Source organism: Genypterus blacodes, unplaced genomic scaffold (genome assembly GCF_046128005.1).
Source record: "Genypterus blacodes isolate CSIRO-AG114 ecotype Tasmania unplaced genomic scaffold, CSIRO-AGI_Gbla_v1 ptg000111l_1, whole genome shotgun sequence".
NCBI classification, from domain to species: Eukaryota; Metazoa; Chordata; class Actinopteri; order Ophidiiformes; family Ophidiidae; genus Genypterus; species Genypterus blacodes.
In genome coordinates this window covers 1,693,206-1,815,101 of record NW_027466915.1, presented here as the reverse complement: position 1 = coordinate 1,815,101, position 121,896 = coordinate 1,693,206, and the positions used below count along the sequence as shown (strand labels likewise).

General features: G+C 41.2%; 5 protein-coding genes and 5 non-coding genes across 16 annotated transcripts; 6 read left to right on the top strand and 4 right to left on the bottom strand.

The window, feature by feature from the left end:
• Positions 1-692: 692 nt before the first annotated feature.
• Positions 693-23,408, top strand: vps37d (VPS37D subunit of ESCRT-I). The gene is made up of 4 exons (XM_076161177.1): positions 693-890; positions 6,966-7,137; positions 14,135-14,217; positions 19,846-23,408. The coding sequence occupies exons 1-4, from the start codon at positions 768-770 to the stop codon at positions 20,389-20,391; spliced, it is 924 nt and encodes a 307-aa protein (XP_076017292.1). The 5' UTR covers positions 693-767; the 3' UTR covers positions 20,392-23,408.
• Positions 23,409-30,707: 7,299 nt separating this feature from the next.
• kcnj1b (potassium inwardly rectifying channel subfamily J member 1b) lies at positions 30,708-32,996 on the bottom strand. The gene is made up of 2 exons (XM_076161383.1): positions 32,980-32,996; positions 30,708-32,029 (listed from the first exon to the last, which is right to left on the bottom strand). Exons 1-2 carry the CDS (start codon positions 32,994-32,996, stop codon positions 30,874-30,876), a joined length of 1,173 nt encoding a protein of 390 aa, XP_076017498.1. The 3' UTR covers positions 30,708-30,873.
• Positions 32,997-36,847: 3,851 nt separating this feature from the next.
• On the top strand, positions 36,848-36,919 carry trnad-guc (transfer RNA aspartic acid (anticodon GUC)). Its single transcript has one exon. It is a non-coding gene; the product is annotated as a tRNA-Asp (tRNA).
• A 517-nt stretch (positions 36,920-37,436) lies between these two features.
• trnad-guc (transfer RNA aspartic acid (anticodon GUC)) lies at positions 37,437-37,508 on the top strand. The gene has a single exon. It is a non-coding gene; the product is annotated as a tRNA-Asp (tRNA).
• Positions 37,509-38,170: 662 nt separating this feature from the next.
• Positions 38,171-38,242, top strand: trnad-guc (transfer RNA aspartic acid (anticodon GUC)). The gene has a single exon. It is a non-coding gene; the product is annotated as a tRNA-Asp (tRNA).
• A 439-nt stretch (positions 38,243-38,681) lies between these two features.
• Positions 38,682-38,753, top strand: trnad-guc (transfer RNA aspartic acid (anticodon GUC)). Its single transcript has one exon. It is a non-coding gene; the product is annotated as a tRNA-Asp (tRNA).
• A 1,574-nt stretch (positions 38,754-40,327) lies between these two features.
• On the bottom strand, positions 40,328-66,010 carry arhgef12b (Rho guanine nucleotide exchange factor (GEF) 12b). 3 transcript variants are annotated; one of them, XM_076161255.1, is made up of 37 exons: positions 65,377-66,010; positions 56,510-56,601; positions 55,374-55,472; positions 55,198-55,247; positions 54,772-54,829; positions 54,234-54,451; positions 53,419-53,496; positions 52,767-52,892; positions 51,882-51,995; positions 51,543-51,641; positions 51,141-51,251; positions 50,530-50,628; positions 50,282-50,324; positions 49,520-49,625; positions 49,243-49,380; positions 49,122-49,154; positions 48,901-49,015; positions 48,678-48,789; positions 48,282-48,512; positions 47,967-48,117; positions 47,399-47,568; positions 47,127-47,273; positions 46,817-46,902; positions 45,583-45,708; positions 45,353-45,467; positions 45,130-45,230; positions 44,437-44,514; positions 44,230-44,305; positions 43,824-43,991; positions 43,634-43,721; positions 43,474-43,554; positions 43,289-43,383; positions 42,344-42,634; positions 41,954-42,187; positions 41,638-41,831; positions 41,205-41,277; positions 40,328-41,114 (listed from the first exon to the last, which is right to left on the bottom strand). In XM_076161255.1, exons 1-37 carry the CDS (start codon positions 65,406-65,408, stop codon positions 41,101-41,103), a joined length of 4,242 nt encoding a protein of 1,413 aa, XP_076017370.1. In that variant the 5' UTR covers positions 65,409-66,010; the 3' UTR covers positions 40,328-41,100. The 3 variants fall into 3 exon arrangements, with proteins under 3 accessions (XP_076017370.1, XP_076017371.1, XP_076017372.1); XM_076161256.1 differs by having other exon boundaries at positions 47,399-47,565; XM_076161257.1 differs by having other exon boundaries at positions 48,282-48,509.
• Positions 61,231-61,304, bottom strand: trnat-cgu (transfer RNA threonine (anticodon CGU)). Its single transcript has one exon. It is a non-coding gene; the product is annotated as a tRNA-Thr (tRNA).
• A 3,858-nt stretch (positions 66,011-69,868) lies between the features above and the next one.
• picalma (phosphatidylinositol binding clathrin assembly protein a) lies at positions 69,869-102,132 on the bottom strand. Of its 4 annotated transcripts, none has more exons than XM_076161215.1 (21): positions 102,066-102,132; positions 101,653-101,895; positions 89,276-89,418; positions 89,069-89,144; positions 88,873-88,975; positions 88,625-88,718; positions 88,397-88,508; positions 88,040-88,150; positions 87,900-87,937; positions 86,608-86,693; positions 85,863-85,986; positions 85,099-85,232; positions 84,044-84,129; positions 79,909-80,019; positions 77,160-77,279; positions 76,906-76,936; positions 76,724-76,823; positions 76,510-76,533; positions 73,501-73,560; positions 72,029-72,130; positions 69,869-71,397 (listed from the first exon to the last, which is right to left on the bottom strand). In XM_076161215.1, exons 2-21 carry the CDS (start codon positions 101,783-101,785, stop codon positions 71,383-71,385), a joined length of 1,803 nt encoding a protein of 600 aa, XP_076017330.1. In that variant the 5' UTR covers positions 101,786-101,895; positions 102,066-102,132; the 3' UTR covers positions 69,869-71,382. The 4 variants fall into 4 exon arrangements, with proteins under 4 accessions (XP_076017330.1, XP_076017331.1, XP_076017332.1 ...); XM_076161216.1 differs by having other exon boundaries at positions 77,160-77,258; XM_076161217.1 differs by lacking the exon at positions 76,510-76,533.
• Positions 102,133-111,145: 9,013 nt separating this feature from the next.
• On the top strand, positions 111,146-118,370 carry zpld1a (zona pellucida-like domain containing 1a). Of its 2 annotated transcripts, XM_076161395.1 has the most exons (11): positions 111,146-111,294; positions 111,818-111,931; positions 112,307-112,527; positions 113,632-113,813; positions 114,796-114,868; positions 115,338-115,435; positions 116,067-116,147; positions 116,235-116,406; positions 116,523-116,625; positions 116,869-116,898; positions 118,195-118,370. In XM_076161395.1, the coding sequence occupies exons 2-11, from the start codon at positions 111,826-111,828 to the stop codon at positions 118,368-118,370; spliced, it is 1,242 nt and encodes a 413-aa protein (XP_076017510.1). In that variant the 5' UTR covers positions 111,146-111,294; positions 111,818-111,825. The 2 variants fall into 2 exon arrangements, with proteins under 2 accessions (XP_076017510.1, XP_076017511.1); XM_076161396.1 differs by lacking the exons at positions 111,146-111,294; positions 116,067-116,147 and having other exon boundaries at positions 111,826-111,931.
• The last annotated feature ends 3,526 nt before the right edge of the window (positions 118,371-121,896 follow it).

The following is a 121,896-nucleotide window of genomic DNA, read 5'->3' as shown; positions in this document are numbered from 1 at the left end:
GTGTCAAGAGGCATGTGAGCACAAGTACAAATTAGCTCTTGGGGTTTGCCGGCCATAAATTGTTCCATATAATACAACTCATCTTGACCATTATCCGTCTTTTGTTGTGGTTGAATGACCTCATTGATTGGGTGAGGCAGCGGGGCCCTGCATCCTTTGCTTCTCATGTCTAAACTTCATTGCCTTCTTTCTAGCGTGCTGATACTCCAACTATCTATCATTAGATAATTCTAAACAAAATGTATACTCTGCTGCTGACACAACCGAGTCAGACTCCAAAGCTGCACAAATAAACAACAGTGATGTCATCAATATAGCAAAATTACAACATTGATGTCATCTAAACAAAAGTTTCAACTGTGATGTCAATAACAGCAAAAGATACGCCTCCACATTACTAAATGTAGTTCATCTTAGGCCTTACATCGTTAAATTCATGAGAGGCACTGACATTCGAAACACCTAATAACTTGTTCAATGCACATTTCGATAAAATATAAGGAGAGCAAATTAGGGGATTCTCTTCACCGGCACCTGTGATTATATGCTGCAAGGAGGATATTATGTTTATTGCTTCACCGCCTTTTAAAATAGAGGTTTAAACATCTCTTATTTTGAAAGTGACTAGGAAATGACACCGTTTACTCGGTCTGTCTTGACGCTGCACGCTGACTGCTCGCATCGCATTCCAATGTGAGCGAGATGTGACCATCGTGCCGCCGCTTTATGTCTCCAAATCGTCTTGAGCTCTGCGTTACAGGAATACGATGTCCACCGCTAAGGAATCTGCCAGCTGCCCTGACGGCTACAGGGCTTTAAACACCAACGAGCTTCGGGAGCTTTTACAAAACGATGACAAAATGGACCAAATCATTCGACTAAATGAAAAGGTGGGTATTCGCTGTCCCCCCACAGAAGAACCAAACTATTTTAATTCTTTCTGTTCAAACAAGGTGTTTCCTCTTAATTTCTTCACCTCTGCTGTTTTCCAGTGCTTGGAATCAGCGCGTATTTGTCTTTGGCTGCTCCATATGATGTGTAGTGTGTGGAATGTAGCTAAATCCGCTTTACATGGCTCATCGATTGTCTGCGTGGCGAGTGGTCGGGTTTCCCAATTCGTTCGATCAAACCCAATCCTGTGATATTTGTCGGTAAAATATGAACTAACCCGTAGTTAAACGCACACCCGCCTCTTCTCTGCGTTCTTCTCACGTGTGGTGAATGTGTTGTTTTATTCCACAAACGTGCTGGGAGCATCTGTGTGTGTTTGTACTGTACCCCGATACGCGCCGTTATGTAGCAGAGTCGATGCCCCCCAAACCACCTACGAAAAGTGGGTACGTTTGTTTCTTAGCTTGTCTAAAACATTATATACATTTTTGGAAAACTTCACGATACATTTTCTAACTTTTAAAACGCGCTCTTTTAATCGGCTCTAACTTGATACGATTAAACAACAATCTATTGGCTGGAAATGCAACTTTAAAACAGGTACACTCGGTCGCCTTACATCCGGAACATGATCAGTTGCTTGTATAAAGTACGCTTTATGTTACCGGAAGTTGCTTCTTCGTGTAATACATGCATGCCGAATTGAAGAGGGGGTTTCGACCTTTTAGAAAAATGTTTTATTCGCAGTTTTACCGTCATGTATTTTTGCGTAGAAACAAACATAAATTAAATTGGCGCATTTTTAAAGGGACTTTGTGTGTATCTTCCTCGTCACTATAGAAGCAGGTTTCATGGCTACATTATGTTGTTCCTGTGCTCAGTCAGAACTAATAATTCCTTGGTTTTGCCCCCTTTAAACCCACAAACACAAGTTCTCCAGTCTGGGGGTCTTGGAGTTTTACTTTACCCTGATTTGATGAGTTTTTCTGGGATAACTCCACCTGTAAGTCTCCGGGTGGTGATTTAGAAGGCTATAGATTACAGGGCTGTCATATGGGTGGGGTGATAACAACAGTGTGTTCAGTGAAACATAGCCTAAGCAAGTATACTGTGTATGTTCTCATTGTGCTTGTGTCTCGGGAGTCAAACAGTTGTGAAATGGAATCGTATTGCCTGGGGTGGCTCACAAGAACACCGGACCTTTGCATTCCTCACTCCACCACACTTCTTTCCTGTTTTACTGAATGGTTAAAGATGAACATCAGCTGATTTTTGCATTGAAAGAAAAACAGGAACATGTTTGGACTGGATCATCCTCTGTGTGTGAAACCCGCTCAGCGTAGTGACATCTGTAAGCTGTGAACGAATTAGGAAAGATGGAGGTGAAGTGGGTGAATCTCTGGAAGAGGTCACCCTGTGTCTCCCCTGGGTGCTCAGTGGAGTGACTCAGAGCCTTGATCCACAGACCTCAGCGCCCATTATCTGTCATTAACTTGCAATCAATTCTTGTCTTTGAGGAGATGATACCCTGTGTTGTGATCAATTGAATCAATCGCAATCTTTCACAATCAGGAATGGCTTGATCGGGGTATTGTTCATTTATATTAACCATTTGAACCAACCAGCTTAGCTTCCATGATGTCATTAACCACCGTAGAGCTGAATACCATTATAGAGATAACATCAGGCTTTAGTGTTGCTTTCTCTGGATCAAAGAGCTTCAGGGGATCAAGTGGTGTTTTTAGATCTACAGTCATTTTGAACTGACCTTCAACTGTCATCCATGTTAAAATACTGCTGCAACATTTAGTTAGAACTTAAGTGTCTTCACCATTCTATTAGTCGGAGTTGTGAGAAGAGGTAATTACAGCTTCTCTACTGTGAGGATTAGTTGTTTTCTATTGTTTTAAATTGTATTGGTGTGTTTTTGGCATGTTGGCCAGTTAAGACAAGCAGCTGAGGTCTGAACCTCCATGAACGCTTAATGGGAACCTGCCTGTTTGTTTCTTTTTTCATTTTATGCATTGAATAATTAATCCAAACTGTAAATGACAGATTATCAGGGATGTACATGAGCTTTAGTTTCAGCGCTGTGCTGGATCTGGTGTCTTTGCTGAGGCATTTGCAGTTCTGGGAAATAAGGTGGAAAAGTTAATTAAACAGTTCATCACAAGGGCGACGAAAGACTAATTAGATGTGAGCTCCGTTTAAGACAGCCAGAATGCACGTTTAATCTGCTGAGCGCTTGCAGAGTGTGTGTGTGTGTGTGTGTGTGTGTGTGTGTGTGTGTGTGTGTGTGTGTGTGTGTGTGTGTGTGTGTGTGTGTGTGTGTGTGTGTGTGTGTGTGTGTGTGTGTGTGTGTGTGTGTGTGTGTGTGTGTGTGTGTGTGTGTGTGTGTGGCCTCAGCAGATGTTAATTGAAAAGTAAATTTAGTTGGAAGTAGGAAATGTATCCATTTACTATTCCTTGTGGCATTTTATTGTGGGCAGAGAACTTTTCTAAAATCACCAAGACCATTTACTGCATTTTATGTGTTTTATGTGAGCTCTCCCAAAGTTTGGACCCAACTCAAAGCAGACATGTTGAAAACTCGTTGAAAGTGTGGAGGTCATGAACAGTCGAGGACAGTTGGACCTTTTATAAACCTGAGGATAATTTTACCCAATCAGAATATAGAGAGAGCATGGAGACGAGCTGCTTTTCTTTCAACTTGTTCCTCACATTGGCATCTCAGCTCAATCTCTCTCTCTCTCTCTCTCTCTCTCCTCAAAGTGCAGATCTTCTCGTGCAGTGATTACGACACACACACACATAGTCAGATCTGATAGAGGAGCTTGCACGGGTCCACTCGGGTCTCTTTGACATAATGACATGCATAACAGAGGCAATAAAGGAACCTGAGCAGACCCATGAGGATCATTTATGCTCCGCGTGTCGGCAATAACAAGACATTGGCTAATGATGATGTGGCAGATCAAAAGATACGATGGCGCAACTGATCCGTATACAGTATGTGATTCTGTTGTCAGATGACTGTGCACGCAGGAAATACTGATTTAATAACCTGCAGCTGTGCAGAAATGAAGCTTCTTTAGTGTATGAGCTACAATCAAATCATGATATTATACCTGGGCAGTTATGTAACCACAAATAAGTGCCAAAGACAAATTTGTGTTTTGTGGAAGTGAATAAAAGGAATCGGTGGAAGCAAGAAGGGACTAAATGTAGTTAAACTTGCTGAGACTAAGCAGTGGTTCTCACTGTATGATGTTTATGCAGCATAATTTTCATATTTTCATATCAAACAATGGGGAAGAAGAAGGGACAAAGCTGTTTTTGGTGTTGCGGTGTTGACTGACTCTACCCAAGTGTAAACGTGGCCTTCAGTGCTTCATAAGGGTCACTAGTTTGTGATGGTAAACACTGTTGCTCTGTTGCTCCGTGCATCTAAATACAAATAGTCTCTCTCAAAGGACCGCAGGGTGTATTGTTTGATAAGCGGGATGGTCCAGCCAAAGCAGGAAATGGAACATCCACTTCAAATCCTGTTCAAGGGAAGCGTGGAACGGCTGATCGAGCCACAGGACTTGAAGTGAGCCGTGTTGTCTTGTATCGTCGCGGGACACTTTTGAAGAATGAAGCCTGTATCTGCATTATGTCTTACACGGAGCCAATTTCCAACAAGAGGAAAGCATTCTGCAAATTCCTCTGGACCTGTAGGGCCTGCAATCGCCCCACAAACATCCACTTTGATGACCCGTGAAATGTGACACAGATGCACAAAGTAACACTGGACTCCATGAAGTAGCCTGCAGGTTTGTAGAGGCAGACCGAGTAGATTGAGGAAGCATCTTGGCGAGAACGCCTATACTGAAGGGTAATTCGGAGACGTATCAGGTTTGTGCGAGAAGCTGCAGTGTGTTATTAGACGCACCAACGCTGACATTGTCTGGAACATACAGGGAGTGGCACTCAGTTTAATAATTTATAGCCTTTGTGTGGTCTACAGAAGTAATTCCAAACCCTTTCTAATGTTGATGTCCCCTCCCCCTACATGCGCATACACACGCCCTCCATTCATCAGTGCCCCCAACCCCACCCAGTGACAAACCGCCATGTTGTCGCTCTAAACATTCAGAATTCTGACCTTTTGAGTGATAAATGCTTTTTACTTTTCCAGGTTAAACTGGTTATAAAGCACAGCAATCAGCCTGGAGGTCTGATAAGTACAGAGTTCCACTAAGACGTTTCTGAGAATAAAAGCAGGGCAATACATTTAAATTATTTGACTGAAAATCACACAAATTAAATCAACAAAACCAAGAGCAAATTGGATTTGATTCCACCTGAAACACATCTACACGTGTCAAAGTCCTCCGAGTTGCCGTGTCCAATCAAATCCTCAAATAACATTTCATGGCTGTGAGCAGTGAGCAGTGTGTCCGATTAGAGCTGTTGAGTATGCAGTGGACGTGGTAATGTTCTCTTTGTGCATATTCACGTCGTCTGTCTGTTCCTATTTGCCTGAGGATTTTGGCGTAAATGGAAAACTGCATAATGGCATCAATTAGTCTAAGCAATGGCTCTTGAATGGGTGAGATAATGACTTGGACAGGTAATCTCCTTAATGAAGTACATTTGTCTAGTACCTGGGTCTTTACTGGCGATGCAAAGGTGCAGTTCTCCCCTTATGCAGCCACAGAATCCACATCATAGCAATGAAGCCGTGTTAAATGTATGTAATGTGGTGTGCGTATAAACAGTATGTATGTGTGTATATATATATATTGGGAAGGATCAGTTGTGTTAAGAGACATTGTTCATTTCATCATAATGTCAGAAGGTCCAGAGCAGCAGCAGCCATTCTAAGACAATCCACGACTGTTATTGGGCTTTTTTTGGTTTTGTCTTTTCTTTGTGTGTGTTTCTGGTTCATTAGGATGATACTATAATTTAAAAAGTTGGGACAGATTTGGTTTTGGCTGTGAGCGGAAACAAATGGTTAGTCATTGGTGTGTAGACTTTACAGGATGTCGGTATTGTTGGGGCCATTTTGGCCATTTTTGCTAATTTTGCACGCATCTGTGCCGTTCTTGTTGAGTGCTACTGCAATTTTTGATGTAACTTTAAAAACATTCTAGAGGAACAACAAACAGTGGAGCCTTGCCTGGATGTCTGGGTGCTTCCTATTTGAAAACCCTTTATACGTTTGCTGTATTTGTGTCTGAGCAGAAGTGACATGCAGCAGAATATATCGGGTTCATGTGCCCATAATGTTGAACTTGGCTGTGTTTGAAATCCCAGTTAGTCTGTGACTGTAAGAGCTGATGCAGCCTGGACATTTGAGAAGCAAGCGTGTGACTGCAAGCCACCAATGTGAATTCCAGGCCAGGCTTTGAGTGAATGTGACTGAGTAACCTTTTCCTCTCCGTCAACTGCTGCTGCCACTTTCCCTTATGTTTAAAGTGTAACGAAGTAAGGAGCACATTGAGCACATCTTGGAGCACACAGGTCTTTATTGGTCTTTCACCTTTTTATCATATTGCTGTAAAAGTGTAACATGAATTTATCCACTGGCACACCTGGTCAAGGCTATTGAGCAAGCAGCAATTACCCTCAAAATCTGAACATTTTGAATACTTTTCAAGTAACGGTCATGGTTTGGCACACGGGAAGGATTGGGTCGCCTCAACTTACACCTCTACACATCCTACAAAACCAGAATTATAGGTGTCTGTGATAGCGACTGACCCAATCAGCGAATTTAGAGTGAGAACAAGTAGTACCTAAAATGGTGGCGCTGCAGCAGGGTAGAAGTGTGAGTAGAACTGGAGTCTTTTTGTGCATTGCCAATGTTTCTAAGTGAACAAAGGAGACGGTCGCTGCAGCCTTCTGATGTACAGAGAATGTTCTGCAGCGTTTTTCGGGTTGTCATCAGTTGAAATCTGTGAAAATTCTCCATGCCGCCATTCAATTCATTAAGGATAATTGCTGCTTAAAATAATCCTTTAATCTTTGCTCTGTGCCTGAAGCTGTACATGCTTCAATTCCCTGACTGTTGTATCTGCATTCAGTTTCAGGAGCTGCAAGTGGACAGAGAGATACAGCTGACCTCCAATCGCAGCTTGGCGGAGGAGAGCCTCGCGCGGCGACCCCGGCTCAATAACGGCAAACTCCAACTGGCGGAGAAATACCAAGAATTGTCCAACCTGGCAACCGCATGTTGGGAAAAGCAGAGTCAGCTTGGTGAGTTTATCCGCACACAGACAAGACAAAGAAGGGGAAAACAGTTTCTAGTTCCATTTGGACAATCACTATCAAGACAGGTCAAGATTAGTGTGGTTGAGTTGACGAGGTCAATGGTTCACACTGTAGCACTGGATGGGTAAATATGGCTCTGCAACATGAATGTGCCACTCAAAATGCCAAGCTTCATAAGTTTTGATTCGTCTATTTTTACATGATCGGACTACAATCACCCGGACCTAAGCCACAGATCTGTCATAGGCTTTTATATGTAAAATGTTATTTGCAAACAAAACTAGATTTCCATGCATGTCTTTATGGAAACCTTACAATTTGCCATGTCGCCAGAGTTCAAGTGCAGAGTTCAATGAAGACAACCCCGAAGAAGAAATTGCAGAAAAACAAAGGAAAGGTTGCATCCATGCCACAAAGGTTAATGTGTCATTACACATGACACTCCACTCCACAGTGGTTCTCCATTGTCTTACCTTTGTAATTGCAGGAAGACAAAATCACGTTCTTTACACCTACAATCTATCACACTTGATTCAGAGCAGACTAGGACGAGGGGCAAGATTGGCCAGAATATGTGAGAACCAAACCTGTAGTCGCTGGGTGAAAGCCTCAGCATGACCGGAGTTTGGTCATGGGAACGAGATGAAGCATATCAAATGCCAGCGGGAAACTTGCAGCAGTTGTCAAGGAATTTGTGGGGGGGGGGGGGAAAGGGGCCTTGTCTTTGTTTAGGCAAATCGTGTTTCTGACAGGGCCGCACCAGAGGACGCCTCCAAACCTCGCTATTCAATTCTGAGGCTCACGGGACAAACGTCAGAATACCCAGATAAAAGCAGGTGATAAAACACACCCTACTGCTTTAATTTGGTGAGGTGATGTCAACCGCCGCTTATTTATGCCACCAAAACACAAGCTTTTATGGATCAGACGCAGCGTTTGCTTTTTCCCAAATAATAGACGTGGCCAAACTTTTCCTAAAGCCTCAGCTGCTGTACGGTGATGGCAGTTGGGTGGAATGTTAAACTTCCTGTCAATGCGCGCACACCACACAGATGCTGTCACACCTCCCCAGCAGAGCAGGATGGGCGGGGGTCCTTCCTTCCCCGCTACAACATCTGATTCTCATTTAGCGCAAGGAGGGAGGAAGACGGGATGCACGCGGAGGATTTCTCCAGGCGAGAAATCGCTGTAGAGACGAACTGCGCGTGCGGATCGGCGCCGACAGCTGTAGAGTTTAATGCATCCTGCTGTTGGCAGACTGGATCGGCGGTGAAATCTGGCCCAATGTGTTGTAGCTATGCTCCCAAGGTGGAACTGCAACTTTGACTGTCATTTTTGTTTGTTGGCATGCAGATTTTCTCTGGCCTCTAACTGCTTTTGCTAGTTATTGACCTTCACACACACACCATCACACATCTAGTTCAGATGACCCTATTTGCCATTCCCCTGTTCCGGTGGGGAGTTCCAGTACAGATATAGAGCTGTTTACCACAAATGAATCTAGAAATGATTGAGTCATAAGGGGAATTGCGTGGTCGAACAAGACAATGGTCTTATATTCATATTTTTTACTGACAGCAGCTTCAGCAGACCAAAATACAATGCAGATGCAGCTCATAGGGGTGATTAGAGGCACGTGCTAGTGTTCAAACCCTACATTTGGACATACACATGTGGACACTTTAAAACCCTCAGTGGTTGTGACAAAGCATTCTATGACAAAGACACCAGTGAGTGAAGTAGAACAGGCTGCTGACCGATTGGTGAGGTGAACTGTGTGACTGTGGCTGGCTTTTGTATCACACTTCTTTTCATTTCTTGTATTATTGTTTATCCGGGAGCATCTGCATGTGTTTGCCTTCTGGAAGAGACATTTGCACCAAAATGTAGCGTTGTTTCAGTGTTGAATTGCAGAAATGTCAGTTCTTCTGAAATAATACCTGCATTCCATCGTTTCTTTGCACAAACTGGCTCATAGAATAAACAAATTAAGTACTTAACAATGACGCGACATAACATTATGTCAGTAATGATGACAGGTACACCTTCAAACAACCATCGTCTCAAAAGTACCGGCCTCGAGCTCAGTGTGTCACACTATCATCTGCCATTGGAATGTGCTTCTGTGGTGTCTTCTTTCTGCTTTAATGTTGTAGACCTGAGGCCAAGTTGCATAATATTTGTTACTTTGAGATATTTAAGTCTTTGTTCACACTTTGAATGCCCTTTTATAGTAGTTTTGTTCATGAGTACCAACATACCGATCAAGTTGTTGAGTACTGCGTTCTGTGCAGCTTTACTAGTTGACCACACAGGGACAGGCTGTACAATGTCAACTGTACTTGATGTGTCTGTTTCTTCTCTTTATTTGTGAAGTTAGGTGTGGTTTTGAAAATGGGATTACTGGCTGTTGTGTTGCCTTCATAGGCGATCTAAGCAAATTAGAGCTTCAGACGTGACTTTTATGTTCACCCCTTCTGAGCTGACTGTCTGCATCCTTCACATGCGGGGCTGGAGGACAAACTGCACATGTATTGATCAGTAGCCAATCATTTTTGGGACTTTCAACAAGTCACTTTTGTGTGATTTGACAATGCAAAAGATGTGAATGTAAGCCATTGATTGATACCAGCATTGACTTGCAAATAAAAGCTTGTAGTTGTGCTTTAGTTCAGTCTTGAATACATATTTGAGCATAAAATTCCGAGTTGGGGTCCATGGAATGAACAACAGACTAAACACAGAGAAAATAAAAACGCTGACGATGTTTCTCACAGTATGCAACAGCCGATTGGCATCATATAAGCTGTCACAGAACGTCTTCTAGTTGTAGTTGTAGTTGTATATACAGCTTGATTTAATGCATTTAATTTGTTGAATGCAACATTAATCCTTTTCGGCACCAACCTACTGAAAGATTTGCATGTTTTGTGCATTTTGAGGCTATGCTGATGTGAAGCCGCATCACCTTTGACGGTTGTGGATGTTTTAAAAAGTCAAGCTGGAATGGATGTTGAGGCAGATGTGAATTGGGATTTCTTTTCCACTTTACAAGTTAGAGAATCTTTGTCGTTATCTCCAAAAACGCCAATCTTCAGGTATATCCTGTATATCCCATGATGGACAGCAAGATTGAGATATTGATCCAGATCTGGTGGATAAAATGCATGGAAAGGGGTCACATGTGTGGAGTTACTGTGCATGAAGAAATAGAAGGCAGTAGAGCAGAATTATAAAGTACAGGCTGCTGTATGTACTGTATATTCTAATGTATGTCAGTATTTTATGCATATAATGAAGAAAAATGACTTTGTGGATGTTGTTGATAGAAAAAGCTGGACTGGCTGTCAGAAACCGTCTCTGTTTACTTCTCAGTAGGTTCTGAGTGAACAGAGAAAAGACAAATTGCTCATAATTATGCAACATTCTGCCTGATATGCTACCATCGCTGATTTACATGCTTGTGGTAGAGTGTGTGTGTTGGACAGGTATGAAAGGCCCGTAGGTTGCCATGCTTTGAGTTTATGTGTGTGTGAGAGAACACAAACACAAAAGCGGGTGTGAGAGTTGAGGCGCTGGAATGCTGCAGGGAGAATTGACCGCTGACTTGTTGGCTAATTTCTGAGCCTCAGTTGCATCTACAGCCTGCGAGGACCCATCTGTGACGCCGTAACCTATTTGTGTATCATGAGCAGCGCGTCACTCGCCCAGCATGTTTGAGCTTTTCCTCACTTGATTTCTCTTCTCCATGCAGGCTTTGTGGCTTTTCAGGGGGAAAATTATATTTCTTATAGACCAATAGCTTCTTCATGTTTGTGTTTCTAGCTGACAGCATTATTATCCAGCAGCCGCCAACCAGAAATAATGACACTGGAATGTCGGCCATGAAATCTGCTTTGATTCCAAACAAGGGTCAATGTCATAAGATCTTTCTCAACACCTGATTTATCTCTATTGAATAGTTGCAACTATAATCAATGAGAAGTTGTCAAGATATTGAGGCAAATATGCATTTTCTCACATCACATGCATCACCAGCGACTCGACCACAGCAGACATACAGACCGTTATTTATGGAGTTGACAGTGTTTTGTTGGCACCATAGCTTTTACAGAGTACCTCTTCTGTATTCACTGCAGGTTTCTGGTCCTATTGACAGGTTTTTATCAGCGTGTTGATTGGCGGTTTGGCTGCTTAGAGCACGCCGTTCACTCAAGATACCCGTCACATCCATCAAGGCTTCGCCCAACACAACGCAATGTTTTCTTTACCGTCTGGAGGCCACATCTCCTCCCCTGCCCTCCAATGAATAAATGACTTAATTTTGGAGCTTAGCAAACGCCTTGATTATGTTTCATGGCTTAACTTTCATCCAGTGCTGCTTTTGCTGAATTCTCTCTTACAGTCCCTGTTCTCCGTTTTTAGCTTTTTGTGCTTGTTTCTTATTTGGTCCATTTCTTACAACACACCGGCTCTTTCTTGAATCCCCTCACTCTACCATATTGCCTCTTTGGACCATTATTGCTTTGCTTGAGTCTCCATACTCTTGCCATGCTGCTTCTCACCCCTGCTGGTTTCACAATAGCAGTCCATGTAAACAACTGGTATCTCCAGTCTCCTGCAGACTGTGTTTCTAGCCGAGCACCAGTGTTTTTGCAGTGGAAAAACACTCCCATACTGCCGCACCAGCCTCTGTGGAAAAGGTGTGAGGTTTGTGTGCTTGGGGAACATTGGGTAATGATGCTCTGTTATTTTGTATCTCTAGACTTTCAGTGACTTCCAATATCGTTCATGCCCAAGTGCTCACTAAGTGTTTAAGTGCTCCTTTTAACAAAGATTTTATTTGTCACAACACAAGGATTTCTGTCTATGACAAGAGCTGCATGAATGCTCCCCATATCTGCACCTAGACGACATGGTTGTGTCAAACCATGGCCAACACCATTCACGTGTTTGCGCAGCACTACACCGCAGTGACCTCCAGAGCCGCTGAAATACTCCACCCCACCCCCACCCTCACCCTCACCCCCACCCTGCCTCCTAAAATGTAGGTCACACGCAGCTGCTGTGGAAGTATTTGTTTGCCTGACTGTCACCTCCTATTACACCCACATCCCCAACATCTGCATAGTGGGGTCATGAACAAGGCCATCTCTCAATACACACTTTGTCAAGATTCCCTGAATGGTAGCCACGACAACAAGGCTGAACATGGAGCCGAAGTTTATTATTACATAAATGACAGCTTTGAAAATAGAACACACTGTGCAGCATTGATGTGGAGGCTTTTAAGTTTTTAGTTTAATATTGTTTCTTATAAAGTTTGTTTTTTTTGTGCCTTTGAAGCTCTGAATGAATGATTTGAATGCCAAACTGTATTCCCGTATTCCATCTTTTGAAGAGAAAATCTGTCCTGGAAAGGAAGCGCTAAGTACAGATTGTACGACATTGAGTCAATCTTCTCTCCATCTGCCCGTCTGTCTGTCTGTCTGTGTGCCAGGCTGTAGGCTTTCTCCCAGGGGAGCAGAGTTATTAGAGTCATCGCTGTGACCCTTGTTTGCCCCTCAGTCTTGAGTGAGCTCAGTCTGACTCGTGGGGGTAGTGTGGCTGTCACAGTTTCCCTTGAAGGGACAAGACGCGCTTTGAATTCATCAGGGTCAAGCATGTTCATAATGTTGGCTGCATGTGTTCCCCAGAAGGTGAAAACGTGCGGCGTCTGTATGCTTGCAATGTCCTTATACATATTTATCAATCAGGCTTATGCTCATGCTTGTTTCTCAATTGTTGTTGGTTGGCTTTTCCATATTTAGGCTCTGTTTACACTTTGCATTAATATGTGACCGTAGTCTCCACAAACTCTGTGTTATCTGGATAATATAATAAAAATAATAATTATCTGGACATTCGATGACATTGCATTAGCATGCGTTGCTAGAGATGCTGCCTTCATCGGCAGATATCAGGTGACCCTTCCTCTTTGCTCTATGGATGATCTCCATCCAACTAGCAAACATTTGTCTGAGCTCTCAGTAGTGGTGTTTTACGGCCGTACACACTGCGTTTACACCTGGGTAGAGATCTGAACACACTGTGAGCCAAACCACTCCCGTTTGCTGTCTGCTGTAATCAGATAGCGTTCCGATCAGTGTGTTCTGCAAGCATTTACCTTACCTTACATTTTTCATTAATTCTAGATGCAGATCACATGTTAACAGAGTCTAAACGTAGAATTGAGCAGAGTTACTTCGCGAAGGAACAGTGTGTGTTGAAGAAACTTCCCAGCCCCTCAACATTCACTCACTCAAACTTTTGCCGGACGAACTGTGAGAAAAGTTGTAATATCACAGAGACACCATATCTTGTCAGTCATCTTTCATTCCAAATTCCATTGGTTTCCAAATGTTTTGTGACGGATTAAATTCCATGCCGGGTCTTACCATATGGTTTTGTGGCTGGCGGTGCACGTCTTCATTGTTCATGCTGGCTGAATGTTTTATTTTGGACATGAATAATGCAGATATGTCTGCACACACATGCACATTGAGTGGCCTCACTCTCCTTCTCCTCTGTGAATTGTTGAGTAAATGTATGAATGTGTTTACATTATACTGGCTGTTGTATGTATGTGGAATGAAAACAAAATCACAGTGTGAGAAAGGAGCTAATGCAAGTAGACAGAGAAAGCGAATGACTGTGAAATGAGTTTCCATCAGTGCTGTGGTTAACCCGAACTTAGACAATCATCTGAAAATAGCTCTAAGTTTAATATTCCGAGCTTCCCTTTTCCTATTTTCAAGCCAGAAAACATCCACCTCATCACCACCATCCCCTCGTCAGCACATACCCGAAGGGTCTTTGGATTGATTTGGAAAATAATTTTCCCTGCTTTTCCCTGCTGTGGTTACTTGATTTCCCTTCGAACTGGAGTGAAGCTCATCTCTCTTGCTCCATATACATCAGTGATTTCTCTTTGTCGTTGCAGAGGCTCGTCTCCAGAAGCACAGCCTGCAGACGGTGCAGAACCTCCTACAAGAAGAGGTGGCACGTGCTGAGGAGCATTCGGAGGTAAAACCATCACTCTGTTGTGAGGCTTTTTGGTGTAAATCCAGCAGAATCTGTAGCCACCAGGGCCCACTCTCCTGTGCAATATGATCTCTAATGACATTCGGTCCAGTAATGTCTGTAACAGGCTGCATTTCACTTTGTTTCTCCCATAAACAGACAGTTGGGTTACATACTGTATATACACATACATGGCATGTACATATGTCATAATTTGGACCATGAATGGCAACTTAATCTGCTTCCACAATCCACAGCCACCACAAAACCCCTTAAAGTATCTGTTATGTCAGTCCTGCGTTCGTCTTTCAGTATTAAGTTGGAAGTAATGTCGGAACTCAAACCCCCAAGTGCATGTTTTATTTTTCTCTCCGAGATACCTGGCTGCTTTTCTTTTGCATATTTCAACTGCTTCAAAGAGAATGAGAGTTTCATTTCCAAGTGGCACAGTGGTTCAGCGCTGGCGGTGGCGGCTGCATCTGACAAAATTAGTCTCTTTCCACATTTGTCAGACGTGATTGGCTGGATGTGCTGAAGCGTGAAAGTTTGTAGGGTGTTAATTTATTTTCTCACGCTCTCATTTTTCTCTTCTATTCCGTGTGTGTGTCTAGTGAGGAGAAAGTCGGAGTGTGCAGTGATTTTCATTTTCCCCCAATTATTTCCATGTGGAGATTGTTAAAATGATTCTTGTTTACAACACCTCCCCTTTCTGTTTGAGAAACCCAGAAGACGGTGTGTAAGCCTTTCTGACATCTAAATACCCTACAGGCATTGACGATGACAGATGATAAGCACGCAATCGGTCATCAGCTTGTTTTTGATTTGTAGGTTGATCTTAAAAAGGGATTGTATGCACTATGTAGTACGTAAATGAAGGTTCATTGGATATCTATTATTGGTAATAGTTAAAGAGAACTGGACATAAGTTTTAAGTAAAGCTTATTTGTAGCCCTACTGGGCACCGGGCAGTGTCTGGTTAAATATAGCAACTATCTGAAAATGACTTTCTGACCACCAGGATCAGAGACAATGTATGTGAGCGAGTGGCAATGTGAGTTGAAGGCTGTCCGCACCATCCTTCGTCTCTGCTACCACCTAGTGGTAACCTAATGTTAACACAGACGAGCAGTCTGAATGGTTGGCTATGTTAAAATATATTACTTAGAATTTAAAAACTGATCCAGATCCACCTCACAATTCACCATAATGTTCCTCTGCCCATGACCCACCTCCCCACAAAATGGTTGATAAAAAAATAAAAATCTGTCTGTAATATTTTGGCTAACAAGACACAACCACACACACACACAAACCAAAGCAAAAACATAATGTCCTTTGCATGAAGGGATTACTGGCAGAAGGTCTGGATCAGGCCTCATACACTGCTCCTGGAATCATAGATGAATGTAATTTGACAAGCTCCTTTTCATTACAGTGTTTTTCATTAAAGAGCAGGTTTGAAAATACATGACTTCCGAGTTGCGAACCTGGAAAGAATCGTCGATTTCAACATGTCAGGAGTGCAGATCTATTAGTGAAAATAATTCACGCTTTGCTTGAGAAGTACCCAGGTTATTAGATGAGATCCACCATGAAGGCAGAATAATTGTTCAAGTTTGAAGGAGAAATAACATGAAATGAATCTTTGCTTCCAAGTCAAATAGGCAGAAACTGAGAGAAATGTTTTCATTATTGAGTACAAGAGTGAAATGCAAAATTGAAGTGACATTTACTTCTATAAATGTAATAGATATAGCTGATAGATGAGAAACACGAGTGATTCATTGCTGCCTCCACCAAGGTGTTTTTTTTAACCCACGTTTGTCTTCTGATTTTCTTCAACTCTTGTAAACACGTGGGATTCTGGTAAAGGAAGTGTTGCTTAGATTTTGAAGCAAATCAACAAATAACAAATAAAGCTTCAAATATGCATGTGTAACTAAAATGAGGCTCAATCAGCAGAATTGCACAGTTTGGACTTATTTCCAACATTATGGATCTCCCCCCACCCCCTAGAAGGAGATGATGTCAGCAATACCAGTGTGCTCAGAATTTGCACGCTAAATCTTTTTTTATATTTCTCATTTGAAGTTAGTGAGTAAAAGTCTGGATTTATAGTCAGAGAGCCATTGGGTCTATTTCTGGAGTATTTATATCAATGCAGAAGCTGTGTGTTCAGAGTCACACACATGCCTGGATGTTGACGTTAACAATTGCCTGCAGGCTGGTGTTGTCTGCTCCCATTACAAACCTACATAGAATTTCTGACATGCATGTACTGACATGACGAGTGTGTTCACACAACACACGGCACGCATCTATAGATGACTCACTTTTTTAGTTTTGCATTCATACAAATGACGGTGTTGTATTCTATATCCGAGCCATTTGTTTCTTGATCAATCCTTGGCCCACATTCTTTGTTTTGTTCTTATTATGCAAATAGGAACATGTAAATGTTCTTATTTAGACTTCTGGATATGGACTTATATGGACTAATATGGACTAATATGGACTAAAATGATATGGACTTCATTTTAGGACCGACTTCTGTTGGTCCTAAAATGAATCCATAGGTTGTAGGTACAAATTCAGTTTTCACAAGGACAGCCCAAAAAATAGAACATGTCTCGCCTGATTGGACGGGCAGGATGGAAGAAGGAGCGTAGGCAGCTAGCAGCTTCTCCTGGCTGCTCAGAGGTCATTGGCGGATTTGCGAGAGGTCCTAATCGGTTACATAACTGGTTGCATGTATGCGTCAGATGCCTTTTCTGACTGAATCATATTGGCACATATTGTATGTCTGCCTTGGATATTTGAAGAATGCAGCATCTGAACATAAAGTTGGGTGCTAGTGTTGGACATAATCCATACATATTCATAGTTATTATTGCACATTCTCATTTGATTGTACATCTTTTAACATATTTACACTATATTTGATATTGTCATTAATTGCTCGTGTTTTCTGTGCAATCGTGAAAAGTATCTCCTTTAAAAAAAATCCTTTGCTGCATGTTAATGTAATGCACGAGTGTTCCTGGTCCCTATCAAGAGAAATTGTGGAAAAAGCAGCTTACCCGCAGATGAAACCTCCTCTGCTGTTGGACTGATCCATGCTGTGCACTTCCCCCACCTGCTAGGGCCTTAATCAATGGCTCCATGACAGCCCCCATAACATAAGGAGGGTTTGTTACTTCCCCCCAAGGAGGCTTTCAGTCTTTTGGTTTTTGTCCATTAACCCTTTTGAGAATCACTGATTCATTGGAATTGATTAAAAATTCATGATGGATCTCCTCAAATTGTCAAACTAAATGCGACAACTCTCAGTCGGATGTTTTCACTGAGAATCTAGGCTCTTGTATTTTTCCTTGGCAGCTGTACTCCTGGTCGTGCGAGACTGTCGCTGCTTTTTCTGTCGCCTGCAGTCAAACAAGCGTTCTTATTCGGAAGATTCTTTGTCAGGTTCAAACGTGAAAAAACAGGTTTGATGTCTGACGAAGACTACGCACTCGTAACCTCAATAAAGTGAAAAAGGGTTAAAAACTACAGTTTGATATGATTGATGGAACCAGGCTATGACATCGGGCTCGGTCGGTTTTGGACATAATTGCTTAGGTAAACATTTTGCTTGGATCAGGTTCAGGAGGAGACGGAGGGAACAGCTGAACTCAGGATTAGAAGATTTTGAATGGCATATGGCGAATATTGGTTTTTAACTGATTGATTCTTAAATCGATTCAAAATTGATTTAAATGCAGATTTTAGATAAGAAAATGTTGTATTGCAGATCTAGAATTGATGTATTTTGAGCTCTGTTGACAAGAGGTTTCTTCAGTTAACATTTCTGAGATTCACATGTTTTTAGCTAAATGTCTTGTAACATCAAACTGCAATCCTGACACAATATACAGTACATTGAATCAACAAATAAATATTGTTATATCAAATCGGGAGGACTCTGGCAGTTCCTACACCTAAAACAGAAGCTGATGATGTAGTTTCCTCTGGTTGCCTGCTGGTTGGGTCAGGTTACAGTTATGTTAAATTCAAAACATTACAGTATGTGTCGGGTCCAGCCGGACTCGCAGGTTTGGGTCCAACATGTGAGGTAACTGTGGTGGATGAGATCATCATCTTTCCATTGAATCCTGCCTAGCCCCGCTTGTGCAGGTGTGTTCTGACCTGAGGGCAGACAGCGCGGGCTGCTTTGAGATTATTGTTCATAACCCCAGTCGACACCTGAATGTGCTCAGGGGGTCTGTATGTGTTCAAGCTGTTGGACTGGAGCCCATAGGGGTGTGGTGTTGACAGGAACAGGTTACTGGCTGAGAAATCAGGTTTATAGACAATTTAATGATGTGATTATGGCGAAGTCGCAGCTTGTGTGTGGCTTGTCGGTCAGGTTTACCAGTGTAGACTTGAGCTCAGGTTCATTTTGGATACAGGAGCTTCATTTTTATTTAACCTCATGTACTCATAAATAATTTGAGCCACATTGTATTGTGCCGTCCTGTAGTGCAGCATAGTGTGTGTGCTGCTGGATATTCCCAATGTATCAGACTAGTTATGCTTGCAGCAGCTGTCCTATCCGTGCAATATTCACTCCAGCTTGAGGTCTGTTCATTTAATGGCGTAGAGGCCAGATGGAGGAGCCTGCAAGTCACGGGGAAAGACGCAGTGGGAGGAGAAGTAATGAACCAGAAAACTCAACCAATCACTCAATATGGTTGACCAAGTGCAGGTGATGAAATGTGGGGGGTAGTGAATGAAACTGTGCAGCAAAATGATGCTCGAAAAAAAAAACAAAACAAGCCAACTGGTCTCAAAATTACTCTTCAGCAATTACTTTTACTAAATTGAGAAGATGTAATGGTGATGATGATAGTGAGATGATTAAATGCTGTGCAGTTTCCCATTTTCAGGCAGTGCTAGAAATGACTGATATTGAAACCAGGCTAGAGACTGAGTCAGAAAAATGCTATACTGGAATCAAATTAATCGATTGGATTACAAATCATTATTCCACTTGTCTATCCCAACCATGAGGGTGAGATGTAGGATAAACCCTGAGCAGATCAAAGGTCACAGGCCTGACTGGGAGACTCATAGAAACCTAAAATCACGTTCACCTGGAGTACATACACACTCCACTCAGAAAGCTGGATTCATAACCGTGAGCTCAACCATGAATGGTTTGATTAGGATGCATACCCTACGACCACAGTGTCACTGGTTGTGCTCATTGTTTGTCCTCTTCGTCTCTCCACACAAACTACCTTTAACAAACATCCAATAACCCGGAGGAGCTTTGCCGTCCTGCTGTCCCGCAAAGCTCAAAGCAGCTTCTCATATCCTGGGACCACATACAGAGACTGATCAGAGGCCTTTTCAAGCTTTGCCAAATGTAAATGTCGCCACACATGGATCGTTGTCAGCGGTGTGAGATGTAATTAAAGTGTACTGATACAGCTGATAAACTATAGCAAAGTTCATGGGTAAACATAGTCACAGTCTTTTTAGATCCCTTTTTATTCTTGGGAAGACTTTGTTTTGTCCCCAGGGGTTGGTTCTCCCCTTTATCTGTTGTCTTCTGCTGATGCCTGTTTATTTGTCCACTCTGGTTCACAGGAGTTGCTGGAGAAGTTCATGGAGGGCAACGTAAGCCTGGATGAGTTCTTGGACTCCTTCCAAAGCTCCAGGAAGGTGTACCATATCCGCCGGGCTCAAGTTGAGAAGACGCAAGAGATTTCCGAAAGCCGGCAGCAGCCAGGCAAAACAAAAAGAGCAGAGGAGCAGGAGAGCAAGGTCCAAGAGGTAAAAAGGGACTCTGAGCAGCACCCGGAGCCTCAGCGGCCCAATGGTTTTGTAGCCCAAGGACCTCTTCGAGTGTTCCAAGTACGCTACGGCCTCACGCCGGCCATCCTGCTGCCCCATTACCCCGTTTCTCCCCCCACCTCAGCCCTAGGCCATCAAGGGAGCGCACCGTCGTCTGAATCTCAGTTAGGACAGACCCATATCCTCAGCCCCAGCAACCAGCTCCCCGGACACGGTCAGCCGGTTGGCCTCAGGGTCATCGGACAGTTATCGGGCGGCTGGCCAGCCAACGGGCGGCCGGTGCGAGTCCAGCAGCTTTACAGGCCGAACTCCCAACAGCCCGAGCCGCCGTATCGATAACTTCCAAACACGTCACAAAGAAGCTTGCCCCGAGAGGTCTTCCGGGACACGGAATCAAACAGTCGCTGTCAGAATCATGTAAGCAAAGACAGATCCAGAGACGGACAGCGCTGCTAACATCCGACCCTGTTCTCCATCCAGGACATTTATGTAAACATAAGATAGTGAGCCAGCAACTCACAGAGACGTGGGGGGGGGGGGGGGGGGGAATCGGGAATGGAACTTTTATTCTTATTTTATTTCTAAAGTTTATGTTTCATGTTACACTGGGGGTGTGAAGCACAGGGTTGTGAAGCACACTGATGATGCAGAACAAAGGCTCTCATTGTCCATTCATACACCTTCAACATGAAAACAGCTTTGTGAAATGTCATCCACAAGAATGATGACATAAATAAAGTGGTGTTTAATGTAAACTGGCATTGTTTTTCTCATCCATGAAATAATCCACCCCTCGACATTCTTACTCTGACTGACTGTTGCCAAGGTGATCAATGCTGATGTTAGATCAGCAGATAATAAAGAAGGCAATTAATGTATTCATGATTTGATCTTCAGCTCTAACATGGCAGCGTAACTTGCAGTGTCATGCATGCACATCACAGATAAGCTCCCCCCCCCCCCCCCCCCCCCCCCCTTTGCATTTTCATGAACATTGTTGCAGCTGTGTTGAGGGAATGATTTATTTATTCATGTAAATCCTGTTTTCAGTGGCTGACTTCAAAGCTTCTTGTTTACCGTGATAAATGAAGAGCTGCTTCTCCATTTGAGGCGCCTCTGTTTGGATTTCTCCCCCAGACTGATCCGAGGGGAGTCTAATCTCTATGAGAATGCAGTATTCTGCAGCCCGCTGCCGTGATTTCATGTCAGGGGGCTTCCATCTCATCCCTCCCCCCTTTTTCATTATTCACCCATTTTAAAGAGAAATCCTTGGATTATATTTTTTAATATTTCTTCTTGGGGATTTGCTACTATGCCATGCAGCTTGCTCATAAATAACTACTATCAATTGCATGTTAACATGAAAATGCCTTTTGCAGACCAGTGCCCAGTTGTATGTTAAGGAGCTTGAGAAAATGTATGAGAAAGAATTTTTCATTATCCTCGCAAAGTTAAATGAGGCCAAATTTTTATCTCAACATTTTCAAATATGTGAGAGTTTATTCCCCTTTTAGGGGAAAAGACTGAAGTGAAATCTGAAGAGGAAGAACTTGAACTCGTTGAACGCACCAACGACCAGAAAAAAAATCCTTTTAAGTGTAAACTTGGCACTAAAGCTATGCTGATTGTGATTGGTGTCATCCAACTGGGCTCTGGCTTAAACCAAAACATGCCATTTTGTGTTCACTCAGGGTCAGAGGGGGAATAGGGGGATTGAGCCAGGAAATGTTAGTACTATAAACTACCAACAAAACATTCACAACGAAACACAGGAAATGTGTAACATCGCAATTAAAGTCAACATACATAAAGAAAATGTAGCCCGTCACACATCTCTGTGCTGTAATTGCTGTTTACATATCTGCCAATATAAATCTGATCAGCTTATGAAAGCTTTTGTGCCAAAAACATGGAACGGAATTGGGAACTACTTCACCCAAAACACTCCAGATTCAGACTGTAATCCGATTGAAATTGGCTTAATTAAAGTACAAACACCCCCCACATCCATTTCCTCGGCTGGTGTTCTCTCCTCGCACTCCAGTTTAGCAACATATCGTGCATATTCAGTAAACGGCTCAATCCTAGTATTCTGTTTACCTGATTTGTTGCCTTAATGTGAGTTTAGGCAAGAAATTGGAGTACATTGTGCCTGTAAATGTACTTTGACTGCAGTTTCTGTAATCATTGATGTGTTTTTTGCTTTTTTTGAAAGCTTTTGTTTGGCACTGCTTCACATTCTGGCCTCAGATACAGAGAGGGAGATCTTTTTGTTTTCCATGGAGCAGTTCCTTAACCATCGGGGTGCAAACTTCTGAGTGGGAGTTGCTCAAAATGGTTCAGGAACTAAAAGGATCCTGCAATCCTTAAACAAGTTCCTGGCGTGTGAAAGTCACTAACATTAGCCGATGATATCAGCCTGGCGTTAATCGATATCAGTATGGACTCAGAGGGTGAAAGTTCATTTATCGCCCCTGTTGTATGTGTGCCAGTCAGGGAGACTCAAACCATAACCATGGAAACACAAAACCATCTCCCCCCCCCTTCGCCTCTGATATTCCATGGTTGCAGTGAGATCTAACAGAATGGAGGTTGGAGTTGTGCCATTAGCTTGTGTCATGTCAGCGATGTGTACATAAGGTCTTAACATGATCCGACTGCTCTCTGCCATCAGCCTATATCAACTTCTGTGGGATGTGTTTTTTCTCACGCAAATAACTTCATACATGTAAGGCAGGCTGTTCATTCATTTGCATTTCTGTCAAGTGCTCGTTTGTGGACTGATCTGGGTTATATTGTGCGTCTTTCCTATCCAGGACTGATCCCAGCAGCCTCTTTGGGACAAACCGGACTAAGTTAATGTTGCTGTGTAATTTAAATACGGCGTGGCTACTTCAACATTTCAGATGATTCGCATCTCAATATCTCACATGATGGAGTCGTGGCCGCAGGCGTTCTTACAAGATGATTACGAGCCACGTCAAAGCCGATCAGTGCTGCACTGAATGAAGATGAACTAATAATATCCTCCTCATGACATTTCCCCCACTGCCGTATGTTTCAGCTCGTGCAGCTAAAGTACAGGACATATTAACTGGAATCTCGTGGCTGTCGGATCGCTTCAGAATTAAAACATGAAGTTAAAGAGGAAAAATGTCAAGTTGTTCCGAATTTCTGGAGGTTGACCTGTTTACATTGGGAGGGAAAATGACTGACCCAACCACAAAATAACAGCTTACTTAAACATGAAGAAATCATTATGTTTGGTTGCGAACGCTGTTGATTTGGTCAAGCGGGTGGTTTGCTTTCATTGCCGTAATGTAAGAAGTGGTTGGCATTTAAAGGTCTTTTCAAAATAAAATGATGGTTAACCAAACTGCACGGGCCTCATTGATGAACAGCTTATTGGTTTACTAAAAAAGAGAAGTTCTGGAAATGACAATGTGTATGTACACATCAAGTAATGCATCAGTCCACATGCCCTCATGATAAATGATTTGTGTGTCGCTCCCACAGCCAAAGTAACTAATTCATCTTATGCATCGATGCTTTGTGTTTGTTATTCATGTTAGTGAGGGAAATGGGGAAAAACAAATAATGGTGAAAAAGAGGAAGCTACAGAAATCAAACATTATTATTAAGATGTCTCACAATAGAAAATGTTAATGTGTGTTCCTTTATAGTGTGTATGCACTTCATCAAGCAGTAGAAAGAGCAAATTCTCTGCAATGCGATCTTGAATTAATGTCATCACTTGGGCCTGTTGCTCCCATAAAATCTCCACTGTGGCTTTGTGCTTTTTACACACGGCCAAAAGAAGCTGTGACACCATCATTTCAGCATTCCAGCTCCTTTCAAAGACTAAATAACGGTGCTAAAATAGCTAAAGATGTTTTTTATTTTCCACCCTGACTCAACCAAAGGGGAGAATGAAACCCAATTACAGCAAATGTAAGGTTTCATGCATGAAAGCACAACGCAAAAGGCTTTGCACCGTGTTTGTTTACAGAGAGTAAATCATCTTTTGTCTTCTCCACGACTTGAAAACACCAGAGCACCAGACTGTAAATTAAGGGTTATAAATACACAAAGCAAAACAATGGAACCGACAAAAACATAAACAAAGCTAGAGAGCATTGGTATTACATACCTCTGCCAAGGACAGAAATGCACCTGTTCATAGTCCATTGTAGGATACACATGCCTTTAACATCAAGATCAGTGTCTTTAATTTTTTAAGAAATATCCAGAAATGTCAACAAATGAGAATTACCCTGCAATGTTAGGCTAGGCTACATAGTTTTGACTTTTAATACTCATAGTGATCTGAGCATTAATGTTGATTACAAACACTGATTTTGCCTGGCTGGGTTGTTTGGGTTTGTACAACATATTGCTAACACAGGCCAGAATTTGCAGGTGGCCTTCAAGTTTGGCTGGAACTGCTCGTTGCATTCAGCTGGTATTGCTCTTATCGTCAAGTATTCATCTATCAACTTTATGAACCCGACTCAGTGCATCTGTTTAGGTGAACATGATCATACTGGGATCTGTGCCATGTACATCCAAGGACTCTTCATCATTCAGGACTTCTCAGAAAATGTGATTCGGCCACATGTTGGTTCTGTCATGTCAGGATCCACACTAAACAGAGTCATAAACAGGAAAACAGGACTGAAAACATCCCTTGAGCGTATGATAATGTTTACAGCAGAGTAAAGGGAAGAGGTCACACACATGTCTGATTCCTTTGATGTGAAGACAACTTGTGAAAGTAACACAAATTGACACTCACCATTAGAGTGTACGTTTTCTTCCCTTAATCACCGCAGACTCAACTGGTTTACAGCAGAAACTGGACAGATTGGGAGAGAAAGTCATAGCTCCCAAATGTAGCTGCTACTCATAATATTATAGAAAAGTAAGTAACTGATTTGCATCTTTGTGGTCTATCTAATTTTAAATCTATCTAAATGCATCTGATTTAAAGGCTGCTTTGCAATCATAAATCACATTTTGCACTAAGTGATATATGTAAAGTTATGCCATGCTCACTCAAGCTTCCCCTATGCTTTGGTTAAGAAGCTATGCGGTGGACTTTGTGTTAGACTGTAAATATAATTAACATTTTTCTTGCAGCTGACCAGCTGGTTTAGATACACACAGTGTCACCATCCTGATTTACAGATACAAGCATCCATGCATGTTGTGGGTGTGTGGTGTGTCTCTTGGTTTTGGCAGAACTGGATTTAAAAGATGTGTGCGGCTATGAGCGCTGTCACTGCCAGTCCAGAACCTCCCACGAAAGCCATTTCAAGAAGGGCTGTGCAGCAGTTTACACATAATGTTTTCACTTTGTCGAGGACGAAAGCTTTGTCCTTCACTCATAGTAACCCATGGCTGCTCAAAGCTCTTTTGGGGATAATTTGGTTACATTGAAAACAAGCAGCAGCCCAGCCCATGTAGACATTAAATATGATTTGTACACCAGTGCACATTGGCCACACACACACACACACACACACACACACACACACACACACACACACACACACACACACACACACATTGTAAGCAGATCTCTGTCACAACTCTAGAACGAAATGAAATGTTGGTGTTTGTGGAACCTTCGCCTCACCTCATCCCTCCCCTCACTAATAAATGCTTTTTAATGCAAGTCCCAAAATAAAAAATCACAATCCAGATAACATATCAATATTCTGAAATGATCAAATGTCAAGTTTGTGTTTAGTCATTCGCAACCAATAATCTCTGAGATGTAGAATTGGTATAACATAATACAGATTTGTACAAAGTTAACACAACTATAACAAAAACATCTCTTGTCGCACAATTCCGTGAAGTGTGATGGGAAATAGAGCAGGTCAAAATGTCTGCAGAGTGAATGAACATGTATCACCTGCCAGAGATACATTAGACCCTAAATGAATTAGACTATTTACTCTTTAAATGGTTCATCATTGGCTCAGCAGCACAGTTGCTTCACACAGAGACGTCCCCAGCTCAGATTTCAGCTATGGTTCCTTGTGTAGAGTGGGCATGTTGATCTCATGTGCACGTGGGCTTCCTGCCTTCACATTTCATAGACATGTGACTCAGGGGAGAAACTCTAAACTGCTCATGAATGTACTGGTTTGTGTGTTTTTCCCCCCATCTTGATTAATTAATATATGATCAAACCTGGCACACTTGCATCCACTTGCATCATTATCCACATGCTTAAACAGCAATATGAGCTTTGGGTGAAATATGTGTGATCATCAGAAAATCACAATATAGTAATGCAATTCAGCTTTTAAATGTGACTCTTGAAGCATTTAATCAGATCATGTTATGTAGAGATACATCCTCAAATACTGCTTTGTCTCTGAAATTGCAAATACAACTGTAAAAATAATCTAGTTGACTATGATTGAACATGTACGTATTGCATTTATGTACAGTAAAGACTTTCTGCTATGAATCATATCATAAACAATAAATAATAATGCAAACAGCTGCAAACATTTAGAAACGGGAGCTGCAGTGTGGCAAGATGCACATCTACTGTTTATTCATTCATTCTCCATAAGGCTGTGGGGGTTGCTGGTGCCTATCCCAGCGCTCATAGGGTGAGAGGCAGGATAGAGGTCGCCAGCCTATCACAGGGCAAACACATACAGACAAGACACCTCAGTCACACTCCCATTCACGCGTAAGGACAATATAGAGTTTCCAATTCACCTGCATGTGTTTGGAGGTGGTAGCACCCACGCAAACACAAGGAGAACATTTCTTGTTGCGTAATGTTTAGATGATACGAGGTGAGTGGAGTCCCGATGATGGCAATATGACGGGAAGGTTGAAACTGCGCTCCCGATATGGTGGACATTGTGTTTAGTAACCAGACCAGTAGCTGTGTAACCTGGGTGTTTGGGTTCAAACTATCACATTTGTCCTCTACCTCTGGGTAGATGTCAGACTCGATTTGGAGAAGTGGATGAGTGCGAGGCGAGTACAGGATGAAACAGTGTGTAGTTTGCACTAATCTCCCACCGCTCCATCTCGAGTTGGAGTCCAAGCTCAACCTCCCAAGTGGCCCTGATTTATGAGTTAGTTTGATCCCTTAGATCCAGGATGCAGTGATAAATCCCTCTTAGTGGTGTCGTGAACATATGCAGATCCCACATTAGTTGAGGGGAAGAGGAAGCAAAGTTTTGAAATTTGTGTTTGATTGAATTAATAATTGGTTTGCCGGAAATCCTACTTTGTGCTGACAGAATAGAAAAGCTGTTAAAACTACCATTCAAGTAGTTATCAGGGAAACATGGTACGCCCTACTAGAAGCCCCAACTGTAGCAGGGTGCGTTTACAAGGCCTGCAGCTCAGCTCAGATCAGGGGCCACAGCGTTGTCAGTGTCAGAGTTTGTTGTGAGCTTGAGTCAAAGCACTGCAGCTGAAAGCGATGACATTGGCAGGAGCACATACAGTATGTCAGACTTATGGCCTGTGTGTTAGATGCCGTCCACACATTATGAAAACTCACAGCAAGCAAAAGCAGCAGTGGAGCACTCCCAAAAAATATTTCATAAAAGACAAAAATTAAAAATGAGAAGAAAAAAATGAACTCAAAATAACACATTCCAAAAACTAACCTAAATAAATAAAATTGAAAATTTATTGAAATTTAAATCTGTTGGTTGGATTTTTGGAGTCAAAGTCATTTAAGGCTTTGCCATTATTCATAATCAGTCTTATGCTGCATTTTCTTCAAGTCTTTTAAATAGTTTAAGCTAAAACTAAATACATTCTAAAAGTCATAAAACTAAATTGAAAGATGAAATGAAATTTGAAAATAATGCAAACTAAAATGACATTGCTACAAATCCTCCTTATCCTTTAAGACAATAGATCGTTTTCACTCCACATGCTGAGCCTTCACGGTGCTGCTCCTGCTGTTCTGTATGAATATGGCTCCACTCCACTAATTAACTCTGTCACAATATACACACATATTACACACTTACACTTACAAACACTGACCTAACCAGCGTGACACTAGAACAAGTGAACAATGACCTTTGACCTCACATGAAAAGGGCCTTATAGACATATTTTGACCAAATTATGTTTTGTACCATGAAAATATCAGCTTCTGTTACACTTTAATGACCCACATCCGAGCTGGGACCCACCAAAGAAAACATGCCTGAGGTGAAATGACCTCATTTGAATATGGTATTAAATGAATGTATACATAAATAAAAGCATTACAGAATGTGCACATGCTCTATTGCACTATGACTCTGACAAAGCTCAGCTGTAAATGTAAGCATCTGTACGACTGCGGTTTGGGATTGGAAAAACGTATCTTTGTGTGTATGTGTGTGTGTGTGTGTATGCTTGTGTGTGTTTGTGTGCGTGTGTTGCAGCTTCCTATCTCCATCACACGCTGGATCAGGTTGGACTCCTTTCAGGGAGCTTTTTCTTGCCTCAATCAGATGAAGTTAAAGTGCTGCACCTTTGTCTCTGCGTGTCCTTGTTTCTCTATAGCCTGTCAGAAGGACTGTGTGCCATCCCTCTTTAACACTTTATTCATTGCTAGGCAGACAAAAAACCCAGGTACACTTGCTCGGTAAATCTAAATGAAATGAACCATCGGCCCTGCAGACAGAAACTTCACTCGTGTCGTCTGATGGATCAACATGAGGCACTTCTACAACAAGCAACCTTCAATCTATCGCTGTAAAAAAGAAGCAGTGTATGAGTGTGTGTGCGTGTGTGTGTGTGCTGGTACATTGATTGTGCTGTCAGCTGCTCTTTGTAGACTGAAGGCATCAGTGGAGACGATCACCAGTCTTTGAGTATTAGATGAAAGGAAGCTTGCTGGCAGAACTGGGGCAGTTAAAAACTATTTACGGCTGAATTAATTGTTTATACTCAATGCTGTCTGAAAATAAATCATAGCAGCACTCTGTTGCTCTCTAGTGGCCTGGTGTTACTGCATGTAATGCATTTATGTAGGAAATGCACACAGAATACGGCACTGCATCAGCAAGCTTTTAACAGCAAACTGAACTGGAATTTGAATTACTGCAAATAAGAACTATACAAAACACCAATACAATGATTTGGGCAAAAATTATGCACAGCTGCATTACAGCCTGGAGCTTCAATAGTGTCTCAACCTTTATTCTTGTTGCTACAATAATCAAACACAGAATTCCGCCAACCCACAGGCCACCCAGCTGTTTCTGATACTACACTATTCTGCTTCTGAACCTATGCAGGCACAGACTCAAGACATCTCCAAGCATTGAGATCCAGTAATGTCAGATTGATTCGTCCCTGTTTGGGCTTGCTAAGATAACTGGTGTGTTGTATAGTTTACCAGTTAGAATTACACAACAGCCATCGTGATCAGAAATTATACAAACTGAAAAGAACTGAACATTTTAGTATCACTAAGTCATTTAATGCCTAATTGGATATTAGTAGGGATATAGAGTCATGGAGGCTGTAGTTGTTATAGGTAAAGGAACAATCCTGGTGTGGTGGGGTGGTGTGTACGGTGCTCTGTACATTATGTGGCTCCATAAGCGTTTGTGTAACTGTGTCATTTAGTGTGAGTTTACTCCTTACTCAGTTTAAACCTTACGGGAAAATGCCACAGTACTTTATAATCTTATTTCATGTAATCCAAAACCTTAGTGCCTGGCAAACATGTTCACCTTTGTGAAGCTGAGGATGTTGTTCAAAGCTGATGTTGTTTGGTGTTTTAAATAGCGTGTTATTTTGAGTTTTACTATTTTTGTCACGACATCAACCTCAAATTTTATTCGTTTGTGGGCAAGAAGTGTAGAAAGGAGAAAATGTAAACACTCACTTATTTGAACATTTTGTAACCTATGTGGTTACTGCTCAATTCAATGATTCAGTGTCTCACATCAAATGCTAAACAATTATTTTCCAATTTACTTATTTGTTATGCTTCAGTGATTTGTGTATGAGAAGTCGTGAAGCGTTACATATCGCTGATTAATACCAAACAGGCAAATACAGGCCTCTTTCTTTTATAGGCCCTTTTTCAAAAATTAACCATAAACAGCAAAAACAGCAATAAAATTAGTTGTGGGCAATGGACGGTTGATGGTTAACGAATGAGTGCAATAAAGGATGCATACTAGTCACATATTGCATATTCAGTGTGGAGTAAAAAAGCTAAATATACCATAAAGAATGAACAATATTCCAGGGAATTGTGGAAGAAAGCCTTTATTCCAACTAAGGCCATTTTTCCCCCTGAGAACGAGTAACAATTCGATCTACCAAATGTAGTCTGAGTCACAGTTAAGGCAAATGGAGCGCAACTATATTAACAGTTCCTAATTATGGAGACATGAAGGATTTGTCAGCAAAAGACAACACATAATACAGTTAGTGTTACATTAATATGAGAAAATGAAAATGCTGTTATGCCCTTATAAGGCAAAAGGTTTCATTAGAACAGGCTCAGGCTCTAATCCTCTCAAGAGGTACCCACTGTGCCATCAAGTATTTACCCCTTTTCATTTTCTAACCGTCAAACCCTCAGTCCCTCTTCCTCCCTCCTCTTCCTCCCATTACCTCCACAATGTTACTATTAATAATGGTGCTTTTATTGTGACGACGTTAAAGAGCTCAACAGGCACTGGTATCTAAACATTGTCCTGTTTTTGAATGTTCCACTCGATAGGCCTTGTTGAATTTGCGCAAAAGGGGTGATTATAGTTCAAATAAAGAAAAAAGAACTTTCAGTCATCTAGACTTTCATCCAAACTCTCACATTTTTGTAATGTCCACCGAGTCGTGAATATCAATCACCTGGAACCCCGGGTTATCAATCCCCAGCTTCTCCTGCGTGTTGTGATTCTGCTCGTTGTGGCTGTTGTAGTTTCTGTGGTCGCCATCCATCTCGAAGCATTGGGCACAGTGAGGAGTGGTGACCTGGATGCTCTTGGAAAAGTTTGAGAAGTCCACTCTGTATTTCCCTGTCTTGGTGCGGGAGATGATGGGAAGGAAACTGTATCCCCATTGAATCTCCTGTGGGACATAGGAGGTTCGGACCTGGCAGGAGGAGCTGGTGGACTCGGCCGTCCCGTCCAAGAAGACCACCAACTCAAAGTCTTGCTGGGGAAGGGTGTCAATGGATAGCTCGTAGAACGGGCTTGATTTGTTGATCACATGGTAAAGGGTCAGAGGACAAACAAAAAACAAGTTATCCTTGCCAGTGTCAACCACAAATTCAATATCCACCTGATCCAGAATTATGGTTTCTCCATCTGGTGTGGTTGTGGTCCTAAGAAGCTTTCCATAGATCTGACTGCCAATCAATAAGGTCTTTCGAAGGTTGGCCACTCTGATCAAGAGACACAAGCTGCCTTTCTTCAAGCAGATGACGGCCGTGTCACTGAAGGTTACTGTCTTTGCCCTTTTCTTGGGTGATGAAATCTTGGCCAGAATGACCCCACACATGAAACAGTTGATGAAAACTCCAATGAGAGACTGGACAACGATAAGAGCCACCGTGCCGGCACAGTGTCCAGTCAGTGCTCGCCCACCATACCCAATGGTGGTCTGGGTCTCCAAGGAGTAGAGGAAAGCTGCTGTAAGGCCATTGACATTGTCTATACACTGGACGTGTCCATCTGTGTGGTTCTGTCCCGCCAGATCCCCGTTTGTTTTTGCAATCCAGTACCACAGCAGGCTGAATATGAACCAGCTCCCTGTGAAGGAGGCCACAAACAGGAGGAGGACAAAACGCCAGCGGATCTCTACAAAGGTGGTCCAGAAGTCGAGCAGGTAAGCAAAGTGATTGCCATACTCTATGTTGCCGAACTCGATGTTGCAGCGGCCGTCTTTGGTGACCAAGCGGCTTTTGTGTGTTCGGTGCCCAGCTGGCTGGATGTGACCCTGGAGCAGCTGGATCATCCTGGAGCTGGAGGAGTAGATCAGGTAGATCAATGTAAAGGTGAAGAGTGTAACTATGCTGAGAGGCTGCACAGACATCAGGCATGTGTGTATTATTTTCATATTGTATTTGGCCCACATCTATCGTCTACATCTATATTGCTGAGAAGTCCAATGGGGGCTTTGGCCTAGCAGTCCTCAGCGCAGCCTGACCCCTCATAGGACTGATCCATACAGACACACACAATCACAATCACACGCCTATTCACACCTACAAACAATTCACAATCTACATCTGACCTGCATGTGTATGGACATGGGAAAAACAAGAGCGGGTCAGTTATTATTTTACATACAATTATCCTGCATTTATTTATGTATGTTTATGTATGTATCATGTTTTGCTGTATTATTTCCTCTCTTATTTATTATTTCTTTTGTTCCTATTCCTATATATTGTGTGAGGAGACCAAATATCTCTTTTTGCCAAGGTTTCCTTTTTCCTTTTACATTCAGGCTTTCTGGGAGTTGTTGTTGTTGTTGTTGTTGTTGTTGTTGTTGTAGTAACTCCTGTTAATATTTAGTGAGCACAGAAATACAGTAACTTTAACTCATTCACCCTGATCGTAATAGATTTTGCTCATATGTAAATGTTTATTACTTCTCATGTTCTGCCTAATAAAGCTTTTGTCTCTGGGTTTTCTGTGTGTTATTCTGTTATACAATGACGCTGCTGAGGTATACAGAGGCAAAAAAAAGATGCCCATCAAGGTATTTAATAGTTTCAGAAAGATTAGTTTGTGTATCCTTGTGTGAAGATCCTCACATTTATATTTGTGCATCAGAATCAGCTGCATTCAGAAGTTAATAACACTGTGAAAACAGCTCAAAAGAAAAGGCTTCACATACCAAAGTACTTGATATAAAACCTTGGTTCTGTTAGTGAAGTATTAAATATGTACAGTAAATTCCACATACCTGCTAAGTGAGACCATGGGCCCAAAGTGGATCACTGGATCTCTGCTGGAACTTCAGGCTCCTTTCTTTTTGCTGGTGGCCATGGAGGCGTTGGAAAGATTTTAATCCACAGTGAAATTTCCTAATCCCAGCCACATGCCACCGTGTACACTGGCTTCATACAAACAGAAGAGCCAGCCAGAGATCTCCCATGGGCGTCAGTTCCTCAGCAGCACCTGACCAAAGCCCCCCAAAAAACTACCTAAAGTTCCACCAGCGCCGGACTCATGGTCGGCTGAGATTCTGGCCAGTATAAACCATGCAGCAGACTGTGAACAGTACAAGGAGGGGCCTCTAAGAGTTGAATATTCTGGAAGCACAGTTTAGGCAGCGAGCCTTTAGTGTTCTGGTGCAGCAGAAGGTAAAGTCTATTGAAGAGGCCAACACGGTCTGAGCAGCAACCATGCTGTTTTTGTTTTCACTCCTGAGAACATTTGGGATTTGTGTCAGGCCTCACAAAGAAATCCGTCCATTGCATTTCCCCGTGTCCCCCTCCCCCTTAAAACCTGCAAGGCTGCTTCAAAATTTGCATCAAAATAAAGAGCAGTGGGGACACAATGTCTCTGCCATATTTTGCCTGCAGCAACCAGTCGCAGAAAGACAGTTTTCAAAACCTGCATAGCATATTTTCATACCTGTTACATTAGTATGATGAAAGTCTTAAATCAAGCAGGGCCTGGCAACGTGATGAATGGTTGCAGCTGCTGTGAGTGCCATGTTAATGATGGGAACAGGGGGAGGGCTCAACATACAGACAGTTGTATTGATTTCCCTGCAGAGGCCCTAAAGGAATCTCATAGGCAACTATAGAACTGTAGAGCCGTAACGCTGTCCTCTAATTAGATGCAAAGGTACATCAGAAACCGCATATTAAAAATATCCACTTCTAGCTGTACATGTGTTGCATAACAAGGTAGAGTACAGAACTGCACACGGTGTAAAGTAGATTAATCTCTTAATCAATCATTGGGCTCTTGGCCAAATTGTAATGAGTCATCATTCTTCTTTTTTTTTAAAGGAATAAGCTTTTAGTCATTACTGTGAGATTATTCACACTTCTAGCATCAAACAATGATCACAAATATGCTTAGAATTTCTATCTATATGATTTCTCTATTAGATTGGTTGGGAAACAAATCCTGTGATTTGAATAGCGTGGCTTGATTCTTCTTGTGTCTTATATCTACATAACTGATTTGATATTGAAAGCTCCTTTGGGAAAAACTCAGTTACTTCCTTACTTGTGTTTAATATGAAACGGGTCAGTGTGGTTATTTGTTGTGGTATATTGTTAATCGTTGTACCTTTTTGAAGTACATGAATGGATTCGTGTATGTAATTTCCGCTTGGTATTTTTACTATAGGCTTTAATAGGTGGTTAAAGTTCTGAAAAGGTGAAATGTACCACTAAAGTTGAGTAATTTCAATTTATTTCAATTTATTTTCATGCATTCTATTTTAATGTACTATTCGTGTGGGGTCCTCAGTCATATTTTGAGCCAATAAACTATTGACAACACTCAAACACCACCTTTCAGTACAGTGCAGTTTCTTAATACGACAACCTACAGATATGGACCACAGACAGGCTGCTGGTGTTTAAATTAAATGAAAAAAAGACATTAACTCAGCCTCACTCATTGTCTGTGGAATTGTTTCACAATGTTTTACTTGGTGAATGCTGATATTACTGTTTGCCTCTGTAATTGAAACAAAGTGCAGTTTAATCACTGTAGTTTGATTATTGTGTCACCTCTGTGATGTAGCTGAAGCTCTTTGCTTGTCACTTTCCTCATTTACATTTTACATACATCTTTTTGTTGCAATTGTGCTTCAATAAGTGAACAACTACAGAATGTGGAATCCTGGGGTCTTCAGAAAACCTTATTTAATTGGAGAGGAAAACCCCACTGAGTGTTTTTACTTATATATTAGCATTCAGAATGGTTTTCAGCTGAACTTAATCCCAAACATGCATCATATAATTTGAATAAATCAGACCAAACGTTGCTCAGAGTGTATTGACAACACACAATATTTTATCAAGCTGTTTAATGCCCATTTACCAACCAGTAATCATCTTAGAGAAATCTGCTGCATTCAGGTCATCTAGTGGGGTTTTATAGAAGACATGACTGGAAATTATGGAGAAATGAGCTAAAATACAGAGTACAGTAAAAGCATTGTTATGGTGGCGTTGACAGAATTAAATGTGTTTAAGCTAAGCTGTATCAAAGCTAAACACATAACTGCCATCTAAATCATTTCACCACCACACACCTCATTAACCCAGCATAACAGGATCTGGCAGTAGTTTTAATTCTTTCTTTTTTTTTTTTTCAAGAAATTCTCCATTTTGCCAGGTCAGAAATGTCCTCACGGGCAGATATATGATATGTACTAAGTTATGTCTGGATGTGGTGCTGGGTCAGCAGCTTGGTGAGGGAATGAACCGTGGAAATCAGTTCAAAATCAGTTCAGTGATACTATTAAGTAAGTGAAATCTAAATGCTGAATGGATGAAAGGGATGAATGTAGTAAAAAAGATAAATACACTGTGATGGTTTCAACAATTGCTTGTCTAAACTCTCAGTGTCATATGATTGACTGTCCCAGATTCGTTTCTAATTGACTGTATTGTGCATGTATATAATGTGCATGGATGGATGGATGGATGGATGGATGTATCTATCTATCTATCTATCTATCTATCTATCTATCTATCTATCTATCTATCTATTTATCTATCTATCTATCTATCTATCTATCTATCTATCTATCTATCTATCTATCTATCTATCTATCTATCTATCTATCTATCTATCTATAACACAAATGCAGAACGCCCTGGATGAATACTTACAACAGTGTAATGGCAGCAGGACGTTGATGCAAAATTTAAATAAAAAACAGCAATATTTTCTCAAAGAACTCAGGAGAATGTGTGGTGACCACAATATATTCAGTGAACTGCAACAGATGGCCAGATACACACTTCACACAGTATAGTTGCACATTAGCACCATGATAATTATGAATATGAATATAATAACTCAAAACCTAAACTAATAAGTAACATGTTGTCTGAATACTAAATAATTAAGCACGACTGTCTACTCTGAGTACCATTGTGTTTGGGGCATTTCAAGCCTAATCAAAACGCCTAACTGCTGCAGGAACAGTTTCTCCCATTAGATGTCAATCCTGAGCTAGCAGCCTTTTTAAAATGTTTCCAGAAGTGTCAAAGTTGTGTACTTGTCATTGTTACATTCTTTCCTGGTTCATGGCCTCATCATAAAAAGTGATTCAGAGCTTTTTAAAATGACCCTGCTGAGAAAGAAAGAAAACCAACAAATCAGTGGATGCAGGTGAGAACATATAACAAGGTGAAAAGCAACCTTCAGGGCCCTCAAGGGAAAACAGCAGCCAGGCCATCACTGGAGCAGGCCGCCTCCTTAACACGAGCTGCAGAGCACAGCAATCTGTCCCTGATGGTGTCCGCATCGTGACAGGTCCATAATACTGAGCATGATACCTGCAGACCCGGAGAAGAGGTGGAAAATGAAAGGATTGAAGGACTCTGTTACACCTGGGAGCAATAAAAAATATACTAATATACCATACTTTTATTTTATTCAAAAGCCTCTTTCTTCTATCCCCTGTAATGTCAACACCCGTCAGAATGCCCCTACGTCATTGTGTCCTGAAGGCTCAGTTTGGTTTAAGTTGATCTTGGGATTTGATTGGCTCCCCGTGTCCTGTTTGCATCTTTTACCCATGTTTTTATGGCTATGCTCCGCGTGCTCTGGTTTGATGGTTACATCCGGCTTCCTTGTTAGTATAGTGGACAGTATCTCCGCCTGTCACGCGGAAGACCGGGGTTCGATTCCCCGACAGGGAGAGTTCTACTGTTATCCCGTCATTGGCTATCAGGATTGTCTCACAACCAGAATGGCCTGGTTTCAATTGGCTCCCTGTGTCCTGTCTGCATCTTTACCGAAGTTTGTATGGCTTTGCACCGCGCAATCTTGTTCTAGGGACACATCCTCCTTCCTCGTTAGTATAGTGGACAGTATCTCTGCCTGTCACACGGAAAACCAGGGTTCGATTCCTCGACGGGGAGGGTTCTACTATTATCCCGTCATTGGCTATCAGGATTGTCTCACAACCAGAATGGCCTAGTTTCAATTGGTTCCCTGTGTCCAGTTTGCATCTTTTACCCAAGTTTGTATGGCTTTGCACCGCGCAATCTTGTTCCAGGGACACATCATTCCTCCTCTTTGGTATAGTGGACAGTATCTCCGCATGTCACACGGAAGTGCCTGGATTCGATTGGCTCCCTGTGTCCTGTTTGCATCTTTTACCCATGTTTTTACGGCTATGCTCGGCGTGCTCTGGTTTCATGGGTGCCTTCGTCTTCCTCGTTAGTATAGTGGACAGTATCTCCGCTTGTCACGCGGAAGACCGGGGTTCGATTCCCCGACGGGGAGAGTTCTACTATTATCCTGTCATTGGCTATCAGGATTGTCTCACAACCAGAATGGCCTGGATTCGATTGGCTCCCTGTGTCCTGTTTGCATCTTTTACCGAAGTTTGTATGGCTTTGCACCGCGCAATCTTGTTCTAGGGACACATCATTCCTCCTCTTTGGTATAGTGGACAGTATCTCCGCCTGTCACAAGGAAGTGCCTGGATTCGATTGGCTCCCTGTGTCCTGTTTGCGTCTTTTACCCATGTTTTTATGGCTATGCTCCGCGTGCTCTGGTTTCGGGGTCACATCTGGCTTCCTCGTTAGTATAGCGGACAGCATCTCAGCCTGTCACGCAGAAGACCGGGGTTCGATTCCCCGACGGGGAGGGTTCTACTATTATCCCGTCATTGGCTATCAGGATTGTCTCAAAACCAGAATGGCCTGGTTTAAATTGGTTCCCTGTGTCCAGTTTGCATCTTTTACCGAAGTTTGTATGGCTTTGCACCGCGCAATCTTGTTCCAGGGACACATCATTCCTCCTCTTTGGTATAGTGGACAGTATCTCCACCTGTCACACGGAAGTGCCTGGATTCGATTGGCTCCCCGTGTCCTGTTTGCATCTTTTACCCATGTTTTTATGGCTATGCTATGGATGCTCTGGTTTCATAGGGGCATCCTCCTTCCTCGTTAGTATAGTGGACAGTATCTCCGCTTGTCACGCGGAAGACCGGGGTTCGATTCCCCGACGGGGAGGGTTCTACTATTATCTCGTCATTGGCTATCAGGATTGTCTCACAACCAGGATGGCCTGGTTTGTATTGGCTCCCTGTGTCCAGTCTGCATCTTTTACCGAAGTTTGTATGGCTTTGCACCGCGCAATCTTGTTCTAGGGACACATCATTCCTCCTCTTTGGTATAGTGGACAGTATCTCCGCCTGTCACACGGAAGTGCCTGGATTCGATTGGCTCCATGTGTCCTGTTTGCATCTTTTACCCATGTTTTTATGGCTATGCTCGGCGTGCTCTGGTTTCATGGATGCATCCGTCTTCCTCGTTAGTATAGTGGACAGTATCTCCGCCTGTCACACGGAAGTGCCTGGATTCGATTGGCTCCATGTGTCCTGTTTGCATCTTTTACCCATGTTTTTATGGCTATGCTCGGCGTGCTCTGGTTTCATGGATGCATCCGTCTTCCTCGTTAGTATAGTGGACAGTATCTCCGCTTGTCACGCGGAAGACCGGGGTTCGATTCCCCGACGGGGAGAGTTCTACTATTATCTCGTCATTGGCTATCAGGATTGTCTCACAACCAGAATGGCCTGGTTTGTATTGGCTCCCTGTGTCCAGTCTGCATCTTTTACCGGAGTTTGTATGGCTTTGCACCGCGCAATCTTGTTCTAGGGACACATCATTCCTCCTCTTTGGTATAGTGGACAGTATCTCTGCCTGTCACGCGGAAGACCGGGGTTCGATTCCCCGACGGGGAGAGTTCTACTATTATCCTGTCATTGGCTATCAGGATTGTCTCACAACTAGAATGGCCTGGATTCGATTGGCTCCCTGGGTCCTGTTTGCATCTTTTACCCATGTTTTTATGACTACCACTACTACACAAACAAATAAATAGAACCTAATCAAGGATGTGGTTTGCATGAACCTGTCTTCAAATACTTCTGTACTGTATTGCATATGATTTCCGTCGTATGCAATACATTGATCGGCCCTCGGTTTTTTCTTATTTTAAAATTCTCAAACATCTAAAACATCAAAAATCAAAACACAATATCTTCTCGAAGAACGCAGGAGAATGTGTGGTGACATATACAGTGAACTACAACAGATGGCCAGATACACACTTCACACTATATAATTGCATATTAGCACCATGATAATTATGAATATGAATTAAATAAATCAAAACCTAAACTAATAAGTAACATGTTGTCTGAATACTAAATAATTAAGCACAACTGTCATAACATTGTGTTTGGGGCGTAACAAGCCTAATAAATACGCTTCAGTGCCGCAGGAACAGTTTCTCCCACTAGATGTCAATCTTGAGCCAGCAGCCTTTTTAAAATGTTTCTGGACGTTTCAAAGTTTTGTACGTGTCATTGTTACATTCTTTCCTGGGTCATGGCCCAGGACATCAAGTTTCATAAAAAGTGATTCAGAGCTTCTTAAAAGGACCCTGCTGACAAAGAAAGAAAACCAACAAACCAGTGGATGCAGGTGTGAACATAACCAGGTGAAAAGCAACCTTCATGGCCTTCAAGGAAAAACAGCAGCCAGGCCGCCTCCTTAACACCAGCTGCAGAGCACAGCAACTCCTCCCTGATGGTGTCCGCATTGTGACAGGTCCTTAATACGGAGCATACCTCCAGAACCCGGAGAAGAGGTGGGAATTGAAGGGATGGATGGACTCTGTTACACATGGGAGCAATAATACAAAAACATACTTTCAGTTTCATCTCACTATTAATGAGCCTCTTTCTTCTATCCCCTATAATGTCAACACCCAGCAGAATGCCCCTACTTCATTGTGCCCTGAAGGCTCAGTTTGGTTTGAGTGCATCTTGGGTCAGCTGCCCCTGCAAATGAAAAGGAAGCAGGCTTGGGTCGGTTCAGTACCAAGGGCCATTAGATCATTTGGATGTTTCTGTCTGCTGCCACAATCAGTATAACTGTATGTGCTTCATTGTATTTGTATGTGATCTAATTTGCTTATCTTTAATGCATGATGTAAAACCTGAAATTGCAAAACTGAAAGAGCAAAAAAGAAGAGAATTAGTGCATGATTTTCTCAACAATCAATACAAAACCAAATGTGCAGCTATGCAAGTGGGAGAATTATTCAGCTTTAATTGAGGTTTGTTAATGTAGCATATATCATATAGTGAGAGTGAGAGGACAAGCCAAAAGAAAAGCAAGTTTTCTTTTTTTCCCCATGATTATATTGAAGCTGTATTTCAAAGTTTGTAGTAGATCTTACAGCCACTTTGCATATTTAATGGAGGTGTGAGTGGTTTTAATACCAAAAACATCATCTGGAGAGGACATTCTGGGAATAGTGGGTGTTTGTGGGCACAACAATAAAATCAGGGAGTGAATCTGTAAGCATGAGACCCGGTGATGTGTGGTGCTGGGCTGAATATACAAAGGTTATCACCTACATAGTTCACATTCCTGACTATCATATCAAGCTAATGTTACAACAATCCAACCAGTAAAATATGATGATTCTCACGGAATCATTCTGGACCCTGTCACAGATTTGATTCTCTATTGTCCGTCTGTGTGACTGCATACACTTGCACTTTTGTGTTTCATAAATCCAGTGTTTAAGATACAGTATGGTACATGGAGACTGAACCATTAGCGGGTACATCTGTGGCGATCTCTTCTTAGGAGCGCGGCTCCTGTTTATCCTCCTGTTTGTTGGCCGGAGGATTGAGCGTTTATAGTGGAATCATCCTCAGCTGATTGTCACACGTGCAGGACAATCGATGAGGCTCCGTTATTGGGTGACACCAAAGTGAGCAGGTGAGTGTTCATTCAGAGGGACGTCCGCGCTAAAGTTGATAAAAACCAAGCGAGCAAGGAGTGTGTCCTCACTGAAGCTGATCTGAGGAACGAGAGACATTCAGAGTTCATTTAAAAAAGACAAAATCCTCTTTTCAAACAAGCAGCTGAGGGATGTGAGGCGATAACGCACCATGGTTGTCGTCTGAGTCAGTAGCCGTGTCATTCAGTGTTTGTTGAAGCTGGTTATACTTCACCTCCACCTCCTGGAAGCACAGCATTACGGTAAAGCTCAACCAGACTATATAAATACATGTAAACTGACAAAATGAATTAGATTAAATGTCTGTGATTGATTTGTGTGTCATTCTGGAAAATAGCAAACTTGTTAATATCTTAACTGTAAGCACTGATGGCCTTTATCTTTTGTAGGCTTTTTTTAAATATTCATAATCTATGAGGCTGTCTGTCACAAGAGAGAACTCATTATCACTCATATTCACACCTTCTAACACACATTTAAATGAGTTTCTAATACCCCAACCTGCATGTCTGAATATGGATGGAAACTAGAGAAACACAGTTTAAACTGGTTGCACTGACTACGACAGGTTCATACTCAGTACCTTCAAATACTGCAGGTCGGCCTGCAGCAGGCGTAGGTGGGTCATAAGCTGCCGGCTGAGTTTGGGGCCGCCCCCCTCTGTCTGCGAGGAGGAGGACAGCAGTTTGGTCAGGTCTATTCCCGCATCACTCCCTGCTCCCCTGTCATCATCAGTGCTGCTCTCCTCAAAGCCACAATCCAAAACAACAAAACCACCTGGAGGGACAGACAGGACCAGACCGAGATAAAAAAACAAACACATGTAGACGGCAACACTGCTTGACTGCTGGTGCTGTTTTCTATTCAGTTTATCTATTCGGTTTCTTTGGTTGTCTCACCGTTGCGCTCGGTCGTCTCAAACAGTGCCGTTTCCTCTGAAGAGAGTGGCCTGTTGTCTTTCTGCAAATTCCCAGGCGCCTGGCTCTCATCACATATGGCAGAGGGCCCCTCAAGGCACCCAAGAACAGAGGCGTACACCGGACACCCGGGGGCCCCACTCTGCTCCCCCTCCTTTGTTTCCTCTGCATCTCTGCTGATCATGTGGTCGAGAAGGACCTGCTTCAGTATGGACACTAGGAAACAAACAAATTAGGAGTTTATTATTTCTCTGTCTCAATATCGGGACATCATAATCTTGTAGAATCTGCAGAGAAAAATCTGATGAATGTACATTTACTCTACTAAATTAGCCAACAAAGAGCTTCAGACAAACACAAAGGGTAACGCACGTGTTCTAAGTGCATCCTCAGCCTTGGAGGGGGGAATGCTAAAAGAGTTGTTCTCTTGGTTTTCAGCTGCAATGCCCTGGCACAACCCATCCTGCAGGAAGGGCAGTCTGTTCCCCAGCTCCCCATCCAGGAAGGCCTGCAGTTCCACTTCATCCACCTCCTCCTCTTCCTCTTCGTCCCTTCTGTCTGTCAGGGCCAAGTCCTCCTCCTCATCCTCTGATTTCATGCCCTCGAAAGGGTTCAAACTTGATGGCGCAGGTTGGAGTTCTGGAGAGAAGGTGGCGTCTTTATCTGGTGTACATGAAGAACAGCATTTAAAGGTAATTGTGTATCTTTTAAACATTAGTAAATGGATAGTTCATTTGTAGACAATGATTCTTTGAAGTGGAAACTTCACCTTAAAATGTTAATCAATACTGTAACAAATGTAGTCAAAGATGAACTTCCAATCAGAGTATCAAATGCCACTTACATCATCTTGCTACATTGTTGTGTGCTGTAATGGAGTTCTATAAACTTTAATCAATACTGTGATCGCAATGGAACATGTGGACAGTTAGAGGGCGCTGTTCTTCCAGGGAAGCGAAAATGACTTCCAACATACCTACAGTACGCTCCTCAGTAAAGCCAAATATGGCTGGGATAGGGAAGTGAGGCAGGAAGCAGAAGGATTTATGGGAGATCAGTCTAATAAGTGGAAAACAGCAGTAAAACCACACATCTGGCATGAGAAAGAAGCCAAAACATGTTTTTCTTCTTCATTCCTTCATTGTGTTGATAGAATTGACACCTTAACATGTTATGATAAGGGGGTTATGGTCCAGGTGATGTTTCTTTCTGTGGACGGATTGAGCATGATGGAGGTATGTGCTCGTCTTTGCTGTTATGTCTTTAACTTAATGTATAATACAACTACGACGGCATTGAATGTGTCACCAAAGTTACCTGAAGAAAGCATACTCTCAGCCGAAGTGCAGTTAGGATCTTTGCTTGGCTTGGGCATCCCATGGCTGATGATATCAATAGCATCCCTCTCAGCACTGACACACACAATCACACGTGTATAAATGTAATGTATATGAGACAAATTCACATCATATCAATTATATCAGAGACATCCGTGGACTCACTCAGTCTGAGCTTGTGATGCACCACTGTTGTGTAGTTTGGCCTTCATGGCATCGGCACACTGCGTGATCAGACACTGCCACCTGATGAATGAAGGTGGCACAGCAGGGTGAGTTAGAGGAAACTGAATGAAATGTAGTTTGCTTGTGCCGCAAGACTTACACTCTCTGATCTGACACCGTCTGAGCAGTCAGCTCACAGATTTGAGCCATGTTCTCTGACATGAACAGCATGAAGAAAGACTTGTTATCTAATCAGGACAGAGAGGCAAACAATGATTTTATTATACTATACTTATAGACTTGAACGATAAAACCAAGACGGGTTGATGAACGTATATTGAGCGTTTTACCTGTTGCCACTGGGCGAACCAGGACAGTGCTGAGTTTGATGATGGGGCTGAAGATATGTTTGGGATCAGTGGCCCCGGCCAAATTCTTCCCGTGGAATTTTAGGATCAGACGCTCGTCCTGTTTCTGCAGTAAAACCAGAATGTCCTCCAGGAGGATTGTGTACAGCTCTGAAAGAAAGATAATTTGTGATGCTTTGTGTGTGTATGTGGGTACTGGAGAGACAGGGCTTATAAATGTACAGGGTTTTATTGAGGTTCTGATTAAAATACGTCACATAAGTCACCTTATAAATATTTGGTACATCCTGTCCATTCTGATTTATTTCCGAAATTCTGGTGCGAAACACCTGGGTTCCAGAGAAATTACTTTTAAATTCCTTGTGTGTGTGTGTGTGTGTGTGTATACCAATTGTCTTCTCTTTATTGAGTTTCCACCAAAGAGGTCCCTCATGAATCATCTTCCTCTTGGTCAGATCCAGATTCTGAAAATGAGCACAACAAAATGAACAGAATTCACATAGTCTTAACTGATAACTTTCGCATCTTGCTATCTCTTATTAATAGAAATGTACCTGTATGAAAGGAGAAAAAACAACAGTATTTTCCCTTTTACCTTCAGTTCTTGTATCATGGGGTTTTCACTCTGTTTGAGCGAGGACACGTCTAACCTTCTTTGATACTCCACCAGCCTCTGTGGAGGAACACACACACCATCATCACAAACCATCCTCCATCATGTCAGTACTAAAGGATCATTGCAGAAAACACCAGTGAGGGTTTTTAAATATTTGAAAAACAATCATTCAGGAAGATATTCACTGTTTGCACTTTCATGACACATTCATGGAGCTATTCACATTTACTTTTGTGTCAGTTGGATATCATATTTTCCTATAGGTGACCAAACAAATGTTCACATATTCTACAGAAAGTACAAATTCAAACTAACTGGGTGTATTTTGAGGCTAATGGTTTCATCAAATACATTTTAAAATAGGGAAGGTTGGTGCCATAATGATCCAGCATCCTTCTCCTAGATGAGGCGATGTTGTAAACAGAATGTAAGGCCCTGAACAGTCAATGCTGCTGAGCCTTTTGGACTCATTGAGAAGTTGAACCTCTTGCTACTATTTCTAATTATATATTGTTATAGATATTCATCTGTATTTTGCAGAATTAATTCCTTCCCCCCATCGGTAGAAACTAGTTTACAACACTAAGACAGTATCTGACAGCCCCCCTGGTTCACACAGTGATGGCTGGGATGTACACACCCTGTGTTTTCCTAGGATGCTAGTGTGTGTACCTGTTTGTTCTCAGCTTCTTTGACAGCCTGGTTAACGTGGTTGAGGATCTTCTTGCAGCATTCTCCAGCCTTCTTCACCTTCTCCCTCTCCTCACTGTCATCTTTAGAAAGACAACAATTACACAGGTACAGTTCAAAAAACAAATATCAGTGAATCATTGCATCAACTGCATACCAAACACTATGAGAAAACAGGCACAGAGACATATTCCATACTTTATACCTGTGTACTTGGCAATATTCTCTAGCAGGAGAGGGTATTTGGTCAGTCTTTGCATTTCTACCGGAATAATGTCTTTGAGCTGGAGCCTGCGACACAGACGGTTGCTCTCAGCTTCCTGGAGGATGAAAACAATATAAAGGCTCATTAACATTTAATCGTTAACTAAAATATTAGTTCGATGGGTTAGAGATAAGATGTGTGTGTCTGTGTGTGTGTTATGTGTTGCTGACCTGCATGAATGAAGTGAACTTCTGGTCTTTCTTCTTCCTGGTCTTGATGAGCTCCAGTGCAGAGGGTTGGTTACTGCAGAAAGTTCCCACAGCCACCTTTATCTTCTCCTCTTCCTCCACACTGAACTGGAGCAAACACATGTTTTACTTTTATCTAACTAAGTCAACAGTTCCATGGTCACTTCCGAATGGATCTCCGCCTGTCACGCGGAGGACCAGGGATCGATTCCCTGACGGGGCGAGTTATACTATTATTCCGTCAGTGGCTATCATGATTGTCTCACAACCAGAACGGCCTGGGTTCCATTGCTTCCCTGTTGGCAAGTTACATCTTTTACCCGTGTTTTTATGGCTTTGCTCCGTGTGATCTGGTTTCATGGTCACATCGGACCTCCTCGTTAGTGAAGTGGAAAGTATCTCCGCCTGTCATGTGAAAGACCGGGGTTAGGTTCCCTGACGGGGAGAGTTTTACTATACTGCCATGAGTCACTATCACGATTGTCTCACAACCAGAAGGGCCTGGGATCTATTGGCTCCCCCTGTGCATTTTGCATCTTTTACCCAATGAATGTATGGCTTTGGTACGTTTGCTCTGGTTTCATGGTCAGTGGGTTTGATGGCAGGTCCTTTCTGACTTCATATTGCATCTTCAGACTTTTACACTCCATGGCACATCTAGCAATCCCAATATTCTATGATGCACAGTGGCTTCTGTTGTCATGAGGTCTTTCCTGAGCCCTCTTTGTCTATTGCATAACCTAACTTGAGTAAAGACGGTTAGAAACGTATTAATGACATTGCATGGCTCACAATTTATGACTTGAGGAACAGCCAACACAGATTTGTTGCTGAAATTAGTTTGTACCTATGAACCTTTTCCAGTACGAATACGTTTTTATGTATTATCTTTATTGTTATTATTTTTTATTAGTTGTTCTTATGCACATGGTAAGAACACATTTGTATGTACACACAGCTAAATGAGGCTTCTAAAGGTTCTAAAACACTGTTTCACATTCATGTAGACAGTATGCAGAAACCTACCTACCATGGCATTCATTCATTTATTCATTCATTCATTATCTATAGCTGCTTATCCTCTCAGTGTCGTGGCGGCGGAGAGAAGGTACAGAGTATCCCGCGGAAACCCAGGCAAACACAGGGAGATCATGCAAACTCTGCACAGAACGGACCGTAATATAGCAAAGCATTAAAATAGAAAAACTCTTCTCACCCATGCCAGGAGATCATCTCCGATCTGATTGATCACTGATGTCTCATTCCTCTTCCTGATCAACATCATTTGCTCTGTTATTGACACTGTGGGAAAATAAGTGATACGTGATATGCAAATGTTTAATAACTCTTTTTACTTCATTCACTTTTGTCATGTTCAAACATAATTCAGCTAAATTCAGTATTGAAATATTATGTCCTGATCTGATTCTTCGTAAAGAGCCTATATATTTTATATCTGTGAATCGTATAATTTATGATTTATCCATGTGTCATACAGGACTGTAAGCATGTGTGAATGGGATTACCGTGCAACTGAATGATTTCCTCCAGGTTGGTGAAGATGTTTCTGATGTCTTCTTGTGGGAGGATACCGTCTCTGTTCAGCCTCTGACAGAAAACACAATCCAACACCTTCAGCATCCGCAGGTGGGCACGCTCAGTGTAGAACAGCTCTGAAAGTGGACACAGAAATACAGAACATGGGATGGGCTATCATATCATATGTTCTTGATCATGGTTATGTGAAACAGTTCAAACTGTTGCACATCCTGCAAAGCTTAAGATGGTGGTAACTGACCGTTGATGACTTCCTGTCTCTTGATCTCCTGTGGAGTTAGGCTTGCAAGGACGCCTCTGCTGACCAGACTCTGCCAGTTCAAAGGGTCCTCTTGACCTTCCCCCTCAGTTCCCTGGTCGTCTTCACTCTGGATGTCAGCTGCACTCGCCACACAATGAGCTTCCATCCTACTTCCAGACAAAGAAACAGGGAGGGAGCCATTCAAAAAAACAAATGTGGTATAAGATGATACTCTTGTATTGTGTTGAAGACTTTTTACATATTCATCATTGTTGTGTATCCTCCTTTGAATACTCGCTCTCAACAGGTGTAGATACGACAATTGAATAGTTTTAAGTTGCAATAATAACACTCATCATCAATTTTGTTTAAATAAATATGTATATTTCTTTATAATGAATACCACATTCTTGCATTCTTTCGCTTGCTTTACTTTGTGACAAGCATTACGGCCAAGAAAGGTGACATATCTGCCAAAATGAATTGGAAAAGAAATGACCAGGAACATTGGCCAGTTGATTACAGCAGATGGTTGATTGCTAAGAAATTACAAAATATTCATAAATACCTGAAAGCCTCTTGAACTTCCTCCTGTAGCTGTTCCAGGTTGGAGGGGCTAAAGTCAAACTGTGAGCTGGTTGGGCTGGGGACAACGTCCTGGTGGTCACCAGACTGAGAACCATCACTCAGTCTGGCTTGGACAGAGAATGGAGAGACATCTGCAGAATAATGCATACAAATTACCATGAGAAAACAAAGAAACAAATAATAGTCTTATTGTTAGATGTTTTGCTCGTGTTTGTGCAGTATTCTAGTGTTGTGTTTTTCCTTATTGCTTAGTCATTCCTTTATGCCAAGCATAAGAGGATGGATTATAACTTACTGCAGTCAGAGTCTGGTCCACTGGCCTCTGAGGTCTGCCCTGTGGAGCCGCTGTGTGAGGGGGAGGAGGCAGAAGGTGACAGTTGGGTGCTGGCTTCTGATCCTTCGCTGCTCTGACCTCTAACGCGGGCAGCGTTAGAGGCAGGAGACTCTGGGTGCTCGGGGATACTGGAGGCCGGCTGAGGGAGCAGCTTGGGTGAGCGTTGTTTGTTCAGCTCCACGGCCTTGCCTACTGCAAGCAAAACCACGTGTACAAACGGAAACAAGTCCAGATGCATTGTTAACACGAAAAGAAGTAAACACAAAAAAACTACTCTTAGTGTAGCATTTTACACACTATTTGTAAAAACTGTCAGCAGTACTGTACTGCAGTATGATCATACTGCTGTCAACTCACCTGAAGTGGAATCTACTCTGCTTAGGCGCCGGGGCGGGACTAGGATGTTTGGAAAGCGTGGCTTTTTCACCCTTTCATCACCCTCTCTCTCAGGTCTGATGCTCTTCATGCTCTGCTCAATAAAATTACAAATATTTGGAAACCCACCCAATGCGTTACACTTGACTCAGCAAAGCTTCACAGAGACAAAACATTGTAACGTACATACAACAAGGGATCGCACCTTAATCTTGGGCAGGAAATTCATGCGTGTTCGTTTGTGTTCAAAGCCGCGAGGCTCCTTCACTTTCACCCCGAGATGTTTCATATAGGTGAGAATCACGTACTGCATTGTTGTACTGCAACAGAACATAATACAGTAGATTGTCGAAAAAAACTGTTTTTGTTATACTGTAGACAAAGCAGCAGACAAAAACTCAAAACTCTTTAAACTCCTCCTCTTACCACTTCTCCTCTTCTGTGGGCTGTGACATCAACCTGCAACAGACAACACACCAGGTGAGACACAGAAATACAGTAACACAATACAGGGATAGTATGTATGCATGTGTGTGTATCAACTCACAGTATATCCTCTATCTTGGAGATGATGTGTTCGGCACATGAATATTCCCTCTCCAGCACCACTTGGTCTTTTCCTCGTTCTGAGTCCAGCTTACAAAGCTCGTCCTCTGCCAAGGTCAGACCCATGCTACGCTTCTGTCTGCACAAGATAAACAAACAGACAATTACAACATTCATTCTCAATGCTATTACTTTAAGGGTACTATGCACTGATACTAAACCTAAAAGGAAATTAATCATTATTGTGTGAACGGTTGATACAGTTGTGAAAGGGTTACCTGAAGTCCTCTAGGTTTTTGTGTAGATCTGGTAGAAGTGAGTCCTGTAACGTCTGGGTATACTGCTTACAGAGCTCCTCTGGGATTAACTCCAGCCTCCTTCGCTCTACACACACACAGAGTCAATACATTGTATTTGTGATATTCATGGTCCAAAGAATATACATTTTAGCATACGTTTCGCATAGATACGAACAGATTCCCATTAAATTCACTGAGCACATTCATTCACTCAACAGGACTCCTTGACCTTTCCACTAGTACTGACCTAACACTAACTAACTAACTAACTAACCTTAACATTTCTGAAATCACCGTATGCTGCAAAATGTTCTATTTTACCATATACATTTTCAATTTCAGTGCATAACTGTCACAAAATATGCAAAGTTTACCAAAATCATGTGTGAGGAAATGAAGAACCTCATTCCTTACAGAGGCTACTGGTGCATTCGTGGCTGCTGCTAAAAAGCATTTAGCGATTTAAGTAATTCTTAAAAAAACAAACATAACTACCTGGCTTTAGGTAACTTGTTAAGTTTCATTTCACTTAATTTAAAAGTTGGCAACATACAGGAAGTATTTACAATGAATATGGAACATGTTAAAGGCAAATGAGTAGCGACCACTATGGGGTTTAACAATTTTTGATGTGGAGCATTCCTGATATAACCATTTTATATAACCATTTTATATATCATCAAAACATGTCAAATCATGTAGAAAATCTGAGATATACAGTACTGATCTGGTCTACCTTACCTAATTCACCAGCAATCGACTCTGGCACTGGTACTTTAAGGTTCTGAAAAAAAGTATTAGTATTAGTATTTCAAATTATAAAGTGATGTCTTCAAAAGGAAAAATTGTTACAAGCACCTAATGCCTTTTATCTAATTTAATTTAATAAACAATTGAGGAGAAATGCAACTGATCACTGCTACAGACAAATAAAAGGAAAAACTAAAAACAAGTGACTGAGAAAAAGAAAAATCTGGAGAATAACTTACCGCGGCTCGATCGACAAAAAACGAATGGAAGTCCATGAATATGCGTCTGCCTTCTTTCGAGTTGGTTTGCTTGTGCAAGTCAGCGTAGAGATAACACAGCTAACACAGGCAAAACAGAAATGACTTTACATTGTTTGATTGCATCATCTTGTAGTTGGGAGTTTACATTCATACGCTGATCTATTCAAATCATCAGACTTTTAAACTTTCGTTAGGGAGAGCCACAAAGGTCTGTCCATGCCCGACTGCCATTTACATCAAACAATGTTTTTCAGCATTGTATGCTGATGGTATAATGTCATATGTAATGAATGGGCTCATCTCTAATCCAAATCAGGTTCCACAGTTTCAAAGTCAAATGACAATATTTACAATGACCATTACCTTTGTTTGCGCAACTTACTATTCAGATACAATTTTAACAATCAGCAAAAAAAGCTGTAAAAATTAGTTTCATGTTATCGCATTTTATTACAGCATGTCCATTTTCCCACTTATCATGAAAATGTAGCAAAGCAGGCGTCGCCCTCAGCACTTGTACAGTATTGTTATTTGTATTAACAGTATTTTTTAATTGTGTCTAAATCTGTGTTGTGTGTTTGCATATGTACCAGAGGTGAGGGGTCAAACTGTGAGACAACATGATGCAGGAAGGCTGCAAGGTGAGCTGGCCGAGTCTTCAACAAATCAATACTCTGGAAACAGCTGCACTCTCCATTGATCTGGAAGGGGTGGGAGTGGGGGTAAGAGAGACAGACAGACAGACATACAGACAGATTAAACCTCCTATTTTGACAAAAAGTTCCCAGTACAGAGTGGAAAAGGTGCATCTTTCTATAGAATCTTGACCGAGTGGAAGCATGGCGGATTTATTACGATTCATTGTATAATTACAGATGTTAGAAAATGTATTAATGAAGATGAAAGTGTGGGAAGGGAATCTGTGTAAGCACAGTAAAGTATTATCAGCAAAAACTTGTTCAGTTGGTGTACTGGTGGTTTGGAGCCCATACCTGCTCTTGCTGAGTGTCAAAGTAGTCGTCTTCTGCTCCAATGATCTGAGGGTGGATGTGATATGGAGGGCTGCCCATGATGCACTGGGCATTAGAATCCTGAGTGACATATTCAGGTAATCATATAATTAACAATCTCAGACATTCAAAGACTGGGTCACTTCAGATAAGCTGTTCTTGCTCATTTATATTTTGTGACTCATAAGAAATTATTCCTACTACTACCACTATTTTGATTTAAAAAAAACCACACAATTACGTTGCAGTTATGAAATGCCAAAGCTATAAGTAAAGACAATGTGTGGGGTGTGTGTGTGTGTGTATTTGTGTGTGTCTAACAATGTCGCAGGCCTCCTCAGTGTCCGGCGATGGGCAGAAGGTGAGGCCATTTCCGGGGCTGGTGTTTGGGCTCTGGCTTTTGTTAGGGGACTCTGGGTGGGGGCTGCTGAGTATCTAACACACACATACACAGACACACAACACAAAACATACAGTAAGCCAAATTGATTGTTTAGTCTGGTGCCGAATACTGGGAAATCCCCAGGGAGAGGAAAACAGGACCATTAGAAGTTGTGATAAAATACCTTACAAAGGATTTGATGTAAGCTGTATTTTAGGAGAGGTTTCCTGTTGTATTTACCATTAAACTGTGGGTATTTCTGTAGTATATTATGACCAAGCGTGCTCTCCAACAGTGGGATCACTCTTAAAAAGTACTGTATTTAAGGGCTAAAGCAGCAAAATGACACCAAATCCCCACGGTTGTCTGAGTAAATCCCCAAGACAAAGTTTTTCTTTTTTATCTTTTTGGTCTTTTTTATCTTGTCTTCTCTTCTTCACTGTCAGATTTGTCAAAGTCTTTGCCTCGACATTGTACTGTAGAGTTTAAATTCAAGTTCCATCAAGGTTGTAAAGCAAAGGCCCAGACAGACAATACACGTTTAGAGAGACACAACAAGCCTAGTCTACAATACATCCTATGACAAATCCTAGCACATTGGGAATATTACACAAATATTCCTTTACACTGTATCAATAGTGCCCTCTTCAGAGTTCATAATAGTACATTACACACAGGTCAGATCACAGACACAGTTAAAGTAATCATGCTGTCATATATGTAATGCTTCTGTTGTTCTGTGGGCAGAGAACAACACTGCACACAGGCTGATTCACTGGCTCAACTTCACTACACTGACTGCTGCGATCTGTTTTTATACCCACAGAGTTGTTGTTAGTCCAGGTCCCATCGTCTCTGCCGTCAGAATGCAGGGACAAAGACTGTTCTCTTGGAGGAAGCTCACTGTCACCCTCCTCAGCCTCATTATGCCTACAACCTGTGGTTCCATCCTGAAACAAAAAAATTGCCACTTTCTTAATTTACAATTACCAAAGGAAGACCAAAACCACCCTGCAGAGAAAATATGCTATGCTGCTACTTTGCTGTCCTCAACTGTCTAAGCACATTCTTTCTATGCCAAGGTTAAAGGTCATACATATGTTTAATGTTATGTTTTATATTTTAAATTGCATTGTATCTCTTTGACTGTCATTTCTACTGTTTTTTTGTATCTTCTTTTCTTTTTTTAACTCAAATCTACTACTACAATCTTAACTTTTCTTTAATTAGTCTTGGTTTTGTTTTGGCCTTATTGGTTGGCCTTCAGTTGTATATTGCTTGAATTTCCTGTTTGGCTTTGTCTGTTAAAGCACTGTAAACTCTGTTTTTAAAGATGCTATACAAATAAAGTTACGATTGTACAAGGCCATAATAATAATGATGTTCTGGTGTTCATATACAGTATTCTGCATTATAGCTACATTAGATGAAATACAACATTGATTCAAATCTGTATCTGTATCATTGTATAAAGACCTGTGAGTCCTGTTGCTCCCTCACTAGCATCTTTTGCAGCATGTCAGCTTTCTGGTTGTGCATGGTTTGGTTCTCATCCTGTAAAAGCAGACACAGACAAAATGGTAAGGCAAATTATTTGGAGACACAGACAGAAAATTATATTTCTTTCACAAATTCTAATGTGGTGAAAAGTTGTCTTTATATATTTGAAGAAAACTGATTCCTGGTCAAATAAAAGTACTACAAACAATAGTTCAAATGCATGATAAACAATGATTCTATAATTTAGTTATTCAGGGTATCTACATGTCTTCTAGTTCACATGCAGAGGTTAATCCTACTAAACCTTTGCACTACATTACTGTATTACTTGTTTTGAAATATGCTCCTGGAATGAGTGAGGCTGTGGAATGATGGAATTTGAAAAGGTTTCTTCATTTAAAATTGGCTTCAATTTGTTTCAACAGCAGAAATCCTAGTCAAGTTAGTAATATATGTAATCTACTATATCCTACTAATGTTTACAATAATAAATCCTCTAACTACTAGCATGTTAGTGTTCTACGTACTATAGAGGGAAATAAACACTTCATAATTATTTATATATCTTTTATATTTCAGAGATATTTTCTCATGAACTGAAGTAGAACATTTGACCTGCTGGTGGCACTACAGGAAAACACTCAGTGATATATGGAAAAGTCTTCACATTCACAGCATTCCATTCAATGTTCCATATTTGACTGTGGGCCATAGTATTTACAGCTGGACAGGACAGGCTGACAGTGCCATAGACAGCCGTCTCTGTCTCCTCTGTCCATGCGGTCTCTTACCCCGTGAAGCACAGTGGAGGAGACGCGCTGTGGTGGGCTGCCGGAGGTGCTGGTCATGAGGGGGCTACAGTGCTCCCGACTGGGCAGAGTAGGCGATTGGGGTACAGAAGGGGGGGAGAGAGCGCTGATCCCTCCGCCCTCTCCCTCCGCCACCTCCAGCTGCATCTGAGGAAGCCCTGGTGGCCTCCCCAATACTGTCAGGGCTACATAAGACCCCGCTGCCAGAGGGAAAGATGGGGAGGGAAAGAGAGAGGTGAGGGATGAACAACAAAGACAACATAGCACAAATACAAATTTTCAATCAGGGTGGCAGTACGTCAATAATGCACATTAATATTTTACTTAATCACTTTGTTTTGGGGTTAATCCAGTTGAGCATATTTATCAAAAGCAGAGCTAAAGGAAATGGAATATGTGATCCCAGACTGACCACAGTACAACTTACTTCATCTTACATGTTTGGGTAAATTCACACTGCATGTTTGTTTCTATGCTGACGCACAGCTTTGACTGTTGACCATTTCACATGTGTACTCACATTTGATCAGCTTTACAACCTCCGTGTGGTTCGAATGAGTAACTAATGTCCCATTAACCTGGAAGAAAAGAAAGTATCAAGACGGAATTCAACTTTTTGCACAGTTAATTATTGTTTTTGTTATTCTTTGTAAAAAAAATAAGAAGAAGAAGATAATCATCTAGAGTTCTTCTTAAATATGGCGTTCCACAAGGTTCAGTCAGAGTTTCATCATTTTACAGGTGACTAGTAAGACAAAATACAGCCTCAGATGAATCTATACTGTGTAAGGCAAAGAGCCGATGGACAGGCTGAGGCCTTCTGGCAGAGCGGCACTGACATACAACTGGCAAAAGTAAACTAAGCCTAATCAGGCCATTTTTACCCTCAAACTCAGATCTAAAGATATTCAGCTGATCCTGAATACGTGAAAGGAAAGTAAATGACCTTAATGATCCTGTCTCCTGTTTGGACACCAGCTCGCATTGCAGCTCCATCTACAGTACAATGAAGGAGATACAGAAGAGAGTGAGAAATGCTGCCTTTATTTTAAGTTTAAGTGTGTGTGTGTGTGTGTGTGTGTGTGTGTGTGTGTGTGTGTGTGTGCGTGCTCACGGGCTTACCTTCTTTAACCAGCTGCACAAACACAGGGTTGTCTCCACTTACTGTCAGCCCAAAGCCATTTTCATCTCTCTGGATAATCACACAACGCTGGACAAGACCTGTAAAATGCACATATGAATGCATGCACACACACACACACGCACACACTCGTCACCCAAAATTGGTCGTACATGTGTAAGACCAGGTACACTTTCCATCTAGATCAGCTTTAGCCTGTTTCCTGTGTGACCTGGTCAGCAGTGGAAAACAGATGGAAGGGTGGATCAACTTGCTGTTCATCCAATTACTGTATATTGTTAAGTGATTTATGGTCAATGTGTTCGAATCTACGTTGAACAAAAACTGACGCAAAATTATAATGTATATGGCCCACATCCCATCATGGAATTATAGCATAGTCTCAGCAGAGTCTCATCCCCGTTAACTTAGGCACAGAGAAGCAGCCACCCTTTACCAGACAAAATTGGAAGGGGAAAGTTCCCCACAAAGGAAGTGACAAATCAAAGCCATAGACTGAAACTGAAATGGTTTCCTAAACAGCAGTGAGTCACTGCTCCATCCACAGAAAGTTGGACCGACCAATATTTGGCTTTACCTTTTAAGAGGAAAATACATCACAACATGTTGTGTGAAGGTCATTCAAATCCCATTATCATGTACCAGTAATAGAATTAAAGGTCTGAATCATTAATATTCTTATAATCAAACTTCACCAACATGCTGGAATTTGAAATCCATTACTGAAGGACATTCTTCCCATATCCACTGTAAAAGTCTCAAAGTCTGTGTCTGCTTTTCCTCTGCCTTCGCCCACTTCAAAGTGTTATCTGCAGAGTGGAGAGGATAACTGGAGGCCCTTTGGCCTCTTTGAAGAAGCCTCAAGACTCCAGAGGGAAGAAAACAGCAGGAGGGATAAATGTCAAACATCCAAACCCAGGCAACCACCGCAACAACTTAATCCTGCAGGCTGCAGCCAACAGGCCCAAAAGCCCAAAACTCCCGCAAAATGTCTGTCCACCCACCTAGCTCCTTCACAACACCATATTGGTCCACACTTCACTGTAGATTTTGAAAGTTTAAAAAATGTATTGAAGAATCTGGGACTACAAAGTGTGTGTGTGTGTGTGTGTCTTACCTGTAGGGTCAAATTCATGTTTGAGGGGGACAGGGGATTTGTCATTCTTAGTTTTCTTGTCTGTGGGGTCCTTATTGAGAATGCTTGGGGTCCTAGAAAGAGATGTAGCAAAACACAAACTCAATTAAGTATCAATTAATGCGTAAATAAAAAACATGAAATTACAACACATTAACATTACAGTGTATATCCTGGCTCCATTGGCTGATAATAATGATGACACTGAGAAGCATGTGCGAATGGTGAAGAAATTACAACAAAGCATTACACAAAAAAAGGCCAATAAATGTGTTTGACCCTGAGAGAAAAGAAGACGTTCTGAAAGCTCGTAGACGACTAACAACTATGCATGTCAGTCAGTAGAAGTAGGTAGAGAGGTTTTGATTAACATGATTGACAACTTATGGACTGTGGATGGAAACCCACACAACAAATAATATTTAAACCCAACAGCACATTAGTATGTGGGCCGTTAACACACAAATACACACGTGATTACAGAGGAAAGAAAAGAGAGATCCATAACAGACAGCAAATCAGCATCGGTATTTGTTACTCAACATGTGCTCAGTAACTCAATTTTAGTTACTTATTGTAGGGGACAACTATTTGAAAAGTCCACCGTCCTGTCATGGAGAGCTGATCCAGAGAGCCAACTTGTTGTGTTTGTGGTTTCAAACTATAATTTCTTCTCTGTTATGATCAAATCAGAGTGTGACAGTCTGACAGTGTAAACCCCTGATATCTGCGTTTACCCTTTTCAAGCTGCTCCTATACGTCACAACTTCTCAATACTAATCTGCTTTTTCACTGATGATGAGTCAAGAAAATAATAACTACATCATTATGATGACGGTGAAGATGAAGGTTCCCTAAAATAAAGGCACTAATCCATAGTGTCCACAGAGAGGCGCTTCAGTTCTGGGAAATTGGAAGGTAGATCATAGATGAGGGATAGTTATAATCCTTACCAAGAGGACGCCTCAATTTGGAATGAAATCAACTATGGAATAATGGAATAAAAAACCCTTAACAACCCCAATTTGCTGCCTCTGCTCTGGGAACTAGTTTCAGTGATTTAATAATCATGTCCCTAGTTTCGTTTAAGTGAGAAAGCTGACTAAACAAAAATAGAGTTCTTTAGTTATTAATAGCAGAGACTCCATCTTCGTCTCCAGTCCTCCCCTACACCTCTTCCTACTCCTCCGCGAGGGGGTTTTGTTTGTGCTGCTGTTCCTCCCTGGGACAATGGGGGCCCCGGGCTTTTAACAATGGCTCCCACGTCAGAGTCCACTTACTATACTGTGGCTTTGTGGGACAGATTCCCGGAAGCAGAGACATGGGTGTCTGGCTCACTTCCAATTTCCTGAATGTGGGAGAAGACTAAGAAAGAAATTGAAGCAGGGAAGGGGAAGAGAGGAGGCCCACAAGTGTCTTTCAGGGAACACAGAAGACAGAGGCAGTTTGGGAGACTTCCATTTTAGCTCCAATTCAAAGTGTCCCAGTGGATCTGAGACGAAAACAGAGTTAAATTCAGAGTCATGAGAAAAAATTAAGTTGTGTGTTGGTTTGTAGAATCAGAATGACTGAACCAGACCAAACATTTGAAACTGATTCGCTTATCTAGACACAACAACACACACACAATTACTGGCAAAACGATGAGGCTACTTTAAAACGGGCATATTATGGGCGCAGCCTTGTGTTATTGTCTCAAAGTGGAAGCTGTGTGCTTTGCTGTGGTTGGAGATTAGAGGTTGATAAGGCCTGGACAGACAAGAACAAACAGCGTGTCCCAGCCAGAGAGTGGCAGCTGAGTGGTTGGTCACGGATAAGAGGGAGAAATCTGGCTAATACTTCAGGTGTGTTGTTGGAGTGGTTTACTGACAGCATAAGAGTTCTGCCATTAGTGACTTCCTGTGAGCTCCTACTACAATTGTGATCTTGCTGCCAGACACAATTCACTTTAACCAATTAAACTTCTACCTTTTAAGCTCATCCACACTTTTCCACAGTTCCTGAAGACTCAATTATTGAAGCAGATTTAGTGCCGAACCAACAATTCAGACAATACTTTCCAGAGCTACATGTTAATGCAGCGTTTTGTTCAAACAATACATTTGTTTGATAGTACCGCTCTGGCTTATTAGCCACTAAGATAGCATGCCTAGACAGTATTAAGCATGTTGCGATATGTGATACACAGGAACATTTATAACTTTTCCCCTAGTAGGTTATTACTGTCTGCCTTATGAAGTGTTCCTCTGACTTTCAGTCTTTTGTTTCCTGCTGGTTGCACGGTTATCAGAGAGAAACCATGCAGCAATCCACTTATATCTCTAGATGCCAAAAATACCAGACAATTCCTCTGGGATGATAACAGCAAATGACTCAACTCCGATGAGAGTGAAGCCAAACGCTGCACAAAGTTTTGCATGGGATTATTACTGTGAATGATGCAGATTATACTGAAGTACAATGTGATTTATGTCCTAAATCGTTTGTTGATGACTGCTCAAGTACCGATCAGCTGTTTGATTTTGTCTTTGAAATTTCCGTGTTTTAAAGTTGTGTGTTGTATTTATTTTTAGGCAATAGAGAAACTACTCAGTCTGCTGCGGTGTACTTCAATGTGTTCAGTTGGGTTATCAGGTAAGATTATGCTTGAGAATGTGCTTTGTGTGTGTGTGTGTGTGTGTGCTTTTTGTGTGTGTGTGTGTGTGTGTGTGTGTGTGTGTGTGTGTGTCCATACAATGAGCACCATTCCTTTCATTGCCTCCAAACGTGTTTCATTTGCATTAACAAATTAGAGTAGCGGGAGCTAGGAGACATGAATGATGTCACAGTAGCTAATGACATCACACACAGCCATCACACACTACTTTGAGAATCATGAATAATGTCACAGTTAACACTAGGTCTAAGGTGGGTAGAAAAAGGAACGTTTTCATTGAAGATGAAGAGGGTTTGGGTAAAGCTCTTTGCTCTACTACACATATATATATGCTGGTTGGGTATTTAAGCATCAGCAAGCTTCTTAAGCTCACACTGTCATAACTCAACATCTGAACACTGTACAGGCTTTATGTGCTTTTTCATCTTGGACTTTCCTTACATGTACTTATCGTTGGCTGTGCATTTCTTACTTTAACCCAGCAAAACACTCTTCCCCCTTTTCTATGAGGGTGCATTTTGAATGGGCTCAATTTTGTTGGATTTAAAACTTCAACTCCTCCTGGAACGACACATCGCTATAGTGTACAAGAAAAAGATTGCATAGCAGTTTCTCAATTTGTACCATTCATGCATAAAATGAAAAAAAAAAAAAAAGCACATTATAAGTATCTCCTTTCATTCTGTGCAGTATGCAGTTGAATGTTAATGAGCTTGGTTTCAGACTGAGAGCTCATCCTGTTTGGATGTGCCACTGTCTGTGTGCGTCGGGAAAAGACGGCAGCCTGGTGGGCCTGACAGTCATCATTGTTTATCAGTGATGTCACCACTTCCCGTCAGGGGTGGGGGCCGATGTGAAGGATGGGGGCGGGAAAACACACAGATCAGCAATACTGTGTGACAAACAGCAGAGAGTGTGGCCCACAGCCTGCCTTCGTTCACATTTATCCCAGTAAGGTAGATGAGGAAACTCATCAAAGCAGCGGAAGGAAAACAGTTAAATCTAGATTTCCTGTTGGCTGGAACCTGCACAACTACATGCTTTGTATATGAATAGAAGTCCAGCTCTTTCTTGTGTCTGATTATTAAGCAGAATTTAAATAAGGTTTTGTAAATCCTGCCCTTGACTCTGACGCCTTGAGAAGAACTTATACGCTTGAATACTATTACACTTGCAAATACTATATATCATATATTATTAAAACTAGTTGTTCTTTGTATTGAACTATTCTGGTGCACACCAGTGTTGGAAGAAGTCCTCATTTACATGCACTCAATACTATTTGCGCTGATGCAATTTATCCATACACATGCATCCCCTCAATAGGAGTCCAGTGTTCACCTAGTATACATGACGTGTTGCGTAATCACAGTGTGAGCGAGTTCTCCCTCTGACTAAATGATATATGACTTTTGAACAAGCAATTAGTTGGAAATATCTCAGTGTAAGCAAAGCCAATTTTAGGTACAAGTCTCTGATCTGTGATTGTTACTTTTTATGACCGCTGCACAGTCAAAACTAATTATCCACAACTGTCCTTTATTACGCATGAAACATTTAACGTTGAAGCAATGCAACAGTGAATTATAAAGCATTTGTTTGCCAAGGTGGATCCAACCAAAACACCTCAAGAGAGGACCAGAGGTTCTGCCTTATCTGGTCCTCTAAGCCAGACAGATAGAACCAGTTCCAATGTTGTATAATATCAGAAATGTTTTGAGAAACCTTGCTGGCTACACAAGCAGAATTCTTTTCACTGAGATACCCTTGAACCATGTCCAAGAAGTGACCTAATCACTAATGAAGTTGGTGCAACTGTCGCCGGGCAACTGAACCCTTCCTGCACGATAGGTTTCAGTAATAACCTTCACCAACCAAACGTGTTGCTTGGATAGTGTGTGTGAAGGAGAGTGCAGGAAGTAACCACAGGCAAACAGCTAGTAGGGGAGACGATTAGATAAAATAAAATTAGGATAAACTTTATCTATCCGGACCGGAGGGAAATTGCTGGAAAAAGAGAAGACACACAGGGACCTTATGTCAGAGTAGGCACTGCTGGGATTTGAACCCAGGTTCTCCTGTTTACGAGACAGGCACTTTAACCAACTAAGCCACAGCGCCGTACACAAAGTGTTTCAAGTCCCGGTCTGGACTGGGACCTGTGTCTCCCACATTCTTGTTCAGTAACCTAACCCCTGGACTATGGGAAATTATGAAGTATGAAATATGAAACATGATGCCCCTCTGTAAAACTGACTGTAATGTCATAAACCCGAAATGTGGCTAGTTTGAAGTTACGACGTTGACGTCAGCTGGCTGTGCTTTTTGTGGCGCTGATCATGACTGTAAATTTGCAAATTGCTGTCCCTAACATGAAGCCATTGGACGGCGGTTATCACCCAACCATAGGTCAATAAAGGCACATGTGAGTTTACCTTCTTGAGCAATTCAGCATAGTGGCTCTGTTTGCTGATTGAGTAAAGCCTTGGTAGGAGTTTGTTCACCTTAAAAGGATTTATAAGCAAGGCAGCTTTATTTGTATAGAACATTTCGAAGACAAAGTGGTTTGTAGGATTTGATTTGTAGGAAAGTTTTAGAAATCTGATTTTTACACAGCCAATAATCACTGACTGTGCTGTTTTCACAGGTCTGGTAAAGCTTTGGCTGTTCTTGGCAGCACGGCCTGTGTGAGGGTCACCGCCCTCACACAGTGAGAACACACAGTGGAGGTGCACATTATTCCTGTTTTTAAGTCACCAGCTTAAACCTCTCACATGTGATCAAGGTGAGGAGGGCTACAGGCCGCTGTGTGAGTCATTGAACACACTGGTCGAAGGGACGGGAGGAGGTGGAAACCCCCCTTTTACACCGGCCAATTTGCCAGGGTCTGTGTCTGAAATACAACATGACTTTCCGTCTCCTCTCCTCTGCCAGACGCTTCCCGCAACAACTGGTCACGTGTGAACATTAGGTGGGTCTCTCTCGGGCACGCTGTTTTCTTTCCAACTCTCTATCTGCGCTCCACAGACAGACATGAACTGAAAGTGTGCACTCACTGTTAAGTGTGTGAAAATGTGCCCTGTTTTCCCATTTATGTGATTAACTGTGTTGAGATTTCACACACAGAAGCATCCACCCTGATGTGTGACTGTGAGATTTTTGCTCTACCTTCCTGTGTGGACATCCAGAGAAGGTATATACACATTTAGCTTCAGCTTTGAGTCAGACCAGCAGTGTCAAATGAAGTCATCTGCCAGCCAATCAGAAAAATTTCCATGGTTGGGCTAATACAATGATTGATCTGTTCATTTATTTATCTGTTTACCTGTAATTGTCATCATACCATGGGACTTAATGTATTGATCCTTGTAAAGGTTTGGTGGATATAACCAATTTTGTTGTCCAAGTCAAACACCCTCTGGATTAGGACTTCTGAATGTGCAAGATGTGTATCAACACAAGCACTTTAGCTCAGATCCAGATGTTGATCCAGCTCTGATAGATTTAAATAAACACTGAAACAGGGGTCATATTTATGGCATCGCCATATCTTAACAAATAAGTCCAGAAACATTATACTCAAACACAAATGTGTTGCTCACATGATCCTCATTCAGCAGGACAAACAGCTGTGATATATTTACAGTTAGAGAAGAAGAAGATGTTCACAATACAACTGTACAATGAATATGCATGATAGAAAAACTCTTTGATGTCTGGGTTTACACTGGCAAATATGAAATCAGAAGAATGTTGGACCTTGGCAGAGGTCTGAGTGAGCTCTAGTTTTGTTCTTAGAACTTTGAAAACATTTATTCACTTTTGCGAGAAATCCCAGTAGTAACATTCACTCTGTTGCTCAGCTTAAAAGAGAACATGGCTTTTAGTTGAACTGTTAAATAATGTAGGAAGATCATAACTCTAGTCTGTCTCCTAAGCGCATTTCAAGGTATTGATATTTCTACATCCTTTGTAGTGAAACTGGACTAAAACAATAGGCCCGATCGGCTCAGTGCTTTTCACTATATGCAGCCTGAAGGTCAAGAAATCAGACTTTGTTCCACTTTCCGAAGCAGTTATGTGTGCCTATATTTTGGTATTTCCTTTGAGGAAACTCCTCATTACTGAGCGCAATATACAAATGACATACATGGTCTGGAATCTGAAAAGCTGAAAGTCAATCATTCACATGCCTACAACGTTTAAACTGAAACGTTCTGCCCAAAAGATCACAAGCTTACTTTCCTCGCCAAGGATGAGACAAAACTCCCAATATCTGCAGCAGTTTTCTGTGATACTGAGCCATTTCTAAACTTTTAAGGAGTTCAAAGCTTTTGACCTTGAACGTAGCATAATCCTTTAAATCACAGTTAATCTCCAAGTCTGTTGTAGATGTCGTCCCTTCATTATATCCCTATTAGTTACAGTTGCCAGAGCATAGGGACACAACCTATGTGTGTAGTCGACATAACCAACATTCACAGGTCACTAATCATTAATGTCATGTAATGGAGGTGGTCCCTCTCAGACTGAATCCCATGTTAGGGTCCAGTGACCTAACCACAGGTCCTGCAGCGGAATTTCAGACGTTTCAAGTACTTGATGTCATTATATTCACTACGTACTGGCTCACAGCTTTCATCTGCCATAGTAATCTCTCTCTAGTACCTACAGACACTCAGTTAACATCAGGTTCTAGGAAGAAAATCACCTGATGTGCTCTGATTGTGTTCTTTCAACCATCCCGACCTGGAGATGAAGGTATTCAGGGAATTCAAATGTAAGATGTGGCCCATTGTAGGGGACACAGGTTATTAAGCAAGGCACTAATCATTCTAGGATGATATGCTCTGCTGGCTTGGGAGGGGAAAATGTGTCACCACTAAAGGCCAACCACATTCCTGAGAAAGTAAGGAAAGAGTGAGTAAGGAGTGACTTTGGGGCCCTAGACACACCTACCTACCTTTCCTCTCATGGTGTTTCATATTAGGATTAGTTGGAAAATGTGACAATGAAGCAAATCAAGGATCCTTAATTTTAGATATTTGTTTTTTTTAAATATGTATTACTACACAACGACATAACGGTCATTGGTTTAATTGTATGCAACTAGACCTCAGGATTCAAGCACTGAATTGAGGCCCCAAATTCAATTATCCAGTCAAATGGATCAAGCTTGGGCCATTTTGTACGGAGTCTGAAATGTGTAAATTGGAATAAAAGGGGTTATTTTATATCCATTATACATAAACATTGCTTTATATCTGTATCTATCCATCTCACAGGTCATGTGATGTCTCCAGCTCTAGCTTGTCTCTGTTAGTATGTGAGCTGTGTCTGTCTAAGTCACTGTAAAAGTTCAGAACCGCCTCTCTAACATGTTAGAGGAGGAAGAACACGAAACTGAAAGCGTGTGACTTCCTTGAGCTATTGGATAATGCAAGTTAAGGCTCCTTACTGTGACACAGTGGATAGTGGGGATAGTGTGGTAACGCTTGGTTCACGTAAGATAATAGTTTAGACCAGATTATTTCAATCAAACCCATACCAAGTCGGATTTAGTGTCAACGGTATAAAGAATAGACTTTTCCTTTTACTGTAGAATTACTCAATGTACAACAGTGTAGAGTAGTGGCACAGAGTGAAAAGGAGGCAAGAGTTCTGAATATAAGAAATATAAGAAAATAAGAAATATAAGAAAACAACATTTCAGGCCCAGAAGAACTGAATTAGATCATATCTATACTTCCAGAGGTCCACCAGCATCAACAACTCTGTCAATTGTTGTAGGTTCACCTACACAACATGACAACTTGAATTAGTTGCCCTCAGTAAATATCTGTGAATTTGCAACATGCACAATTCTTAATGGAAACATTTCAATCTCAATTTTCAAATTGCTCTTTCTCAATTTCAAAACATGTAGGATAGGACGCCTTCAATTTGTTGCTAAAATCAACATTAGTGGTCATTTATTTGTCACTAAGAAAGACAAATAGATGTCAGGTTGGCTGTAGTGTTGCAGGTGTGACTGGTCTAGTGGGGGCCCTCTTAGCTGGGGGGCCAAAGCCAGCCTCGCCTCATAGTGAAGCCGCCCCTGCTTCCCACGCAACAGACCGTTATATAGGCAAAACCTAGAGTAAGAATTGAAGTAAACCCTGTGAGGTGATGACGTTATGTCAGAACAGCTTACCTGTCAGCGAGTGTCGTCTGTGTGCTGCTCATTGGGCTCCTTGATGCTGTTTACACACACTTCACCCGAGGAACATTTACATGACAACGTCTCAAACTCTCATTTATCTAAAGTGATTCCCTCCGTGGGCGTCCATTTCAGTTTGAACAGCTTCAGGTCCCGTTATTCCAATGGGAATGCCGCTGAGCCAAATCCGGGAGGTGAACAAACAGGAAAGTTGGTCGTCTACTCTTCATGAAAAACTTCAGCTTGTTCAAGTAGTTCGATTTACCAGCCGTGTGTCTGGAAAACTACGAGCCGAACCGAACTTGATACACACGTTTTCCCAAACTTCCACATTCTCGGTGTTATCCTCAACTTCGCAGGGAATCTCCGTTGTTTTTCCTAACGGGGAGTCTTCATGATGACACTATAGATTGTTCTTGATATCCGGGGAGGTATTGCGTCAAACTTTGGCCGCTTTACATTATTCGCACAACTTTCAGAATCCCGCGAGCTGCGTTGGAATAAGTGTAGTGTCAGGAGCATCCTCTTCCTCTTCCTCTTCTCCACACTTTATTTCTCACTCATTTGTCCAGCTTTGGCTTTTTCCTCTACGACGTGATGCAAATGGAAAAAGGAAACGCTTTGTCCCCCTCCACCCCCCCGAAAGCCCAAAAAGAGGAGGAAAACCCACCTTCCACCATGCTGCGTTCAGGAACTCCTCGTATATCTCTCGACATATACACGACGGGAACATTTTTTGCACAGCGGTAACTGCAAAATGACTCAAATCTGTCGTTTTAATTGTGTTCGTTTAGGTGAGTCGGATTTTCATGTAATATATAATCAACCATTGAACTTTTTTATGAATGTTTTTTTCCCTGTTTTTACCGGGAACACTATCCCATAATAATAACCTAAACCTGGTCACAAAGTCAATAGTGTCATCCTGTGTACTTTAGTAACATGATTTGAGCCCTTTGACCCTGAAAGTCTCAATCAAGTTTTATAGTCATAATTGCATAAGTGTGTTTGTGTTGTGTTCATGTAATGATGTAATTCATCTGGAAAGTAATTAATTACAAATCATATTAAAAAGCATCTATATTTTGCCCTGGTACTATTGATATTGATATAGAGTACATTGTGGCTTATTTAGCAATACTGTTATTAGGTCAGAGGAACAATATTTTTCCACAGAAATTAATTAATGAAGAAGATCTATCTAGTTCTCTCTTCTCCTCTCTTTCTCTGCGTCTAGAGTGGTTTTCCTAATCATCTCTGTGGACCTGAGATCCTCTCGCTTGATCAGGATACTGCCCTGGCTTTTTAGTGGCACTGAGGAGACTTTGCTTGCTGTTGTAGTTTTGTCAACATTCACTAATTATTCTGTGGCTCTTATACCATTTAAATCAATCAATTGCTATACATGATATCAAATGTTTATAAATATCTACATCATAGACGCATTAAAAATCCATGTGTGTGTTCAAGGATGCATGAAAGAGGGGAACAATATGAAGAGATAAAGGTTGGGCTGATAGCACCGGCAAGAATTTAAATATTTTGTTCACATAGTTTACATCACAGCATCAAAAGCAGCATTGATGATTTTGCAAAATGAAACACAATCTTTCACAATCTTTAATTTCAGTATAGGAGACATCAAATGTGAAGTTTCAACATTAGAGACAACAAATGAACATAGGCTATCTGTAAATATATTCATCTTAACAAAGCACTTTAAGATGACTACTCTCTACCATCTCTACACTCAGAGTGTGTTCATCTCAATGTCTCTGGTAAGACTGAATGTGTGTGTAAGACTGTGAATCCTTTTATAAGGATTACAAATGTCCAAAAAGTAGTACTGGTTGATGGTTATAAATGACTTGGAGATGTTTGTTTTTCACCACAAGACTTTATTCCTGCTACCATAGTGTGTAAAGAGAGAAGAGTGTAAAGAGACATGTCTAAGTTGCAACAAGTTCCATTCCTAATGTCGCCTCCAAACAACAATGAATTATGGCAATACATGAATTATAATAGGAAAGATGAAATGAAATAAAACATGAATAGTGACCTTGACTTTGATTGACTTTGTTTTATGTTGTTTATTGAGAGCTGTATCATCAGAAATTGCGTCTTTAGTGGAGCAACAGCGTCCCAGTTACTCTATAGCGACCCCAAGTGGTAGCAAGCAGTAACAACTTTTTCCTCTCGGGAACGCTTTTTTCATTGGACTTTATTCCTCCACATGCCATCTCTTTCTCCTCCAGAGTGTCTCCTGTCTTGGTTAAGTGCCTCACCCCTCAGTACTTTGACAGCCAGAAAGACCCCCATTACACACCTGGAGGAGCAGGTGGAACGCAGAGGAAGAGGAAGAAGCACGCACAGAGCAGGAGATGTAAGGAGAGCAGCACTCAGCATGTCACCTGCTGGTCCAACTAACCCATCTTAAGGAAACAAATAACATGGATGGAAGAGGAAAAGAGTCAAGTCAAGAAAAGGACATTACCTCTATATATTTGTCTCTAAACTTGGCAATTGTGGCAAGGGTGTAAGTAGTCTAATGATCCCCTCTTAGCTGTACAATTATGATCAATTCAAGTACCGTAGCAAAATTAACATCAGCAGCTAAATTACTTACTTTCTAAATTTTAAAGAATTCTATTTCACTTCCAATCACGCAAAAGTTGTCAAGCTTATTTATAACTTAACTTTAATACCATTTAGTTTTACCTCCTCTTGCGTTTTTCTAATTCTATCTTATGTTTATATGTTAATATTGTTCATACTGTAGATGCTGTTAATTGTTATATTTCAATTAAGTTTGGTTTGGCAAAAACAAAAATCGACCTCAGTTTAGCTCGGTTCCCTGCTCCAATACAGAAACTACGATATTTGATTATTAAACCATATAAATATAATATCTATGTCTTTGCAATGCCTCCGGAGTATGGAGTTTAGAACTGATGAAGCTTTACCTGTAGGTGCTTCTTGAAACCTCAAGATGGCAGTAGAGCTCCTATTTTCGCCCAAATGTACATTTCACTGATCATCCAATCTGCACGGAAGTCTGATACACCGTCACCATCCAACACCGTTGGCGTTTGTTTGTACAGTTATCGACATACGTTTCCTGTTTGTTTTTATATAATCAAAACTCCCCATCCTACGAAATGCAAAAAAGTTACTAATAAGCTCCACTCTCTTAAAGTACAAACCTTCATGTGATAACTCAATTCAGTTTAGATTGACTGGTGTACATGGTAGAGGTCGTTCAGAGTGCACTGTGTTACGAATCTAGATAAAAACAGCGTCGTGTCCATCCATCCTGACACAGTCTTGTTTTCATCCTTATAGCTGCCACCATTCCATCATTAGTTTATCTGGACAATTTCCTCTAACAGAAGCACTGAGTGACTGAAAGTCAGTGAAACATCTTCATCTTACTTTTCTAGATGTGACACTACAGAGCATCAGACAGCTGCAGCCCAGAACTACAGGACCTTTGGGTGCTGCTTGGCAGGAGCTCACAGAGGGAACTCCACAACAAATACTTCCAGGCTGAGATCAGTTTACTTTCCATTGCACCAGATAATAAGATTTTCTTTGAAAACAGAAATCTCTCCCTTTCATGTCTTTCATGTTGTCATCCTTTTCAACAACTATCTAAGAATATCTTCAAAGGTCTGTAGATAGTCTTGTACTGCAGTGGCAAATGTCAGATTTCTTACATTGCAATTCTGTATGCTGTACTTGTATGCTTTAATTATTTCTGGATATCAAAACGGTTTAGATTGCTAATGTACAGGAAATCAGTAAAAATCTTTGCAGTTTAGGACACAAACCTCATACTTTTGAATTCAACAGGTGAATAATCAAAAGATGATTGTGAGAAGACAGGACTTGGTACAACAGAACAGCTTTTGTTAACTTGCCAATTCATTCAATCACCTCAAGTCTTCGTCTCAGACAAACACACACACACACGCATGTTCTCAACCAGCATCCAAACTGAGGGGAAGTGGCATCACAACAAAGACTCTTCTCATTGGTGCTACTGGGGATGCTTTGCCAAGCAGGATGCAGCTCGTATATCAAGGATCCCTCTGTGTGTGTGTCTGTGTGTGTGTGTTGCACAACGATGAGCTTCTGCACCTGGGAGCATCACTCAGTAGTTTGGTGAGTCAGACGGTCACTCTGTTCCTCCTTCCCTCAGAGGAAGGAACACTCCTGTGTTCACACGATGCCTCAGTACATAGATCATCAATAACCATCAATTCTTCAGCCGTGTTTCTCCATTTCATTGGCTACAACATTTTATACCAATTGAAGTGACTGATAAAGGTTATTTGAGCTCTAAGAAGTGTGTAGATGTTTTTATTTAACCAAAGATCCCTTTTGTTATTACAACAGAAGCACAATAAAAAGAGTTCAGTTACTCCTCAAATGTATCTAAATCAATCTGTGTTTGTCTCGTTGACAAAGAAGTACAGAAGCAAAGAAGTGTGGAAGCTTGCAATTTATTGGAAAAAAATCAAACAAAAATATAATCTGCAGGGACAATGCAGCAAATATGCTGAGTTAATGGATGAGGGCCACTTTCATGTTCAGGCAATCTTTCATTCCCGCAGCGCGTCCATTGTCCTCATTGGCAGGATCAGTTTTATTTACACAAAGCACTGATCAACAGCGCTCTATTTTCCTGCACAACTGGACCACTCTGCTGCTGCTGCTGACAAAGACCCCCTCCCCCCACCCTGTTTACTGTTTTGACCCCAACCTACACCCCCGGTGCCTCACGACACCCCCTCGCTATCCAAAACGCACCAGTGCTCGCCTATGGAAACACGATCAGAGCAGGAAAGAGGCCCCCCCCCCCACCACCCCCGGCGCACATTCAGGCTGGAACAGGGGGCAGCCGTGAGCTTTTGTTAATGTAAGAATAAATGGCATGCCGAAAAGCGTAGAAAGCATAAATGCAGATTCCTTTCCAATGCAATGCTGCCTCAATCACAAAATGTAGTGCTTTTGCTGATGTGAAAATGTTCCCTCGCCAAATCTGTGGAAATTAAACCCCGCCCACTGAACCGACGGCCTTGATGACTTCTCATGTCTACATACATCCTTAGTGTGACCCTGCGAGTCACGTAGAACTGGACAAGGCATCATGCGAGTAGAGAGATTATTTAGTGCCCCAACAGCAAAACGTGTCAACTTTATATTAACTTTTTTAAAATCATCTCAATCACTCAAAATCCAATTCTACAATCAATCATACCTATATGTACTGTACTGTATAAACCTGAAGGCCGTCCACAAGGAGGAGGCCGATGTATCTAGTTACATTTCATTTTTTGTTTTTTTTCTCCATAGGTAAATCATAAATAAATACAAACATACACGAGGAATGTCTACTGCAAACTTAATCCATAAAAAAAAGAAGAAGAAAAAAAAAAAGAATATAAACAGGAGTTTGTGCCTTCTTTTTTTTTTCCTAATTTGAGGATTGGCTGATAGATGATCGTGACTGATGATCAAAACCTGACTGTCAGCCTTGTCTGGAGGAAGAGAAAACGTAAAGAAAAACCGAACAAGTCGCGTGTGTGTGAGGACGTCACAACACGACTCCCTTGTACACACATACACACACACACACACACACACACAAACACACAGTGATGTGAAAACGCTCTTCGCGTGTTGCGTGTTCCATTTCTCTCTTAGTCCAGGATACAGTAAAGGGCTGAGTGATCCCTGTCCACATGGTTTACAATGGCAGCACACACACTCGTCTCCTTATGACCGAGAAATGATTGGATGGGCACAATGTCCACTGTGACGCCGCTCTGAAGGGGCCAGAGCTGCTCAGTCGCCATGATTTTATTCAACAAGTCTTATTTGGGTCTTTCATTCTCAGAGAGGTGAGTTCATTTAGACGCAAACTGGAGGGTTTGCTCGGATAGTTGACTTTGTGGTGAGTCGTCCTCAGACGGGGAAGAGCGCCCCCCCTTCAGGTTACATGAACTGCATCTGGGGAGGGCAAAAGACAACACGGTCAACTTAGGAACAGTAAGGAACAGCTGGATGTAAAGTCAGTGTTACGAGAGCAGAAGACGTTTTCTCAGCAATTATCCAATCGACCTCATTGATATTGATCGAGTCAAAAACATCGGCTAAAAAAAAAATCCAATTGCAGTGTAAGATATAGAATTCAATCCGAGCATAATGTGTCTGAATTCCCGTCTCAGATCCTCAGATGTCTCGTCATTGTGAGTCAGACTGGAGAGTGAGAAGGTGTCAGTGATCTCATCTGATGAATCACAGTGAAGACCTGCCACTTCAAGTCTGCTTCACACCTTCCACTTAAACTTCTGCTCTCTTTCTGTTGGTATTTAGCGTCTCAGCTCCAAGGCAAGACGCACGTTTCATGTGAGGATGCAATGGTCGAGTCCGCGGGCAAGTCAAGTCTTTTGACGTGGCATGTGACGGCGTAACACGGATGAGATATAATGCTGTGATCTGTTGCTTCTCTGTCAGACACTGGTCATGTGTCTCTAGCATAGCACACACATTGGCTGCTATAGAAGCAGATGACAGCATCAAATAACCCCAACAGCCTCAGACGATGATAAAGTGAAGCAGACATGCAGACATCTCTTACCTGTGCACCGGGGGCGGGGCCAAAGGGGTTGGCTGGCATCGCCGGCTGGGTATACATCATGGTGGGCTGCGTTGTCATCATCACATTGCCCATGTGGGGAGGCTGAAGAGGTACAAAGGGTACAAAATTGTGATTGCTAATGGTCAATGGTTCCTATACCCAGAGAACGAACACACACACACACACACACACACACACACACACACACACACACACACACACACACACACACACACACACACACACACACACACACACACACACACACACACACACACACACACACACACACACACACACACACACACACACACACACACACACACACACACACACACCAACATTAGGTTCATCACACACGGAAGAGGATCAGATCAGAGAAGTGACTGAAAAAATTCAATTTGGGTTGTGTGAGCTCCAAAGAGAGCTGTATGGCCGAGAGAGAGAGAGAGAGTGAACAAGCTGATGCAACAGTACGACACAAAGCCGAGTATCAAACGGGACCGAAGCTTCTTCTCCTGGTTCAGCCCTGAGTCACACTTTACTGTCAGAAATGTTGAATTATTTATTTTAAACAGTGCGCTGGTGCCATTTTTGAAAGCCGTCCGTCAGATGGATGCAGTCGTACAAACTTTCTACAATAGATGAATATTAAATTCGACAACTTTTCCATAGTGTGATAAGGTTGTCAACTGGTTGGCGGTCATCCGGCGTGCACAGGTCTTCGTAGTCTAGCTGTTATCGCCCTCACAGCTCCTCACCAGACAGCAGATGTTGAGATACTGGTCTCCGCTCTTTAGTTAGTAAGGAATCCGTCATTACAGAATTACAAGAGACGTTAACTCGGTAGGTTAAGTTGTTGTTCAAGCTAAAGACAATTTCAAGACTGCATTGAGAAACAGACTGAAGTGGCCTGCACACCTGTTGCTGGGCGGCCACTGATGGACCTCAATCTGGCAGTAAAGTGTGCAAACATTTCCTAAAAAGGGTTTACAACAGCAATAAGAGCAGGAAGGTGAAGTGCTCACGAGTTAAAGTTATGTTTTTGTTTGTTTTGACGCTGTATCGTAAAATTCATTTTTATTGCATAGTGTTATGGATTCACTGTATGCGGCTGGATGATGCGACTGTGAAAGCGGCCGTATGCAAAATATAGAAACCGCTGCAGTCTGGTTTCCTAAGAGGATCACACAAGAAATAAAACACTTAATTGTTTTAATTTCTCAGGTTCTCGCTTGACTTTTTTAAAATCATGAAGATTATGAGGTTTGATACTGGAATTTTAGAAAATTAAGCCCGGCGATTTGAGAAGGAGAACAATAGTTGACTGTTATACGCTGGAAAGCTGCGGAAATCGCTCCCAAACCCAGAGTTGTTCCGAATCCCAACACGTTCTCATCCCAACATGCCTGCAGATTCTGTGCGAGGAGGGAAAGTGAGATCCTGAGGCGAGACGTTCCCAGCTGACTTACCATAGCATATGCCACCATGCCCGTCGGCGTGGTCGGGGGGAAAGCCATGACAGATGGTGCCTGAGGTGACAAAGAGAGCGCAATCAGGACACAAGAACACTTCTTTCATACACAAAGTAGTTCATCAATTCATGGTACATGTATGTCGTGATTTAGTTCCTCCTCATTCAAATATACTAAGAAATGAACCTTTTGTGGTAGAAACAGTCATAAGCTCTTTGTGAGGACATCAAAGTATTAGTATCAGGTAATAGAAGGCTCAGCCATTGTGTGTGTGTGTGTGTGTGTGTGTGTGTGTGTGTGTGTGTGTGTGTGTGTGTGTGTGTGCGTGCGAATGCGGCGCGTGAATGAAGCAAAACTGTCTCTACGCCGGCCGATCGCTTTCTCCTGCTGCCATCTGAGAAAGATGAGCTGCTAAATGCTTTCCGATATCAACGAGTGCCAAACAAAGCCTTTAAAAGTCTTTGTGCAGACGAGCTCCAGATGACTGTGGAATGAAACCCTGACAGGACGGGAAAGCACTGAAGTTGAATGTAACACACTTTACACTGCAACTGATCAACACCAGAACGCAGCACAAGTACAACCTCTTGAGTGATACCGATTATGGGAAACAGCAGCAAAGAGATCAATACAGACCGAACTGAATGAATTAGAAGAGATTCTCCTTCAAACAAAGAAGGGCAAAGGAAAGCAAAAAAAGGCGCCTGTTGAGTGCTCGAGCTTGAAGCTGATGCTGGCAGGTGCAGAGCTCCTGATGGAGAGAGGAGGGAGAGAGAGAGAGAGAGAGAGTAGAGGCCGTCTCTTTGAGCTCTACTTGCCGCTCCTACAGCCCCTGCAGTGACAACAAACCCAGATTTGTCCGAGGCACAGCTCTCTCGGGGAGGATACGTTTCATTAACTATTCAGTCTTTGGCAAGGGAGGAACAAGTGAGTCAAGACGTGACACTAGTGCCAAAAACCCGGGGCTTTCATGTCAGACTGTGCTCGTTTCATAGCGTGCAGCGCTCCGCTTCGGGACTCGCTCGCCCGACAAGGATTGCTTTGTTTCAGAGGCATCACTCGGCGTTATGTAGATGGTGAATAATTAGATAATAACACTTGTTTTTGCACGCTGGGGGACTGACTGTGCCATCATCAGGAACGACAAGTGTTGAATGTTTCCGCTCCCCCCCCAGTGTATCTGTGACAACCTCCACCCGCCTGTCCTATTCCGCCTTCAGCAGAGACTCATCATCACCCTGACATTGGGTTGCATCATCAATAACACAAGTGCACTTTCAGCAGGGTCAAAGAAACGCATCGGAAGCTCTCAAAGCACATCTAGTTGACTGTTTTAGACCTAAAACACAGACAATGATGCAATGAGCCGGTGGAGAGGTAAAGAAGAACTGCAATCTTTCTTTACTGCTCTTGTAAAAATCATCTCAAAGATTGTTATAACTTCAAGACGTCTTGATAGGGAAAGGAATTCAAACCGTATTAATCACTATGGCAAGACCGACTGATGACATCAATTAGGGTCGTAACTGTTAAGCTGACAATGAGACTGCAGTTTTTGCCGGTGCGTTTCAACATGAATCCTGACTGTGCAATATACTATAACATATCAAATTGAGTTGTGTGTGCATTGTGGCCGGCTAAGTTGACTGTGGAACACCAGGCGAGGTTTGAGATTTCACAATAACTTCATTACTTTACATCCACTTATCACAGTAACTTTACATTTAGTCTGTTGGGGATTAAATACTATATCCACCAGGGGGCACCTTCAACTACTTTTAGTTTCACAGAACAAAGATGGTAATGGCCTATATAAGCACTTACGGCAATGAAATAGGGCAAAAAAGGAACTACAATTTACACCATCAGCTGTGTAGAAGTAAATACAAACTCTCTCCTCCGTGACTCTGCCTTTCCCGCCTTCAAATAGTCCATGGTTTGCTGACCTTAACCTAAACTTAACCTTTAGGCTCTGGTCAAGGCTTGTATTCCACTGCTTGTTTCCATCTAATATTAATGTTCTGCTCATCATCGTTAGTCCACTGAAGCTCGTTTCCTATGCAGGTACGTTCGGACTCAGCTGGGATGCAGCATAACCTTTATTATTAATCCACTAATTTGTTTCCATCAGTATTACCACATAAGGTTTAATTGGACAAATATGTATCCGACTCAAGGGAATGTACAAACTACTTCTACGTTTTGTTTTCGAGATTTGCAGTTTTATTGTCTTCATTTTCAACACACTATCTTACAATCCACATAAGAGTAACAGGGTGGAAACAAGGCTCTGGTTGGTTCGTCGTTACTGCACCTATATATGTTTTGTAGGTGTTAAGTATAGAGAACACACCGTCATCTTGAAAAATGACTGAAAAGTTGAATTCGGAAGTTGTAGGTAATTTGAATGGATTTACAAAGATGCATTTCAAATGTGATATGACTGTGGTTCTGTATGGCATCCACAAAAATCACAATATTCATTTTGAAAGACATCCAAGACCAAAACAAAGGCGTCGACACGGGAGGAAACACTGCCAACAACCTGCTCTCATGGAACACAGTGAGGGGATGCGGCACTTGGTAAGACATCAGGAGACACTCGGTCAACAGAGCAGAGTGAAGAGCTCAAAGTCAAACCGGGGAAACATTTAGTCCCACAATCACTGCACAAATCATACTGCCAAGTCAGCATCAAAAGGAATTCTTAGAAGGAAAACAGGAAAACGGAGAACAGATTTTGAATTACAAGCAACCTGATATTAGGTTGAAGCCTGAACTCAGCCGCTCAGTAAGGAACTGGGGTCAGATTATTGCTTTGCATGCTGTGACTGCTGTGACTGCTGTGACTGCTGTGTTAATGCGGCCCTGACCTGCTCAAGTTTGGCTCCACATGGACTGTGTGGTGCTGCCAAACATGAAGAGGTTAATAAGGAGTGCATGCCAGTGTTGGTCAGAGGGCAGTGAAAGTGCTTAAACCATACATACGATAATGATTGGACTTACGTATTGTAGGAAATGCATGCCGCTCTGTGTGTTTGCCCCCGGAGAACAATTACACATTGCAACAGACAGCAGATATTAGAGGAGTCACTTCACCCTCAAACTTAAGTTCTTATGAATGCTAAAAAAAAGAATAATTTATGCCAAGAAATGTGCTTGTATGGACCGTCTAGCAAGCAAGCAACCAGAGGGATGTGTGTGTCGAGTTGAGCCGTACCATGGATGGCGGGTTCCAGGTGGTAGATGGAGCCATCTTGGGTTGCCAATTGTTTCCACCCGTCAGCCTCTTCTCACCGGGCTGACTCCAATGAAGATCACTACAAAGATTAAGAACGAGTTAGTCGTGTCTAAGATGCTTTATCGGAGGGATGAAGTTAAACATTATCTTACTGCGCTTACTTCTTAGCTGTGCCGTTTCCAATGCCCAGGTCTAGAGGGAACACATGCAGACTAATGAATGCATAGCCATGAAAACAGCACACATGATTTACTCCTTTAACGTTTCATTTTGTTTGTTTTCATTAGGGTTTTTGTGTAAACGTTTCCACTATTCAGTAGAAATTTCATATCCAGGAATTTAGTCATAGCAAAAGCAGTTTTATTTGTTATACGTTTGGGTCATGGTCACCAAAAATCACTCAGCTAGGACTTACTGCCGACGAGATTGGCCAATGAGGAGTCGAGGTCGTGGGACACCAGCTTGTTTTGCAGTTGGCAGTTGGGGTTCATGCTCTGATTGGGTGAAGAAGCCACTGTTGGTTTGAGGAGTCCATCTAAAAGTGTTAAAAAAAGGGGGGCAGGACAAAGGAAAGGAAAGGAAAGAGAAAGGAAGAAGGTTGGGTGGGAGGGGGGGGGGCCCAGAACAGGTAAAAGAAACCATATAACAGACGTGAACATACCAACACACAACACAACGACAACACACACACAATGGCACACAAATGCACACACAACAGAGAGACAGGGAGAGAATGTTCAGTGTGGATGAGGCACAAAGCGGAGCTCACAGAAAACTGATCGAGCCGAAACTGTGTGAGTGGAGCGTGTGTCAAGTCAACTCACCCAGTCATGCATATGCCATGCAAAAAAGCCAAGGCCCCAGGGAGTGTGTTTAACCCCAGGATAAGGGAAAAGAGAAACACAATGTGAGATCACAAGCGCCGTCAAACCCGGTGAGACAGTGAGGGTGTGGAGAAAACCGTTAACCGATGTGTTACGATTCAAAAGTGCCAATATACATTCTCCTGTCAGATTAATTACACCTTGGTATAATTAGCATACATAAAACGAGCCATTAGGCCAGATAGTCAGACACTAAGTCACTTTCAGCTCGTAATCAGATAAGGTATTATTGGCAAATGTATACGATGTATTGATGCCATTTCCTGATACTCATTTGTTGGAGATATCCTTTCAAATTCAAAGCAATTGCAATTTATCGATTGACACGTACAACCCGAGTTCAAAACAAGTTGAAAAAACACAAGGAAATAACCTTTACTTTACAGGCTTTTCCTACAGCTTCTCCTGTGAGCTAAGTATTTTCTTTAAATTGCTAATGGTCAATGGTTGGCGAGAGAACAATATTCAAAGCTATCAGACAAGTTTCTGTTTCATGTGCTGTGCAGAGGGTAAAGTTAATTTCATGGTATGTAGGTTTTCAGAGCTTTTTAAAACCTAAAATGGAACCTCTTCCTGAAATACCTTTTGAAATGAAGAAATAAAATGGTAAATGGTGTAAACTTAGGGAGGTGTGTCGAGCAGTGGATGATTTTGATCTCTTAAAGCAACAACTTCTTCTTTTATTGGGATGTTGTGCTTGAACGTCAGAAGCACGGGACATGGAGCTGGACATTTCTGTGTGATCCTGGCGTGATCGGAAAGTTCACGTCTGGCCGGAATGGGACGTCATTTCTAAGATATACTTTGGGCTCACGCCATGCTCAGAATTTCATGTTAGGCTCAGCTCAGTTGTTCAGTTGATCGTGGCACTGTGTGTGCTGGGCAGCCAGCAACTGTGTGTATTCAGTGGAGTGTAATGTTAACACACACCAGCAGGGGCACTGAGTTTGCTTTCATCAGTGTATCTGCTAGGTTTGTTTTGGTTCCGACTTGTATTTTGTACCGGCATTGAGTTAGTGGGTGACATTTAAAAAGAAATAAAAAATGAAGGAGGATTTGCCATGTTTGCCAATTTGTTTTAAAGATGAAACCTTGCAAGTTGCAGATCAGTCTAATGCTCCTAGTGCTTGGTGGCACTAGGATCTGATCAGCTGATCACAAAAACCACCTGCTTCCGCAACGGTGTGGAGTAGAAAACCATGTTCAGGACGGTCACTTCACATAAAATAAAAACATGCTCTGATGGCTTAATTAATGCAAAAACAACAATAAGCTCATAATGATATGCCCACAAATGCATACAGATATTTTCATGTTGTACACCAACATTCACATCCATCAAAATCCAATTAAACTAGCACATTTGAAGTAATCCACCTCTACATGCAATTCCTCACATGGTGGACTCTCCACACAAAGCATCATGTGTATTCAGGGAACCAACACAAACATGTATGTAAATGTTGTAGCGATGCAAACGAGAACATAAAGGCTCAGATGATCTTACCCAATACCTCTACACTATTTTAGATGGGGTTTAAATAAGCAGACAAAAAAGTGGACTTACAGATCAAACCAATACCACTGTTCCACAATCAAAGAAGTAATTTTCAGATTTGTTTTCTCATTCATTTGACGAAAGACATAACACAACCTAAAGCTGGGTTCACATTATTAAAATGCCAAGCTTTGTAACCCCAGAAAGCCAAGGGGAGTTCTTTCCTGGCTCTAAAGTACATGGGCCTACAAACCTGATAACTATACACTAGAATGCTCCAGAAAAGAAATGAAGTCAATGCCATAGTTTGCACAAAATGTTCAATCGTAAATATTTTAGAAACTCCCTGGAGCGTCACTTCAACATAATTTGTTTCTTCAGTGAGAACTGGAGGTGAGACAGTAGTCATGTCTCCCCAATGTTTGTTTGTCACTACAAATCACTGCACACGGAAATGAGTGGCCATGCGTGTACAGGCAAGGTCATGTTAATTATTATTCTCTCATTTTGTAGTCAGGGCATGTTCAAGATCTGACAGTAGATCTGTAAGCTTTGTGCGTCAACATCGATCTAAATTAATTTCAGATCAATCTCACTTTCGCTCACTTTCTGCCAGAATGTGAGCCTGGTTGCTCTCTGGACGCACTAATGTTTGGGTTGGGCAACTTCAAAGCGTTCATATTCTACGTCAGCACAAAGATTTACAAACAGATGGAAGTCCAGCATACACATCCAAAGACCCATTGCCCAGACAACTTTAGGTGGCAACAGAGTAGGCTTACCTGTAGAATCCAGGGTGTTGGCATTGCCGTTGTTGCCAAAGAAAGAGTCAAAGTCAACATTAAGGCCTTGTGAGTTCTGTGGCTGCGGGGTTGTCGGGGAGGCTGAAAACCCTGGGGAGGCAAAAAGGAAACAATCAAAAACCACAACTCCTTTATTTTGTCCAACACAATTACCTGTAGGTAGCGCATAACACCACAATTCACACCAAGATGTTTTCAATTTGAGGACCTGTCCAGAACCAAACAACCAACATACAAATGTGTTTGGTGAAGTTACACAGCAGTAGATCACTTAACCCGTTTTTGTAATAAGTGAAAAAGGCAAAATGATGCTGCATTATATTACACACAGCTAAACTTCTGCTTCAACAAATATGGGAAATTCATCTAAAATCAAAACAAATAGTGTTAATTGCCACCCAGGTGCTACAGCCATGCATACAGGCAGCAGTACTGATATACAATAGATGTAGGAGAAAGGAGATGCGGCATACACACGCAGTAAGCACTTTCTTTTAAGAGCGGTTTCGTGTGGATTGAAAACAACTGTCTAACTGCACCCGCTTTCCCTCACATGACCTTGTCTAAATCTTTGATTAATGCTTAACTACTTTTCCTACAATGACCTTCGACAGGATACACAGCACAGAGTATTGTTTGTGTAGGTGAGCAATTGTTATAGTGAAAGCGTATTATGTTGCTATTCAGGATGAAGCTCTTAAAAAGGCTCCAAGGATGGTTGTCTCTGATTTTTCCATGTCTGGATGTTGAACATCAGTCAAAAGGTGGCTAGTGTAGTCCACACTCTTCCTCTTTGATGTGAAGAAAGTCACCCCAACCTCAACATGTAGCATGTAGCATTGCTGTCAAAGGGAGGATTTTCCAAACACACCACAGACCAGCTGTAAGGTACACAAAGTATATTAGGGTGGTTTCTGAAGTTCTGACACCTTACTACCTACCTCTGAATAGACCAGCTACAGCAGGGGGCTCAGATTGGAAGAGAGAAGTGGTGTTGTAAGGGTTTGGCCCACAGAAGGAGTCTGACACAGTAAGGACAGCAGTCGAGCAAAGAACAAGATGGACAGACAGAACAGGGAGGAAGAAGGAGACAATTAAGAGGATAAACGGTGAGAGAAACACACAGCAGTAAAAGAGCCACAAGAGGAAGAAAAGCAACTGTGGGAATGTTTTTTTTAACGGGGAAGTAATCAGGACAGAAGCAGAGAAAGCAGGCACTCGTCACACAGCCAAACTAAGTCAAACCATTGCAGGAAAATGACAACTAGCAGTCAATGACAAAATAATGCATGTTCACACCGCAGAGCAACTAGGGCGCAGTGAGACGTAGAGCTGGCCCCGACTGTTTTGAGTTTAAGAACACTTGATCATAAGATGGTACTTTGGGGGCTTTTGTGGACAAGGTAGCAATTTCACCTGGTAGACCTGAAGGTAATATATATTGCATAGTATAATGTATAAATTACTGTCACACATCAATGTTTATCTAATCAGTGCACAGCACATGGTGGGATGAACTGAATCCAGTGGACACTAAAGCAGGAAGACATTCACTAAATCATTTCTGTGGCTATGAAAAACAAACTGGAGTATTTCAGTGGTTTTAAAACACTTTTAAAACCGCTCAAACATTGTAGATCACCATTGATTTCACACAGCAGACACACAAGTTGAGGGGGGAAATGCTATACTCTTTTCTCCATGTCCGCTGCCTCCAAGGCAGGTAATGCTTAGATGTTGGAAACGGCATATACTGTAATTCATCATCCGTACATGATGCGCTTGCTACCCTATGATAATATGCTAGCCAAATAGCCAATCCTTAAAACAGTGCTTGGGGCCAACCCTAGAAAGAAGAAAGCTCAACAATTGATAATTTGTGTAACATTAAGCTTTTTCTTTGAACAAGGTAAACCCTGTTGCATCAGGTCTATTCACCACTTTTCAAAGATGTTACACAGCGTCTTGCACAGGGAAGCTATTCACATGTCTATCTATAAACAGACTGCTGCCCACTATAGTACCTGTGATAAAATGCTCAATCTGCGCTGAAGTATCATGATCAGCTGGCAATGAACTGCTTGAATCAAAAAACGGATTGTAATCTGGAGGAAAACAAAAATGCTGTTGATAAAGATTAGATGCTAATGCAACCATGAGCCTTAGCCTTTTATAACACAAACAGAAAGGCAGAAAGCAAATAAGATTAAACAGTCTATGTTGCCAATGTTAAGAGCTGAGAAAATACATAGTGGGAACTAATCCTTATCGTTTAAGGAAACAAACATTTGGAGTATGGCAGCATGCCAGCTTGCCAGATTTTAGATGAATGTGAGAAAACAAGCTATGCTTGCAATTCAAAGCCCAGTTCAGATACACATCCCGCATTCCTTCCGACACTATATCTTTTATAGACGTTCCTAGAAAGAATTACATATTTACCTGAATACCGATTCCCACAATTAATGGATTATTCATAAGCCAAGGAAAGACAATCATATCGGTCAATACCAATTAATGTGATGTGATCCATTAGTATGAACAATAAAATGTTAAACATGCTTTATGGGCACAAAAAGGACAACACGGAGGAAGAGAGGATATGTGGTGAAAGCAATCCCACCAAACACTTCATGGCTGGGTGTCCTAGAGGACAGACTAGCAGCGTCTGAGGACACCGTGGACGAGTGGACGGCATCGACAACACGTAGTGTAAGGAAAGGGTTTGAGTTTGGAATGGATTCCTCCACAGCTTCTACAGCAGAGGTGAAAGGATCTGAGTCAGCAAAGGCAGAGATAAGGAGAAGAAAAGGTGGACAAGAAGGAAGAGGAAGAGGAAAAGACAGAACTCAGGTTATGGTAGAGAGGATGGTGATAAAAGTTTATAAATGTGCATGCAACATGAAGAATGAATGGAAAAAGAACAAAGATGGAGGTGAAAAGGATGAAAACAGTGTTGGAAACACAAACTGATACAGCTCATGTTGAGTTGTTTACCACAACCACTTTAATCAGCGCACAGTTTATTGGACTTCATTATCAGGAGGGTCAGAGTCGGGCATCAGTGAACAACCTTTAGCACCATGACTGACAACGAAAGGCATTCATGCTCCCTATAAGGTAAATGGGTATCACATTATACAAAACTTTAGACTTTAATTACCGTAGATAAAATGCAGAACTGCTTTCACTGTCATATGTAAGGCAGGCGCAGCAAGCATCATTTAAGTGATAAACAATTTATTTTCTTTTACATAGTTTATATGAGCTTGGACTAACTGGCCTTCATTTAAACTATAAAAGAATAATAGACTTACTCTTCTTATCAATATCAGCAAACACTTATCTTACTTCACTATCTTACTCTAACAATGCCACTATTTGCACACGCTTTAATATGCATCTAGTGAAAAGCACACATTATAAGGTGCATGTAATATTACCTTACGCCAAATTTTTTTACAAGGGAAAACAATGCACTGCCCGTTCAGAGAATCTATTTCACACAGAGAAGGCGCACACAAACGACAAGAGACTCTTGAATGCCATATAAAGACATTTTGTTTGAACTCAAGAGTTCAGTACTGAAGGTCCACTGACAATAATTAAAAACAACAAAAGAGAGCACTGAAAATCCGCACAAAACTATATCAAATGTTATACCAGTATTGGTAAAGTGGCATAACAATATTATAGAAACATAAATTTAAAAAAATCATGTTCCTTTCATATTTTTGAGTGTTTTGTAACTGAATGATATTGAGCACGTAAAGGCAGTCCCTCCCTAGAAAGCATACAATGTGGCTAAATCATCACAATGATAATAAATTAACATACAACACATAAATTAGGTTGCCATTTTTGCTGTGTTTGCAATCAAATGTTGTTCTGCTCAAGTGTCTTATGCTTATGTATTTATATACCTTTTTCATGTATTCCACCAACAAATTTAATAAAATCTCAATCCTTCTTGTGCATAAATGCAGGCCACCTCCAAAGAACCGAGGAGGTGAATAAGTACACTGCAGACAAGGCGTCAGTTGTATGGGTTAATGATGGTGTGTGTAAATGCCAGTGATGACTGAAATGTTGCCAAGAGGAGCTGAGCTCTCACCTGCCCATGTGTTCGAGGAGGAGAGTAGCAGTGGCTGCTGGAAAGCTGGCTGCAGGTCTAGCAGGTCACTGGCTGCCATAGAGGTGCTGGAGGAAAAAAACATGGTGATATAAGACAAATGGCTTAGCATTAATTCATCCTCAAAAAAAAAAAACTTCAGTACACAAATGAACCCTGACGATGTACCAATGCACTTGCATTTTGACATCTTTGAACCTTTTCACTTCATGCAAATAAGTTAAATAATAAGCTTTTCGCTATTGGCACACAGCACACACCCCTCTAGCACCTGAGAGTGTGTGTGTTGTCTAACAAAGTTCCTGTGTTGGCAGCTCACAGTGATTGGCTACGGTCACTGTGATCTTGCCTCCAATTAGTTTAAGCATATTTCAATCAAACTGACGTTATGTATCTTACGTGAATTGCACAGTTTGCAGTGTTTCATGTCTAAGGTGACAATGTGAGTCTACTATATCAAACTTTTTTTACAATATCAAAACTTTCCAAGATACTGAGTTCGGGGTTTCCATGAGCTGTAAGCCATAATCATCAAACTTCAAACAAATAAAGGCTTGAAATATTTCACTTTGTGTGTAATGAATCTAAAATATATTAGAGTTTCACTTTTTGAATTGAATCACTGAAATAAATTTACTTTTCCACAATATTCCAGTTCATTGAGCATCGCATGTATATTTCTAAAACCCCAAAGAATTGGGATCCACAGCATAACTGTAATTCTGTGGTGTGGTATTTTAAGTGTCTTAAGTGTGTATAAAACTTCTTAATGGTTTCAAACTCGCCCCTGCTTCAATAGGGTAGAATAGAGACTGCTGCCCCCCTAGTGGAGTTAACAGTTAATCAATTATTGATTGATGAGATGCTTCAACTATGAGTTGAGGAAATAGTTTAAAATTCTCTTGACTCTGAACATCTGATCTTTAATCCCATGTTTTTGAAGTGCTGAAGTTACCGATGTCTCATTTAAGAGGAGTGAGAAAGCCATGTGACCAAATGGTGACCCTGTTAAGGTGAGGGACTGGGTGTGACCTCACCCGTTCGTGGAGCTTGGGGTGGAGAAGAGATCGATGGAAGGGGCTGAGTTGATGGTCCCGCCCATTGTAGAGACTGGGGAGGAGTCTGTGGTTGCTGCAGTAGGATTCTTCTGGAGCTCCTTCACACGCTGATCCTAGCAGAAAAACAGGCCTGGGTTACTCAACTATTCACCATGCATCTAGTACAAACATATTTCTGATATTAAGGAAAATATTTATTATCACTGGCCGACAAACCCACAGGCAAGAATTAAATTCGTTGCATCCAATATTTCCTCCAAACAATCATTTTGAATGCCAGAGGAAAAGATGTGATGATTTTAAGATGATGCTATTTGTTACTATGATACGCTACACAGGTGAACGCAATTAAGATGATATTGACAATGATACTGAAAGAACAAAGCTCGATTCATGCTGAAGTCAAGCGAGTGCCACATGTTGCCATATTCTGTTGAAATCCATGGTCAGAGTGAGGCAGAGCAGGGGCTGCACTAATAAAACACATCAACACTTTACTGCAACCCTTTGGTATGCAGAAAAACACATGCCAAACAAAAGCTCAGTAAATAGTATGGCACAAAGGGAAGGCATTGTAGAATCGTCCCAAAAAGGTTTCCTAAACATACTTCCCCAAAGCCAATTTTCCCACCCTCTAAACCACAGCACAGAAATGTCATTTGAGGGCGTAGTGTGTGCTCCTGGACACTTTGGCCTGAAGTGCACTAAGCTGAAAGGAATGTAGGTGAGAGAGGAAAATGTACTTTCAGTGCTTTTAGGCGAGCCTGCTCTTCCTCCAGGGCTGCTTGTTTTTCCCTCTCATCCACTCTGGTGAAAGATATGCCTGTGTTGGCCAGAGAGGAAACGGCATTGGAGAGGGTGCTCGCCCTGAATCACAAGACGGAGAAAACAGAGGGACAAACAAACAGTCATGTCATGGCTATGCAAAAACAAACGTTAAATACCAGCAACATTACTAGACGGTTACTGTTTTGGACTCATGAAATTGCTGTGTGGCTTGGCTCAATGCTCCTACAGACTTGTGTGACTGCTGTGATTAATCAGACATGAGAGAATCATGATGAAATCTTTGGTCATCATCAACTCTGATGGCCAATTTAGTGGCCTGCGACACAATTCTGACAAATTTCTGCCATGAATTATGGATGACAATGTCAATTCAACTCTACTGTGACCTTGTCAAGGACAACACAGTTTTTTGCCGCTTGATTCACCCAGCATTCATTGCTTAATCTGCCACCCACCAAACCAGCATATATTATGTATGACATTGAGATGAGGGGGCATTTGGTATTTCCACATTATGACAAAAACAGCTACACTTTCCTGTAACATTAAGTGCAAACTGTATAGAAATTAGGTCAAATTTCTAAAAAACATCCACTGAAATTAACTATTAACTTAGTCCATACACTCAGGTTGCTGAGGCAAACATGAGCCTGTACGGCAGAGTGCCAGGTCAAGTGAGCAGAGATAAAGCAAACCTACCTGCTGGCTGCAGTCGAGTCTTTGACTTTCTTTCCCTCTAAAGAGGCCAAGTGCTGCTCCAGGGCATCCAACAGGCTGCTGGGGGCCTAGCATGACATTCATTGACATAAAGTCAGTTTCAAAGGCTCACAGAAAATTAGTGCTTCTGTATCTTCGGAAGAAATACAAAAACACTGAAGCATGCAAGTGAAAGTTATTGCCAAGACCAACATTATTCACAAACCGAAGAGCCACTGGCAAATACACAGTGAGAGAAAAGGTTTGAATACTTACACAAACCGTGAACTGAATATGCAGAGATAGAAGGAAGGGAAAAATACAGAAAATAAAGGTGGTAACAGTCAAGATAAAGAAAACTAACCAATGCTGTTTATCTACTCTGGCTACACCATCCTAATAAATGCACAATGACCAACAGAGCTTCTAACTAAATAGCGTTTGTATGCAATAGAGCACTTTAAGGACTCACTGCGCTACATCATGTGGTATTAAAATTTTGCACACTAAAACCCTGGATTTGCACCTTTATTTGCTGTAAGACGTGCAAGGTCAGGAGTGAGTGTGAGTTTAAATGCAGTTGTTAGTGCAGTACACATGCACTGCCTGCCTAGTGTGCACAGCACGCAGTAATAAGACCAGTTAGGCCGGAAGCTACAGGGGAGCAGCGTGTGAAAAGACAATTACAGCCAAGTTTTGGAAGTCCATATTATGAAGGAAGAGCACACAAAAAAATCAACATTGCAAATATGCATAGAGACACGACAGTATGCTCACTCAACTTTGTCAGGTCGGACCAAATATTACAGTGTTATTGAAATGTAAATGTTTGAGCAATAAAGAGCAAAGAGTTCTGTCGATATTATACTGTCCAAATGAAATGAGTTAACTGTTTAACAGGTGGCAAATGTTTCTTGGGCAGTTTACTGCTCACTGAAATGTGAAATAAGAGCGCGATAATGAATTAGATTTTACTTTTACGCCATTAGATTTTATTACAAACAATCTTTTTCAATTCAGCCATTTGTTAGTTTTCCCACCTAAAAGTACATTTTGTGCTTTGAGTATGTGCAAATCCATCTGCACTCGATATTCTAGGGTCATTGTCTTAGTGTGGAATATCAAAAATAATATTAATTTCCAAACATTTGGCCATTTTCCACGTTTTAGAGAAGCAAAGCCAGCAAAGAGACGGAGAGTCGCGTTAAGGCAAGTTGTTGAAAATGACTGCAAACGTGGTGAATGGTTATCTTTGAAGCTAGTGCATCCAGGAGCAAAGGGGAATTCTTGCTTACCTGAGACAGATCTGGGATGTCCCCTCGATCAATTCCCACTTGCTGCAGGAAGAGAGCAAACAGGTTCAATCGTGTGGTGAGGAAAAAAGCTCAATCGGTTGAATGATGCAAGGCCAGAATAAATCAACAGTGTTCCCGACTTGCCTCTGCAACTTTGAGGAACTCTGAGATTCTCGCCATTCGTGTGAGGAATTTCTTGTAGATGTCGAGGCCTTCTTTGCACTGGACTTTCTTCATGTCAAAGTACTTCTCTGTAAATACAAAGGGAAAGTAAGACGACAACTCATACAAGCCAATCACAAGGTTTAGGGGGAAAATGAAAGCAGTTTGCAGGTCAAGAAAGCCTTTAGGTCACCTGTATGGCGATAAAAACTGAACAATTCATTCAAATCAAAGCTGAATGCAAAGTTTGCAATAAATGCTGCAAAGTCAGCAGGAATTCATTCAGGTGTGTTCTCTGGTCACAAACCTGTGGTAATATGTAAACCCATCTTTACCTAGGAGGTTGATGATGCCCTCATTGTAGGCTGCAAACAGTCGAATGGCATCTTTGAACAGAAGCATGAAGGCTGCATTGATCACACCATTTGTCAGTTCATTGGCGTTGACCTAGAGAGAGGTTGGAGTGTTAGTTGTGAGTTGAAAGAACCATTAGGATCCTCCACAGGGTCAGGAAAGCCAACAGCATCAACACATTAACCAGCTAAATTATGTAGAGCTCGCACATTGAAATCAAGTAACACATCCATCTGATTTTGGATGATAGGGATGGTCTTGAGGAGCTTCTCCGTGTTCATGGTTCTCATCACGCCATCAGACCTGGGGAAAGAGATGGAAGGATGGAAAAAGCTTCATCACGTTCTGAAATATGAATTCAGGGTCTTTGAGCCTGCCAACACGGCTACAAATGTTAGAGACTCTAAAATACAAATTTTTCCATTTAATTTCCTCATTAAAAATGAAACCTGCTTACCCTCGTTTCACTTTAGTGAAGTCAAAAGCCACATGTCTATAGGACACAGCCTTTTCATTCAGGTAGCGGCTATACCTTCTGATGAACGTGGACATATCATAGCCTACATTGCAAAGAAAGGGGTAAGATATTGAAATTGTTTAATGAAGATGAATAAAGAATATAGAATAGGTATAGTGATATTTCAATTACAGACCTTGTAAGCCACTTTTGTCCAAAAAATTGCTCAGGTTGAATAGTGTGTTCCTTGAAGCCAAATACTGTATAAATCTCTGCAACAACAAAGAGATGATGTCAGGTTACCACATACCAAGGCTGAAACTCCTATAGAGTTTATGTAACAGAAGAACTTTCCACCTAAGGCTGAGTAAAAAGGAGGAACACTTCAAATTAATGTTCTGACCTCATTGCCATAGACCATCAGATGGTGTGTTGCCGTGAGGGATTTGAATACAACCACCCAGCTGGTGTTGGCAGTTCTCTCAAACAGTGTGTCGGCCAGCTGAGGGATGTTCACATTCATCTCATTTGTGCACTGAATCAAATCTGAGGAGGGAGCAGGAGGAAAAATGATGAGGACTTTGGATGGATGAGGCTGTGTGGTAAGCACAGTTGACAGGTAAAGCACAGCAATGCACAGTGTCCCAGTGGAAGTAGACTGGTTTGTTGTTCAGTTGAGGCACAGAATTTTTTATCCATACAACTAAACTTCCCTCTTCTTCACTCATTCCATGAGAACATGTAAACCTCAGAGAAAAGTCAGTAGTGTAGGTCAGACAATCCCCCAGACAACAATTGACACTTCTTCATATGATAGATATTTTCACTTGACTTGCGTATGAGGTACAGTACTACAAAACAAAATGCCATGTTTCAATTAAACCTTGGCGGAAGTGTGCAGCAATTTCATAAAGTCAAGTGTTTTCACGATAGGCAACTTGGTGAACGCATACACAAACAAGCATGCATTTCTGTGTTTTAGACTAAGCAGACATGCATCCTCAGCATAGCATGTCAGCTATGGCGAAGTGCCAAGGTGAAGTGAAAGCAAATGCCTGCTGCTTCCTCTTTTGATCAGGGCCATGGAGTTGATCGATGAGGCCATACCTCATCAGATCAGCCCTATATCAGGAGACAGTGCTTTGCTTTGGGCCCATTCTTAACTCTTAGCAATCTCATTGTTCTGTTGAGCCAGAATACATACAACATATTTGAGCTTTATATTAAGTAGTTATGGGTATACAGTTTGGTATATGGAAGCAGGGAAATTATGTTATCGTTGGAACTTTCCAGTAATGACATTCCTAGAGATTGCACAAAGCTGGAATTTACTGTGGTTTAGGCAAGAGGGGAGGGGGAGGGGAAGGAGCGCAGCCGACTACTGTGTTCATCTGGAAAACAAACAAGAATCAAAAGACATCCTGCTCCAATGAAGCCACATTCATGTGAAGAATCATGGAGAAAAACCTCAACAGTAAACCACTACACTTACTCAATGTAATGTGATTTCTGCAGTTGCACTCATAAATATAATCCAATATCATCACAACCTGATGAGGTGACAAATAAATGTCTTCATTTGGTCCTTTCTATGCAATCATGCAGCAGACAAAGTGTTGAATCTTAGCCCAGTTATCCAATATTCACACCCGTCAGATGCCAGAAAAAGGCTTGGCACACTATGTAAATAAATATTTAAGTGAATGAATCCTCTCTATGCCCAAATTAATTGTGCAATCTTCTGAATTGACACAGACATATTCTCTATTTTGGACCATTTCAGAGTTTATATTGCCATTACATTTTTCTCATTTGGTTTTATTGGCAGTGACATCACTGGGGATGACATCAAATTGACACAAAAATATTTTAGCAAAAGCTGTTGACAGATGGGTATGAAAATGGATTAAGGATCAGGCTGAAGAAATCCACTGAAGACCATTTTTCTCTAGTTAGAAAAAAAATGAGATTAATCTTCAAGCAATATACACCAACTGAATGAACTATTCATTTACAACTTCACAGGCAAAAATCTCAGCAACTAGAAAAACCTGCATCATTGGAAACCACCAAAATGTTTAATTAACACTTAACATGAAGTGTTGTGCTGGTGGCGATGGTGCTACCCATTGAAGCTTGTTTACATGGGTGGTCTATGAATCCTCCTCAGTGTTTGCTGAAAGCCACACAAAAGGCTTTTTACACACACACACACACACACACACACACACACACACACACACACACACACACACACACACACACACACACACACACACACACACACACACACACACACACACACACACACACACACACACACACACACACACACACACACACACACACACACACACACGTGACTACAAAAAGCCTTTTCATACAGATGCTACTGGAATGGACTTACAGAGAACAAATTCAAAACCAACTTCTTGACTTGTATCACAGAGATTTGTTTTGGAAGGACAAATAATACTAACCAGCTCTTACTCTGAAGACTGATAGAACAAAATAATCTAATACATCTCAGTAAAGCCATTGCAGTTATTGTGCACCGATACCCTGAAGGGAGATTTGCAAGGGGAAAGTCTTCATGGATACAGACAGAGTCAAAGTAATATTGATATATCTAAAATATCCTCTCCTAGATTCTCCTCATATTCCTGTATATAAATGGCCTTTTGCCATCTGATCTCACGCAGACTGGTTTTCATCCTCAATTTTCCATGCATCTATTCAAGAGTGTGAGGTTGAAACTAATATTGTGAGTTTTATATAACCATGAAATGTGGCTTTCCAACCCCAACAAGGGGTATACGTGGCTTCAATCTCACATACATCCTTTAGGAAATAGTTTTTCAGTTATATTACTGTGGGTGATCCAATGGTCTAGAATTTATACTAACCGGGTGGTCTAGAATTTATACTAACCGGGTTCCAAAAACAGGCTTGGCACAAGTATATGCTTCCACTCCAAAAGCATTGTGGAAATTACTTTTGTAACTCTCTAGCTTAGTTTCAGAGGCCATTTGAATAACAGTAATATTCTATCAATATCTGTGAGATGCCGTTTAGAACATGTTAGTGTTGTTTGTCCTTTTTTTTTACCTTGCAGTTCCATATTTGAACCATATGAGCTTGACTTGAACCTCGTTTTCACATACTTATCAAAGAGCATTTATTTGTTTTTCAAGCACAATGGCAAATTCGGTTCCAATGGCGAATGACATTATGGACAGTCTCCATGTTGCTCCACAGTCAAAATAGTTGGAAAGAGCAGGGTTTGTTTTCTCCCTTGTAGCTGAAACTATTAACTACCATTGTGAATGAATACGCAGCAATATCATCAATCACAGAAAATAGAATTTGGCATTGTCAAAGTTTCCATTTATCAGGAAACAATGACATGTCTGAAAATCTTAATTCCCACAAACGTGTTCATTGTAGTAACTTAGTCATTTTGCTGTCGATTTCTAGATAAAGGACACCATGCAGTTTGTGTTTATTATTATGATACCAACACTGCTCTGGCTTGGCAGTTGGGGGGGGGGAAGTGTACATACGAGAATATCATGCAAAAGCGTAAAGCATCATCACAAGGCAGTCTATCAATCATTTCTTGCTTTAGGTACTTGGAAAACTGTTATCAGCAATGCTCTCTAATGATCAATAGGATCAACTACAAATGCGCAAGAAATCATTATCTTGAAAAATGTAGCCACCAACTTTTCTTAGAAAAATAAAAACAAATGGTAAGTAGTACATTTCTGGATGGACCTTATAATTATCAATTTTCCACAAAACAAAAGGCATTATGACGCATCAAACCAGCATCACAGAGATCAAGTTCAATAAGTCATTTAAGCTGTGGGTTTCTAGAGTTTTAAGCACTGCTAAATATAGAGCAATATGCGGAGTGAGATTAAACAAGCATAACAATCCACTCACGATTTTTATTCATGAGCAATCTGTTAAGTCAAGCATGAACGCATGAAATCATATGAAATCAAATACTTGTAAGTTCTGCTGAGCAAGTTCAAAACACAGTAACACCCAAACGGAAAAGCTCAACTTTGCATCACTAAGTGCGGTTACAAAGCTGTGGCCGGTTTCCTCCACCGCCTCCGTCATCTCTTTACTGCTGAACAGCACTTACTGGGTTGAGCCGTATCGCGGCATTCAGAGAATGTGTTAAAGTTACTGGAGCTCCTGCCTGCATGGGAAATGAACAGTGTGTGAAATTCATTCGAAACCTACCGACTTCCTTAAAATATACTGGTTACAAAAACAGAAGTGAAACTGTTAAAAGTCTAAGCAAAAGGACCATAGAGGAGAGAGGCCGTTTTGCAATAGGAAGCCATGGTTTATCATCCCAAAAGCCGTGTAGCAGGGTATACAGATGGTTTGGACGTCAATATCATGGCTCAATAATTTCGAAAGACAGCAGGAAACCCGGCTTGGCAAATACCACATATAAAACTTTCTGTCAGCAAAATTCCTGAGGAACAGTAACCCCAGAGAAGACAAACAACATTATGACATTTCCTGCTGTCTCTCTTTTGTTCGACTAGACTGTCACTAGACCCAGAGTAACAAGAAGCTTTTAGAACCCACACAAAACCTGTGGGCTGGAGAGGCCTGCATACATTTTATCTGACCAAGAGATTCGCTTTGGCTATAAAATGTCTTGAGCCAGCGAGCGCTCCTCACCACAACAGGCCTGTAATATAACTCAAACACACCTCTGTGTTGTGTGCTAAAGCTCACACTGCGAGAGTCATGCAACATGCTACTTTAGGACAACATTCATTAAGTGGAAGGGGCATTTATGGAGAAATCACAAGAGCAGGACTTCTATTCAAAATTGAGTCAACATTCAATTGTAGCTTTCTGCATCATTTGAGAATCACTTCAGATTTGTGGTAAAATGGTTCACACTTCTGCCTCTAATAAGGCCAGTGTAGAAGCGATGAAAGTTACTGAAGTGTTGGGAGGAAGCGTGTGAATATTCAGAGAGGCAAATTACAAACGATCTGCTCTAAATGATACATCAGTCTATTGTTCCACTGGTGCCACAAACAGGCAAACTGAAAATTTAAGGATTAAAAGGAAAGACAGTTTAAGCTCCAAAGACAGGTTCAACTGGATTGAACACAGTGAAATGAGATAAAGCAACATTTGTTTGGCAAATTGATGGTAATGCATAGAAGCGGACAGGATGCCAATACAGTTGATGCATCATCATATGGCAAGAAAGCCCACATAAGCTTGCATCTTTCTGAACATTCAGCTCTGCCAACATCACACAGATGTGCTAAACAGATTTTTGGCAGGAATGTCTACAAAGAACGTCAAAGGTCTAGCAAACGTGACATGCAAGAAGTCGAGTAAAACAAGGCAGCTGGTAAGACTCGAGGCAAGAGCTTAGTTGTGTGATGCAGATTTCTCTGGTTTTAGGAAGGTTTCATGTCCACAGAGGATTTCCAAAATGGCTAGCATGACCGGCCGGAAGATTTAAGTAGCTCAGCAGAGATGGAGCAGATGGACTGTCAAAAAGGGAACATGAGAAAGGAAGAGATGAGTAAACACTTTTAGCAAAAGGATGCATGAAATATGTGGTGCTATTGTGCAATGGTTTTGCAGAACGTGGCACTAAACTAGCACAGATGCTCACTATAGCTCAATAAACTGGTTTGTTTGTTTCATTGTAAACTTCCTGCATAGAACATGATTTCATGGAGTTACAATAGTTTAAGTATCAGGAAACGCAAACTGACAGAAAACCGACAGCATGCAAGACACGGCAGTGACTGATGTTCGGACTCATATGAAACATGTCAAATCGAGAGGTTTAGTTTACACAATGTATGTCTGTGCTGTCAAGGTCAGAGAGATGTGTTTTCTGCAGACTGGCAGCTAGAGGGTAATACTTTCATTCTGAAGGACTCAGATAAATGTAGTCATGCAGCTCATGTGTGACTCGCTTAGCCAGAAGATTATAAGCAGATTATTCATAACAGCGTCAAAAATAACGTGCTAGGCAAGGTCATCTGCTGTGCCTGTTGATGGTCACAAGCGAGTGGGTGAGCGATGGCTTTAAATTATGAGACTATGTGAGGGAAGAACTTCATGGATTCATGTTGTGCTTTGCATCTTTATAATACCACTTACAGCATCTGCTTCTGGGATGTCTCCAAGTATCCTGCTATCAAACAGTGGTCACATGATACCATTTCTGTTGTAAACCATCTTGTGACCTTGTTCTCTTGTGGTGAAACAAACCAGCAGTGGTGTTCTACAAATATTTCTGCACTGAAATAAATGTGTCACTGCACCAATTAGCCAGGGACTTCAAAGAAAAGCATTCAATGTCAGGTTTAATAGCCATGACGTGCTTCGCATTCATCTACTGAATGATGAATTACATGAAACACAGCACACCACCTAATAAAGATTCAAAGAGTAACTTAGATATTACTGGCAACGTTTTTTCATGTTCAAGGATACAGACACCAAGTAAACAGACCACCAGAGAGTGGAGAGATACAAGGACTCTGTGACTTCTAATTAGTAATCCAACAGCTGTAATCGCTGCTTTATGACATGGGAGTCAAGACTTGTAACTTTTGCATTTACATTTGGCAGCTTTGCAAAAGCTTGCACTTCCTTGTTTGGCTAACGCCCCAGCAATTCTCAATTGAAAATGGATGTGTGTTTGGAAATTGGCTGGAATTTAAGATAACTGAGATCTGACATTTGCATTCCACTGACCAAGAGAGGTCGCTGGGATCATGAACACTTGTAATCAGCAGCATAATTGCCAGGAAGTGCATCAAAAGCATCCGAGCCAATCTCACATTGGATCAGCTCTACTCCCTTGTGCTTTGGGAAGGGGCCGAGTTATGTAACAACTTCCTGTTGGCTGTTTACCCGTGGCAATCCAAGGATTGCCTCGAGAACTACAGACTACTTCCTGCTTCAGGAAATGTCTTTCCCCTTGCAACCCCGCTACCATAAACCTGATGAAAACTACATGACGTATGGAGCCCATGAAAATTTGACCAAATCAGTGCCAAACTCAAAACACTACATCCTGGTGTTTGGTAGAAAGGCTGGCAGGAAATGTCCCGATGGGGTAAGGGTTACAATGGCAGAGGAACTCCAAGTTAACAGTCTCATTACTCTGTGATTGAGCATCTTTACCAACAAAAATACCCATTAACACGAACTTGCTAAACTGTTAGGAACTGCTGCTAAGGAATAACGTACATGACCAAGTGTTACATGGTCAAGGTGATTTCTGACTCCACGCCTGTATCAGGCTAGCACAGACTCTGGTGTTTCACAGTAACAGTTTTGAGTTGGGCTATTAAATCTCAGACCTTTCAGAGCTACAGTGGGTTTCATTCAGCTGAGGTAGTGGACAGGATGTCAGCACTCTTTTTAAGGGATGTCATTTGATGCCACTGCAGTCACATGCTCCTTGTGCGCCATGGCATTCTGTGGGGGGAAGCTGTTCAGAGTGACGTTGGCCAGGGCCCCTGGGAAGGTGCTGAGGTGCACATGTATGTCGGTCTTACTGCTGTAATGGCTTAGATGAACTACCTGCAGACTTGAACTTTCAGGAAGAAATGTGAAAACAGTGACACATTCCCCGCTGATTGAGCAGGTGGAGTTCTTTGACTCTGATATCACCATTATTCTTTAATACTTATAGTCTTTTATCGAAGACAAGGGTATGACCAATACCACACCATCAGTTTCATCGGCCAACCACATTTTGGGAAAATAATTTTTCCACCATTTCTAGTGTGCCATTATTAAGCATTAGCGCAATGGTCTTTGGTACAGTTTTAAAGAGCCGTAAGCTAATAATGGCACTGTGGTCAAACAAGCGTCTTGTTCTAATAAAATATTTTCTTTATTGACTTAAGACTTCTGTAGCAAAATGCCTCCTCTATATTTGACCCAAACTAACTACCAACACCCTATCCACCTCATACCTCCTTCACACTCACAAAGGTGACGTATACTGCGGTTTTAAGCATCAACACTGACAGGCCAGTGTTAATGATGATCCGGTAAATTGACTGTTTAATTAAATTTAGGCAGGGCTCAATTTACATATTGCATTGTAGAACTGGTATCCTATACAGGATATTGCGCTACCACCTGGCATTTGTTGTGTCATGATCCAGGGTAAGGCCCAGGTCAGAGTTTGATTGCACCATGCAAATGAATCCTTTAGTCATTATCAGGCAGTGCGGTCATGAATCTACAGGATCTTCAGCCAGACACATTTATGACTTGCTATACTTACTGCAAGTCTTACTTACTGTTCTAGAAACATCTAGTGCAAACAAAAGTGTGCCAACAACACAACTCGCAAGGCATTTCAACTCTCTGTTCTGTTAATGATTCTTCAATAGCTTTCTAAATGTCAGAATTCCGAGAGGACAGTACATCTGTGTCAACCTCTTTTATGAGCCCCGATTCCACCCACCACATCTGCAAATCAGTAGATAAAAGGGTCTTGTGCGATAGAAACACAACACATTAGACCACAACCAAGCCTTAATTGTCAAACAATTTCAGTGGTCAAGCGTTGGATGGATTTTGGTTTTGGTCTTGTTCCCTTTTGAACTAACTGAAATTATCTATCGAACTCATAACAGATGAGAGAAGAAAGAAAACTCAAACGTTTCATTCCACAAAGATTTGTGTGCATGGGCTGTGGGTGAGGCTGCCAGTGGACTTTGGAAGCTGTGACACTGCAGAGAGGCAAGCAGTGAGCAACTGGGGCAACCAAGGACGGAGGACATCAGGTTTATGGGGAAAAGGCAACCAGGAACAACTTGATGTTGCTCTGTTTACTGGTTCCAAAAGTGCATTCATTTTTTAAAACTCCCTTTAAGTTTATTATTATAATTTTTAGAAGACATTTAGCAGCATATCGAGGGCCTTTGCGCTCCCCTTTTTGCATTCAAACTAACGACTGTGATGGTAAATAAAGATTTATCATGGGAAAAAATATATAATCTTAAAAACTTAAAATGGCACGAGTGTCAAGCGAAGGTGCACAGGCAATGCAGTCATTGTGCATTCATTACCTCAGGAGAGACCTTTGAGCTGTTAAACAGCCATGTGTAATGTTTTCCTTTGACGTAAAAGGAAATTAACCTGGACCCAGCAATTTAAAAATGGCTGCCTTACTTCATGACAACATTTCAGTGGGAGGACCTCATTACAGTTCATCTATAACCATGGAACTATCAGGTAGCCTGTAGCCTCATGCACACTGCCCAAAACTGCTGTAAACCCAATTGGCAGTTTTCCCAGAGGCTATTTCACACTCACTTTAAACAAACAAACAAACAAACAAATAAGATGAAGCTTGCCGTGGAAGAGGACTGTTCAGCGTCTACTTTCCGCCCATTTGGGAACTGGAGAGCCTCTTTAAACTTATGCGGCTGAGTTTATCTAGCATGCCAGTGTTAAAGAATGTGAAGTCCGGCCAAACTCAAAATCAAAGGAGATGGTGCAGAGGGTCAAATCTCACCTGCAGTCCAGGCGGGGGGAACAATAGGATGGAAGCTAGATACATCACGGCTATGTCTTGTCAGTCAGGAAACTCCAGACATAAGTGCACCCTGCAGACTTTCTTAAATACCTCAAACTTAAGTGACATTCTATTCTAGTCTCTATTCTAGTCTGTACTTCTCCAAATTAACTCAACAAGAGGCTTCACTTCAGCAGCTCCAATAAGCAATCACCTGTTTGTCTATGTCTGGGTGGGGGAGGGGGGTTACTGGGACACGGCCTCTCTCTCTTGTGTACGCTATCATCTGAATGTTGTGGTTATGCATGTCAAAAAAAAATCCCACGTGTTCAAACATTGAACACGGAGCTTCTTGCTCCAGCCAATTCTAAAAATAGGTAGGTAACTGGAAGTGGACTCCAGACCGTGCCAAGTGTCTGTATAAAATAAGTTATATACTGGTTGCAGATGAGCTTGTTTGTTTTTCAATTTACCAAGTGGCTTGACATAATTTCTTCCCTTATGAATCATGCCATAATTTAATTTATAGTCAATCGACATGGAAATACTTAAATAAGATTTTAAGAAGCAGTAGGTGTCAGATTTATCCGACATTATTACATCTAGTGTGTCTGTGTGTATGAGAGGTGTGTTGCGTACCTAAGAATACAGGTTAACTGTGACCGCAATTAACACTTTGCCTGATTTGACTTTATGTATTTGAAAACTTAATAAGAAGTAAGCAAAAAAAACATTGATAATCAGTCCTCTAAGACAAAAACAACCGAGTGGAAAAAGTGATCCTTTTAAAAGAAGATAAATACATTAAACTGCTAGTGATCAACACACCAAATACCTACCAGGCATCAAACTCATTCGGTTTCTCAGAAGTGAAATTGTGACGCAAGAGGAAACAAATAATGTAGCCGACTGTTCATTCCATATCTGATTTACAAATGAAACAAATCTTACTTTATTCTATGTAACACTACTGAATTCAGGCAAGTGTTCAGGGGAAAGAGATCTCAATACTATAAGAGTAATGTGTTCCGTGGAGCCTTATGTATGCACACAAATCAAAAATCTAAATGAAGAAAACACTGACGGGCAGGAGGACTTCAGTGTCAGCAAGGGTAAAGAGCAGAAGGTGACATGAAACTGAAACAAAGCCTATGTAGCTTCATCACAAGAGAGATAGAGATTACATATTTGAAATGTGGCTGACAGCTCATTTACGGATCATGTATCACTGAAGTAGGGTGACAGGAAATGATGATTTACATAGCTATGACAAACATGAAGGTCTGTTCTTCCGAATCCATTGCTTCTTATGTGTTTACAAGGTTTGACCTTATTAACTACTGTCAGCTTTTCAACATGTACATTTTGTTATTTACACAAGACCGTCTTGTCAAGATATCCTCCGAAGAATGCAAACAAGACAAACAATGACTCGCCATGAAACAACATCCATAGTGGTGTGTCAGAGAGGACTATTTTTAAATTTCCTGTGTCCCATCCTTGCTGAGCACAAGGGAGTCATGTGGATCATATGGAATTGTAAAATTATATAACAGCTTGAAAGCTTGCATATATGTTTGCACGGTGCCTCCAAACAGTTTTGCTCGAAGTTTTAATCAAACATTACCATAGACTGATCAAAAATGTCAACATTACTCTTTGGATGGCAGGGTAGAAATGTTTGTCATGTTGTTCTCAGCTTATGCAAGTACACTCAAGTAGCTTTGCACTGAATTGTTGGGAAATTGTGCCTCAGAACTACTCGTGCTGAAGTCAGCACACCAAAATCAAAGATATCAATCAAATTGCTTGATGGCCAGATCACTGAACAAAATTACACCAAGACCCCCACCCAGTCAAAGTGCATATCAAATGTCATCTGATAAGACTGTAACCCGGCCCCATCTCTAAAATAATTTGGGTACATACAATCAGGGTTATACTCATACAGTGCCTGTCTGGTTTTGGGAAACATGTCTGACTTACAGGCTAGATGTCAGTTTCAGTATATACCGGAAAATGGTCTGTATGCTAATTAGAATTCTCAACGAAAGAAAAGGGGAAGTAGAATCCGATTTTATCAGACCGATAATTATTGGTAGATATTTTAATAGTAAACGAAGCTTTGGAATTGTATCTTTAAATCGAGTAACAGATCAAATATTCTACATGATTTAGAAAGTTCTAATGGAGGGTCTTGGACAGAGACTCAAGCCTCCCACAGAAGCCAAGTAGCACTGGGAGTCAAAGGAACAGACTCCTAATCAAACCTCTCCAGTAGCAGTGAGAGCAAATGACATGGAGGTGTAATGATTTCTTCCCCAGCAGCTCAAGAGTTAAAATAACCTCATTCTGAGATATGGCTGTAGAGGATCATGTTATGACACTGCTGGAAAGTAATTTGCTTGTTTGTTTCTGATAATGTAAAAGTCCGCAAACACCACAGCCACTTCCTTAAACAAAAATACACTGGTGTGGCAGCACAATTACAGACACACACACAGAATATTCCATTGACCTTTAAAGTATTTATGTCATGAAGACAAGACAGACGTTTACCAACATGGGTCAAAGTACCTTCCAGTAACAAAACCTTGGCTCAGACGCAATTTAAAAGTCTATCAGTGCCTGTTTGTGGTGTAGAGTGTGTTTTGTATATCTCCCAAGCGAAATAGACAATGAATGAAATTAGAATAGACAGCTGTACTGTGAGTATTAGCATCACAAACATGAGCAAAGATGACGTTTAAATGATCTGTTGGTTGCTTGGTGAACAAAAGGGCCTGGGTTGGTATTTTATTGGCTGTACTTTAACCTTTGTAACTGTTCTGTACTATGGACAGACTGATTGTCTCGCTTCAGTCTAGCGTCGTTAGCTGAAACTATTTGTGTTAAAAAAAAAATAGTATGTACATGTTAAGTAAAATGCGGAGCACAATCATTTTAATACATATCTTTTCGACGAATTGGCTCTGACAAGAACCAAAATGCCAACAGAGAGAGCGGTGGAGGAAAGGAGAACCTGTTTGTAGCGGTCGGTGCTACTACAGGAGTCTATTTCTGTCTTCTCTAAGACCGTAAGAACGGTGTTTTCACTGATGTGGCTTGTGTTACATACGTGTATATGAAGGCCTCGTATCTAGAGTCCTGACACACGGTTCCCCGGTATAAAGAACACGAGCAGAGACACACACAAAGCAAATAATTAAACCGATACTCACAATCCAAATGTTTCTTTTTAGGGCCCATTATTTCATGCGTGGTTGCCTTGCACACAGTTTTGGTAATCGCCGAGCCGGTGACACTGTGCTGGGCAGCGGTTATCCGGTCTGTAATGCTCTGTCCAGACATCATTTAAAACGCTTCAGGAACACCTTTGACGAAAAACGTTTCCAAATCCAACAGAACCGCCTGGGTTTCGTGTTCGGCGTCGGTCCTCAAAGGCTCTGTGCCACCTGACAACACTGGAGACAAGAGGGAGAAGAAATAATGAGTCGACGGCAAAGCGTTACACTTCACACACAGCTTCATTATCGACCTATATAGCAGACAAATTCAGCTCCACCATTTTGTTTCAGACTTTGAATGAAACTACAGAAAACCCATCCTTATTTTGAGCCTGTAAAATACGAACCCGGTATTTTTTTGATCGACTCCACACGTCTAAGGGCTCCTCTCCTCTTCCCGTTAAAGTCTTTCTCACAATACTAGCAAGAGAGACGGAATAAAAATAGACGCTACTGTCGGTTTGAGAATTTCAGAATAAAAGCCCCAGTCGTGGCTTCAACCGGGTCAAGCAACGCTCCACAAGTTTCAAAACACACAGCTACAATGTACAGTTAATACTATATATACTTCAATTTTTTTATGGCGAATTTGTGCTAAAAAAAAAAAAAAAAAAAGTAATTGCGAATATTAACAAAACAATAGATATTAGCATGTTTTATGGTTTTAAACGCAACAAGTTAAGCTGAGTAGCACATATTTAAGACATTATATTTACATCTATCTATCTATCTATCTATCTATCTATCTATCTATCTATCTATCTATCTATCTGTCTGTCTGTCTGTCTGTCTGTCTATCTATCTATCTATCTATCTATCTATCTATCTATCTATCTATCTATCTATCTATCTATCTATCTATCTATCAATCTATCTATCTATCTATCTTTGTTCCAGCGTTTATGTTGATTTGTGTTTTATTTTATCTTAGCTTTGGGTATAACTCTTTGTGACTTGACGCTGCTCCTCTTTTTCGCTTCCTTTGGTTCCCACGCTGAACTCGGCTCAGTGCTTACAGCGCCCCCTGCTGCTTGCTTTAAGTAAACAGTTGGTTTTGCGGGAAAATGGCGGGTGTCTTTCTTTTCCTCGGCCTGATCTCCCATAACTTTTTCACATAATGCCACGGGATTACTGATTCCTGCCGGGGGCCTGTGTTTGGACCGTTGCAGGGATCATTCAAGTGGAATTAAAAGCGTTAATTAATCACGCGAGGCTCCATTGATGAGTGGAGGGAAGCCACAACTCACGACACCGGGACCTTAAAGTGACACTTCATCTATTACTGCTCTGATATTTCCGTGACATTTCATAAAAAATGCCGTAAAAATTATAGTTGTATAGACTCTGAATGTTTTATTCTATGTAAAACAAACAAAAAAATACTGTCAGTAATAGTCACAACATCTAAACTCTTTTTTTGTTTTCTTTTCACCATTATACAAATGTGAAAATCCGACCAAAAAAGCCTAAATATATCTAAAATGGTAATTAAAATCCATTTAAACTTGATATCACAGATTTTTGGGTGATATTGTCCGAAATAGATTATTGGATATGTTTCTCTTTCAGCCGTGTTGTGGCAAAAAACATCTGCACACGAATATACTATATATGTGTAATGTCTCCGTAAAGGCTGTCAGACACCCAGATGATGTCATCCTCTCACCAGAAGGGCTTCTTCAGTTGTCCAGTTCAGAATTGAAGAACTCTTCACATAAGAGGCAACGTCACTTGGCATAGGTATAAATCTTCAGATATCTAGCATGTTTCCGCATTTCCCTGGTGGTCTAGTGGTTAGGATTCGGCGCTTTCACCGCCGCTGCTTGGGTTCGATTACCAGTCAGGGCAAATAGTTTTTTCATTCGTTGAGTTTTGTTTATGTTCCCCTATTACCTTGTGAAACCCGTTAATTTCGTGCAGTTCCGAGTTCCAATCAATCTCGTCCTGAAAAGAACACAGACACACTTGGACACAGAAATCGTTTGTCTGAAACTTCGCCGTCACTGTATTTGCTGCATCTTTGAGGACATCTAGTGGTCAGAACTTGGAATCTCTAATCACGAACACTTACACAGTCTTTTAGGCACCAAAATGCAAGGCAAAGGCACAACAGCATTTATACACGTTATGGTGGATAACAAATTCAATATAACCTTAGCTGTTCCTTATGTGTTATATAATATTAACACAAATTCTGCCTTTTCCCCGATTTTCCAATTATTGTATTGTAACCCCCATGATTGTGCAAATTCGTTTCAGGGTAAATGTAAATATGGACATTCATTTTTAAAGAAGATGTTTTTTTGTCTCCAACAGTCTCTACTCAGACTCTGGTTCAGTTTCAGTTGAGCCTGGGGTGATTTTCAGCATTATTCTCTGACGCTCTTATCTGTGTAGCGGGTTTTAACCGGTGATCCGGTAAGAACGTTATAAAAACAAGGTTTTAATACCTACTCTCAATACTTAAGCGATAGAGGCGGAGAAACACAATACACATTTACATTACAGTTCAGCAGCTCCTCCACACAAGGAAACTGTTAGGAAAGTGCTGTTGCTCCAGGTACCAGCACAGTGAAAAGAGAATGGAGCGGAAATAGATTACAGACATTCAATCTGCGGTTGCCTGGTGAATGATTTTCTCTCTCAAGTTGTTGCATATCAGGATGTTATAATTTCGGAGTTTTGTCTCTGAGCAAAATAGGTCATATATTTTAGTTTAAATCCAGCCTCCCTGTATGGAGCTTGCATGTATCATTTGGCTGGCTGGCTAAATGAACACAGACAGGCTCCAGTCATCTGTAATGCGTCACAGGATAATGGATGATGGTGCATATGATTTTATTGTGTTCAATACATTTCACAAGGTAATTGGTGATAAAGTCAACTTTTCATGAGCACACTTTGTAACAAAATGCTTTGATAGTTTTATCCCAAATTTGTGTTTTTCTACAAGAAACGATGTTATTGCTTTTATCTAAACATGACTTAATTTGGGTTTAAATGGGTCAATAACTCTTATCACATATACAGTGTGTTGAATGCACAATGGGAATATTCTGCTTAGAGAACTGTGTGCAAGTGAAGGGCAGCTTCCTCAAATTAGCATGAGTGCCTGCAGCACTCTGCCTAAAATCATCAAGTGTGAATCAGATGTGTGAAGCTTTTCACTGCATTCTCCCGTATTGGGGCTCTTATTTTTGGAGTAATCTGTACTTCTGCTTTTTCTGCAATCATTTCTCTCTGTATGATAGTTGAACAAGAGTGCAAAATGGTGAATCTAAAAAGAAGCCATCATATTTTTATGTTTAGAGACTGAAATCAAACATGATGTTTGCTGTTTTTCTGCTGAGAAAGTGTCGTAGTAAAGCTGAAATCAATACCACATAAAAGTTGAATCGCCTGGGTTTGATCCACAAGAATGAGACGATGACACCATATGATTACATGGAGTTGTGAACGCAGGGGAGAGTGCCAACTGTGGAAGACTTGAAAGGAGCAACCTGAAGCTCAATCATTACCACAAATCATTCTCAAGCTAAATCATCACACCATATAGATCACTGATTATTAACTTTAAGTGACATGTATGTTGAATCTGTCTTCTTCTGACAGTTTCTACATATCAAACTGAATCCATGTTGAAGAATATTTGTTTGCATACATGAGGATGAGCAGAACTCCAGTTAAAACGATAATGACTACTACCCGATCAAAATCACAAATTCACAACATTGCAAAGCCCTCTGAGTTCCTCACACTGTCTGGTCAGAAAGAAAAGTGCAACTGATCCATCACAGCCCTCAGAGAGTCCACAGCTCTGCCCTGAGGCTGTCACTGTCTGCTCTTACAGCCCAAAGCATCAAAAAGCTGTCAAAACATTCATCCTATAAGCCTCTGAACACTAGACTATTATGGGAGGATTGATTTAGTTCATCAAAAATCTGTGACGTTTAATCACAGCAGACATTCTGACTTCCTTCTCAGAGAAAGCACAGGTGAAACATGAAGGATGTGTGATGGTGTTTGACAAATGACCCATTCCAGCATAATATAGCCAGCAGGAGTTGGCAGGTTGGCAGGAGACAAAGTTGCAGATATTACTAGTTAATCTGATGACCATTTCACTTCAGCATTTGTGACTCAGATTGTGCAAATGTAGGTGGGATTCTCATTACATTAAAAGCAAAACATTGATTTCCTGGAATTTGTGGCACTGAGATAAAATGTGTTTAATGTCACATGTTATTTTCACAAAGTTTGAAGTGCTAACAATTTATTTAAGACTTAAAGAATAAAATCCTTCAAGGTAAATAATAAAACAAATAGTCCAGCTTAAGTTATTATTACTTACATAAAAACAAAGGCAAAATCCAATGTACACGTGCAAAGTCTAGAAATAAAAAGCCATTGGAAGAGCCATATGCCCTCAAGGCCCGTCAGCCAATCAGTGGAATCGACTGATTCTTGACAAAGAATCTGAAATCATCAGGTTTATTCACCTCCAAGTATAAGTTCAACATATTTGTACCCAAAGGGAAACTGGTTGTGCAGCGCAAGTGTCGTAAAAAAAAACATATAAAAGACATAAAAAGCTACAAAACACAAAATTGAATCCCAGCAGTTTTCATCCTCACAGCACGGATGCTGAAGCGAGGGTCAGTCAGGTCGAGGATGAATCAGCAATGAAAGTTAAAAACAGCATGAATAAATAAATAAGTAGACGAGACGTTACTCACCTTTTGACTTGTCACAACTGGATCCACATAATAGAGGCGGTGCAATATCACAGACTTCTCTCCCTCAGGAAATTAGAGCAACATTATTAGAAAGCCTCTATTGTCCAGCTATAATAAAATGTGTAGACTAGAGTTATAGAGTCCCAGTAATAAAAGTAGTAATAAGTTAAAAACAAATTAAAGTAATCCACTGGACTGCAGTAGAAATGCCTTTATTTGGAATCTTTATTGCTCCCTCTGTCATCCTGCATTTCCTCTCAAACATTTTGAAACATGAGAAGTTTCTGTTTTTCAGCTTCTAATCCATCAAAATCAAAGTGTCAACCATCTTAACACTCAACAGTCTTGATACAGATGAGCTTTCACTATTTCATTATCCTGTTTGATTTGATGACATAGCAATAAATCAACATTGAGAATGGCACATCAAAACTGCTAATCCTCTGTAGTCTAAAGTCCTCTCTGCTGCTCACACACATGTAAAGTACACACAGGCATTGTGACCTTACAGTCTTTCTCAGTGGGTAGTTTACTCAGGAAGAAGACACCATTTATAGGTCAGAGTGCTCACACTATGATGCCTCACAAAATGGCATCAACTCCATTTGTGAGCCCTTGTTTTTTCTTTACAGAGTGAAGGACTCGATCAAAAATGGCCCCTGACATTTCAGTGTGGCAGGCCTATCCTGAATCCTTGATTCTAGTGCAGTGATCTGTCTGGGCTATTCTGTCATATTGCCAAATCCTTCTTGAAAAGTCACTGCCCTTTGCTTTGTACATCACTTGCTTGTTTACTTGTACAACTACTTTGTGCATATGAGGAAGACATTGACTGTGGCCAGGTGGAACCCGTCTTCCTTGGCTGTAACGTGTATACAGCCCTGGCAGGGGATAGATACATCCCTCCTCTGTCATCTATATAATGGCTATGTCAGCGGGGAAGACAAGCGTATACAGGGATACTCTCTGAGGGACAGTGGAAATGATGCAAAGACTTGGCTATTTGTATGCATGCCAAGTGATGACATTTTAGCCAACAAAGGCCCAGAGACTTGCCCTTTCATTTTGTCAAAGATGCAAAATGATTTGTGTGCCATTCAACCTGCTGAAGAGGGCTCAGTGTGACGGCTCCCAGTCTAGATAGATTTCACTTCAGATAAAGGATGCTCAGATCTTTTTTCTGCTGAGAGAGAGACCATCACTAGTTATAACCGAGCTCCAACCAAATAGCCCAGTTTAAAAAAAAAAAAGTGGATTCATGTGTCTTTTATGAGTTCTACATTTCCACTCAATGACAACCTATTGATGCACTTGACCCAGAAACATTTTCATTTAACATAACAGTTATTTGATGAAGTCAGAGATGAGGCACATTACTCCCGTGTGACAGAATCAGAATCACAGCAACAGCAGGATGATGGGAAAGGTTTTGTGGCTTGAACTTGCAACTATATGGCCTCGTTCACTCAAAACTGAGCATGAAATACACACATTTACTTTCCCCCGGCTCACCTATGAAAAGAAAAATCATGTACAGTTGAGAACGAAGCAGCTATCTTCGAGGTAAATTTGTAATTGGTTTGCAAGTAATAAGTGGCACTCCACTGGGGGGGGGGGGGCGCGGCATGGGATCGGAAGAGGAGCGATCAATGAGTGAATAAGTACCTACTCAAGTAAATGAATGAGGCGATACTTCTTCGTCTCGCTGCAGGAGAATGAGCATCCAGATAACAATATTGCGCCATGTATTTGTATCCTGTTATCAGGCGCCAAGAAAATGTTAGCTTTAACCTGTGGCTTGTGGCAGGGACAAAGCCCTAGAGAATCAAGCGGCTCAAATCCAGCTCATATCCATGTCCAGATATGAGTCCAAAAATGTATGTCATATACATTTTGAGAAATCCTGCTAACAAACAAACACACAGACATACAAACAAACACACAAATGAAAACACAACTCTTTTGTGCAGGCAATTATCAGCTCTACAGGGCTTATAGCAGCTTTTAACTCTCCACAATGTGCACATTTACTTTATTTACTGCTGGTTGTTAGTCGCTCTCATCAACCCAGCAGTTTGCTCAGCCAGACAGCCATTATGAGCAGACAGTCAAGCATCTAACAATTCAAAGAGCTAAAAGGAGAGAGAGATGGAGACGGCAGAGATGTCAGCTCAAATCAAATGACAATTCATCCCAATATGTTCCCTTTCACTGCCCATCTTCCACATTCAGATATATTCATGTATGGTCAGATGCAACCTTTCCCATTCAAATGATGTTATTACCGGGAAGACGAGGCAGAGCGACATCTCAAACTAGTTGGAGGGTTTTATACCATGGCACTACTGTATGCATTGCATGTAGACCTGGCTGGAAATCTGATGAAAATGTGACACTGCATATGAATGTATGAGTCAAAAGTCAACCTCATCCAAATCCACTGCAGTGCCATCTGTTGTGTTCCCTGGAAATACTCCAAGCAGATAGAAGCGACACAGTCCGTTCTCATTCTTAGTCATCACCAGCTTGTGACGTGTTCTTTCTATGTTATTTGCATAGAAGTCATTCTACTGATGAATACATGAATTATTCCAATAGATTTGCCCAATGGTCACGTGTTAACAAGAAGGTCTTGGGTTTGGAGTTAGACTGGGGCTTCCCGGGGCGTATCTGGTGTGTTCTCCCCTATGGGCCAACAAGTGTAAGATTACTATTTCTTATGATAAATTATGTACTTCATTGTGACCTCTGCTGAAGCTTTCTCAAACATTAGATATTATTCCTCTTGGCATGTTTTCTGTTTCTGTTTTATTGACTGTGAAAATCCAAATATCTCAGTGGGGCATCAGGCCATGTTTCATTCGAGATAAGCAAGCTACAAAGCTACCGCACTCCATTTAAATGAACCTTTGGAACCTAAGTAGTTTGTCATGTTCAGTGGAAGAAATAACAGATTGTAGTATTGCAGGTTGTAACTGTATCACAGTTATGGCCCATGTACATGATAGCCGGCAGTTTGTTGAGTAGTAGAGTCACATTTTCAGATTGATAGAGCAACAGAAGTTACCCATCTGTTCCATTGTACATGTCTCTTTATGTCAATAATGGCTCCAAAGATAAACTCCATGTAGCATTTCCATGAATGGTTCCATACATAAGTTACCATGTCATTTACACAATGATGCAATAGGAAGCACTGCATTCACAGAGGATTCACAGGATTTTGATAAAGTGGACCTGAGTGCTCCAGTTGTGTAGGTCTCCCAAGGTGATGAAAAGATTAAAATGAAGTCTTTGGTCTGCATAGTTGCCATGCTTCATAGAGTGAGATGCTCTGATACGACAGAGCCAAATAAAGTGGTGAAATTGCGGAAAATTTGTGAAATGAGGCCATTAAGTGCTGCAGCACTCTAGATAACAATCAGTTTGCTCTGAAATGATGTACTGTGTGCCATCTCCATCTCAACCCAGAAACTTGTAATAATGATTTAATAATGATAATGATTAGATATGTAATAATAGGAAATTAGCTTTTGCTGTCTGTGGTCAGGTCTCAAACAGCTCTGCTAGTTAAATACAAGAGCGGAGGAGGAAAATAGCTCAAGGTCTTCAGCTACTCAAGATTATCAACCTGTTAATGTTTGCAGCTTCAACGTGATGCTTCATGACAGAGACACATTAGTGGAGCCAGGAATAGTAAATGTTGGAATAACATTCTTCAATAATGGATTTTATATGAACTTATTAACAAAACTAATGAAAAGACGAAGTGAAGACCAAAACAGAGAAACCAATTCATGTCAATAAGGTGATTACGGTAAGAACATAATTTGCATATTTACACTTTCAGATTGCACAAACAAAACGTTGAAAGGATTGAACTTTTCATCACTTATGAGAGCTGATGATTCACCATGACACGACCTTTACAGAGTCTGTTATTGTGAATGTTGATAAAGACCTTATGTGTCCTTTGCTTAAGATATATGGGTTAACTTTGGAATGGACAGAGCTGTAAAAACCCAACGACCTTTGTTTGCTGATTGACCTAAATCCACTTTATCTCATATTCCACATTCAAAGGGATCCCTGTGTGTCCTCTGTCTGGTTCTCACTGCATCAAGCCTGCCTCATATACTGTCGTCCATATGGAAGATGGGACACAGAGGACCGTCTAATCCATTGAAAGTCAGTGAACTTTGCTTTCTTTTGCTCCGCTCTCTCTTTCTGTGAGCCCCTGTGTCCAGGAATCAAAGTATTTGGAGATCAGGTAGGAGGCCGGCAGCGGCTCACGGCCCCACCGAGCAGATTCCCTGCTGCTGTGCTGACTGAGGGCTGCGGAAAACACAAAGAATGAAAAGTGTGGATTCCCGGGGCCAAGGGCCTGCTCGGTGGGCTCTGCGCTCCCCAACGGGACGGGGGGGAGAAAAGAAGGGCTCAGTCAGCAGGCCAGGGCCACTGGAGCGATGAAAAGATAATCCCCCTCCCACCCACCACAGTGGACCTCTTGCGGCGTCAAACCATTTGTGAGCAGTGACAGAGCCAGATTGGGCCGAAAGGATATGAGTGGGAAACTTCAAAACCTCCTCATGTTTCTGCCGACGTGAAAGGATTTGTATAACACATTCATATTTGATGGACTTTCCCATGTTCGCTCTGGACAGCCCTTTTTTTGTTGGCATGTTCAAATAATGAATCTCTTATGTGTAGGGTCCCTTTTTTTCCCCCCTGCTCCCGAGTCCTGTTTCTAGTTGAGGAGTTAGGGATGCTGTGCGGACCATTCCATCGCCTGTCCCAAGCATATGGAGAACCGCTGAATCGCCGGCTTCCAGGAACCAGGGTGAGTAGTAATCCAGCTCACGGAGCAAAGAGCTGCGTCTTTACCTCAAACTGAGACAGAGACGGAAGCCAAAAACTGGTTTAATTTAGCAGTTTCCTCAGAAGTGAGACTCTTATCTGTGACTGACAATAATCTGATAAGGGGTTTTCACAGCACAATGAGATTAACAGAGCGAGATAAGCCATTCTACTTTGGAAATGACAGTTGTTATGGGTGTATTGTGCAAAATAATTTCATATAACTTTGATGCCAATGCTGCAGGTGTTCAAGGATAATTCAGTGTGACATTTGACTGCTTTGATACAGTTTGGCAGGTTTCTCAAAGAGCTTCTTGAAGTCAAAACCATTAGGAGAAAACTGAGATCTTTTGGGGAGCTTTTCTTTCCCTACATCAATACACTACAAGAACAAATACTTTCATATTTTCAGAGAATTTCAGATGAATGTATACATGATTTTAGTTGATTTTTGGCTTTATTTTCAAAGCAGACAAACTAAAGTGCAAACTCATGTTCTCTTTCAGGTGCTGAAATGGAACATATATTATTGATTCTATTACTCTTTAGCAAGGCATTATCAGTTGGAGCTCAATTCAATGGATACAACTGTGACGCCAACTTTCACAGCCGCTTCCCTGGTGAGGAACTCAAAGAAATTTACTTGGAGTCATACACACTTTTTGCTTGATTTCTTGTGAACATGAACTTTTATTTCAATCAAATTTAATGTAGTAACATCGCATTTTACCATCTAATCTAATTGCAAAGTTTTCTAGGAATGGACAAAATTTAATTTAATGGAAAACTTTTAAAATTTTACTCTGTAGCTTATACTTCAGTTTTATGGCAATACATAAAGCATTAATGCCATTCTTGCCATTACCTTCAAATTCATAAAAACACAAATTAATGTATTGTACTTTTTTTATTTATTTGTATTTTTTGAAGGAAATGACTTTGGGACTCGTGTTGATGTGTGTGTGTGTGTGTGTGTGTGTGTGTGTGTATTGCAGCGGAGAGGGATATTAGTGTGTATTGTGGGGTGCAGACAATGACCCTGAAGATCAACTTCTGCCCCGTCCTCTTCTCCGGCTACTCAGACTCTGACCTGGCTCTCAACGCTCGCCATGGAGATGCCCACTGCCGGGGATTCATCAATAACAACACTTTCCCTACTGTTGTAATCTTTAGCATCAGCCTGGCAACACTGGAGTCCTGTGGAAATTCCTTAGTGGTATGAACCGGAATGCTTTCATTTCATAGCCAGCGCTTAACTGCTTTGCACGTTTAATTACTCAGTATTGCTGACACTCGTCACTGTGGATGACCTGGTGTGTGTCCTGCTGTTACCGGCCACTGCTGTAATAACTGAAATTCAAAATCAGTATTGGACCTTCTGACAAATGTTTCATACTAAGATTCATTAGCTTGATGATCCAGATTGTGACTTTCTTCGGGCTTATGTCGCTTGATACCTTCCCCTAACCAAAGATCAAATATTATACAATATAACCTTTCTAACTAGTCTAATCTGTGTGTGTTTTACAAGCATGAAAATTGACTAATTCTAATCATAAAGTCCATCCATAATTTGTGGTAATCGATCTTACCAATTTACTGGCTTTAAATTTGGAAAAAAAAGCATATGAGGACTTTTTTAGGACTTGACTTGACTTGGATGGTCAGGTGAGACTTACTTGTGATTTGTGACAATTACTCTGTCTCACTTCTGTTGTTTCTTTCTTTTTATTTTACATCCCAGGTCATAGTAATATAATAATATCGATAAAACATTATGTTTACTATATATAATTGTATATTGAAAGATATCTGTTTCTCAAAGTACCTCCCAGTACCTCCGTTTATATAATTTTGCTTACAGATTGTAAGAGTATCAGGTCAGTGACATTTGCAGATAGATTCTCTGCAGCTCTTGTCTTGTCCAGTGTCTACAATGTTTTTATTGTTGACAAAAAAAGAAAAATGTATTCTGGTAGCAGCTTTCCTAGTAAAGGAACTGCTCTGAGCTCCTGATCCAGTTGATGACTGAAGTTTCTGAGTGTCTTTGCTGAGTTGTCTCTGGCCTCTCTGTTCCATTAAACACAGCACTCAGCAGAGTGCTGCGCTTAATGGAACAGGGCAGCTCCTGGAGGGTTCCATCTCTGATAAGCAGGGAATGAGCTGGGATTAGTGAGGTGCATTAGCATGCTCAGTGGAGTGGATGATGTTATCGACCCTTGTCTTGTGCTCACAGAAAAATAATGGTGGTGGGTTAGTGAGCCAGGAAGAGGAGGAGGAGGGGGAGGAAGATTACCCACACTAATTATGTTTGCTGCAGGTCTCCACAGCCCAAGGACCCAATGCTTATGGGAACCTGTCACTGGTGCAGATTGGGAATATATCAGGGTACATCGACACACCAGATCCCCCTACCACCATCAGCTACCTGCCAGGGCTGCTGTACAAGTTCAGTTGCAGTTACCCCCTGGAGTACCTGGTCAACAACACACAGCTCGCCTCGTAAGTCACATCAGCAAGTCCACACACTCTTTAAATCAGGGGTCAACTGCTCTGCTGTACCTGTTATTAAGTGTTAACTTCTATCATACTTTCAGGTCTGATTTACATTCATTCATTCAATATACAAGTCAATACACAAGTTAAACTTACATTCTAATCTCAAGGAGGCATTAAATTGATTTTTAATGGGGTTTTCTTTTAAATCATCCTTGATATAAAACCCTTTTCGTACTCCCTTTGTTGAGACGGTGTTGGAGGACGTGGACGCTAATTTTGGCAGCTGCAGTTGTTTATCATATCATGCAGTATATTCCAATTAAAACTTTTTTTTTAGATGGTACAGTACATGTAGTGAGGTGCTCCAAACCAGATGGACAAAATATAACAAACACCTCTGATGAAGGCACTGCCTCAGATATTCACACCTTTTTAGAAAGTTCCCGTCAAACAGTATAGAACATTTCATACCAGGCAAGGTTTTTGTGTGACTACGTCCACCTGCAGAAACTCATCTCTGAGACGGAAAAATCTGTTAAAACCCCTGCATCACTTTTTATAGCTAAATATGTCACTGTTAGCTGTCATCCAGACGGCTGATGAAAGCAGCTGAGCCCAAACTGATCAAGTCCCATCACCACATTTACAAGTAAAGATATATAAATCAGCAACGATTAAATCAAAGATCAGACTCACACAAGCAGTGGAAAGTTGATGGATGGATGGATGATCTGATTCAGAGCACAAGCATTCAGTTACCTTCACAATCCACATATCTGAACAAAATTAAGTTGATGTATTTGAATATAACACAGGGGACTTTTAATGGAAGCCCACTGGATGTACTAGATTCAAATTATGTCACTGAAGTTTCGGAATTCTAATTAATATAGTGAGTAAATAGTTTTAAACATATTCATCTATCATCTGTCATCTGTCAGCCTATCATGCCTGTAGTTTTGATCTATTTTTATGTTAATTATAGGTCAGCTGCTGCAATCTCAGTGAAGGAAAGCAATGGTACCTTCATCAGCACATTGAATCTGCTGCTTTACAATGTAAGTAGACGCTGCTTAGTGAAAATGTAACTGCACCGACATTTACTGATACATAAACTATAAAGCTGAAATATAGCAAAAATATGCTACCTGTATAATTTTCGATGTATAACAGAATATGCACCTATCTGAAGTGACTGTGACAGTTACAGAGCATAGTCAGATCCACCAAAGGCTCAGAAAACTCTTTTGTATGCTGCTAAAGCACCCAACAAATGACCCATAATCCTGTAATTGAAGCAGATTATACTCAATTTACCCTCAATTTATTTCAGACTTTACTCTAAATTCTCTCGTCTATCTGAGCCAAATACAAGTGAATGCGATGCTATGGAAATCAGATAATGGACATTTTGCAATTCATGAACTGCAGTGAAAATGAATAAATGTCACTCAATGAGGTAATGGGGGAGAATGGGCGATGTCACACATATGCTGAAACGCTTTTGTTGCTTGTGTGAATTCGCAGGACTCGTCATACGTTCAGCAGCTGTCCATCCCCATGGCAGGACTCACGCTGAAGACGCGGGTGTTCGCAGCTGTCAAAGCCACCAACCTGGACAGGAGGTATTATCCCAACATGTAGCCATACAAACTCAATGACGCAGGGATTGCATGTGTGGACTTCACAGTTTTTTTTTACAGCAGTTGAAACGTGCAACCCTCAGAAGGATCTGAGTGGGTTAGCATATCTGCGATTCATGAATGAATGAATTTGAATCGTCGTCATCATTGGATTTCTTTTTATTGAAATTGGTTTCCCTTGTGACTTCCCAAACCGAGTGCTTCCATGATGTAAACATTTTATCCCCCACTGCCTCATGAATGTTTCTTTTCTAAAAGGTGAATGGCCTGTTTAACATTTTGTAAATTTCCCTAGTTCTTGACAGCCTCTAAAGAATTCACTGATATTGGTTGTCAGATATTTAAAGACTTTGTTTGAACACATTTGTATCAGTATCACATTGTTATTGCTCACAAATTACTTTTGGCTCTTTGGGAGCTCACTGCTCACTGGGAATGCATGGTAAAGAATAACAACAACAGCAATAATACTAATAATACAAATGATGAAAAATTAATTCTTCACTCTTCTTTTTTGGATGTGGGTGATCACCAGAGGGGAACCAAAAGGTCTGATTAGTCTCTAAATATGCATGACACCATGACTCATTCTCTAATCTTTGATCTAAAATAGATGGAATGTTCTCATGGATTACTGCTACACTACACCCTCTGGAAATCCTAACGATGACCTCCGCTATGATCTCTTTTTCAGGTAACTCCAATTTGAAAGCATATCCATAATTTAGTCTCTCTCCCTCTCATTCCTAACAACACTGTCTGTCATCTTCATTGTTAAAAGCTGTGAAAAAGACCCTCAGACCACAGTGTTTGAGAACGGGAAGAGCCAAATGGGCCGATTTGCCTTTGAAGTATTCCGCTTTGTGAAGCACAAGAATCAGAAGATGTCCACTGTCTTCCTGCACTGTGTCACCAAGCTGTGCCGCTCAGACGACTGTCCCCTGCTCATGCCGGTGAGGCTGACAAAGGACATTTATACACCAATGACGATCATGATTACTGATATAAGTGATTACAATGTCATTCTTTACATTCTATCATCCTTTGTGTATTTTGTCTATATTCTAAGATCTGTGGCAGCAGGAGAAAGAGAGACGTCTCTGAGGGAAAGGAATCAAACCCTGCATCTGGAAATGCTGTCCTGACTGCTGGTCCAATCATCACTCGAAGTGGTACGATCGGATAGCATTCCTTCCATTCCATTCTGGAAAATTCTCCCCCTACATAGATCACCATTCTTACAGTAGTAACACCATAAATCCTTCTTTTACTGTGCTCGATTTTTACTGTGCCTATTTGAACAGCTCTGTGACTTCATTATGTTTTGACATGTTTGTATATAAAACATACAACATAAAATGTAAAATGTCACAGATACTTTAATCTGCTTTTAACACTTTTACTGTGTATTACAGATGAAACACCAACCAACAACTCTCAACTAGGTAAGATTTTTGCATTCAATCCAAATCCTACAAATGTTACCCACACTTTTTAATGCATTACTGCAAATATATGATATGAAGAAAACACCTTCAAAATAAAGGTAAACACATCGTATACTCCTACACTATGAACAATCTGTGATACTGAGGGCCTTGCAGGAGTTTCTTCATCTATACCTGATATCGTGATAATGACAATGTGTGATTTTTAATCTATTTACTCAGGCAAGTAAATGTCACATCACTGAATTGGTTAAAACAGGACACATGAGGAAATTTGATTAAAGCTACAGTTGGTAACTTCAAAAAGGAAAAGTGTCTGAAATCCTCATTAAATCTTGATTTTGAGTGCTCTCTGAACAGACCTAATACTGGTGCGCTCTGATTTGGAAGTCTAAACCATGTCTCTCACCCAGACCGGGCCTCTGTGGGGGGCCATGAGAGGGTATGTGGAGGCAGAGAGCTATGGTGCGGCAGATAAGCAGGGGCCCAGAGGGAGCCATGTCAGTGTACTCCCTCATTCTGCCTCTCATACAAAGTTACCAACTGCTACTTTAATTCCATAGATCTTTGCAGCTTACTCCACATTTTTTCCTTTATCGAGATGTCTTGTCGGATTGTTGAATTCTAAGTCAGTGGAGAAGAAATGTTCTATGGACGAGCTTCATCTATTTATAAAAAAAAAATTAACTTTTTTGCGGGCTGTCATTTTCTAGATGTAACTGCAAAGTAACTTTATTAGTTTACTATCTTTATTAAAGAGAAGCTTGCAAGACGATGAAGCAGGTTTTGGACTTATAGGTGGATTTTATCTCATGAATATGTTCCTGCTCCATGCATTGCCTGCAAAGCTGCATAGTTGTGACACAGGTCCAATATGTGAGATGTCAGACCTTCTCCACATGTAGTCAGGAAAATCAGGTCAATCATGTCCGGACAATGCATGGGCAAACAGTAGACATGTTAAAGCTGTAAATGGATTTGAGGGTCTTTGTTTCAAATCTATTGGTGCTCATTGATTACTGCTGTTTCAGATAGACAAATCCTGCTATCATACTGCATTATAGCATCATAGAGTAGCATTGAAGGTTGTAGAAATTAGATCAGTTATCCGAGAGAACAAGAAAAGCACACCATCAGACAAAATGGACCAAGAAATGCACAGTAGATCAGACAGCAATAACAGTTTTTTTATGGTGGATTTAGCCTCTAAGGCACATTTAAGAGCACTTAATGGAACACATCAAAACACTTGGAACAGATTTGATTGTGTCTTTGTGTTGTTGCTGTTTTTAGCTCAGCTGAAAGCTCCAGAATTTCAAATGAACACAATAACAAGCGCACTCATCTCAGGCGTGATCATCCTGGGCGTCATGAGCGTTTGCTTCTTCATCTTCTCCCTCACCCTCCTCAAAGGCAAAAGCACTCAGCTCAGCAACCTGTCTGGAGTCCGTAACCCAGCCTTCAACTGAATGCCTGAACTCAACACAAATGCTTCTCTGCTGCCATTGAAGGGCCAGCAAAAGATGTGTATGTGTAGATCCACTTTAAAGACAAACACAAGATAAAGCTTGATTTAGAGAAATGTTCACAGATCTGTACAATGTTCATTAGTATAAATCTAAACCAGGCTACATTATGCAAATGATAATTTCCCGTGCATGAGTACAACTTCATTCAATACCTCACAGCTTATACAGCTTCTAAACCGCAGGGTTCAGGCTCAACTATAAAGCACACATACAGTAATAGTGAATGACTGGGTCAGGAGCACACACACACACACACACACACACACACACACACATCTTGTTTTGTGACTCAAATGCAGAAAACCTTCAATGACAACATGACAACTGTGTTTGAGAATAAAAAAGACTCTGCTTTATAATATATTTTATCTAATTAAAGTTTGATCAAGTGAGACATGGATGTTCAGCAGAATAGAAGTTCTTAAAATGTATTGATATAATAATTAAAATAAAGCTTTAATTTATTAATTTTGCTACTCATTAGAGGGGTAGTCTTATGATAATCAATCGATAGGAAGTAACCTGTGTTGCCTAAATATGTAGCTTGCTCATTCACTTTGTCATCCAGTTTCAGTTGTGTTGTATGTGTTAACCACTGTAATGGTTTCTATGTTTTCCTAAAATGCCATTAATGATCTGTATATTAAGTATGTTCATGTTGCAAATATTGCACTTTTACTTGTCCCGTGCTGTATTTCTGAACATACATTAAAGATAATTTCCTCAAGAATTTCCAGAATCATGTGGACTGACAAGGAGTTATTGTAGTGTGACTTCAAAACTATTCACTCTCTTACTGAACAGTGGAAAGAAGGAGAAAGTAGGAGAAACAACCAACCAGATAAAAAATGTTGAATTCTGTCACCTTACCTTGAACTCCTACATCTACACTCAAACTTTCTCAGAAACTGAAAACCTCCAAATTATGTCTGTATCTCCCCATTTCACCTGTTCCAAAACAAACCTATGACCCAAAGACCTAAAAGACTACAATGGTCTCTCTATGATGCAACAATACCTATATTTTGAGATACTGGGCTTTAGTGTTATTCTGAGGCCAAACTATTTTACTATTTTAACATTGACATCTGCTGACAGGTAAAGCTCAGAGCTGCAGGCTTCAAATAGATTGTTGTTGGTATTGAGGATAAACACTTAAGCCTAGAGGGCAAAATACTACTTTTGCACCAGCTGCATATTTATTGTTCCACTGAGCTCAATCTTGCAGTCAGCGATGCATGTGATACATCCTTTTTGGGAAACCTACAGTTATAAATCACAAAGAGCTCGTTAGGTGTATTGTGCTTAAACCAAAGTAGAGCAGCTCTCCAGCGCTGTTTACTGCTCCTCCGCTCTGTTCATGTGGACTGTGAACCTCTATTTCTGCGTAAGGAGCTAAAGGCTTTACGGAGCATACTCCATCAGGGACAGACTTCTTCTGGCTGAGGACAGTAGCTATCCCCCTTCCTATCAATTAAATTTGCTCAGTGCCACAGCCCCACTGAGTTGACAGTCTGGATTATGGTTTTTATTCATGGAAGTCGGAAGTTTTATTAATTAACATTTTTAATAAAAAGTTAAATAAAAATGTTTTTATCTTTTGATCCTAACAAAAGATCAAATTCATGGTGCTGGTTCTGCTTGGGCTTACGTAGTCAAGCCTACAAATCATAAACAAATTAGCTGGACACAGTTTTTGGTTTCCAGTTTTACTTATTATTGAAATTATACTGTCCTTTTCCATAACTATGCAATCGATGTCCATTACGGAAGTATAATATGTCAGTGTGAGGTGAAAATGGAGCCATGGATGCTCTGGCTGATGATTAAATTGCACATTGTTCAGACAAATGTGTGCAACTGCCCAGATTTAACAAATCTGCTCGCTAAACAATAGACACAACAGTACACATTGTCTTGACCAGATCATTGAACGAGTTGGACCAAATTGTCTTCAAATCAGGGTTACACTCGAGACACTTACAGAGTCTGCACAGCTTTGGAGAACTCTCCTTTCTTTTATACATATAATTGATGCTTGAAATTACGTTTGCTGTAGTGTACAGCACCATGGATACTGTGCAGACTCTCAGCATAGATAATCAAAATTTATTTAACACCCCAGCCATATTTTTGAGCATCTTTGTCCAGAATACATCCCCCCAGCTCAACTCACATGACCCAAATCTCCCAATTGAATAACTACACAGTGAGCTCAGGCCAAATAGAGATTAAACCGAAATCTGCTGCCTGAATCACTGACCTGTTAAATGTCACCAACATGACTTGCACTAATTTAAGGTATTTTTGACTGAGGGAAGAAGAGGGGAAGTTAAAGACATTCCATACTTGGCACAGGGCCTGATAATGTTCCAAAGCCTGAGGTGATAGCATTTAGTTTCTTTTGGCTAAAGAGAAACGTGCAGGGCAATCATGTAGTCTTTCCCTTTAAAAGGTGTTGTTTCACATCTGAGAAATTCCTTAAAGGAGATGGATGGAAACAAGTTGGCTCAACGGTATGTTTTATGGTGATGATGAGAAAGAAAGGGAGGCGTGATCTGTGCCTGGGAGGAAGAAGGGTTTTACATTCAGTTCTTTCTTATATAATGTAACAGAGCCCATCTCCACCCATATTCTGTGTGAAGCTCCATAGTGTATCAAGCTATATTGCAGAGGATCAAATGATGAACACAGCTCACATTTACAAGTTACCATTGTGCGGCATGAGTGTGTAAACCTGTAACACCAGCATGGTATCTGATATGGAAAAGTGCTTTAACTTGACCTAGTTAAAGTCTTGCATTTGCCTCTCAAATGTATAAACTTTAATTTATTTATTCATTTTGTTGTTTATTTAAGTACAGGAACTTTTATAGCATGAAATCATTATGTGCTAGAGGTTTTTGAAGTATTTGCCACCATAGACAGGAAAAATACTTTTGATACATCTTAAAACTCCTTATGGTTAAAAGAAGCTAGTTGCAATAATAATAACAATAATACCATTATAATACAAGAAAATCAGGATCATCATGTGTACCAGTAGAACTTAGAACCAGTAGAAGAAAGAAAATAACCTTTTGATAGAGTTATTGTTTGTGGTTCACAAGATAACTTAAATTTTTATTTTCAAATTTTAACATGCCCTGAAATATTTAACGACTGCTCATTACTGTTTGGACTTTTCACCATCGGCATCTGCATCTAAATGCAAATCCTCCTAGGTTCCATTTGCTCAGAGAGGAAATCAGCTCAATCTATGGTGAAGGTGATAGGAGTAAGAGTAAGAGATCAGCTGGTGATGGACCAGCTGATATGGGGACATTTGGGAAGACAGCACTTGGTAAAGGAACAAGTCTTGGCACTCAAGTTCCAAATCAAGAAACGTGATTCATAAGCCAAGTCACAAGTTCAAGCTCAAACACTGAATGGAATTTATTATTTTAATTGACTTGATTGACTTAAC

Excerpts from the sequence above, each read along its gene's own strand:
- zpld1a (XM_076161395.1), top strand. The coding sequence starts at position 111,826 with ATGGAACATATATTATTGATTCTATTACTCTTTAGCAAGGCATTATCA. Across the intron at positions 115,436-116,066 it reads GCCACCAACCTGGACAGGAG|ATGGAATGTTCTCATGGATT; the intron begins GTATTATCCCAA and ends GATCTAAAATAG. Across the intron at positions 116,899-118,194 it reads AACCAACAACTCTCAACTAG|CTCAGCTGAAAGCTCCAGAA; the intron begins GTAAGATTTTTG and ends TGCTGTTTTTAG.
- arhgef12b (XM_076161255.1), bottom strand. The coding sequence starts at position 65,408 with ATGAGCAGCACACAGACGACACTCGCTGACAG. Across the intron at positions 54,830-55,197 it reads CAGGAGACAGGATCATTAAG|GTTAATGGGACATTAGTTAC; the intron begins GTCATTTACTTT and ends CTTTTCTTCCAG. Across the intron at positions 48,790-48,900 it reads ATTTCCTGCCCAAGATTAAG|AGCATGAAGAGCATCAGACC; the intron begins GTGCGATCCCTT and ends TTTATTGAGCAG.
- vps37d (XM_076161177.1), top strand. The coding sequence starts at position 768 with ATGTCCACCGCTAAGGAATCTGCCAGCTGCCCTGACGGCTACAGGGCT. Across the intron at positions 891-6,965 it reads TCATTCGACTAAATGAAAAG|TTTCAGGAGCTGCAAGTGGA; the intron begins GTGGGTATTCGC and ends ATCTGCATTCAG. Across the intron at positions 7,138-14,134 it reads GGAAAAGCAGAGTCAGCTTG|AGGCTCGTCTCCAGAAGCAC; the intron begins GTGAGTTTATCC and ends TTGTCGTTGCAG.
- picalma (XM_076161215.1), bottom strand. The coding sequence starts at position 101,785 with ATGATGTCTGGACAGAGCATTACAGACCGGATAACCGCTGCCCAGCAC. Across the intron at positions 89,419-101,652 it reads TAAAAAGAAACATTTGGATT|ATTTGATTCAGTGCACAAAT; the intron begins GTGAGTATCGGT and ends CTCCCTCCTCAG. Across the intron at positions 77,280-79,908 it reads CAACACCCTGGATTCTACAG|ATGGACTCCTCAAACCAACA; the intron begins GTAAGCCTACTC and ends TAACACTTTTAG.